This window comes from Natator depressus, chromosome 2 (assembly GCF_965152275.1).
Source record: "Natator depressus isolate rNatDep1 chromosome 2, rNatDep2.hap1, whole genome shotgun sequence".
NCBI classification, from domain to species: domain Eukaryota; kingdom Metazoa; phylum Chordata; order Testudines; family Cheloniidae; genus Natator; species Natator depressus.
This window is the reverse complement of record NC_134235.1, coordinates 30,436,263-30,580,441: the sequence shown is the minus strand read 5'-3', so window position 1 is coordinate 30,580,441 and position 144,179 is coordinate 30,436,263. Positions and strand designations below refer to the sequence as shown.

At 40.5% G+C, this 144,179-nt stretch overlaps 1 long non-coding RNA gene across 2 annotated transcripts; it reads left to right on the top strand.

The window, feature by feature from the left end:
- Positions 1-23,092: 23,092 nt before the first annotated feature.
- LOC141981297 (uncharacterized) lies at positions 23,093-93,819 on the top strand. 2 transcript variants are annotated; one of them, XR_012637723.1, is made up of 4 exons: positions 23,093-23,306; positions 35,005-35,201; positions 74,032-74,233; positions 75,787-75,893. It is a non-coding gene; the product is annotated as an uncharacterized LOC141981297 (long non-coding RNA). The 2 variants fall into 2 exon arrangements; XR_012637722.1 differs by lacking the exons at positions 74,032-74,233; positions 75,787-75,893 and adding an exon at positions 92,496-93,819.
- The last annotated feature ends 50,360 nt before the right edge of the window (positions 93,820-144,179 follow it).

Here is a 144,179-nt window from a genome sequence, read left to right as displayed (position 1 = left end):
AGGAAGAGAAGAAGCACCATTCCTCCACGGTCAGGGCATCTAAGTTCTCTGCTAAGACAGGAATGACACATGAGAAGACAGCTAGATTTCACCTGCCGCCCATTCATTTCTGGCTTAGTCAGTCTATTCCTCAATGAGACATTAGATAGACAGGAAGGTCTCAGTGCCATATCATGTCATTGCAGTTTCTGCTTGTAGGTTGGACCCCAGAAACACACACAGAAAGGGGCACCCTTCTGTCACGGGGCAACAACTCACCGCTGTGGCGCTTCCTGCTGGTTGTCCAGGGAATTAGCTCTTTTCAGCCAGAAGCACCCTCTGCCGGTCGGTGTCTCGCCTGCCGCTGGCCCCGAGCCCCTCCCAGGCCCCAGAACCCTTCTAGATTAAGGTTCTTCCCCCTGGCAGTACTCCCTGAATCTGGGTCTCCCCTCTCAGGGGAACCCCCAATCCCTCCCTTGCCTCAGTGGCTACTGTCAGTCATCATCTAGCCCCCACTCCCTGGGGCGGGCTGCAGTCTGTACCACTCATCATCGGCAAGGAAGGGGTCGGACCAGCTGCCTCTGTCTAGGTCTGGGCTGCTCCTCTGCAGCCTTAGTACCCTTTCATGGGCCTTTGCCTCAGCCTGCAGCTCTGCTAGGCTGGAGCCCCCTACCTCCCTCTGCCCTTCCCCAGCACTGCTCTGCCCTAGGTACCCTCCTCAGCTTCCCAGGCAGCTAGGTCCTCCTATCTCCATATAGCTAAAGAAAATGTCTCTCTCCTTCTGGCCTACTGCCCTTGCCCTCTTATAAGGGCCAGCTGGGCCCTAATTACACAGGCTACAGCTGTGGCTGTTTTCCCAAACAGCCCAGCTTTTTCCCTCTCCCAGGGCTGTTTTAAGCCATTCAAGGCATGGGGATGGTGGGGGACTGCCCCGCCACACCTTCTCAGTCCCATTCACAACACTGACACTGACCATGGATGCATCAGGGACAGGATGGGGAAAGCATCTGGAGCACCTACAAATTCAAGGAACTTGGTTCCCAGACAACATGTGATTATTTATGAATGTCCTAGAGCCCAGAAATACCAGGATATCCTCCAAAATGTGGTTGTGCAAATCTTCACAGACAATGCAGCAGATACACACAACACAAAGGGGAGCTACTTTTGCCCCTCTGCCTGTAAGTCATCAAATTCTGGACCAGTGCCATCAGAATGGGGTACTCCCATGTCCCTTCATCTCCCAGGAGCAAGCAACAGGTTTAGATTTCTTGAACAGACAGTCCAGCACCAATCACGAATGGTCTTTACATAGATCCATGAGAGAACTAATATTCAGAATTGGTGGTCTCCCATAATAGATTTGTTTGCCACCAAGGAAAACAACAAGTGTTGGAATGTTTGTCCCAGAAGTAGTATGAATCTAGCATCTAGAATAGTTGCTGGATGCCTTCCTTCTGCAGTGGAACAGGTCTGCTCCACACCTTTCCCCTAATACCCCTGATTCCTGGGGTGATTTCCAAGGTCAAAAGAAATAAAGCCATGGTCATTCTTGTAGCTCCTTACTGGATAAAGCAGATTTTGCTGATAGAGCAATTACAGATGTCCATTCAGCCTCTGATCCAGCTCCCAGATTACTTGGACCTGATTTACCACACCATAGCCAAATCCTGCATTCAGACTCAGTCACTGCATCTGATGGCATAGCTGTTGGCTGACGGGGGGAGGGATAGCTCAGTGGTTTGAGCATTGGGCTGCTAAACCCAGGGTTGTGAGTTCAATCCTTGAGGGGGCCATTTAGGGATTGGGGGCAAAAATTGGGGATTGGTCCTGCTTTGAGGAGGGGGGTTGGACTAGATGACCTCCTGAGGTCCCTTCCAACCCTGATATTCTATGATTCTATGCCTACACTGCAATTAAAAATCCATGGCTGGGCCATGCCAGCTGACTCGGGATACTGGGCTTAGGCTAAGGAGCTGTTTGTTTGCAGTGTAGATGTTCAGGCTCAGGCTGGAGCCTGGGTTCCAGAGCCCTGCAAGGTAGGAGGGTCCCAGAACTCAGGCTGCAACATCTATACTGCAATTAAAGAGTCCCTTAGCTGGAAACCTGTGAGCCCAGGTCAGCTGGCATGGGCCAGCTGGGGGTGTCTAATTACAGTGTAGATCAGGGGTTCTCAGGACAAATTATTTGGTGACCTCAGAGTGTGGCCACCAACTCTTGCTGGTGGCCAGTCTCACACTTTTTCTTAAAATACTTAATTAGCTTTAGGAAAAAACAAATAAATATGCACATATACATGTCCAAATCATTGTAATTTACTTATTGCTAACTAGGAAGTCTGCTGTGAAAAGTGATGCTTGTATGTTTGTTAATACCGCTTTTCACAGCGGACTGACTCAGCCCTGGGAAGTCTGGGGACAAATTAAGCCCTGGATGGGTGATCGGGGGAGGAAGCAGGGGCCGGGGGCAATGGGGAGGGGTGGAGCCTGTAGCCTTGCAGCTGGAGCTCGGGGCTGGAGCCCAAAGCCTCACAACCAGAGCCTGCCTCCCTGCCACCACCGGGCTGAATCCCAAATCCTGAGCCTCACAGGCCCTGGAAAAATGGGGAACTCGCCAGCTACCCAACCCTTGCTGGAAGCCTGAGAAACCAATACCAAAACTGTGCATCCAGGAGCACCAGGGAGGGGGAGGGGCCGCTTCTCCCCCCCACCCTCCTCCAATCACACCCCAGGAGACTGTGGCCACAAGAAAAGCCCCTGGTGTCCGCATGCGGCCACGGTGACTGCATTTGAGAAATGCTGGTGTCGATATACACTGAATCCCATGGACAGAGACTGCTCCCTACAAGTCCAGGAAATCCTGGAACAAAGCACAGAAACCTCTTCTCAATCGAAGAGGTTCTTGACACAGACTGCCCAACACCGTCTGGACCCCATGCTGGCCCTGATACCAAAGATCCCTGGCTCCTTTTTGCACTTAAAGCAGACTGGCTGTTTGCTCATTTTGATTATCTTTAGAATATGACTTTGATGGGATATGGCTGCAACCAAACAATTCATTCTGTGTTTTAATTAGCCTGGCTATATAAGTATTTTAATTGTGTCTCAACTTCAGAATCATAGCTGGCATTCGTTTGCCCACAGCACAAGTTGCAAATGACTTGCAAATTTAGAATTTAATCTAATCACAATAATCAAAAAGTCCCTCAGTAGATGAGATAAGGTAAAGTGAATGATGATTTCTTATCCAGCATAAATATATGCTGGATCCTTGTTTAAGTCATCTACCAGACTGACAAAATAGTGCCAAAATATCAGCCAGGCTAATGATATGTAACTTCCAAACTCAAGAGGGGGGAAATGGCTCTGCTTCACTGTTCCTGTGATTGAATTTTCTGGTTTGAAATGTCTAAAGACTAAACCATTTCCCTTATTTAGAGCGTACATCACTTAATTACATTTGTTCTACATTGTAGGATCAGAACCCATCGCTGTTCCATAGCTAGAAATTGTATTTGGGGTCTGAGTGAGATTGAAAAGAAAATATTGCAACTGCCTGACAAGTTTATAAAACCTAATGTCTTTCTTGGTTAATGAACTGTCTCCTTGAAAGCTTCAGTCTCTGAAGAAATAGCAAACACAGTGCTATGCAGAAACTGCTGGCAAAGAATAAGCATAGACCCATGAGACACCTAAGTTCTGTTGTTGTTGAATGTTTTGAAAAAAATGACCAATTGATTTCACAGGAAGGGAGTTCAAAATTATGATACAAATTGTCAATTCAGTAACTTGAATCCATTCCACAACCAAAAGCAATATGTGTTGATACTATAGTTTGCATTTTATTGAAAGCATAATGTACAATAAATATGTCATGCTGTATGAATTTAATGTGAGTAGTTATCCAATACACAGGGAAACATCAACATCTGCTCTTGATTCATCTGACAGTGATATTTTATTTCAGTTATGATACTGTCATGTACGTGACATCATATATGCAGCATTTTGTCATGTAATTTATAATAAAATGGTAGACCAATGTGATGAAATGTAATAGTTCATGATGCACAATAAATAACAATTGCTTGTATGCAATCAATATGACACAGTATGTCATGTCAAAACATCTTGGGGAAGATGAAATCACATTTTCATTTACAACATGCACATATTTATCTTTTGAAAGAAAGTATGAAAGATTATTTTTAAATAATGGGCAACATGATTTGTTACAGTGATGCTTATGTTTTGAATTAAGTATTGAAAGAATTATGTTTCCAGTATATTTGTTTTGAAGTTAGCAGCATCTAGTGTTGGTGTCTACTCTAACTTTTTGAGCAGCACAAGTTTTCTTTGAGTTCAGATACCTATAATGACAATCCTTCACTCAGTGCATACCTAAAACTCCTATAGAATGCTGTTTGGATCCTGAGACAGAATCTTTCCATTACAATAAAATAGTGAGACGTTCTTTTATACTGACTAGTTTTAGTGCTTTTATAAAGGTCCATATTTCTCCAAGAAATAAATATAAGTTCATAATTCCTTCTGCAATATTCCTGCAGATAAAGGGCTTAATTATCTTCCTACTTACACTTGTGAAACTCAGGAATAATTCCATTTTAATCGATGGAGTTACACCAGTTTTGCACCAGGGTAGGAGGAAAACCCTGCTCAAATACCTTCATCGTAATTTAAAAAGTTGTTGGCAACTTCTGTTTCATATGCTTTCTCCCTTATCTTGCTGGGCTAAATGATCTGAAAACAACTAAGTATTATGAAAACACTCAGTTTGGATTAACACGTCTGACTTTTTAAATTAAATATTAATTTGCCATAAATCACTAACTTGAATCCACTAAGTTCATAAAAGAGAACTCTAAATCTGAAAAAAATTATTTAGAAGTGCATGAGCCATATGTTTGTAACTGACCCCTTATATGTTATATTTATAAATAGTGTTTTAATCAGCAACCCAGCATTTAGAGTGATTTAGATTGTGTATATTCAGGGCTGGTTTTGCAGTCCCTAGTCAAACTGATGAACTTACACTACTAGTTCCATTGAGTCCAACTGGATGAACCGGTTCAGCTATCGTTCCTTGTACTGCACTAAGAAAAGGGACTGCTTGAAATATCTTGAGGCATTTCCTTCAGGCAGCAGTACACAAATGCAGTGCAAAAAATCATTCATTTGGAATTAGATGAAGAAAAAATAAATTGAAGATACAGTCTTCAATTTTGAGAAATCTTTTCATCATAACGGAATTGCTGCAAGACTCAGAAAGTAATAGCAAGAAAGTAGTGCAGAATTTGCTATTTTGCCTGTTGAATATAGATAGATTAGATAGAATTTGTTTCTACTTGCATAATAGATTTGACTTGCATGAGTAACTAGACTGAATGAACCACAGTAGATAAAAATAAATGATTTTTAAAAAATCTGATTTTTAATTGAACTTTTAAAAAATTTAAACTGTTTTTAAATTTGAATTACAGGGTTTTTTTCCTGTAAAAAAAATAAAACTGCTTAAATTAAATTAAATTTGAATGTGAAGGCCTAAACTTGCTATTATCTATTACATTCTTTTAAATATCTGAAGTGATCAATAAACTCTCTTCATAAACTTCAGCTAATCTAAAGGATGCATTTTTATGTATAGAATAAGGGCAAAAACATCTTTAACTTTTGAGCTTGAGCTTTATAAATCTTACACAATACGTCATGTTGTCATTGAGTATCTATATCATTTTCTGGCTTTATAATGGAGTCAATTTCATTTACTTTTCTCCCAAAGTAATCATTTTCTATTTTTGCCATGCACAAAAGCTTTTGCCTCAATGACATTTGTTTTCAGTTTCACAGAAGTACTTTTTGTCTCACTTTTGCAGTCTAATTATCAGAGTCATCTAGCATTCTTAAGAGTAGGTCTTCTAGTGTAGATTTCAACAATTAGAAAGTGAGTGAAAAAAGCTGAGTAATTTTTGTTCAGGTAACAGAAAGCAATTTAAAATTCTATGGTGTGCATTTTTTATTGACTTCCAATTTCCATCTAAATGCAGTATGACATAACTCATTAGTAGAAAGTTGATTACCTAATAAATAAAAATACATAATCCACTATTTTTAATATAATGACAAAATGTAGAAATTAAGAATCTGTATATTTTTGTTATGATATAGAATTGCTTAAGTAAACGTGTAGAGGTCTACACTATTCTACATAGGTTCTTATACCATGCTTATCAGTGTAGTATCTGAACACCTTCCAGTAGGGCAACAAACAAAATGACTAACATCTGTCACATGTTTGTTCCCTCAATCACAGACGCACATGCTATATATTTGCGAGGGAATGCAAGATCGAAGAAATGCACCTTGCACTTAGAGCACAAAATAGTATAAGTAATGTGTGTCATCCTGATTAACAAAAAGAAGTATAAAATCTAGTGAAAAGACAAAATTTAGTTGTAAATAATCAAATCAACTTATTTAAATTAAACATTAAAGATGTTGTGCACTCCACAGACACAGGAAAGAACTGTGAGGGGCTGGTGCATGCACAGTGGCTTTCTGGGGATGGCAATACAGACTGTGCTCAGCACTAGTAACTGTGGGAGAGGATAGAGCATGCTCAATGTGTACACAACCTTCAGAGCTTTAAGCTGCTAAACACGAGCATGTGCAAACTGATATTTTTCAAGACATATTACTTGGCCATATTGTGGGTGACTTTTCATAGGAAGAGCAAAAGTCACATCCATGACAAAAATGCCACCTCCTTGGCAAATTTCCAGTGCTGACCCTAGCATGTACTGAGTGTGATTCCATTGGATTTTGACTGATCTCATTCCAGGAATATATGCCCACAGCCATCTTACAGACATTTGATGAACTCAGAATTGTTCACTTCCTTCGCCATTTTTGCTGGTCCCACTGAGCTCTAGCAGATACTGTGGCCAAGTGCTCTCCTGAGGAAGAAACACACTCAGTACTGTGCTCACTGTTTAGTCAGAAAAAGGTCTGATCACAGGGGTTCATGCACTCCGGCTGACTGAAAGGGAGCTACTTTTTTTGACAAAATGTTATTTCATTGGAAAATACTGATTTCCTAAAACCATTGCTCAGGTCCAAGATCATTTCTGGTACTTGACTGTAAGTGGGTGAGTGAGAATAACTAATTTGGATAGAAAGAAAAGGAGGACTTATGGCACCCTAGAGACTAACAAATTTATTTGAGCATAAGCTTTTGTGAGCTACAGCTCACTTCATCGGATGCATTCAATGGAAAATACAGTGGGGAGATTTATATACACAGAGAACATGAAACAATGGGTGTTACCATACACACTGTAACGAGAGTGATCAGGTAAGGTGAGCTATTACCAGCAGGAGAGCGGGGTGGGGGGGGAACCTTTTGTAGTGATAATCAAGGTGGGCCATTTCCAGCAGTTGACAAGAACATCTGAGGAACAGCGGGGGAAGGGGGAGAGGGAATAAACATGGGGAAATAGTTTTACTTTGTGTAATGAGACATCCACTCCCAGTCTTTATTGTGTTCTGAGTGGTTCCCTCAACCCACCAAGCAATATTGTTAATCTATCCAACTATACTTTTAGCCCAGCAGAAGAATCTGTCCTATCTCGGGGCCTCTCCTTCTACCCCTCCACCCTCACGAACATGATACAGTTCTGTGGTTACCTAGAATCCTATTTTCGACGTCTCCGACTCAAGGAATATTTCCAACACACCTCTGAACAACATACTAACCCACAGAGACCTTCCTACCAAGACTACAAAAAGAAGGATTCTGGGTGGACTCCTCCTGAAGGTTGAAACAACAGGCTGGACTTCTACATAGAGCGCTTCCACCGACGTGCATGGGCTGAAATTGTGGAAAAGCAGCATCACTTGCCTCATAACCTCAGCCGTGCAACACAATGACATCAACAGCCTCAGAAACAACACTGACATCATAATCAAAAAGACTGACAAAGGAGGTGCTGTCGTCCTCATGAATAGGTTGGAATATGAACAAGAGGCTGCTAGGCAGCTCTCCAACACCACTTTCTACAAGCCATTATCCTCTGATCCCACTGAGGGTTACCGAAAGAAACTACACCATTTGCTCAAGAAACTCCCTGAAAAAGCACAAGAACAAATCCACACAGACACACCCCTGGAACCCCAATCAGGGGTATTCTATCTGCTACCCAAGATCCATAAACCTGGAAATCCTGGATGCCCCATCATCTCAGGCATTGGCACCCTGACAGCAGGATTGTCTGGCTATGTAGACTCCGTCCTCAGGCCCTTCGCTACCAGCACTCCCAGCTATCTTCGAGACACCGCTGACTTCCTGAGGAAACTACAATCCATTGGTAATCTTCCTGAAAACACCATCCTAGCCACTATGGATGTAGAAGCCCTCTACACCAACATTCCACACAAAGATGGACTACAAGCCGTCAGGAACAATATCTCTGATAATGTCATGGCAAACCTGGTGGCTGAACTTTGTGACTTTGTCCTCACCCATAACTATTTCACATTTGGGGACAATGTATACCTTCAAATCAGCAGCACTGCCATGGGTACACGCATGGCCCCACAGTATGCCAACATTTTTATGGCTGACTTAGAACAACGCTTCCTCAGCTCTCATCCCCTAACGCCCCTACTCTACTTGCGCTACACTGATGACATCTTCTTCATCTGGACCCATGGAAAAGAAGCCCTTGAGGAATTCCACCATGATTTCACCAATTTCCATCCCACCATCAACCTCAGCCTGGACCAGTCCACACAAGAGATCCACTTCCTGGACACTATGGTGCTAATAAGCGATGGTCACATAAACACCACCCTATACCGGAAACCTACTGACCGCTATACTTACCTACATATCTCCAGCTTTCATCCAGGACACACCACACGATCCATTGTCTACAGCCAAACTCTACGATACAACCACATTTACTCCAACCCCTCAGACAGAGACAAACACCTACAAGATCTCTATCAAGCGTTCTTACAACTACAATACCCACCTGCTGAAGTGAAGAAACAGATTGACAGAGCCAGAAGAGTACCCAGAAGTTACCAAAGACAGGACAGGCCCAACAAAGAAAATAACAGAACACCACTAGCCATCACCTTCAGCCCCCAACTAAAACCACTCCAATGCATCATCAAGGATCTACAACCTATCCTGAAGGATGACCCATCACCCTCACAGATCTTGGGAGACAGGCCAGTCCTTGCTTACAGACAGCCCCCCAACCTGAAGAAAATACTCACCAGCAGCCACACACCACACAACAGAACCACTAACCGAGGAACCTATGCTTGCAACAAAGCCCGTTGCCAACTGTGTCCACATATCTATTCAGGGGACACCATCATAGGGCCTAATCACATCAGCCATGCTAACAGAGGCTCGTTCACCTGCAAATCTACCAGTGTGATATATGCCATCATGTGCCAGCAATGCCCCTCTGCCATGTACATTGGTCAAACTGGACAGTCTCTAGGTAAAAGAATAAATGGACACAAATTAAAAGTCAAGAATTATAACATACAAAAACCAATCGGAGAACACTTCAGTCTGTTTGGTCACTCTGTTACAGATCTAAAAGTTGCAATTCTTCAACAAAAAAACTTCAGAAACAGACTCCTGTTTGGAAGAGACTGCTGAATTGGAATTAATTTGCAAACTGGATACAATTAACTTAGGCTTGAATAAAGACTGGGAGTGGATGTTTCATTACACAAAGTGAAAATATTTCCCCATGTTTATTCCCTCCCCTCCCCCCCCGCTGTTCCTCAGACGTTCTTGTCAACTGCTGGAAATGGCCAACCTTGATTATCACTACAAAAGGTTCCACCCCCGTCCCCGCTCTCCTGCTGGTAATAGCTCACCTTACCTGATCACTCTTGTTACAGTGTGTATGGTAACACCCACTGTTTCATGTTCTCTGTGTATATAAATCTTCCCACTGTATTTTCCATTGAATGCATCCGATGAAGTGAGCTGTAGCTCACAAAAGCTTATGCTCAAATAATTTTTTTAGTCTCTAAGGTGCCACAAGTCCTCTTTTTTTTTTTTTGCGGATACAGACTAACACGGCTGCTACTCTGAAACCTGTAATTTGGGTAGAGCACTTATTTGGGATACAGGAGACCAACTCAGAGCAAGGTCTTGAACCTGGGTCTCTGACTTCCCAGCTGAGAGCACTAACCATTAGGTTATTAGCTATAATAGGCTGTCAGGGTTTTTTTGTGAAAAATTTCAAAAGACCTTGGTATTCTTCTACTTCAGAATGGATACAACTATTGAAAACTCAGAATTTTTCCACACACTGAAATCTTTGTTTTCTAGCCAGCCATAATTATAACTGTGTATATAAAATACATATAATAAAACTTTCCCAAACCACCTCACTCCCCTGCGCACACAATTCTCACCCTGAGGAAAGGATAAAAGAGAGAACTAATTTGACAGACGGTAGTGTCATCGCTTAATGCACTACTGGAAGGCACTCAGATACAGTGACATTGAGGATTGTGTACGTACCTACATAAACTAGAACTTTGTGGGTGCTTTGAGATATAGCACTGAATCTCCACTGGGAAATGCTGTGTATAAAATTTGACACCAGTGTCTCAGATCGGTATGGATACATGTCCCTTTCTCTGACTATTGAGTTAGAGATTATGGGAATCTGCCCTGGTACCTCACACAGGGCACCATGGAACCTGGGTCAGCCTTGCAGCTTTCCTTTGCTGGGCAGAGTGGGTGTGTGTGTGAGAGAGAGTCTTTGAGATACCACCCCACTCAGAAAAATATGAAAATACAATCAAAGTGAAAAACAGTTACATTCATCCTAAATTTATGCACCATTCACAACTACTAGTTAACCACATAGTTCTTCCAGCTAGGTGGAGCACTACTTATGGTGGCACAGACTGTCTGGATAGAGTATGTTTCAATGAAGGATATTAAAATAGTAGCAGTTGAGGGACAATTTAGAAAGTGTTTGTTTGTGGCTGCTAGTCTTCAATCGGCATACAGGCAACAAAGGAAAGCTGTAGTACCCTACACAGAAAATTGACCTAGAATACTGACTGGTTATTTTTCTTCTGTCATTTAAATGGAAAGTTCAGAGGGAAGGTAAAATCACCAACAGTGTGTTTGGCTGCTGAAACCACATTCTGTATTTGTATTTCATACACAGAATCACAGGCGCCAACTTTTGTTGGTGCTGTTGGGTGCTCACGCACCAGCCCCAACTCTGCCCCCCGCCCCAATTGGATCCTTCCCCAAATCCCCGCCCTGTCCCCGCCTCTTCCCCAAGCATGCTGCATTCCTCCTCCTCCCCCAACCCCTCCTCCCTCCCAGGCTTGCTCCACAAAACAGCTGTTTTGTGGCACAAGCACTGGGAGGGAGGTGGGAGAAGCAGAACACGGCGGCCTGCTCAGGGGAGGAGGCGGAGGCAAGCTGCTGGTGGGTGCTCTGCACCCACCAATTTTTCCCCGTGGGTGTTCCAGCCCCAGAGCACCCATGGAGTCGGTGCCTATGCACAGAATAGGAAACAAAAAGAGTTCACTTACTCTTCCCAAGTGTGTCTGAAATATGATTACCATGGTTGTTTATTCTCCTTGACCAATCCCTATTAAAATGACACTTTCTAGTTCTTGAAAGAACTTAAACAAATTGGAATGATTTATGAGCATCTCCAAGCACTTAAAGTAGTAATAGTACCATTTTCAGTGACATCTTAATCAATGGGCAGTGATAAATATGTAGTTTAGTCTAATAATAGATGGTGCATATAAATGTGGTTCTCAGCATAATTCATTCTTCTGCTTCTTGGGGCCCTTTCTAACCAATAATTTTAAGATTTGTATGCTCTGGATACTTTAATAAAAGAATATTTAGCTAGAAGGAACATTGTTTCATGGATCTATTCATTAATTCACGTGAATCATCAATTACCATTGCTGAAAACTGAAAACTTAGTTATTTCAACTAGTTTTCAAATAAAAATATTTGTATGGACTATTGTATGTACAGAAGTTTAGCAATGTGATTTCTGAAGATTTACCTTCTCTTGTGTGATGGCTTCAATTATTTAGGATGGTGTAAGGCTGTAGGCTGCGATAGTCAAGGAGCCCCGAGCCTATGAAATCTAGGTGCCTAATCCCCCTGGGTCCTTTTAAAATCCCAGCCCTACTCTTTTATCATTATCAGGTTTCAAGCCAGTTGTGGTATCAATAGCAAAGATAGGACTAGCCTGTCATTTAGATCACCACTGTCATATCTGTCTTGTCTGCTTAGATAGTAAACTCTTCAGGGCAAGGACTGCATTTAACTATGCAGCTGTACAACATATTGATTTGGGTGTCCAGATGATACATTAGTAAAAATGATTAAGAATTATAAGGCGTTTAAATAATTCTTGTGACTTGGGTTTGATGACCTCCCTTGGGAGTTTATACATCACAGTTTAATGAGATTAGCAGGAAAATTTTCCTGAAACAATATTCAGCCTAAGTATTCCTGGCTGAATTGCTGCACTAAACGACTGCTAAATGATCATAAACCTACAGTGCTTTGGTGGTGGTCATGAAAGTAAAGGTAAGATGTTACTTAGCTGGATCTTGTATTACTTGTTAAACCAAAACTCCGTTTGCTTGAAGGGAATTTTGTGTGTGCTAGGAATGAAGGGTCACGTCCAAAATACTGGTTGAGAAAATACCCTACTAAGTATTGTAACACTATTGTATCCTACTTTGGACTATGATCTTATCATATCAGCCAAGCTAAGTAGTATTAGGTCTGATAGGTACTTAGGAAACTTCAGATGATCATGCAAGTGCTGCTGGATGGTTCAAAAGATCATACTTTACACCATGCTTGGGCACTGGTTCAGCACTAATCAACGGGGAAAAGACAGACTGTTGCTGCAGGAAGTAACATCTGTCAGATGAGACACACAACCAATATCCCCTTAACTACATCAGTTCATTTTTAACCCTTCTGCTAGGTGGAGCCAACAGCAAACAGGGCCGTGTTCAATGTCTAGGAGTTCCTTTCCATTGATACAACACAGAACCGGCTCGGGCCCCCACCCGAGTAACCTGAGAAATTTACACACCACCTCTGAGAGGCAATACTTCCCCACTCGCAAGCACAGAGTCTGAGTGTAGAAAAGAAACTTTTAATTAAAGGAAGGAAGTAACTTGGTATTAATTTGGGAAAACACTGCAAACAGAGTTCATAAACATAAACCATAAGTAAAAGGCCCACCCTCAAGGAGATTGAGCAGTGTCCTTTTCCCCTCAGATTCTTAAGCCAGGAACCCAAAAGTCCCTCTCACATGCCCGACCCTTCTCTGCACCCCACTCACAGTTGCTGACCTTGGTCAGTGCAGGATCAGAATTCAGAGGTGCATCTGCAGAGATCACCTCCCTCCCTCCGTCCCTTCCCCCCCCCAACCCCCCGGTGGGGTAAAGAGGTACCCTACTCAATCCGCTGCTCAAGCACTCACTCACCGCTTCTCTCTGCCGGCCACCCTACTGGCCACTCAGCCACTCCTGCCAACCGCCTGCGCCTCTCCACCAGCCGCCCTGCTGGCCACTCAACATGCCTCTCCACTGCACCAGCCACTCGTTCACCAGCTGACTGTCAGTCAGCCGGTGCTGCCACCTGCCTCTCTGCTGTGACCTCCACACATCAGTTGCTTAGTAATTTTCAGCTCTTAGCAGGCTGGGCAGAAACACAGTCCTACCACAACTGATTTCAGCTCTGATTGGGTTTTTAACACGACAAAGAGGCTCCTATCTAGCTCTAGTCTTTGAATGCTAGGGAGGAACAGGTTAAACCAGTCTAGGAAGGACCCTTGAGGCTGTGCAGCCTCCTGGCTAGGGATACCCATTCCCACCTCTCTTACTTTCACAGGGCTCTGACATTCGAGCCCCTGCTTAACGAGGTTCTATCAACTGAGGGTGGCCCCCCTCATTTGGGACAGGTTAAGCACAGTCCTGTATTCCTACAATAGTTACAACATTGGTAACCATATTTCACTACCCCTGCATGCAGTACTATGGTCTTTTGTACCCAACACCAGCCAAAGTTGGTCCTTTGACACAGCTGTATCTAATATCTGATGAATATGTAAACAGAATAGGAACAAAGTGTATTTATATAAACACACCCATAGTCTCTTTCTCTCCCTGCTAGTTGTCAGGGAAGCATTCATTCAGACCCTGCTTATGCATTTAAATATCTTATTGTTTGTTTTGTTTGGTTTGGTGCTAGAGAGATGAATTTAAGCCAAGGTTATTTCCCCACTGTAGGTTGCATTATCTGTGATACTCTTCTTCACTATATTGTCCTAAATATAGGACATTGATGTGCACTGTCAAACAGTTGCCATATTTCATCATGGAGGTGAGGCAAAATTATACTTCAGTGGTGGGCAAAATGTCTGTGTATGCAATGTGGTCCAGTCCTGGTCATTTGTTAATCAATGGGAGTTTTATTTCCTACTTTTTTGTTTTCATAAAGATTCGGGAATGATTACAAAACTGGACCCTCAAAGCATGAACAATCAAGTTTACTATAAATATATTTCTAACCAATGAGCTAAATCCTCCAATATTTATGCAAGAAAATTACTTTTGGTGTCAGTAAAGACTAAGTAATGATCACACAGCTGTGCCCAATGCCAATACACAGGTGTCCAGATGTTATAAGAATTGTGCATGAAAAGTTTGTGTATGTTCCTGTCTCTTTGGAGTTGGAGTTAATACATCTTTCTGGGAACTATTAACACCCACTTATCCAGGTTTTGCATATAATAATCCTGAGGTTTAACTCTGCGTAATGCTTTCTGGAAGTCGTAAAAAGACAGAATTTTGTCCTGTGTTTCAGTAAAAAGTTAAGTTGTGGTGCAAGAAGAGGAGTGTGGGAGAGTTATACATAATATTGCCTCTGCATTTGCCTAACACATTACATTTGCTTCTGATAAGTAGTGTGAGCTGAATTGTCTTCAAGGGGCACAGATAGGGAGAAGGGAGAGAGGCATTCCAGCTTTTTCAGTGAAAACATGAAATAATCAGAGTGAAATAAAAGCCAATTTCTATATGACATGCATTTCCCTCCAGTGATAGAACTTGACTCCTGAATGCAGTGGACCAAAGTTCATTAAACTGATTTTGTAATTAGTGAAGTGTTATGTTTTCTTATAACACAACTACTTTTAGTCAGAATGAGCTTTATTTTATTAGAGAAAAACCAGGAAGAAAAAAATAAGGTCTGCCTCAGAGCACAATGTATGTGCCTCCTCAGTAGCAGGTGGAAGACAAAATGGCATCTGATCACAAAATGTCACCTGCCGCTGCAACAGGGAGGGACACTTCCCGCCATTTGAAGAAGCAATATATAGAAAGCAAGCCAGAACAGATGCAAGTTACATACATCAGATATCAACCTTGAAACATTCAGAGGCCAAGAGCTACAAGAAAAACCTCTAAGGATTTGCAAAAAGAAAAGGAGTACTTGTGCCACCTTAGAGACTAACCAATTTATTTGAGCATGAGCTTTCGTGAGCTACAGCTCACTTCATCGGATGCATACTGTGGAAATTGCAGAAGACATTATATACACAGACACCATGAAACAATACCTCCTCCCACCCCACTCTCTTGCTGGTAATAGCTTATCTAAAGTGATCATCAAGTTGGGCCATTTCCAGCACAAATCCAGGTTTTCTCACCCTCCGCCCCCCCCCCACACACAAACTCACTCTCCTGCTGGTAATAGCCCATCCAAAGTGACCACTCTCTTCACAATGTGTATGATAATCAAGGTGGGCCATTTCCAGCACAAATACAGGTTCTCTCACCCCCAAACTCACTCTCCTGCTGGCAATAGCTCATCCAAAGTGACCACTCTCCCCACAATGTGCATGACAATCAAGGTGGGCCATTTCCAGCATAAATCCAAGTTTAACCAGAACGTCTGGGGGGGGGGTAGGAAAAAACAAGGGGAAATAGGCTATCTTGCATAAACTGCTGAATTGAAATTCATTTGCAAATTGGATACTATTAATTTAGGCTTAAATAGAGACTGGGAGTGGCTAAGTCATTATGCAAGGTAGCCTATTTCCCCTTGTTTTTTCCTACACTCCCCCCCCCAGACGTTCTGGTTAAACTTGGATTTATGCTGGAAATGGCCCACCTTGATTGTCATGCACATTGTGGGGAGAGTGGTCAGTTTGGATGAGCTATTGCCAGCAGGAGAGTGAGTTTGTGGGGGGGGGGGGGCAGCGGAGGGTGAGAAAACCTGGATTTGTGCTGGAAATGGCCCAACTTGATGATCACTTTAGATAAGCTATTACCAGCAGGAGAGTGGGGTGGGAGGAGGTATTGTTTCATGGTCTCTGTGTATATAATGTCTTCTGCAGTTTCCACAGTATGCATCCGATGAAGTGAGCTGTAGCTCACGAAAGCTCATGCTCAAATAAATTGGTTAGTCTCTAAGGTGCCACAAGTACTCCTTTTCTTTTTGCGAATACAGACTAACACGGCTGTTACTCTAAGGATTTGGACATTCAGTTTGGATAAGCATCCAAAGAATTGAATGTATTCTAATATTTGTGTAGTGCTGGTCTATGTGACTGTGGTTACACGAATGAGTCATTCCCTGGTTGACAGGCATAACACTAGATGTGTGTTCAAGTAGGAAATAAAATAAAAGGAAAGATCATTGTTTGATTGCAGTGGAATAATGTGAATAGCACAAAACTGGAACATATTAAACCTCTTTGTTAAAAAAAAATTGCACTAGAAATCTTGGATCTTTCCTGGGATTGTATTAATACTGCCTAGTTTCAGTTGCATCAGAAGTGACAAAAGAAAATATTTTAATACAAAATATTTCAGAATATTTAATTCTTCAAAATAGTTAAAGATTTTGAATTTTTATCCCAATTTATGATGAAAACAAATGTTGAAATGTCAGAATTTCCCATGGGATGGAAATTCAGTGTTTCAGAGCAGCTCTATTTTGTGAAATAAATTGACATTTATGTTAAAGACATAACAGAAAATAGCCTGTGTTGCTGTTATCTAATAATAAGTATGGTGTCACTTGCATGATAAGCCACTTTATTGGCAAAATCATGATTGTAATGATTCATGTTATTCCTAATAAATATTTAATTCATTAATCAAATGTTCTCAGGCTTTAATTTTGAGTTTAAGAGGATGCCAAAGGATGTCCAAAATATTTTCAAACTTTAAATTATAAAGTGTTTGAATACTGAAGTTCTAGTTGTGAGTTGCATTCATTCTGGATATGGCCCCCCTGCCTATTTGTTCAGGGATGAGGTTGTCATAAGGGTAGGAGGAGTAGTGGTCACTGTGGCTAGGGCTAGAAAAGCTGAGAGAATGTAGAGGAAGGGAGCTGAATACATTTTACAGACAAAAATTAGTAATTAGAACATAACAAAATAAAACAAAAACACAAACGTGAGATGAATAAAGTAAATGTAAACAAGAGATTTGTATTTTTAGGTGTAACCCTTTTGCCTGTCAGAGTTGGCAGCAACAAGGGCTGGGTTCAGTATCTAGGGGATCCATTCCAATAACACAATGCAAAACCGGCTCAAGCCCCCACCCAGTGACCTGGGACAAATATATACCACGCCCGCTGGGTGCCTCCAAGGGGCAATACTTCCCCTCTCGCAAGCACATAGTCTGCTCAACATAATGCCACATTGTTTCTCTCTATTATTAAAAGGCTTTTTGCTACATTCAGACACCACCAACAGGATTCATAACACAACCCATGAGCAAACAACCCACCCCAAGCAAATTGGGGTGTGTCTTTTCCTTTTGGTTCTTGAGTCCAGCAACCCAAAATCACCCAAAGTCCCAAAAGTCCAGCGACCCAAAAGTCTCTGTCCCTGGTCAGGGCAGCCCCAGAGTTCGAAAGTTTATCTGCAGAGTTTTATCTCCCAACCGGGAGATGGGGGGTTAAGGGGTACCTTACATGACCCAAAGCTGCTGGCCCCACCTCTCCATGGGGCTCTGCTCTGCCAACCACCCCATGAGCTGCTCTAAGCATCCGACAAACTGCTCTGCTCCACAAGCTGCCCTGCTCGCCATCTCGCAAACTGCAATGCTCTGCTCGGCCAGCCGTCCCGCAAACTGCTCTGCTCCACAAGCCGCTCTGCTCTGCTCACCATCCCACAAACTGCTCCACCATATATCTTCAGGCTCCCCCACTACTTAACACAACACTCAGTGATTTCAGCTCTTAGTAAATGTAGCTCTTTTGTGATTTCAGCTTGTAGTAGGGGAGCCTCAGTGCTGGTACACCATTAGCCCAAAGTGAATTCAGCTCAGGAGCCTGTAATTAGACTCCTAATAGAATCAAAATTAGCTCTGATAGCCCACAGTGAAGAGAGGAGAAAGTGCAATTAGCACATAAGGCCCTCACCAGGGGGGCCCATGCCACCAAGCATTAATACCAATCCCTAGCCTCTCTCAATTCACAGACTTCTGGAACCCATGTCCCTTGACTAGCGAGTGCCACTTAGTTGATGGCGAGTCCCTCCATCATAACAAAAGGCCAAGTACAGTTCCACTGTCCTTGATTCACATAATCAGGATAATAACAATTTATTCTTCCTGCCCCAATAACAGAGACACTGGGGATCCCACAGCAGCCAAAGTGACCATTTGGGCAGCTACGGGCTCATGCTAGGTGGGGTGGGTGTGCCTATGCAAATGAGATCAGCCCCTGAAGTTCTTTTCCACAACTTGCCACACCTCACCACCAGATGTCAGGGTGGAGCTCATCCTGACTCTGCTTACATAGGGTAAACTACAAATATGCATGTGAGCAAACTGTCTTTTGTTTGACATATGACCTTTCATTTTACCTTTGTCCTCTCATTTCTATTTACACTGCTTTGTTACATTATCTGTTGTGTCATCTGAACTCAGACCCTGACAAAAAAATTGTGCAAGCACTTACCCTTACTTATTTGAATAGTGTCACTGAGGTAAGCATCTGTGTGTTTGCATGATGAGGTTCTTAGAGTTGAGACGGGGACTGTCTTTTCATATGTATATTTGTACATCACCTAGCACAATGGGGCTCAGACCCTGACTGGGAATTTTGATCTCTACTAGTAAGTCTGGGTTTATCAGTAGCACTAGCCACTAAGTTGTGTTTAAAATTGCTACATAGTAATACAGCTGCAAATCAATTTAAACAAGAAAAACCCTGGGGCTACTAGAAGAAATTACAATAAGACATATAATACACTGAAAATGACAAAGAAATTACTTCATTAAAATTACATGACCAAGTTCTTCAGACTTTCAACAACAAAAAATTCTCTGGGAGTTAGAAAGAAAAAGATGGAGGGGGAAGGAAAGAAGAATGAGAAAAGGTCTTCAGTCTGTAACCCAGAAGTAAGGATCAAAAGAGAGAGATGCTTAAAAAGCAGAAATTCCTAATAAAAACAACATGCTTTATGAAAATGTTATTCCAGAGTCACCTATTCTTACATTTAAGTCTATCAAAGAAAAAAGGAAACAAAGTACAGTCGTAGACAGGAATAACATAAACACTGTTAATTGACATCTTTGTTTTGTTTTTGTTCTTTGATTTTTTAATTGAGATTATCATAATTTAACAGAAACACTGATGTTAATATTAAAGAAGAAAATGCTGTAAATGCATAGTTTGTTGTTACATCTTGATCCTGTTACCAACCTATATTTAGTAAAATAAAGGCTGGAAAATCTGACATCAAACATTGTAATATGTAAGGAAGGTTTCTAATAAAGCTAAGATATTTTCTCATTTGTGCCATTATGATAGCTTCAAATAGGAATCAAGAGGGATATGGAATATGAATTGATCCAATACTGTTGTATTTCTTTGACTAATGGACTTCTCTTAACAGACAGCTTGTGATAAATATGACAATAAAACGGCGTTATATTTTCACAAATGGGATGCCTGTTCATGGCATATATGCTTTTACCTCTTCTCAAAAATGTAAAAGAAGTGCCTATATTCATTTTCCGTAATTACAGGGCCAAATCCTAGGCCCAGTTCTCATTGCCATAAGGGATTTATATCCCTTCCTTGAACAAAGCTACCATTGATTTATGCCTCCTTAACCAAGAAAAATGTACCCTGTACTTAATAATGTACTTCGCATAATTACTATTTTTCTTTGTTATCCTGCAACTTCATTTCCTCTTTCCTTAAGAGTTGATAACTGTAACTCTCTTCTTTGCTCACAGTACTAGCATTTTACATAATCTCCATCACCATAGTATCAAACTGCCTTATGTATAGTAATGATTCTTCACTGATAACATCCCTTGATGAAATTGATATCCCAGCATTACAGAAGATGAGACATGGAAAGGTCACGTGTTTTTCCCAGTACCCACTGCTTTCCCAAGTCTATGACAGAACTGGCTATTGAACCCAGATCTTCTGAGTCCTTTACCTCAAAACTATCCTTCCTCCTGTGTAGATATAACAATATCCTGCAATACTATGGAGAAATACTGATTTAAGTTAAACCTTATTGAATTACTTTTAAGTATGTTAGGAGTTAATTGTATTAAAAAGGCCAATATTTATGTACTATTGGGCTTTGTATGTATTTCCATGGGGGAAGGGGACCATAGCCCTCCAGCAACTAAGAACAGTGTGTGTGTGTGTGTGTGTGTGTGTGTGGGTGGTTGGGGAGAGGGTGGTTAGGCAAATTCACTCAGGTTGCAACACCTCCAGAGAGCTGCCACCACCTTGCATATACTGGTTCAAAATGGATTCTCCAGGGAGCAACAATAAAGATGGATTTTGGTTAAATAGCCTGAGTTAAAACTGACTCAGGGCCTTCTTTCTGATCCAGCACACGAATGGGAGTTCTCGTCCAAAAGAGGACCCACTCTTTAGGGAAGGGTTGGAAGGTCTTTGGCCTACTGAGTTGAAGTTGTGATGAACTTGTGACACAGGAAAATCCCTTGTGTATGGTTTGAAGGACTAATCGCCAAACAGAATCCATATTTGAGTGAGAGTGAGATGTCTAGTGAGCTTACTACCATGCATGTAGGTACTTTAATTATTTTTAAAACATTTTCCTTGTAATGCTTTTACCTTAGAAATATACATGCTTGCTTATAAATAGGGCTCCGTGATTGTCACAGAGGTCACGGAAGTCAAGGATTCTGTGACTTTCTGTGGCCTCTGCATTGGCCAGTGTGGCTGACCCCAGGGCCACCTCAGCAACTGGCTCTGGGGCCAGCTGCTCAGGTGGCCCTGGGACAGCCGCACCGGCCACTACTGGAGCAGCCCTAGGGACTGCCTGAGCTGCGGTCCCTGGGGCAGCTGGAACAGCCGCTGTCGGAGCAGTCGTTGCTCAGCAGCCCCCGGTAGCTGGTGCCACTGGCCCTGCTCCCCACAGCAGCAACCCCCTGGGGAACCCCCTGCAGTAGCCTTCCAAGATTTAGTCAGAGGTATTTATAGTATAAGTCATGGAGAGGTCACAGGGTGTGAATTTTTGTTTATTGCCCATGACCTGTCCATGACTTTTACTAAAAATACCTATGACTAAATCATAGCCTTGCTTATAAAAAACTTATAAACTGTAGCAATTTCACTGTGTACCATTGATGAGGAAAGAAACAAAACAGACATGCTTAAGCAGGCTGTTTTTTGCTGGGAAGGTCACAGTATAGTCATGAAACTATTCAGCCTGGAAGTACCCTCTTAGAAGGCCAAGAGTTGCATGGGGGGAGCCAGAAGCCTAGAGTGGGCATCCTTGTTGGACCATAAAGGGAGAATACAAGTGCAGTTGCCATGAACTGTGACACCTCCCTTCTCTGAATGAACTAGGACTGCATATAAGAACTTTTGAACTTCACAAACATAGCATTTTCATGAAGCTTCACCAATCAACGGTAACATAAATACACTACAAATATCCACTAGATGACATTGGAAAAATTCCCTGCTTTGAAATATTCTGCACTTCCCAGGTTATGGGATCTGAGTTACTACAGAGAATTCTTTCCTCGGTATCTGGCTGGTGAGTCTTGCTCACACACTCAGGGTTCAGCTGATCGCCATACTTGGGGTCAGGAAGGAATTTTCCTCCTGGCGGTTTTTCACCTTCCTCTGCAGCATGGGGCATGGGTCACTTGCTGGAGGATTATTATTTAAATTAAATATTATTAGTTAATAATTATTATTTAATTAATAATAAATTAATAATAATTAATATTTAATGGGTCACTTGCTGGAGGATTATTAAATTATTTGTAAATTGCTAGGCAGGAGAAGTGCAGAGTCATGGTTACCATCCACTACACTTCTAATTAAATTAAATAAGTGATTGAGAGGGTTAGCAGAGATTCGGAACAAAATTGGTGGGAGACATTATTGAGATGGTGCCTCACAGCACTGGGGATTTAATCTGGCCTAACATTTAATTGTTGTGATTCTAATGCTTCAGGTGGCGTTGGTTGTTATGCTTCTAGTACTGATATTCTGGATTTGAAGGAAGATCAATCAGTTGCAAAGTCAGCAATTTTATAGACCATAGGTAGTCCCTGAAGATAAGTACATGAAGTCTGGTCCTTAATGAGGCAAAGTCAGGGGTGAAACCAGAGAGTGCCAGCAAGAAGATTCTTGCTTGGTCTCGGCCTGGGCCTTCAAAAGTAACTCATTGAGCTCGTTATATATATATATATATATGTAAAGGCCTTAAAAATAAAAATTAAAAACATATCGCCTTTAAGGAGGGGAATGTTGCCCTGGATTTGAGGGGTATGTATATCCAATAATGTGATCAAGTTAATTGCAATCATATTATGTGCATTCAGCCACCCTGAATTAATGAACTAGAACAGCACATAGTTAAGTGTTAATTTGGAGACAGGCTTTCAGAAGCAAGGTCATATCTAGCTGGCAGTTTCTGCTAATCAGAATGGGAGGAGGGGATAAACATGTAAATAACTGAGACTAAAAACCTTGGTGGTTGGGAAATCTTGAGTCTTGATGCCTCTGATATGCAAAGTTAGGAACAGTGATGATATAGTAGGGGTCATTGTGTGTTTTGTATAAGTTAGTTATAAAAGATTAGCTAATAGAGTGTACTTTGGAACAGTCCTCTATGGTCATCTTGAGAGATGTTTTTCGTGACTTTTTTTTCCACAGTGGGTAAGCAACTGGCCCCTATCAACTTGCTGTTAATTACGCAGTACCAGTCCCGATGTTAGGTAAATAGCTGTGATATTCTAAACCTATTGCTTATGTTTGTGTGTGCTTAAATCTAATAAACTGCAATTTTAGATAGAACATGCTTACTTGCATGAATCTTATCAGATGGAAGTGCTGTGTTCCTGTTGATTTATTCCTTATAATGCCTGGAGTGAAATAGTTTTGTTGCCCCTGTTGGGGGTACTGAAAACCCTGGGTAACAGCATCTATTCCTTGACCCATAACAGAAGCTGGATTGGCCCTTACATTTTTCAACAAATCCAGGCACAACATCCGTAATCAGTTTGCTGCTGTTTTTATTTGCAATTAAAAATGAACTTGCATATAAGAATCCAATCAATATTTACTTAGGTATTTAAAAAATCAGATACCATTTGAGCAAAATGAGTGGCTCATTAATTGTGTTTAATTTGTGTTTATTATTAGATAGTTTAAAGTAATATTAATTTTAAAATTTCATAATAGGTACTAAGGAGGTAAACAGGAACTGGGGACAAATACTTAATTCAAATTTTAGAAACCTTTTAACCTTACCATTTAAAGCTTTACAATGCAGGTAATTCAGGGCTAAATGGGGAAAAATGTTTAATGAATTATTTATAACTGAAAAGTGGCTTGTAGATGGAAAAGAAGCTGAAAAAATGTTTACATTCTGAATCAACCCTACTGGTTCAATATTAAAACTCTAATTCCACTAACTGTTAATATTCACATTCAGTTTTAATTTTTTGCTTTTTTGTAACAATACTCTCAGGAAGGGAGATTTTGAAGAATTATATGATATCTAGGTGGTTCTTCGACAGTCAGTGCTGAGGTATCTGAGTTCCACACGTTAATATAAAATCTCTTTCTTATATCTGTCTATATCAGGGGTCGGCAACCTTCAGTACATGGCTCATCAGTGTAATCCGCTGGCAGGCCACGAGACATTTTGTTTAGGTTGACCGTCCATAGGCATGGCCCCCTGCAGCTCCCAGTGGCCGCAGTTCGCCGTTCCCGGGCAATAGGAGCTACAGGAAGTAGCAGGCTGCAGGGATGTACTGGCCGTCGCTTCCCACAGCTCCCATTGGCTGGGAACGGTGAATCACGGCCACTGGGAGCTGCAGGGGGCCATTCCTGTGGATGGTCAACATAAACAAAATGTCTCGTGGCCTGCCAGCAGATTACCCTAATGAGCCATGTACCGAAGGTTGCCGACCCCTCGTCTATATAGTATCCTACTGGGGAAAAAAAACAAACAACCTGTGTTAAAATGGAGTTAAGGTTCAGAATATGTATCACTAATTGAAGGGTAAGGGAAAACACATTACATGGATGTTGTAATTATCTCTAAACCAAGCAGTACAAACCCAGAACATTTAGAGCTAAGGGTACTCTTAAAAATGAAAATCTCAACATGTTCAGGTAAGGAAAGCACAGGTTAGGCACTCAAACAAAATGAATTCTGCACTGTAATGATATCATGCAAAATCAGTACATTTATGATTAAGTCATTGTGGAGTTCATAGTCCCAGATTAGATTATGTGCAATCATAACGGTTAGATAGATACAAAAGTTAATTATAAAGTAATTTCTTCAAATATGGTTTATACAAAAGGTATTCATTTAATTTTAACTGTATGGAAAGTTTGAGGAGTCTATTTCATTATTAAAATAATTGAGGAGAAAGAAAAGAAAAAATGAGATGTTAAATTTCTGAGGCTTTAATTAATTTTATCTCCTAACCTAATTAACAGAATTACTTGCAAATTATACATAGTTATGTAGGCTCCAGTAATGATTAAAGCTGGGAGAAATTTATTCAGAGAACACGAATTTTGCAAAAAAAAAAAAATGCCATTTCTGGGGCTCCAAAAGTATTTGAAAATTATGGTCAAATTCAACAAATCGTTTCAGCAATAAATAAAATTTAAAAAGTCAAAAAACATTTAGTTTCATCCATTTCAAAATGTTGCATTTCGACTTTATCATTGCAAAACAGCTTTTAATTAAAAGAAAACCCACAAAAATGGTGAAAGACACCTAAAAAGACTGAAGCCATGTCTACCCTAGCACTTATGTTGGCAAAATTTTGTCACTCACGGATGTGAAAAAACACACCCCTGACAGACATAAGGTTTGCCAGCATAAGTGCTCGTGTGCATAGCGGTATGTCAATTGGCGATGCTCTCCTGCCGACATAGCTACCGCTGCTCATTGAGCGAGTTTTATTATGTCGACAAGGGAGTTCTCTCCCATTGGCATAACATGACTACAGCAGCAAAGCTGTATCAGTGCAGCTGTGCCACTGTAAGCTGGTGATTGTAGATATGGCCTGAATCAAAGTGAAAAACGAGGAGAAAGAAACTCTTTTTGAATTGACCCAAAATGTTCTGGTTGATTCAAAGCGTCCTCATTTTTTTTTTATTTAATGAAAGCAATAATTTTTAAAAAATGGTTTATGTTAGAATTAAATCCCCCCGCCCCGCAATTTGGCCCACAAACAAACAAAAAACCAATTGTTCTCTCAGCTCTGGCCATTACTGCATTGTTGCATTGCGTTACATTGTTGTTAAGACCATTTTATACTTGAAGGGGGGAATTTAAGCTCTTTGTTATGCATGAAAAAAAGAGTATCCTCAAATTTACAGCGCTTACTGTCTGGGTATGGAATTCATTTTCTAATGATTTCAAATGTATTTTGTAAGAATACAAGTGCATTTGTTCGTTAGTCTAGGAGTTCAAATTAAACTTGGTTCTCTAAGAAATTTAGCATCTCTGTCAATCTCTCTATCCCTCACAGAGGATTATTACATATATCTATATGTCTTATATCTATATCCCAGAACCAAATGTCTCATACTAGAAGACTCTTTAATCTAGCAGCCAAGAGTCTACAAGACTGCATAGCTAGAATCTGAAGTTGGAAAAATTGAAACTACAATTAGATGCACATTTTTTTCAGTGAGGTTAATTACAGACAAAATTCTCTGTCACTTGGAGACTTTAAATTAAGATTCGATATTGTGGTAAGTCATCAGTATATTTTAGATAGGTGACCAGATATTATCCTCTGCCCTCAGTTTATCGGTTATATTTTAGCTCTGCAAGAAAACAGAAAAGGGAGAAAGTATTTACCTCTTAACCAGACAAGAGGTAAATACCTTTCCCCAGGATACTGAATGGCCCAAAGGTAAGAGATGTCTTCCTAAAAGATATGCCTTAGTTCAGCTACAAGTTATTGAGCTGTATGCAGGAATTACTTGATAAAATCCTATTGCATGTGTTATACAAACTAAATAATCTAATGGTTCCTTCTGGCATTAAAATCCATGAAGGGTCTTCCCTCCATTTTGTCACAACAGTATTTTGTATATTTTATTCACTTAGTCTTGTTTGATTTATTTTTTCTGACATTACTATGGAATGGCTAACATTGACAAAGTAGACTTTCCCTAAATAAAGCACTGATTTTTTGATTGTCTGGCTTTGCCGAAAGAATGGCAGGAGACATTAGACATGGGTTTAATTAGGTCACAACTTTATTATTAGATGTCCGGGAATAACCCGGTGGATAAAATGGGCAGTGCAGGTGAAAACACCCACAATTCACCCGGAGGTGGGGGGGTGGGAAGGGGTGAGTGCTTTCCGTTTATGTCCCTCCAGCAGATCCACTCCCAGGACCCTCCAATTTCAGCCAATTCCAGGAGGTGGAGGGGCTTCCATCAGCTCCCCCGCTTTTCATTCAGATCCCTCCAGCAATTCCCTTGCTGGGATCTTACCGACCACCCCCGCTTGTAGGAGGGGTTAAGGTGGACTATAATGATGGTGGAGGGGTTGGTTTTTTGCTGTACCAATCAGAGGAGTCCCCAACTGCCTCCAGGTTGCTCAGTTACCAAGCACCTCTCCTTAATTCCTTTTCCAAGCCATTTATCCATTCTTTTGTGCCTTAATTTATGGAGTGCCTGCACTGAACATCCGCCACAAGGAGGCACCAGCCATTAGCTTGGCTGCCTCCTACCCACACCCAGCTGGGTTTCCGGACATCTCCCAATGCCCTCTTTTTTATCAGCCAAAATATGGCTGCACCTGAGTCTGACAGGTGCACCCCATTCTCTCGAAATAACTCCAGTGCCCCATAGAATATATCAGGATGTGAAACTACTGTCCCCGCCAAGGGCAGCAAGAATTTGGCCACTTCCCTGTTCACATACTTCCTGGTTTTGTGCACCCTGGCCAGGTTCATGGCTCCGCGCCAGACCCTGCGTTGAAGCATATCTGACCAGACAATTTTCAGAGTAACAGCCGTGTTAGTCTGTATTCGCAAAAAGAAAAGGAGTACTTGTGGCACCTTAGAGACTAACCAGTTTATTTGAGCATAAGCTTTCGTGAGCTACAGCTCACTTCATCGGATGCATACTGTGGAAACTGTTTGCACAGTATGCATCCGATGAAGTGAGCTGTAGCTCACGAAAGCTTGATGAAGTGAGCTGTAGCTCATGAAAGCTTATGCTCAAATAAATTGGTTAGTCTCTAAGGTGCCACAAGTACTCCTTTTCTTTCTGACCAGACAATGTTAACGCCCCCCCAAAATTGCCAGGATATGCATCATGTCCCTCCTAGTTTGAAGCATTAACTCCACCCCTTTGAGTGTTCCTAGATCATTTTCTCCCAGGTGTATCAAGAATATATCCGGTGGCCACCGACGCACCCGCATAGCATACAACAGCAGTATCAGTTGATCCCATAACATGCCCCTCCGTGTGTGCCAACTGAGTAATGCTTCACCACCGAATCTCAGCTGGGAGCCCTTGGGGAACCTGGGATGGGTACCTATGCATGCAAAATACATACACATGTATAGCCGGCTGTCCCGTATCTGAAATGAGAACACAACCGATTAATGTTGATTTTCCACCTGCAGTCTTACATGCGTTCGGTATGCATTAGACTGCCAGCGTCCAATTTCCTGAATAGCCTCTGCTTCCATACCTATCTGCACTGCTGTCATAGCTGCCTCTATTCTGAATGAGTGGGAACCAAATTCATGGGCTTGCAGCCCCAACCTCATTACCCCGTCTCAACATGGTAATCAACTGATATCCCATGAGGGGACTCCCATCTCCGTGTACAAAAAGGGGGCCAGTTACTTAATGAACATTGTACAGCAATATGTGGTAAGCTGGAAAAGGCCTATTTGTTCATCCAGACCATTTCCATGCTAATGCAGGAGTCTATTCAAGTATATTTTGCAGTACAGATTTAAATGTCCCAAGAAATTGAACCACTTCCTTAGGAAGACTGTTCAATAACCTATGAGAGGTGTTAAATGCGGTTTACAGTTTCCCAAACTTGATCATTACAAGACAATGATGTTTTTGGAAATTATAGTTTATCTATGTAAATTCTTGCATTAATATGACCTTATGAGTCACACAAATATCTTGGAGATTAGTCCATCTATCTATCTAGAGTTCCAATATAATTTATATTTTGTAATGATGAGGATTAGGAAACTCCATTTGGCATAGTTTGATCCATATAGTGCTCCCATTATCCATTCTTCCAGTATATGTTCCCATTATTCTTTCTTTCTATTGTAAGAAAATCTTAAAGAAAGTGACTCATACAGGGAGCATAGAAGGGGTAGCTAGCTGTTCAGTGGAAGCTATCCCCTGCTGGCTTGGGGAGTTGAGAAACCTACTAGCTTTTGAAAGACCTGCCATCTTCTAGTGCCTTCAATCCAGGAACCTACTCACTCCATGTGGGAAGAATCCAGAATCAGAAATTGCTAATCTCAGAGCAGTTGCTCTGAATCATGCTGTTGTCTCAATGCAGGAATTGTCATTCTAGTGCTGCTCTCAGCATGCAGAAACACAGAGTAGACTGTATTAAATATCAGCTTGGAAAAAACAAAACCTTATGCACATCAAGATTTTCATGTATATCATGTACCAATAGGTGACACCGTTGCACTGTGACATTCATACACAGTCAGAAAGAATAAACAAGATGGTCTGTTTTCCTTTTTACAGTTTCTAAAACAAAAAACACTTTTTTTCTTGGCAAATGCAATTTTCATGTAATTTGGCTGCTGTTTTTTTTTCTTTAAAAAAATCATTTTAACTATATTGTTGCAGCCTTGACATTTCTTTATAATTATATAAAAGAAGCCTCTGATCACAAGTATCTGAATCAATTAAGCTTCAGTAAATGTGCCTTTGTGTTGCTTCACTGCTGAGCAAATAGTGACACAGAAGACTTCATCGGATCAATTTCTTATTCCATTGGTGACCTAAATATTGCTGTTCCCATGCTTCTTTATTGAATTTTTATACTCACAAGTCAAACTGGATATACAAGGTATTTTCATAGGTTGGCAAATCTCATTGGTAACAGAGTGGTTTAGGCTCCAGTAGTCCCATATTTCCTACTTAATGAACGGAAGCCCATATTGTATAAAATAGGGATAATGAACTGACCTCCTTTGTAAAGCACTTTGCATTCTAATGATGAAAAGTGCTATATACGAGCTAAACATTAATACTATTATTATGGTTATTGTAGTTCTATTTCTAGCGCTGCTACCAAATCTGTGACCTCGGGCAAGTGTCACAACCTCTCCATCACACTGTTTACCCATGCTTAAAATAGGGATAATTGTACCTATCTCTTGGATGTGTTCTGAGGCTTAACTAATTCATAATTTTAGATCACACTGAACAGTGCTGTGTAAATGTAGTGCATAATTACATGTGGTTTCCCTTTTGTGTGTGAATGTGCTGTGTTTGGGAAATAGTAGACAGAGGAGGTTGGGCACTTTGTGTATCCCGAGAGCAGATACACGCAACACCAAGGAAAGCTTCCACACTTGCCAAGCCAGTTTGCCTCAGCCCTGATTTTGTGAGAGACCTTCCAGAATGAGAAGATAATGCAATATACCCAGTCAGCCTTCTCTTGTCTATTCAGACATTAGAAAGGATTGGTAATTAGTGCCACTTTGTGTCTATTTTGATGTGGACACCGGGAAGTCAGATGAACAAATTTATTTGATAGAAACCACCAAACAGCGAGCAGTGGTAACACCTTTCAGTTTCTGCCAGCATGACTGGATTAGACCTGGCAAGAACAGAAATGAAAGGCTTTATTAATTGTCACTAGTCCCCTGAGTTATCCAGATCCCTCTATACTGGGGTTATATTTGATTCACTTAGGTTTTGGGCAATACTGTAAACAATATGCAAAGATAAAGTGGGTATAAATAGCAACAGTATTAGAATCATCCCCTTACTTACACCCACATTGCTGAGGAGTATAAGGGGTTGATTCTGCTCCACTGAAGTCAATGGGAGTTTCACCACTGACTGATCTTAGTGGGAATAGGGCCAAATTTTAAATGACTGCACAAGGTGCAAAGCAGTGGAGAATCAGGCCCATTATGTTTGGAAGGGCTCCTATAAAGACAGAGATGCTAATGGGGCATCATTACCTCTTTGTATCTCAAAGGCTTGGGATCAATGTGCTGAAGCAGAGTTTCCCAAACCAGAAAGCTGAGCCATCCTTCAGGAAAATTAATCCAGTCATGCTCCTCCCTGTAGCCCCATGCTGTGTTGTGAAAGGTCTACCTCTTTTAATGTCATCAGCTTCTGTGCTCCACCAGCTAGTGCTTCATGCCTCTCCGCCCAACACATGTATCATAGAATCAGAAGATTAGGATTGGAAGAGACCTCAGGAGGTCATCTAGTCCAACCGCCTGCTCAAAGCAGGACCAACCCCAACAAAATCATCCCAGCCAGGGCTTTGTAAAGCTGGGACTTAAAAACCTCTAAGGATGGAGATTCCACCACCTCCCTAGGTAACCCATTCCAATGCTTCACTACCCTCCTAGTAAAATAGTGTTTCCTAATATCCAACCTAGATCTGCCCCACTGCAACTTGAGACCATTGCTCCTTGTTCTGTCATCTGCCACCACTGAGAACAGCCAAGCTCCATCCTCTTTGGAACCCCTTTCCAGGTAGTTGAAGGCTGCTAACAAATCCCCCCTCACTCTTCTCTCCTGCAGACTAAATAAACCCAGTTCCCTCAGCCTCTCTTTGTAAGTCATGTGCCTCAGCCCCCTAATCATTTTCATTGCCCTCAGCTGGACTCTCTCCAATCTGTCCACATCCTTTCTGTAGAGGGGGGCCCAAAACTGAATGCAGTACTCCAGATGTGGCCTCACCAGTGCCGAACAGAGGGGAATAATCACTTCCCTCGATCTGCTGGCAATGCTCCTACTAATGCAGCCCAATATGCTGTTAGCCTTCTTGGCAACAAGGGCACACTGTTGACTCATATCCAGCTTCTCATCCACTGAAATCCCCAGGCCCTTTTCTGCAGAACTGCTGCTTAGCCAGTCGGTCCCCAGCCTGTAGCAGTGCATGGGATTCTTCCATCCTAAGTGCAGGACTCTGCACTTGTCCTTGTTGAACCTCATCAGATTTCTTTTGGCCCAGTCCTCCAATTTGTCTAGGTCACTCTGGACCCTATGCCTACCCTCCAGCATATCTACCTCTCCCCCACATCTTAGTGTCATCTGTGAACTTGCTGAGGGTGTAATCCATCCCATCATCCAGATCATTAATAAAGATATTGAACAAAACCGGCCCCAGGACCGACCCCTGGGGCACTCCGCTTGATACCAGCTGCCAACTAGACATTGAGCCATTGATCATTACCCGTTGAGCCCGACAATCTAGCCAGCTTTCTGTCCACCTTATACCCTTTCAGAAATACAGGTATAGGTCTTCATAATATGATATTTCATTTTCTTTTCTATCTCCTTTGACTAATATTGACTTTGAAAGAATTATCATTGGCACGTAAGGTAGCACCTATTAAAGTGAATGGGGTAGCAATTGCTGCACACTTTTTATCGGTCTTATGGATCCCATCACCTTATCTGAGCACCCCACCATCTTTAATGAATGTACCATACCATGTAAGGTATGGAAGTATTATCTCCATTTTACAGATGGATAACTGAGGCACAATGAGACTAAGTGACTTTCTGAACATCACACGTGAAGGCTGTAGTAGAGCAGGGACCTGAACTCCATTTCCCAAGTCCCAAGTTATCGCCTAGCCACTGGACAAGGCTTCCTACAACCTCAGGAATGCTTGTCTGCATCAGTTATGCTTGCACTTAATTTAGGAGGTTTTTTTAATAAAATCATAACAGCTAGAGACTTACTTTTTAAAATGAATGCTGGGGCTCTGGAGAACAATTCAGAGGTCTTTCAGTGTCCCCCCAGGTTTGCACCTTCCAAGGGTGGGAAACCCTGCACTAAAATATTGCATGTTCCTGCTATTTTCAGGCAGGTAAGCTTTTGCTTATTTTGCAAACCAGCAACCGTGGGAAAATGTTGACATCAACCAGACTACTGCGCTTTAAGAGCCTAATTTAGAAAACTTGCACTTTGTTTCTCTAGTGTCTTCAAATTATTGACATGGGAAACTATATAGGAGTTGTTCTGCAGTGTCTCAGTGTCAATGATTAATGCTTGGATTTGCTGAACTCTTGTCCTGCAAGAGTACTGGGTACCTCTCTTTTATCGTTAATGTTGATTTCTAAATAGACACTGGAGTCAGATTAAAAAAACGATCTGCCACAGCAGATCACCCAGAAACAGAGGTATACATTTAAAAAGAAAAGAAATGTAAACTATTGAAAAATAAATTGCATAGATTGTTGCAGCTCCTAGGCAACTGTTTTACACACATATTTCATCTGCTATTGACTAAAATTATGTTTTTACTAAATCAGCTGTCACATCAAATGATAATCAGGTTATGTTTTTTCTTCTGTGAAACTGTGATTGCCAAAAACTTGGTTGCTCTCTATTTTTCATAATATTTTAAAGAAAAATATCTAAAATCAATTATCACATTTGCCCAAGAATTACTATTACATGTTACAGTTACATGGGTGTTTTGCAGACAATAAAATCCACGAGAAGTTGAACCCTCTAATGCCTGGAATAAATGCTAATATAGACTTGTATTAACAGTATAATTTTGTTATTTCTTGTTTGGCTATGTATTTTTCATACTAGGTCAGGAGAGTATTTAACGATCCATTGAATCAATAGGACTTGAGTACATGGCTAAAATGTAGCACATTTGGTGTAGCTATGAATAGCTATGTAGGGAAATGATTTCAAAATGCTTTACAAAGGTGTGTACATACAATGAGGCCAATTTTACAGAAGTAGTAATAGAGGCACAAATTAACAAAGTTAATTGGTAACCCAAGGAAACAAGCAACATAGCAAATAAGTGTGAGGTCCAAGATCAGAATCCAGGGGTGAAATCTTGAAGAGGTCTGGTGAGAAATTTTCTTTCAAAAATTGTTTTCAATGGAAAATGGGATTTTGGATGAATGAAAACTCTTTGTGGAAATGTCTGATTTCTTTAAAGGAAATAAATAAATAATAATAATAATTAATAATTAATAGGAAAGGTGTCAAAAACCAAAATATTTTGCCCGAATTGGAAAAATGTCTGGTTTTCAGGTGAAGAAAATTTGGGTTTTGGACAAAAATATCTGATTCTTGAGAAACAGTTGAAATTTTCTGCAGGAAAGTGATAATTGTCATCCAGCTCTAATCAGAACACCATTGAAAGCAATGGGAAAACTTCCTTTAACTTCAGTGAGACAAGGATTTCCCCCTACTGTCTTCTTTGCTTGTTAGCAGCAAGAAAAGGAGGAAGCCTTTCCTTGGATTCCAAAAGCTCTGGTCTGGTATGAACATGGGACCTTGATTAGCTTGGCTTTGGCTAGCTTGGAGCACTTCAGTCAATGCTGGACTACAGAGGCATTCCTATGCAATATATCATTCTTGAAGTGTACATTAACAAGTATATCGGAAAAATAAAATTACCTTGCAGCCTTCAAATCTCAAAGTGCAAACCAATATTCTCCAAAACACACTGCTTCTCAAGGAGGCTAGTTGCTGTACCAAATTTCACCTTTCAAACCTCAGCCAATTTTTTAAGGTAGCCTTGTTCAAAACAATGTTGTAAGACTTTTTCTATAATGACAAATTTTCCCCTCAATCTCATTTACAAACAAACAAACAAGCAAACAAACAAACAAACAAGCAAACAACAGAATGTTTTTGGTCACACTTAAGAAAGAAGAAAAAAGTCATCTTCAGGCATATAATGATCCTGTAATCTTTCAAAAGGCTTCACAGAAACTTGTTTTTCTACCTTAACAACAGTGAACCTCACATCCTCTACTATTGTGTATTCCCTCATTCTCACAGACAGAGACCAAAATTCCATAACGTTCGTTGCAATGGACTTCATTGAACCGAGAGGTTTTTATTATTATAAGGGAAATGATTAATCCATCAATCTGTTCAGTTTGCCAAGGTTTAATTTGTGACAAAGTAGAGCTTTACTGTTTCTAAATAAGAATTAGAGTATCTTATTTTAGTGCTGAGTGAGAGACTCATGCCTTTATTGAATTTCAGTACACTACTGAAGCCTTAGAGCTGTGAAATAGGTTCACTTCAAAAAATTGCTACTCAAGCTTTTAAAAGCAAGGAATTCTTCAAGTCGAGATTCTCCATCTAACCTCCAAATAAATTAAATAATGAAGGCCAACAGCTTATTTCTTCATTTGTAGAGAAATGCTTATTTTTGTCCTTTTTTTTTTTCTTTCTTAAAGACAGCTGTGGCTTCACATTGTTTCTTCTGCTTGGAAGCTACAGCAAGCAGCTGTTCTGCAGCTGATGACAAGTTTATACTTTGACACAGAGTTCAAGAGAAAGAAACAGACAAGTTCTTTTGCTCCTGATTGTTGGAAACAGCACAAGAAACTCCAGCCTGCATAACTTCTGCTCAGAAAGACGGCTTGCACAGCAGGTATTGCCTTCCTTAGTTCTAGTCTAGTGACTGGGGACTGAGAATGTACAATGTGAGGACAGCTGCATTAATCCCTGCCTGTCATATACCGTGTAGATCAATTCTAAATAACTTGAATGTACAGGGATGAGTTCAGATGAGAGAAACAATTTCCTTGACTTTGGTAAGATAGTGAGAAAATATAATTCCATATGCACCTTCCCCCTACCCAACCCTCCTCATCTGTTCAATTCACCTGGGAAGAAAAGATACAACTCCTTTTACAAACAGCTTTCTCAGAATAACTGAAAAGTTCCTTGGAATACTGACACTAGAATAACGAGAGGACCATGGGCATGGATCTGGGCAAATAACTGATTTTTCAGCATGCTGGCATTTCTGAAAAAAAAAAAACAAAAAAAATTGGTTTGGTCAGAACCGAATCCAAAGGTTACAAAACCCTTTGGTAATTTGAAAAGGTTGGCAAAATTTTTAGTTTGAGTCAAACTAAATGAATAATTTGAGCCAAAGTGTACTGTTTTGTTTAGTTTCCAGACACTTTTTAACATTAAATCAAAGGAAACGAAGGGCTAGATTCACAAAATGACTGCAGCCGCAGCTACCTCTCTTCTAACGCAGTGCTTAGGGCACTCACTTGGGACACAGAAGACTCAGATTTCAATTCTGCCCTATTGCCCAACTGAAGTGGAGAAAGGATTTGAGCTTGTGTTTCCTCATACAACAAGAGAGCACTTTGGCCACTGGGGTTGTCTAGTGTGGGAATCTCTCCTATTGAAGTTGTTCCACTATGTCTAAATAATTAAATAGCCATTTGCTTAAGCACATGAGCTTGGGTCTCCTACCTCACAGGTAGTTTAGCTACTGGGCTACAGAGTCATTTTCACGCTTGCTGTTTGGCCCATGACAATTCACATATTTTATATACAGTAAAGAAGCTTGAAAGCACCCTCTACTCTGTACCCCCAAGGTGACGGCAGTCTTCTGGCTTCGGGAGAAGTTAAGTTCAGATCCCTTCTCCACCTCAGCCAGAAAGAGGAACTGAACCCACATTTGTAGTATCATAGCTAAGTGCTATAACCCCTGACCTAAACATTAGTAGAACTACAGTTGCTACTTTGTGAATGGTGCCTAAATTCTGAAATACATATACTGTATTTACTGAAACTATTTAGTGAATTTGTTTCAAATTTGCACATAGTTTTGGGTCAGCCAAAGCTGCATTTTTTGGTGAATAAACTATTAATCCAAAACATTTTCCTTAGGTCTCTTAGAGCAAAACAAATCATTTACTCTAAGAATTTAAACTTTTATTCTCTTTAGACCATAATTCCCTTACATTTACTCATGATTTGAATTTACATTTCCCTCCCCACAACTGCATGAACAGTTCACTATGAGCATTCAATAGTTGAATTTAGACATGTGATTTGTGTTGGCCCAACTGGTATTGATCACCTAAAACATGGTATTATGACTGTTTACTAATTTGATTTGTGTAACTCCTAGATTCAAGAGGGAGATTTGAAGAAGTCACAGGAGCTTTCAATCTCTGGGAGAGACTTATTAGTTTAGGGAAAGGTCACAGATAAACAAGATTAGGAATCTTAATATATTTTAAATCTTCTCCTTCTTAGGCCACACAAAATTTTACCTAAGGCATCATTCCCAGAAAAAAATTAGGCTATTGCAAGGTGTATGACTATAGACTGGAATTTACCTTTTGTCTCATTATATGCACACAAAATAATTGCAGGTGCATATACAGTGTTATTTATGAAGGATGTAGACAGGTTAGTTTCCTGTCTGGCTCATTTAATTGACTCAGTTGAAAGGTTTTGGTAGCCTTGTCCCTCTTCTGTGTTAAGCAAAGTCCCATTTCATATAAATATACCATGTATATTATTGTATTACTGGCCTGTAATTTTCTTCCATCATCACGTTAACACAAATTAAGTGGGCATGTGTGGTGTTAATTGTAAATGCTGGTCAGATTCTTGCCTGGCTTATTTCATATCTTCTCTGTCAGGTCTCTGCTGAGGGATTTGAAGAACCTCATTCCCCTGATTTATAAAGCATACCACTTTTGTTGCAAATAGTAGTGCCTATGAGCTTAAAATTAAATTTTCATGTGAATTAGATGTGGCTGTGTCAAGGTTCCTTCTCCACTCTGAACTCTAGGGTACAGATGTGGGGACCTGCATGAAAACCTCCTAAGCTTACTTTTACCAGCTTAGGTTAAAACTTCCCCAAGGTACAAACTATTTTAGCCTTTGCCCTTGGCCTTCCACAGCCACCACCAAATGTTTATCTGGGTTTATTTTTATTAGGAAAGCGTTGTTTGGAAACATCTTTCCCCCAAAATCCTCCCAACCCTGGCACCCTACTTCCTGGGGAAGGTTTGGTAAAAATCCTCACCAATTTGCATAGGTGACCACAGACCCAAACCCTTCAGCCTTAAGGACAATGAAAAAGCATTCTGTTTCTGAAAAGAAGGATTTTAATAGAAGTAAGAAGTAAAAAAGAATCACCTCTGTAAAATCAGGATGGTAAATACCTTACAGGGTAATTATATTAAAAACATAGAGAATCCCTCTAGGCAAAACCTTAAGTTACAAAAAGACACACAGACAGGAATATGCATTCTATTCAGCACAGCTTAATTTCTCAGCCATTTGAAGAAATCATAACCTAACGCATATCTAGCTAGATTACTTACTAAGTTCTAAGACTCCATTCCTGTTCTGTCCCCGGCAAAAGCATCACACAGACAGACAGAGACCCTTTGTTTTTCTCCCTCCTCCCAGCTTTTGAAAGTATCTTGTCTCCTCATTGGTCATTTTGGTCAGCTTATCCTTTACAGGTGAGAGTATTTTTCCTCTGGCCAGGAGGGATTTTAAAGGTGTTTACCCTTCCCTTTATATTTATGACAGGCTGATTTAATGTTTGCACAAAGCAAATGTAGCCCACTAGCCATTGTGTTATATGTGCCTCTCTGTACCCAAGTCACAGACTATGTGAGTTTATTACAGTCTGTACCTTCAGAGTGGGGCTCTTTAGCTGGAGCTATCACAACCTATGCTTCCACTTTGGAGGGCTGTCGTTCAGTTCCTGCTGGTGGCTGTCACATGAGCAGAGGCTCACCCAGCATTAAATTCCTGTAATCTTCATATGTTTGGGATCTGTTTCTTCTGTCCAGCAGAAGCATGTAACCTCCTGGTCAGTAGGTGGCATATGTACTTGTCTGTGCATCTGCCATATAGGATTTGAATCTGTTACAGTTCTTAGCTAGAGAGGCTGGTTTCTTAGGTCAATAAAAAAAATACCTGCTTTCAATTCTAGAGTCTAGTTTAATTCTCTAAGATGTGGACCTCACCCACACATGAAAGAATGCATGCACAGATGCAGTGAATTCATATTAAAAATCTTGCTGAGTGTCTGAGTACTGTGTGCGGCTAAGGATTTCTCTTAACCTCTGGTGCAGGCTTTCCATATCACCAGAGTCTGGACATGTTGTTACTTCACAGATAGGTGGGGGGTAGTAAGTGGAGCTTTGGCTTCACCCTTCATCTTCTCCCAGGCACCACTAATGCAGCTGAGCCAGTACAGAGGGGACGGTAAGTTGTCCCAGCAAAAGGTTAAAGTAACTCTTTGCTGAGTGGGGCCTTTATTCTCTCTTTCTCTAACTGACTGTTCCTTTCTGTGTCCTTCCCATATTATCCTTCTGCTGTGGATGTGCTGGTGCATTGGGAGAGCAGCATATATTAAAGCTGCCAAGTTATCCTGACCTAAACCCCTTCTCAGAATATTCATTGATAGGTGAGAATACATTGCAATGCTCTTTTCTCTGGCCATACTGGTTTCTTTGCAGCACCCATTTTCTCAGTGCAGCCTATGCTGCATTTCACAGAGGGGTATCATGACAGCACTGTTGTTTCCATATAAGATCCTTCCATGCAACGTGGTATGCACCTTTTCATTCCCTTATGCAGATGATCGGATTCTGATAGATATACAGATGTGTGTGTGCACATTAAATGTCCAGATGCTCAGCTTGTTGATTGGTTCATTGTACTCCACCATTTTATAGCAGCGGAGGATCTATCCCATTTCATTTATTTATATGAGTCTATATCTCTTACCTAAACCTACATAATTTATAAAAGTTTTTAAAGAGGTGCAGACACAGGAAAATGTTTAAAATCAATAAACTCAAAGTAACTGAGGCAAAATTGGTCCTTAACTTGTTGTATACTATTTTTAACTGAAACATTTAAAATAATCTTGTATTTAAAATGTCCTTTTAGGCATAATTGTTTCAGCTCATCTGTGGGGAAGTTTCTTTTCCTTCCCCCCCCCATAATGTTCCTTTTCATAACTAATATAAGCATGTACATTCATGACCTGTAGCTAGAGAGATTTTTTTTTTGTTTAATCCTTTAAAAACGATGTTTGAACATTTCAAACCACATTGCTACAGCCTGAAACAGAACTTATTTTTGTACTTCTCAGGTTCCAACAAGGAAAAATTGTGAGAGTCCCTGTTACACTAAAAACCTGGGGAAAGCTAAAAATATTAGTCAAAAGCAATGAGAATGGCTAGAACTTTACCTTCCAAATTACAAAGGAGGCTGTACATCACACAAGCTACATTAAAATAAAAAATAAAATAAAATAAAACCCAGCTTGGTTTAGCAGGTGTTGTAAATGCCTGGTTGGATTATTTGTAAACACTTCCCTTACTTGCTCCTTAGTCAGGGCTAAACATATAAAAGAAAGGTGTTCCAGCTCTACAAAGCTACCTTCACGTATCTTTTTAGCTGCTGGTTAAAGCATTTGGATTACAGTAAATCAAAGTTAATTCAAAGCCTTTCCTTATCCTTTAGTTAGAGTACTGTGTGTGACTGAGTTTGCTGTGAGTGAGCTTTATTTTTAGCAATGAAGTTACAAAAATCAGGCTTTATTGAATCTGAAAACATTGCATTTCACAAGAAAATTGTAAGTGCCATCTGTGAGGCTGGCCGGTTCACTAAATAGCATTGTGGAACTAGCAATTTTTGATTCGCCAGTACTTGTGCATTTTATAATCCACCACTAAATTCAATCTTTCCTGGTAGCCAACATGAAAGTTCATAGAAAAAATTATGAAATTCTTCCTCCCTGCTTCTAGGTTCTGAAAAAAATCCCTGTACTCTTAACAGTCTTCAGAAGATGATCAAGTGACTTACTGCTTAACCAATTAAACAATTTAGAAGCCTCCTATCTTAGAACAAACTCTTACTGACTGAGCACTCTCCGAGGACATGGCAATATGCATATGCAATTCTGAAAGATGTCTTTTCCAGATTAACCTTTTAATGAGAATTACTGAATCTATAATAAAGAAGAGTTATAAGATGTAAAAGTCTAATCTTTAAACATTGTCACCTGTAAATATTCAGGGTGAGATTCTGTGCTATAACTGTAAGAGTTGTTAGCCCCTTTTTCATGCTCCCAATCCTGGGCACCATAGAAGGCAGATTTATGGGCTGTGTTCCTCAGTGCCTACACCAGGGGAACCCTGCTCCAGCCAGAACCAGGGCTTTTGGAACCCCTTTAGGTAACTCCAGCCCTTTTACCCAGCTTGAAGCTAACACAGTGGGAGAGGAGTTCTCACTCTTGGTCTTATTAGTGATTTTGATTGCTATTTAACTAGGATGCTCAGTTTTTCTTTTCAGCCAGTCTTATTTGTATCTTCTACTGACTATTCGTCACTGTGTATTATTTGTTTGTCCTCCTTCTCTTACTGCTTTGCTCCAGCCACACCCCCAACCTTCCTTCTCCAATCCATGTGTATGTGGAGCAGCCAAGTAACGTTAACAAGACCTCTAAAATCTATTTTAATTGCAGTTTGTGATTTAACTGATACAAGGCTTAAAGAAACAGGCTTTCGGCAGCACAGCCTTGGAAAAGTGTAGGTACCCCATACCAGTCCACTTAAACACCTTGCTACTCATTTGCCTATGCTAGATACATAGATACCCACAATGTTCTTACATGTATCATCAATGTTTTTTACTAGAGTTATCCCCATGATTCATAAGCTCACAGTTTATTTTTTGGCAGAGCTAGTGTCTTGGCTCTGGAAACACTGTGAGAGGGAACATTCTACACCTAGAAGTACTTTCTTTTCTACAGCCTACTTTGGAAATGTGAATTGTGCAGGGTTTCTCTATACATTTTTCGGTATGCCCTTTATTCCCATATAATGCATGTGGCAGCTTGTCTTTATTTCAAAATTTTCCTAAACTGACATGTGTTGACATCTATTGGCCTGTTCTAATCTTATGTCCATAACAATGATGATTATTCAAGACTATGTAAGCAGATTAAGCATTTGCTGTTGCTGACCATTCAAACAGAAACAATCCAATGTTAAATTCATAGGGGATGCTATAATAATATCTCATTGCAGAATAGTGTGTTCTCGTTGTCCTTTGAAATCTCGATCCATCAACAACTATTAACAGGTCAGTCAATTTTTGGAAGACAGTTATGAAAGCATTTTTCAGATGACATTTCTTATTGTATTTGACATCAGATATAATTCAGGGTGAAGTAATTACATATTAAATGGTTTCAGAGTAGTAGCCATGTTAGTCTGTATCCGGAAAAAGAACAGGAGTACTTGTGGCACCTTAGAAACTAACAAATTTATTAGAGCATAAGCTTTCATGGGCTACAGCCCACTTCATCGGATGCATAGAATGGAACATATATATATATAAAAGTTGGAAGTTACCATACAAACTGTGAGAGGCTAATTAGTTGAGCTATTATCAGCAGGAGAAAAAAAACTTTTGTAGTGATCATCAAGATGGCCCATTTAGACAGTTGACAAGAAGGTGTGAGGATACTTAACTTAAGGAAATAGATTCAATATGTGTAATGACCCAGCCACTTCCAGTCTCTATTCAAACCCAAGTTAATGGTATCTAGTTTGCATATTAATTCAAGCTCAGCAGTTTCTCCTTGGAGTCTGTTTTTGAAGCTTTTCTGTTGCAAAATTGCCACCCTTAAATCTTTTACTCAGTGGCCAGAGAGGTTGAAGTGTTCTCCTAGCAGTTTTTGAATGTTATGATTCCTGATGTCAGATTTATGTCTATTTATTCTTTTGCATAGAGACTGTCCGGTTTGGCCAATGTACATGGCAGATGGGCACTGCTGGCACATGATGGCATATATCACATTGGTAGATGTGCAGGTGAATGAGCCCCTGATAGTGGCTGATGTGATTAGGTCCTATGATGGTGTCACTTGAATAAATATGTGGACAGAGTTGGCATCGGGCTTTGTTGCAAGGACAGGTTTCTGGGTTAGTGTTTTTGTTTTGTGGTGTGTGGTTGCTGAAGAGTATTTGCTTCAGGTTGGGGGGCTGTCTGTAAGCGAGGACTGGTCTGTCACCCAAGATCTGTGAGAGTGAGGGATCATTTTTCAGGATAGGTTGTAAATCTTTGATGATGCGCTGGAGAGGTTTTAGTTGGGGGCTGAAGGTGACAGCTAGTGGCATTCTGTTATTTTCCTTGTTGGGCCTATCCTGTCGTAGGTGACTTCTGGGTACTCTTCTGGCTCTGTCAATCTGTTTTTTTCACTTCAGCAGGTGGGTATTGTAGTTTTAAGAATGCTTGATAGAGATCTTGTAGGTGTTCGACTCTGGTTAGTAATATATCTTTCTAATTTGCTTAAGAAGACTTTACTTATAAGAAAAATGGCAGTGTTTTCATAATAAAAGAGATTTCTATTCCTATCCTAATTATTTGCATTTTCACAGAGTAATAATTTTTTTGGTACTTATAGATTAAAACCAAGGCTTGTCACTCTTAAGTTTTACATTGCGTTTATGTTACTCTGTGCTATTTAAATGCCAGTTCACTAGGAAGATCTTATTGCAAACAAGCCATTATCCAATAAATATAATTTGTTTAACTGTTATGCCAGTCAGTTATTATTACTGGACTTCTATCAAGGCAATCATGTGTAAAAATTATGGATGTTAGGTGCTTTAGAAGAAGCGTGTCATCTATCTCAGGTACTTATGTGGCCTCCATGACCATAGAGTCAGAGCACCTCACCTTACAATCTTAATTTTTTTTTTCTTTACAAAACCCTTCTAAGGTAGTGCTATTATCACCATTTTACAGATGGGGAACTGAAGCACAAAGGCTTAGATCCACAAAGCTACATAGGCACCCAAGGCTCAGGGTTAGGCGTCTAAATCCCAGTTTTGGCTCCACTGCAATACCTAAAACTTCCACTGAACCCTGTAGGTGCCTGATTTTGCAATACATGTTTCCTGAGCACCTATGTTTCAGCCTTTGTACACACACACGGCTGCCTCCCTCTAGGTACCCAGATGCCTGTCTGCTGCCTAAGCCCCAGAGTGGTTCACTAGGAGAAGATAAGCATTCAGCCACCTTTGTCACATATGAGGCCTGATCCAGTAGGCATGCTCAGAGGCCACTGATCAGATTGGGTCCCATTCAAAATCCATCCAGAGGAGAAGGTTGTACTCACGTTATGACTTTTAGCACAGTGGTTAGAGTATTTGCCTGACATATGGGTGACATAGGTTTAATTTGCCCCTCGCTGCTAGAGAGGGAGAAATTATTTGAATAGGGGTCTCCCACCTCTAAGGAGAGTGCTCTAATCACTGAGCCATAGAATATTCTGATGTGGGGTTCCCTCGGTCTCTCCTGCTAAAGTTGTTCCACTGTGGATAAATAATGAAAGGGGGATTGGGCCCTGGGTCTATTACATTCCTGGTGGGTGCCCAAACCACTGGACTACAGGGCCGTTGTCCCTCTCTCTTTGGCCCAATGTCTACTCCACCATGGCTAAATCCTTAAATAATCATTGGGCTAGAGAGAGAGTGAGAATGACTCTGTAGTCCACATGGGTTAGGGCACCCATGTGGGAGGCACAGGGTCCAGTCCCCATGCCCTATCAAGCTTTTATTATTTATCAATAGTGGTACAGCTTCCACAGAAGAGATTGAAGGTGCCCCATAACAGAATATCCTCTAGCTCAGTGGTTAGATTATGCCCCTATGAAGTGAGAGACCCATGTTCAAAACCTTTCTCCCCTTCTAGCACAGAGAGGGGTGATTTGAAAGTGTGTCTCCCACATTCCAGGCAAATGCTCTAACCACTGAACTAGAAGGCAGCGGCCACCACTGCCTTAGTTTGCTTTGTGTGGAGCAAGGCAGGCATCTAACTCATTTATTCAAGAAGCAGTTGCCTGGCTCCAGGTTCCCCTTTGTGGATTGCTAAGCGGAGATAGGAGGCTCCTATCTCCACGAGAGTGGTGGAGCTTAGTACACACCCCTACCCTCAGCAGTGCCTATTGGTTAGCTTAGGCAGCTCCCTGCTTAGCATGTTGGCATTTGTGAGTCATATTCTTAGGAACCTGTCTTTCCCCATTCATCGTAGAAGGGATCTAGGCACCAAATTGGCTTTGTGGATCCCATTGTTGTTCCTGTGATTTTCTAGTTGTCATAATGCTCAGTGTTGTAACACCTACATCCCTTCACAGATCCCACATGGAGACTTATCCAGTGTCACATAGAAAATCTGTGGAAGGGTACAGAACTAAATTCCAGTCTCTGGAGCCCCAGTTTAGCACACTAACCATCAGATCATCCTTCCTCTCTCTGGGGGAGGGGGTTCTCATACAAATGCGGGTGGAGTCATAACAGAGCTAGGGAGCAGGGAGCTTTCAGAACTAGGGATGTGGATCTGATCTTTGAGTGCCCAACGTTTTCATATTTGTATTAGAATACCTCTTGCCCATTAAAATATAGTGTGATGCTCTAGTCTTTGTTCCTGATCTTTATTTTCCTTTTCTTAAGGAATAACTGAAATATTTATTAATCAGTCTCATTTCTCCCTCTCTCTCCAATTCTGTGCTAGCACATCATGTGGATGAATTTTCTCCTTTACTTTCTGCTGCCGGAAACATATTGTAAGAAACCTCTTTTTTTTTTTTTTTTTTGGTTTTGTTTTGTTTTGTGTTTTTTGTTTTTGGTGATTGAAATACTGCAGTTTTCTGTTAATATATTTTGCTTCTCTAATTATACTACATAACCTGCTCCAGCTTATTTATATAGATCTCTCAACTTTCCTTCGTACCAGACTTAACAAAGTAATCACAAAGTAAAGTACAACCATATAACTGGATAATATAAGAAAATTAGAAACAGTTGGTATTTCAGTACTACCTGTACAGTAAATGGTCAACATAAATAACTATTTCAACATGACTATGACAACAATATAAGAAAATGTCTCTCTTAATTTTCTTGGAAAGCAAGTCAGTCACACATAATGAAAACAATTACTATTCAACAGATTTAGGGATTAAAACTTCATAAAATCACAACTACTTATTTCAAAAGCTAATAGTGGGTATGAATTTTCCTGGAGAGGATTTTTGAAGCTATTCCCTTTTCTATTAGAAACATGCAGATAATGAAAGTGTCCACTATAGCACAGTCTCTTCAGAAGAAGGAGAATAAAAAAAAAAAACTGTTTCAATTCACTAAAGATACATTATGGCAAATTCTGTTCAGTTGTCTGCAATCCCTATAAATTACACTTACGCTATTATACTCTATTACACTTAACTTTCTATTAGTGTTTAAATTCTAATAGTTTATATATAGGTGTTTGTTACTTGGCTATAACATTTTTCTGGCCCAAAACTTAAAGTACAAGGTCCTAATGTGGCAGGGATTTTTTTTTTGTAGAGCTTAACCTGTCAGATCCAAGTCCCATTGAAATCAAAGGAAAGACTCCTAAGACTCTTTGGGAATTGGATCAGGCTTTAATAATAAGCTAGGTTGTCCTTTTTGATAGGGAGGGACAAAAGATGTATGTTCACATGCTCTTTTCTCAGTAAGTAGCATTTTATTTGTTTAGAATGTAATGTCGTTGATCATATTAAAAAACATAGAGCTGGATCATTCATTGGTATAAAATCAGTGTATTGCCAATTACTTCAATGTAGCTATAGCAATTTACACCAGCTAAGGATCCGGCACACAGAATCATATAGTTTCCTTTACTCATATGATCAGGGGGAACAACCATCCAGCAGATCCAAAATTTGGGGTCCATCGGGAAGAACTGCATTCTCCACTGCATCTTTCCCAGCTTCCCTGACTCCCTGGGGTTCAGGATCTGTGCTAAGGGAAATAACTGGATTTCGAGTCCTAAACCCATACTTGACAAATGTCATTCATGTGGTTTGACAGTCACACATTCTCTCCTGCTGGGAACTCTCTCTCAGTCGTGCTTTTTGTCATGCTGCTCATAAACAGGGCTGTAGGCAGTGAGCAAGATTTTCCTTTCTACTTCTGCTGTTTGCTACGGGAAGCTACTCTCAGCGCTTCTGAACAGGCAGTCAAGAATTCCTTCTCTTTCCCTTTCCCTTTCTTCCCAGTCTCTTTGCTGATTCCCTCACCCCCAGCACAGTGGGGCTGGAAATGGGAAGGAGGAGAAGGAGGAAGAGGTGGTCAGCATTGCTGCTTCCTGGCTCTGAGTAGTCATGATTTCAATCTCTTGGAGGCAGCCATGGTATGAGGGAGACAGCAGAAGAGGCATACAGATAAATGCAGGAAGACCAGAGACTGGACCATTGTGAGGAAAGGGCCAGTGAAAAGGGAGAAAGGGCGGGGTAGTAGGTAAAGGGGAAAAAAAGACAGGAGAGGAACTAGCATCAGAAAAGAAATGGGAGGAAGGATGGTCTTGAGGTGAATACACAGGACTGAGAATCAGATCTCCTGGTTTGTGTTTCCAGCCCTGTTTCAATTTGTTGTGTAACTTTGGAAAAGCCACTGTGGCTCAGTTTACTAATCTGTAAAATGGGAATAATAGTACTGTTCTACATCGTAGGACCTTAAAATCCTAGAAAGTCTGTGTCATTAACTTATTATTACTATATAGTAGTAGATAGGCTGAATCAGAAAAAAACTCAGGCACTCTCATCTGCAGAAACGTCACTTGAGGAGCTCCTTAGAACTTAACAAGTAGTAAACAATCTGATGCTTCCATGGAGGTGGGGCAGGGGCCACCAACCTGCACACTCGGCGCAGCATGTAAAACCTCTAAAAAATTGACAGTAAAATTACTAGCATGTAATGTGCCATATTTTTTCCAAAATGTTTTCTAAAATAGCTGTGTACAGTATTAGCAACAGTGGCAAGGCACATCGTGCTATGATAATTTTCCTTATCCCTGAAGATAAAATGTTAGAAAAGACTGAAACAGCCTAAAGCTGTCAATCTTCAGGGCACACTGCTAGGCCCATCTTTTTTTCCAAGGGATGCGCTGAGGGATGGGATTTTGAGCATTGAGGGTTGGAAGTTGTGGCTGAAATGGGTTTTGTTTACTGGAGACACAGCGGGGGTGGGGAGGGATATGAGGCATTTATTTTTGTTGTGATAGCTAGCTTGTAAATCTAATATATGACAAGCCCTCTTAGGCCCTGATCCAAACCCCATTAAAGTCAATTAAAAGACCACCGTTGCCTTCAATGGGCTTTGGATCAGGCCTGTAGAGCCCTAGATAGGCACTTTATTATGTAAATAAACTTTTTAGGAGTGACTCCTTACAGCAGACACACATGGTTGACCCAATCCTGCTGTCATTAATGTCAGTATGAGGTATGTCTTTGATGTCAGTGGTAACAGGATTAGACCAATGTATTGTAATGACCACAAAATATCCATTACACAGTATTCTGTGTGTGTATGTGTCTAAAGTCCACTCTCTTTTGGATTGATCTGTTTTATTATGCCATGGGCACCACAGCAGTGTAGGAAGTTTTGTGGAGGTGTGTTTACTGTCATTCCACTGCCTTTAGCATCTTCAGAGTAACACCACTTTAGCTGAAATACAGCTGTTATTTAACATTTTCAATCCTCTTTCAGGAAAGGGAGTTTTACAGGGTGTCCCCGCCCCTTATGTTTAAACACTGTCCTGCTTTTTAAAGATATAATAGAATATAAAAACATTGTGATGAATTAATAATGATTCTTTGCACTTCTGTAACAGCTTTCAGCTGAGGAGCTCAGTGCAGTCTATGAACCTTATACAAAGTGGTCACCATAAAAAACGCAAAATGTACCAACAGTGGTGTATGAGAGGCAGCACAGTTTTGCCTGCAATTTAGGTCAGATATTCCACTATGTGTTGACTAGCGGTGCTTGGAAAAATTTTAATTAAATATTTTCACAACTGGAACTTTTCACAGGAAAGAGACTTTTTTTAATTTCCTGTTTCAAAAAAAAATTGAGAAAAAAATCTGAAGTTGTCAAAACATACTGTTTCAACATTTTTAAATGAAAATTTAATATTCTTTGGTTCAAAATGATTTTTCATTTCGAAATATGTGAATTTATATTAAACTATTTTTTAAAAAAATCAAAATTGAAATGAAATTTAAATTGATTTGACTAAACATTTTTTTCAGATATTTGGTTTGCAAAAATTGTTGCAATTTCAATGGTTCATCCTTGTTTGGGGGCTGGAATTCTTTTTCAAAATAGTTTCCCACCCAGCTATAGTGTTAACTGATAGAAATCAAAAGTTTTATCACCAGCCTTGGTATTAGTAGACACGTTTATAAAACTGGGCAAAATGAGGTACAGAGAGTTGCTAACCAATAGTTGCAAGATAAACCCATGGCAGATCTAGATTTAGAAATTGTGACATTTGACTCTCCATCACTTGCTCTAATCAATACAATTACACTTCCCTCCAAATAAGAAATCAAGGGCCAGATCCTCAGCTGGTTACCTTAATGGAGCTACACAGATTTATACCAGCTGAGGATCTGGCCCAAAACAAGGAGATATTTTAGTCCTTTTAAATTTCAGTTATGCAATGGCTGAATTCATATCCATGTTAGATTTATGAATATATGTGTTTGCAGCGCTTTGAAGATTGAAAGCCCTGTATAAGAGCCAGTTATTATGATGTTTTTGAAATGTTTTTTTATAGATGCTATCGACCATTTTATTTTTCTTCTAATCCTAGCTTTAATATTTTAATATAATGTCCACATTACAAATAAAACTTTGTAAACAACTGCCTAAGCTATTTGACCTCTGCTCTAGCCACTAGTTGACTGTCTCAATTAGAACTGTGCAGAACTACTGAGTTTTGCCTCATTGAAATTTTTTCAACTCTGAAGACATTCCCACATTCATCCAATTTTGATCTTCTGTGGACTTCAGCTGATCGAATGACAAAGCAACCCGAACATATAGAATACGTTCGGATGGTGATACTCGTTAGACATAATGAAATAGTTCATGCTTCAGCTATAGAGTGAATTATCTCAAACATTCCATCAAGCAAGGGATCTGTCATCTTCAGAAAGCCTCTGAGGCTATCTTGTGTAAGAAGTCAGTGTTGTTCACCATTCTCAGCTTTTTGCCAAGAATAGACAACAAACAATCTGGTTTAGGCAAAGAGGAAGGAAAGTATATTATATGACTGTGCTCTTACTGTACCATAGGCAAGGACAATTCAAACATTAACTTGAAAATATATTCAGATGGAAATATATAGGAAAGTTTTTCTGTATTTATTTTGCAGGAGACACTATGTTCATCACTAGAGATGCTCTCTGAGGGCCTTATCCTGCACCCATACAATTCAATGGCAAACCTCATTGACTTCCATATTGAAGGATTGAGCCCTAGAGACTGAATGCCTGATTCACTGCTCACTTATTCTGGTTTTACAGTGACATAATTCCATTATCTTCAATGGGTTTTCTCCTCCTTTCCACCAGTGAAAATGAGATTATAATTGGTCTCCCAGAATCCCATGATTAGACAATGAAGGGAGCCACAGGCCCTGTCCTCATTGTCCAAAAATACTGTATTTAATAAATGTGCTTAGACATGGCTTAAAAAACAGTTCTTTGGGCACTGTAGATGGGGATTAAAAGATCTGCCAAAATCTTTGCCATTGAACCATCCACCAGCAACTTCCAGCAGAGCTGCCAGAGACATATGCACTATAATTTGTTTCAACAAGAGCCTTTGTGTTGTTAATTTAGTGAGACAGTTCTAAAGCCTCAGAGACAGCAGGCCAAACCCGGGTCTTGTTGAAATAAATGTGAGATTTTTCCACTGGTTTCAGTGGGGCTAGCATTTGGCCCAAAGATAGGACAAAATATAGAATCTTTACAAATTCATATTCACATACAAATCTCCACCTACTCCCCTTCCCACCACCACAAGAAAAAAAGAGAGTAACACCCCCTTCACCCGGCTGACACATTGACTCAGCAGGTTTCAGAGTAACAGCCGTGTTAGTCTGTATTCGCAAAAAGAAAAGGAGTACTTGTGGCACCTTAGAGACTAACCAATTTATTTGAGCATGAGCCTTCGTGAGCTACAGCTCACTTCATCGGATGCATACTGTGGAAATTGCAGAAGACATTATATACACAGACACCATGAAACAATACCTCCTCCCACCCCACTCTCCTGCTGGTAATAGCTTATCTAAAGTGATCATCAAGTTGGGCCATTTCCAGCACAAATCCAGGTTTTCTCACCCTCCGCCCAGTAGTACTATGGATGGACCACTATGTAAGGGATCTTTTTTGTTTCCAAATTAAGAGCTAGCTTGTAGCTTTAAGACCCAGCACTGCATTAGTGGGTTGTGGAGATGCACCGCCCAGTGGAAAATCCAGAGGCATTATGTCTGAAGCGGGTACAACACTTGGGTCTGTCAGGGAGTGATTGTTAGAGCAGCCATTGGGATGAATCATGTGCTACATCTCATCCTAGGAAGACCAGCTCTGCTATGTCCTTGTGTATCCCCTCCCCATAGCTTTTAGGGAGGCCAAGCATTAGCCTGGTGCAGTCCTTGAGCTTCCACATTAAATATAATCCTAAATACTATACTAATACAATACTAAAAGGCTAACTCTGCTCTCAATTTACTCTCTTAGTATGCAGGTGAGATTGGTATGGGAGTTTGGTGTACAGATTAGGAGGACGATCAGAAGGAATATATCTGTTCTTAGTATAAAAGAGTAACGTTAACATGTCATCAAGCTAGTTACCACTAACCTGTATGGTAAGGTAAATGCTAGTGTCAAGAATATCTAGTAGGTAGGAGCAAAGGTATAGCCTTGTAGAGTCTGGGGATTTGGGTTGTATTCTTGCCTCTATCACACACTCCCTGTGTGATATTTGGGCAAGTCACTTAACCCTTCTGTGCCTCAGTTTCTCTCCAACAGAGAAGACATGTTAAGCTTGATTAGCTAATGTTACTGAACCACTTTTGGAAGGGCTTTGCAATTCTTTGAGAGAAGGGGCTATCAAACTATCAAAGTACAATTTTACGATGGTCACCATTAAAGTTTTTACAATTTTCACTAAGAATAAGGAATGCCACAAGTACTGCAGATGTTTATTAAACCGAAGATACGCTTGGCATTTTAAAACAGGTATTGCAACTATAATTAATAATAACAATGCATGCTGAAACTAAGGTGGAAGAGGAAAAGAGAATATGTGTTTGAAAGTTGGAGAGCAGTGCAGAATTCAACTTTGAATGTGTGTAGAAGCCTCTCCTATCACCAAGCTCTGTTGCTGTGCATGCGGACATATTCCCTTCTAAAACCAGAATGTTCAGAATCCATTTCCTATACCTGTCCTTTATTTAGGAGCCTCGTCTTTTTAACAACCAGCTAAAATATATGCTCTGCAGAAGCCCTGGGGCTTAGCTTCCAGCAAGCCTTTATTGTTAGCATATTAGACATCCTTAACTAGAGATGAACTTGAAAAATACCCAAAATATCTCCCAAATACCAGCCGGATGCCTTGCTGCCACAGGTGCCACTTATGGGAATAATGTCACGTGCCAGTTAATCAAAATTTCTATTTCAGCTGTATCTCTCCTGACAAGACTGCTTTTGAGGACAGTATTTCAGGGAATGATATGAAAAAAACACAATAACATCCAACTGTAGGTATGTAGGTTGTTTCATGTTACAATAACCTATCCTCAACCATCCAAACACACTTTACAGCTTTCATACCCCAAACCCAAATTTCAGGTTGCAACTTTTTTCCAACTTGCTTGACTCGTCTATAAGTTCAACTCATTTTGACAGCTTTTTTAAACATGTATTATCAACGTTACATTGTGTTCACATGTCAGAAAGAAAAAGCAGAAAAATAAATCCCACTCATCTGTGTCAGTAAAATGTTTTAATTTTCATTAGGTCTGACAGGGCTAAATTTGCCACAGGTAACAGGGGCATTTACAAATTATATCTTATCACCACATGACATCATGTTGCACTGAATTACATCTTGTCACATGCTGTTAATGTCACCTCACATTTGACAAGATGTAGCCTCCACTTAAGAAAATAATCTCATAAAAACTTTTTGACAAACATTGGTTTTCTTCATAGTTTGATTCCATTTTCATAGCTTTAAATGTTGATGCTGGTGTTTTGTTAAATTAATATTCTCTACTGGAGGTTCTGACACCAACAAACACTCCATTTATAGCCCTAAAAAAATAAAATCTTCAAAGTGATATTTTGCAAGGGTTTTAATAGATAGGTTTTTTTTTTCAAACTTTTGCTATCTGTATAGAATTTTGAAAAATGCAGTGTTCACTAGTGACTTAATCCTGCCCTACTGAATTCAATGGAATTTTTGTCATTGGCTTTAATGGGATCAGGCAGCCTTTTGTTTCTTTTCAATAAATGCACTAAAGCTGCATTGTAGTTTGTAGAGGATTTTTCTTGTAGACTGTATCTCAGAATGCTTCACAGAGTGACATAATACAATTTCAGGGCTAAATTGTAAGTATAATGAAAGGGAAATAGAAGTTTAAAAGGATAGGCAAGGTGGAAAGGTGTGTTTTTAGTGGATATTTGAAATGAGATGCAGAGTGGGTGAATTGCTTGCTGCTTCTCTTAACATATAGTATGGGATAAAAATCCTGTGTAAAAATAAAATTACATTCTCATGAATATGTAAGGAAGCTATGCTTTCTCTCTAGTTCTCTGTAACACCTTATAATGTCCTAAATACTTTAATCCTTTCAGCTAGCTTCAAATATATTTTTACCAATAGATTGTTTTCAAATATCTTTTATCTATAGTAATTTTTTAACTCTTTATTCTCCCAGAGTTCAAGTGTTTCTCAGTTATACATATCTCCCTTTCTTTCGAGGAACCTGTATTTCTGGAGTGCATGAAATACAAGTTTTTCAAGGTATGGTACAATTCCAGAACTCGAATTCTAAACCTCTTTTAATATTTTTTGTAGTGGGTAGGTAGGATTTGAAGGATTGTACTTGTTATTACTTTGGGTTGGATTCAAATTTGAAAATGGTCTATTGTACTAGTACCAGCTCAGATATGTCCAGCATCTCATAAGTAACAGCTCTTCTCTTTTACCATCTCCCATTCACTCCTTCTCCAACTGAGGTTTCAGTTAGTCTGTTAACATCTCTGATGCTTTCTCTCTCTCCTTTCATCTTCTGCCTCACACACCTCCACTGACTCCATGGTCTTCATACTTTCATTCACAGTCTACTCCTATGCCCCAATCTCTGACTGCCAGGTTTATCCCCTGATTTACTCCCTACATTTGCTTTCTGTCTAATGTAATCTATAGTTCCCATTATCATAGTGTCTGGGAGATTCTTTTCTCATCTTATTCTCTGAACAACTTTGTGGACAATCCAGAAAAGTGTAAACTTCCTCCAGTACAAATTCATCTTCTCTTCATCCTTAACAAAGAGCTTTCCCTTTTCTCCCTTAGAGTCTCATTCTTACAATCCTCACTCACCCCTTTTCCACATTTGACTAAGCTCTTCACTAACTCTTGGCTCTGGTCTCCTGTTACTTCCCACAAAATCCTCTTCCCTCACCTCAAGCTACTTATCTTCACGAGCCCTCTGTGTCCTTTTCCCATGGTCACTTTCTTCCTTCATGCTCTTCCCTGTGCCTGGGACTCCATTGCTTACCATGTGTACCCATTTCTACCATCTCTTCCTTTAAGGCTTGGTCTACATACAGAATTTGCACAAATTCAACTAAATATGTCTTCTAAATAGATTTAATTATATCCGTGCCTCTTGTGCGTGCACTCTTAAATTAGTTGCACTGGTTTAATTAAATCCATTTCAATCCTGGTTAATTTGATGCAAATTCGTGGGCTAAACAAAGTTCTCTCTTAAACTCATTTATGAACAATAGTCATGCATGCAACAACAACATCAAAAACAAAAAACCCCAAAACAACAAATACAACTATGTATTTCTTAAGGTATATGCATTATCATTCCATATTATCCTATGTTCATACTGTCCTCACCATCCTATTCCTCAAAGTCCATCTCCGAACCCTTGTCATATTCTCCTTCATTATAAGCTCTTTGGGGAATAGCTCTTTCTTTATTTGTTTTGTAGAGGGCTATGCTCATCTATGGTTCTGCATAAATCCTAATGATAACAAAGTCACAACTGTATTAATTAATAGCTTGTGAAATTGCAATGGTTACAAATCCTGGTTCTGATTCGAGTTCCAGACCTTAGCCCAATTCCTCACTGGTTCCCAGGCCAAATGCCACCACATCAACTCATGTCCATCACACATTTAATGCAATTTGTAAAATGTTTTGGGATTCGTCTTTATGGAAAGCATTATGTAATTACTATCATGAATATGAAGGGAGTGGAATTGTTCAGTGATTTACGTACAGAACAGGAAACTGGATGCTTATGAGTTATGACATTAAATCCCACAGTGGCCTTGGACAATTATTATTATTTGCTATTTCTCATGCCTAGAAGTCTCAACTGACATCACAGAGCCACTCTTAGGCTTTTTACAGCAGCATAGTGAGAGGCAGTTCCTGGCCCTTGGAGTTTGCAATCTAAATAGAAGAGGTAGAAAAAGGAAGGATTCTTATCTCTATTTTACAGGTCAGGAACAGAGGCATAGAGAAATTAAGGTCCCAGTCAACAAAGCACATAGAACATGGTTACCTTTCAGCATGTGTTTACATCCATCCCTATTCAGCAAAGCGCTTGAGCATTGGCTTAAGTCCCATTGACATTAATATGATTTAATTTATGCTTAACATTAATTGCATCCCTAACTTTTAAGCGTACAAGCACCTGGCTGAATCAGGGCTCAAGTGACTTGCCCCAAGGTAACACAGGAAATTTGTGGAAGAACACAGAGTTGAACGCTACTCTCTTGAGGCCCAGTTTAATGCCTGAGCCACAAGACCAGTCTCTTTCTCCTCAAAGTGACCTCTGCCTCAGTTTGTAACATGCGGTGGGAGGTGAGGTGTAATGCTATTATTTTTACAAAGTTGTTTTGAGGAATAGCTGTGTGTCTGAATACTGTTTTGAGCATGAAAAGCCTTCATCGTGTCACTTTTATTTAATTTATTTATTGCACAACCCATTCCCTTCCCATAGGTAGTGCATTGCCGTTGCATTTTAGGGTGCGGGTAACTTCCTATTATAAATCACTGCCTACTTTCCAGCCAAGCTTCTCAGTATATCTTTAAATCAATTCACTTTGTCATGATTATTCAAAATACATTAATAGAAAATTCTGTAGCCTAAGCATAACCAAGGAGCCCCAAATAGTGGTTTTCGGGCTTTACATGGGTTCTTAGAGTAAATGTTTCCCTTATACTGAGCCAGAACTGCCCACATCCTTTATATTGTTGTCACAGATTAGTTTTGCTCTTGATTACACAATTTTGCTGCTGTTCTAAAAAAACTGAACAGAAGCCTTGAAACCCCATTACTCACCTGTGGAGGTTAAACTCTGAAACAATGTGGTCTTTTTTTAAAAGATAGTATTTCCAAAAGCCTGTGTATTTCCCTGTGGATATTGGAGGGAAATTTAAAGTATTTTTAAAAACAAAATGAGAGGAAACAATATATACAACACAGAGAATCCAGTGTATGAAGTTCCTTTAACCACTTCCTTTCTTCTTCTCACACCCTAATTACAGAAATTTTATTGGCAGAGAAACACTTTGTAAAGTGTACTATTCAGAATGTGAAAATGTCTGCAAATTAACTACAGTTGAAAGATGAGGAAATATCTGTGCAGTCTGTATTCAAAGAAATGGGGAAAACAAACATATAAACAAACCCTGAATTTCTGCAGGGGGAATTGAGAGGACTTTCTGATGTGTTTTTTTTTCTGAAAACAATGTCAATCTTTAAATTACCACATCCAATATTTTTTTTCCTGGGTTTTCTTAAGGAGGCACATTAAGGAAACCTATAAAGATATAAACTTGGTAAGAGTTTTAAAAGTATTGTGGAGCTGTTTTATTTGTTGAACAAGGAAAAAGCAGCACAGTTATATTCAAAAAGTGTCCTGTCTCACAGAGCAAGAATTGCAATAGACATTTAAAAATGATGGAGATGGTATTTCTCAGTATTCTTATTGGTGCTTTGTGATGCTGTTAGTTTTACTAGAAAGAAATACCATTTTGATTCTGCCATATGCATTGCTACTGTATACTCTCTAGTTATAAGAACACAAATATTTGCTAGTGCCATAACAATTACGTTTATTGGGTGCCTGCACAGGATAAATATTGTTGAGTACAATTTAAGAATAGTTAATAGTCATTAAAATGGAATCAAGTGAATTGTCTTTATTGCCTTTACTGCTGTGGATATCATCTTAAAAGGCAGTGTAGTTATATTGTGAAAGTCATATGGAACACAAAGTACTTAAAAGTATGGAGGCATGCTAGGAATGCAGCACTGAAAGATCATGGGGATTTGGACTTACATTCTAAAAGTTATAAGAACACAAGTGAAAAACAGCATTTTGAACATGTCCCACTCCCATCAGACCTGTAAAGTTACAAAAGGTCGAGGATTTTTTTTTTTTTTTTTGCTTTGGAGAAGAAAAGTGTTCAAAACCATTTCCCATGTTAGTTTTGCTCACAATTACAAAAACGGTCTGATGGAACTGCTGGAACAAAGAACACTTGTCTGGCTCAGTCTTGAAGCCTTTTGTCATATTTGAGCACAGCTTTCACATTACCTTAACTTATTTTAGTTTCTGTTTGTTTGTTTGTCTTTTGTTAATAATTCACACTTCCAAAAATATGACGGAAGATACGTGAGAGCAACTGGCTGGGGCTGTAAGTAGCGTATGCCAGATACACTTTGGGTGTTGCAAACCAAATAATTGTATATACAAATTATTAAATTACAATTTAGAGGAATAAAAGCTACACTGATACAAATGACTAAGGACCAAACTCTCTGCTGGTGTAAAACCAGGCAGCTTCATTGGCTTCAATAGAGTTTTACTCCTTTACATTAGCAGAGAATTTAGCCCTAAATATTTGTCTCTTTCAAACCTTAGGGAATATTTTGTTCCAACAGCAACTAACTAAATACAAAAGAAAAGAATCTGGTAGTGCTGCCGATTATTACATTTGTCTTCACTTCCGTTAACAAGACTTGGTTACAAGTTTAAATTAACTTAGTCATTTTTTAACAATTTGAGCTGAAATTTTCCATGCTGGGGGGTGTCTGCCTCAGACTAATTTTGGGGGGGAAAGTTTAATCAAAAACGGTTATGCCATTTTTGAGGATTTGATTGGGGGAAAATATGTTGTTTGCCCATTTTAAAGTTCTTACAACCATTCTGTTGAAAAGCTTTAGTTTCTCCATGTTGTGGACGAGGAACTTGAAATTTGGCTCTTTTTCTTTTTTCGTACCTTTTGCTGTTCCTGTGAAAAATGGCTCAAATTTGGCCACGTTATAAGCCTCTGAAAAATCTCAATTTGCATATGCTCAATAGAAAATTTTTAGACTTTTGCAGTTACAGTAGAACCTCAAAGATACAAACATCCGAGTTACTGACTGGTCAACTGGACACCATGTGGAATCGGAAGTAAGCAATCAGGCAGCAACAGAGACCCCTCTTCCCCAAAAAAGCAAATACTGGAAAGTGCCTGTATTGCATCTTAAAGTTAGGCACATCTGGGCTGCCTGTCCCCACCCGCACACCCAGGGCAGCCTGAGCCAGCAGAGTAGGAGCAGCTCTGGGGTCTGTGCCGCTTTCCTGTAATCTGCAGATGCTGTTTTCACCCCTTGCCCAGCCCAGCCAGGAAGGGGATATGCTGTTTTCACCCCCCTCCCCTGGCTGGGACGGGGACACGCTGTTTTCACACACACCCCTCCCGGCCGTGAGGGGGACAAGTTTGCAATCTCAGTCCGATCCTGCGAAAGAAGCTGCATGCAAGGAAGCTGCTGGTGCTGAGGAGGGAGCTGCTGCTGGAGTCTGGTCTGGAGTGTGAGCTGCTGGAGCCTGAACTGCTTTTTTTAAAAAAGTTAAGAACATTTCAGAATTATGGACAACATCCATTCCCGAGGTGTCTGTAACGCTGAGGTTCTACCACATTTGTGTGGTACTAGGTGGAATCACCTTTTCAATACTTAGCAACTACAGAGCATTGTCCATCTGAGGGTCTCAAAGGGCAATGAATTAAGCCTCTCAATAGCCCAATGTGGTGAGTCAGGTGATCCTAAATCCAAAGTTAGGTGTGTAAAAAAACCACAAGTCCTGATCTTCAGAAATGCTAAGCAGCCAAAATCCCCAAGGACATCAATGGGAGCTGTAGGTGCTCAGAACCTGTGAAAATCAAGCCATTTATTTAGATTAACTTTAGCCTTCTAGATTTGAAAATCTTGTTTTTAAATGGCCCAATCTTGCCACACCAGAAGACCAATTTTCTATTTTTCTTTATCTTTTAACATCATTTACATTTATGGCAAAGTAGGTGTAAATGCCACTGTTCTGATTTGGTAGTGTTTTATACACATTTTGAATAGTTATAAACCTGTAGCAAAGTTAGGAATAGAATCCACATTTCTCAGCTGCTCGGCCCGTGTCTCAGCACAAGACTATCCATGAGCATTGGATAATGGAGTTGAGGTCTGAAGGTAACTTCTGAAGCTGAATTACTCCAGATCATGCATGACAAAAGTGAACAAGCTTAGAGATTGGCCTATGCTGCATCTAATAGTTATTGTGCCCAGTATATAAGACACTGTTTAGTCTATTTTGGGAATAGTTTGACACATGATTTCTTTGTGTATGTTTTAATGTCTCTTTGTGTGTCTTATAGTCCATTTCAGAACATTTCTTAAAGGCAGCACAATTGAAACTTTGTGGCTTAAGTAGAGATGTTTAAAGACAAAAATCTACAATATGCATTTTTTATTAAATAAGGCAACAGAAATTTCTTCTTTCATCTTGCCTAAACTGCATGGTGAACCACTAATAATATGGAACAATTGGTCAGAATATGTTGACACCTATATTCTTGCCCAAGGCATGCAGGAAAAGTCAAGAAAAATGATAATTGTGTTTTTAAATAAGGTATTTTACCCCAAGAAGCTAACATCTTTCTTTGGTTCCTGCTGATTTTGAAAAGACTCTATTGCCGGTAGGTAAACTGTATGCTCCCTGCTTCCTGTGTTTAATTTTTCACCCAGCAACACAAGCAGCCTGCTGAGTTCACCTTATTATTTGTCCCTAATTTGAGGGAGCTGCCAAGTTGATTAAGCAGAGCTACACAATGAGTTAAACTGAACCACTTTATTAAAAGTTTATTGATTTACAATTGGGGGAGTGTTCTCTAGACTAAGAAAAGGATGTCATCTTGGATAAAAGATTGTACAGGATGAGACTGCATTGCAGGAAGCTGATCAGAAAGTCACTACCTGAGCTTTCCTTACAACAAGGAGTATAATTATTTGAAGGACAATATACGTTATCCTGAGCTATGTTCTGACTAAAATGATTTCACTGTATATGGCAGTTCTGCTCAGAAGAGCTACAGCTTCATTATTGACACTAACTGGTGAAATTCCCTTGAATGCCTTTACAGTTTCCCCAGGAAGAGACTGTAGAACATTGGGTTTTGATTACTTAGAAATGTGCAATAGTTTTATTTATTTTATCTTGGCATTTGTCATCTTATCTGAAATACAGTGCTCGACTGGTTATTGTAGGATTCTTGAGTTATATTTTTGCCATACTTCCATTCCCAAGAATACAAAAATCACGAGTCAGGCCCCCAGAAGTCATATTTTAAAAATACCTTTTTTTTCAGCCTTCTGGCCTTTGAACTTTCCAGTTATACTGAAGTCACATTTTCCAGCTTTTTTCTATAAGCATGAGTGCTAGAAACTTACCTAATATACTTGCAACTATGCTTAAACTTTTATTTTAACACTAAAATTTGAATGAGCCATAGAAATATCTCATGGCAGTTCTAACATCTTGATTAATCTGCCAGGGGGAGGTGCTCTTAAATTTCTTCTAGGACTAGGTATAAAGAACTCAGCCTCTATACAGTCTATATAAATTCCAAGATCATATACTTAATCACTTAAATATCAGGAGAAGCAAACTATTCTGCTTCTTATTTGTTAGCAAGAATGAAATCAACTACAGTGGATATTTTGAGCCTTTATTTCTCAAACAGAAATTCTCAACAAGGCAAAACTCTTTTAGGTTACTCCATTGCAAGTGGTTTTATAGTCATGTCAAGGCCTTGATTCTCTGAAGTTAATTTTCCCACTGTGAATCAATCTGTCCATTCAGGGATATAAACACTAATGCATTCCTTCACTCTGCTTGAGCAACTTTGCTTTAGTTATTATAGATTTGAAACAGTTTGTGGTCTAATAGATCACTGAACTAATTAGCCATGCCTCTCATAAATGTTATGATCGCTTGAAAAAGTAAAGGTGCCCTAGGTGTGCTTATGTTTGGTGATGTCTGTAAAATTTTATTCCAGGTTTATACCCACAGCTAGCAAGTCTGGTGATTGCTACACACATTTACAGGATTGTTGTGGGGTTTTTTAGGCAGTGGAAACATTTATATCTTTCTATCTGTATATTTCATTTCCTACATCTACATTTCCTTAAGCTTTGTAACCCACAAACTCATCCAAACTAGTTTTTTTTTTTAACTTAAGAAAATAGAAACAAAGTATTTGTTAACGAAACAAGCTAAGGACATGCTGGAACCATATGTTTCACATATGTAGGAAGGTATTGTGTTACAGAATTCTGATCTGGATTGACAGGCTCAAAACCTTGGTTCCTGGAACTCTTAGACTTTGTGGGGCATGGAGCTTGCATATAGCTACAAAATAGTAAGGTTTTTTCTGTATACTGATATTTAAGAATAAAAATTTTTTCACCCCCAGCCTAGATGCAGAAGTACTCCTTATAGGCTAGTTTATGATAGCTGCTGTGAGTTTCACACATGTTCATTGAAATACTCTCTCTCTTCATTCTTCCTTTTATTTCCTGTAGTCTAAAAGGAGTCATCCAGACTGAAAGTAACTTTGTTCTTGGTCTGTGAAAAAGCTTAACAGGGTCATTGAAATCCAAATTATGTGACTGGTCCACCTGTAAAGGAACAGAGGACAGGAATATAAAGGAGTCAATAGATCTGGCTATTTTTGCTCAGCATTTTTAACTTTCCATCTACTTTTAAGATTCAACAAATAGCAAAACTGAACATCTTTAACAGAACAAGCTATATAAGGTGATAGGACAATAAGCTACGGTTACAATACCTGCAGTCTAGTTCACATAAATGTGGCTAGAACCTCAGCTGATCCTCACTGAAGTCACTAGAGCTATGTTAACTTATATCTTGCATACAGATGGATCGGTCATACCTTCAACACAGTCATCATGATGGTCACTCACAACAAAGATTTTTTTCTCTTAAGTTTTTTACTTTAGTTGTAATTGTTTTCTCCTTAAACAGAATAAGGAATATATTGAGTGGTACCATGAAATCAACAGAACTATTTTCAGAGTAGGTATTACTCAGAGTGAGTAAGTGGCACTGGCCTGTGGCAGTGATTACCTGTGGGCAGAAGAAAAAAGAGCAGAAAGTTCATTAAAATACAGAAAAATGATTGTTTAAAAAGTTTAATTAGTAACATTGTATGTGAACTTGAATTATAAAGCTCCACTAGTACTGTCCTAAGAAAACACCCCATCAAATATCTCCTCATGAAGGATGGGAATGCTTCTAACTACACCTCTCAGCTGGAATCTGCCAGCTTTCAGGACTAGAATAAACACCTTAAACTATAAGCTCCAAAGCTACATTAAGCTCCTCAGGACTGGAAGAAACTTCAGACTCAGCTGCCTCATTGTAATCTGCCTCAGAGCTAGAACAGGTTTCTGAATTAAGTAAGCCCTCACATTATAGTAAACCATGTAGGGCTGGAGGAATTGTATAGGTTCTTAGCCCCACTCCTAATAGGTACCATCTTTCCCACCTCTCTCAGAATGGAGTCTCACAGGTAGTGGCAAAATATATAGCTTCTCCTAACTCTGAGAATTCAATCAAGGTTAAAAAAATAGCTATGTTTCTATTTTGGGGAGTAAAAGCAACTAAAAGGAAGAAAGGAAAAGATAATTCTGTAGTTGTTTTCTCTTTTCTTGTTGCTCCTTAGAATTCATGAAGACTTTTAGTGCAAATAACATGTTACCTATTTAACCACTGCACAAACCAGCCCCGTGGGCATTCTTGTTCTACTCTGTCACAGTCCCAATTTATGGCTTAAAAGCACAGGTCTATTTAAACTGAGACTCCAGCTGAGCGGACAATCTTAAATACTTAGAGAGCCTTATTCATGACTTAAAGGTATACCTTATATATATATCTGACAAAAGAATAATAGCCAAGCAATACTTCCCAGGTAGCACATGGACAATTGTCTCCAGCTTGCTTAGTATAATAACTGTATTTTCCTTAGCTGAAATAAGAGCATAAAATGTTTGTCAATTTAAATCACATATTCCTAGTCAAATTTTTGTAGCCTTGCATACCCAGCATTTTGAATACTTCTGTCTGGCATAGGTGCTGGAACTAGGAGTGTTGGGGGGTGCCGTAGCACCCCCTGGCTTGAAGTGATTTCCATCATAGATAGGGTTTACAGTTTGATTCAATGGCTGTCAGCACCCCCATTATACAAATTGTTCCAGCACCACTGCTGTCTGGTGTATTCGGTAAGGGCGGAAAGACAATAAAAAGTTTAAACCAAAAAAAGGTCTGTTATTAGACCTTCATTTAGGTGCTGGGGATCTCTGTAAAAGCTGTTGAGTGAAGGGATCTTTCCACCTAACTAGGCTACAGATCAGCGTTTGAAGCATTCCATAGACATTGTTGGAACCTCAGTATTCACTAGCATCAATAGCTAGTGTTCTTCCCATTCTGTGGTGATAAAGACTGGTGGATTCATGCAGTCACAAATCTACCACCTATCTGCTTCCTCTGTCCTCTAATCTTTTGTGCGATACATGAGGCCCCCAGTATATAGCTATGTAGTACACAGGGAGAATTTGTTTTGTATTGAATACATTTACCTCTACTAGAAGTATAGCTATGAAGAGACTCAGAAAGTCTGTCTATGGGCACTATCTCAGGTAACTCAAGCAGAAAATGAATTAAACTGAACAGGTGCACATTTGAGACAGGCTAACTTAACTGTATCCTGGGACCCTAACTGGGGACACACAGGCCACTAAAAGTTAAAAGATTAATAAATTTAATGTGTTCCAGTAATTGTTGGAAGTATATGCAGATTAACTTTATGACTTCAAGGAAGCAAATATCTCTTTACATTGAGTGTACTTTGTTAACTGTGTTGCTGGCAGGTAGAAGTAGTCAGGACATTGAAAAACCAAGTTGTTCAGACAGAAACTTGGGAGTCAGGGAACGCGACAATCTGCCCTCAAGATGGGCAGTCCAGAAATCCAGCCAACTAGGCAGCTCACTAGCACAGGGAGCTGGCCATCCTGGGAGCCAGGCAGTACATGCATCTGCCTGCCAGGTGGGCAGCCCAAGGAGCCAACTGCTCAAGAAGCCTGGAAGCCAGGAAGCCCAAGAAGCTGGCCAGGAGGCAGCTGGCCAGGTTGGGAGTCTGGAAGCCAGGAAAGAAACCCAATAGCTGTCCAGAAAGCAAGGAGACCCTGGATGCCATTCATTTTTACCGGCCTGGTGTACTCATGTGGGGCTGTTGTGACCCCTACCAGGCTGATTAGTCCACTTTGTTCCCTGGAATCCCCCAGATTACATTGCATGGGCTCCTCCCTGTTGGGGCACTGGGCTGCTATATGCCCCAACTCCCCACACTCATAACAGCGATATCTCATCCCAGAGGTTGCCCTCTGTCTTAGACCCTCTGACTCGCTCCCCCAACCCTCTCCCCCTGGACCCTAGGTCCTCTTGGGGCCTCAGGCCGCTCCTTGGGGCCTGTTCTTCTGACTATGGCTTTCCTGGTGTTCTCGATGATCTGGGTCCTTGGGGTCGGGAATGGTTTCCTGAAACACCGTGTTCCACCTCCTGGGGTTTTGAACAGTTCACGGGCTGCCAGTTTTCCCTCAACAAGGGTGACCAGCTCATCATAGGTGGAGAGGTCATTCTGGCCTACCCAGGCTCAGAGGCACGAGGGTAGTCCCCTCATACAGTGGTCCAGCACCAGGAGCGCCATCATTTTCTCTGAGCTGAGAGCCTCCGGGAGTAACCACTTCCGCGCTAGGTGTATTAGGTCAAATAGTTGTGATCGTGGTGTCTTGTCTTCGCAGTACTGCCATTCATGGAACCTCGGGGCTCGCAGGGCCATCGTTACCACTGCCCTGGCCAGGATCTCTGCCTTCAGTCGGGGGTAATCCGTTGCCTCCTCTGCGGTCATATCATAGTAGGCCTTCTGGGCCTCCCCGCACAAAAATGGGGTAAGGATGCCTGTCCACTGGCCTCAGGGCCAGGCCTCCTGCAGGGCTGTTCTCTCAAAGGCCAGGAGATACGCCTCCACATCATCCTCCAGGGTCATTTTCTGCAGACAGTAGCTGACCCGTATGGTCTGCATCTCATCATACCCACGGCTCCTCTCCATAAGGGCCTTCACCTGGTTCTCTAGTTCCTGCAGCATGGCCCGATCTTGGGTGGCCTGGGTCATCAGCAGGCGATTGGTCTCTTGCTGCAGCCTCATGGTCTCCTGCTGGGCAACTGCCTGGACCCAGGTAGCCTCCTGCTGGGCAGCAGTGCCTTGCACCAGTGCTTTGACCACACCCTCCATTTTGAGGCAGGGTGGTTGTGACCCCCATAGACTACGTTCACGGCACAGAAATCCCACTTCTCACACCACATGTGGCAAGATGGGTGATTTTAGTCTGGTGGGTCCTGCACTGTTCTTGGCAGGGAGCTAAGATGCCACCCTTTGCCCCTGCTTTTGGGTGCCAAGGGCCCCACTACTAGCCCAGGAAGGTAATAGAGGAGGGAAGCAGGGGAGGGGTCTGGGTTTGCTCCTCACTCTGAGTCCCAGCCCCTCTCAAACCCTGTGGGTTTCTTACCCTCATCCCCCTTAGGTTGGGTTACCCTCAGTCCTTAGATGATGGGGGGAAGGGAGTCTCCCTATCCTGCTGGGGCAGGGTCTCCCTTACTTCAGTACTCAGGTCTTCCAAATCTCTCAACACACCTCCAAGCTCCAGTCCTCTCTCCTTCCTCCTCCCCCTCTGTCTGCCTGACGCAGGGGGTTTTATTAGGTTCCTAACAGGGCCTTAATTGACTGCAGGTGCTCCAATTAACCTGCAGCCACCTTCCCTAGTCTACAGGGAACCATGGCTTAATTAGCCTTGAGCTTACATATTTCCCCTCTAGCACTCTCCCACTGCTCCCTGGCCCTCCTGTATCACAGTGACACATAGGTATTCTAACAAGTAGGGGCCTACCAAATTCACAGCCATGAAAAACATGTCATGGACCGTGAAATCTGGTCTCCCCCTGTGAAATCTGGTCTTTTGTATGCTTTTACTCTATACTATAGAGATTTCACGTGGGGAGATCAGATTTCATGTTTCTCAAATTGAGGGTCCTGACCCAAAAAGGAGTTGCGGGAGGGGGGTGGGTGTCACAAGGTTATTTTAGGGAGTCGTGGTATTGCCAACCTTACTTCTACGCTGCCTTCAGAGCTGGGTGGCTGGAGAGCGGCAGCTGTTGACTGGGCACCCAGCTCTGAAGGCAGCACCCCACCAGCAGCAGCACAGAAGCATGCCATGCCACCCTTACTTCTGCGCTGCTGCCTTCAGAGCTGGGCGGCCAGAGAATGGTGGCTGCTGACTGAGGGCCCAGCTCTGCAGGCAGCCAGTGCAGAAGTAAGGGTGGCAACACCATACCATGCCATCCTTACTTCTGCGCTGCTGCTGGCAGCGGCTCTGCCTTCAGAGCTGGGCTCCAGGCCAGCAGACAGCATCCTCCAGCTGTCCGGCTCTGAAGGCAGCGCCATCACCAGCAGCAGCACAGATGTACCGCAACCGCCACAACTCCTTTTTGGGTCAGGACTCCTATAATTGCAACACCACGAAATTTCAGATTTAAATAGCTGAAATCATGAAATTTATGGTTTTTAAAATACTATGATCATGAAACTGACCAAAATGGACCGTGAATTTGGTAGGGCTCTACTAATAAGAGACTCACTTTTATGTCTGGCCCCAGTCAAACGAGAGGGCTCAGGTTTAGTATATGTTATATGCCTGTCACATGGCACAGATCAGTATCCACTGATTCCAATGGCTACTATTACACATTCTGGGTTTTTTTTAAATAAAACCTAATATTATCCCAAATCAACCACTAATGACTGATCCCAACCAACTACTGAAACCAATAGAGCTAGCTGACTTTTTTTGTTCAACTATTCTTTTTTGTTTCTTCATGAAAAATAGCTTCCCCCACAACCTGCAAACTACTTAGCAAAAAGCTTCTATTTCTTTTAAATTGTCAAATTTTTTTGCATCAAAACTGGAAATTTTGCATTTTTACTTTCTTACCATTTCCCTCTTTTTGCTGCTGAATGCAACAGAATGAATCTATATATTTTTCTACCCTTTGATGTTTCCCCTTTTTATTTATTTTTCATTTTGCCACTCTGTAGCTTTTCAAAATGTCCTCTACTTTTGAATAGTTAAATGGCAAAAGAAAAAGATGGAAAAAAGGAAAGAAACATGGGGGGGGGGGGGGGATCAAAATGCAGACCTCATTCATTCGTTTCTGCAGAAGTAAAAAATGGGAGAAAAAAAAACTAAAAAGATTGTTCCATTTTGTAGTGGAAATTACTTTAAGGTTTTTTTTTATTAAACTTATTTCAATCAGCTCTATAAAACACTTAAATAGATAAGGCTGAAATGGAGGTCAGTATAAACATTCTGAACTCCCTTAAAATTAAATTATTCTGCCTCTTATTGAACATTTGTCAACAGCTTACTATCTCTGAACCTCAGTTGCTTTCTAGCCACATGACCATCCATTCAACAGCTGAGTTTTAAAAAGACTAGTAAATAGTTTATTAATGAGAGGTAATCTTTTCCATTTAATTTAAATATATCTGCACCAACATTGATCCAAGGGCAACAGGAAACCCAAACAGATTTAGATGTGGTTGTCTTTTGTTCATTTTGCTGTGTTTATTGCAAATTTCACATTTTGATATCTTATCTTTGATGGTTGCATTCATGTCTGGTCAAATTAGAATAACTCAGGCTCGTTTCTAACACTCCCCTGGATTCATACAGCTACTCAGGACTGGTGGAAGTTGAGGTCGCCATGTCCTCATCCCCATGTCTCATGCCTCTACTTAAGCAACAAGTGTTAGAGGTGGCTTTAGGGCCTCTACACCACAATAGGCTTCCTCGTTCACAGAAATGATTTGCTCAGGCCAAATATATTGGCTGTACCGCCGAATTATGTTGGGGGTGCAATGCAAACAGATTGCACCACACCAGAGTATCTGGCCAAATGCATTCCAATCACATATCCTAATTGACAGGTATTACATAATTCATTCTGCATTTGTCTCCATCCATCAGATTAATGTAATCATATAGATCAATAGGTAATTCTACTGCTCTGTGTGTGTATGTATATTAGACTTGGAGAGTCTTGAGCTAGTCTATTCAAAATCTTCTCACTGATCAGACAAGCAGCAAACATCATCTTCTGTAGTCAGTACATGACATCTTTGTTTTTCACATAGGCTATACAGCAATAGATTGTATCTCTAGCTTTGACATGTGGCACACTAGTAATACATTTCAAAGAATAACTTAATATCATCCTCATTCTTAGGCTATGTCTACACTATGAAATTAGGTCAAATTTATAGAAGTTGGTTTTGTAGACAGCATTTTTATACAGTCAATTGTGTGTGTCCCCACACAAATGCTCTAAGCACATTTAGTTGGCGGAGTACGTCCACAGTACCGAGGCAACCATCGACTTCTGGAGCGTTGCACTGTAGGTAGCTATCCCACAGTTCCCGCAGTCTCCGCCACCTATTTGAATTCTGAGTAGAAATCCCAATGCCTGATGGGGCAAAAACATTGTCACGGGTGGTTCTGGGTACATATCGTCAGGCACCTCCTTACCTCCCTCCCTCTCTCCCTCCGTGAAAGCAACGGCAAACAATCGTTTTGTGCCTTTTTTCCTGGGTTACCCGTGCAGACACCATACCATGGCAAGCATGGAGCCCGCTCAGCTCACCGTCACCGTATGTCTTCTGTGTGCTGGCAGATGCGGTACTGCATTGCTACACAGCAGCAGCTCATTGCCGTTTTGCAGCAGACAGTGCAGTATGACTGGTAACCATCATCGCCGTACTTCAAGGTGCTCTTTTAGCCGACCTCAGTGAGGTCGGTCAGGGGTGCCTGGGCAAACACAGGAGTGACTCAGCCAGGTCATTTCCCTTTTAAGTTTCGTCTCATGGCGATTCAGTCCTGCCGGCAATCCTACTGCACCGTCTTCTGCCGAGCACCCAGGAGATGACAATGGCCAGCAGTCATACTGCACCGTCTGATGCCAGCAAGATGTATAAAGATAGATGAAGTGGATCAAAACAAGAAACAGACCAAATTTGTTTTGTATTCATTTTCTCCTCCCTTCCTCTGTGAAATCAACGGCCTGTTAAACCCAGGGTTTTGAGTTCTATCCTTGAGGGGGCCATTCTGTTTCTCCTTGAAGCAAAGCTACCCCCTTTGTTGATTTTAATTCCCTGTAAGCCAACCCTGTAAGCTGTGTTGTCAGTCGCCCCTCCCTCCGTCAGAGCAATGGCAGACAATCGTTTCACACCTTTTGTCAGTGCAGACACCATAGCGTTGGGAACATGGAGCCCGCTCAGATCACCACAGCAATTATGAGCACTATAAACACCGCACGCATTATCCAGCAGGATATACAGAACCATAACCTGCAAGAAAAGCAAAACCAGGCGAGGAGGAGGCGACTGCAGCACGGTGATGAGAGTGATGAGGACATGGACTTAGACTTCTCACAAAGTACAGGCCCCTGCAATGTGCACGTCATGGTGTCAATTGGGTAGGTTCATGGCGTGGAATGCAAATTCTGGGCCCAGGAATCAAACACAGACTGGTGGGACCACATAGTGTTGCAGGTCTGGGATGATTCCCAGTGGCTGCAAAACTTTCACATGCATAAGGGCACTTTCATGGAACTTTGTGACTTGTTTTCCCCTGCCCTGAAGCGCAAGAATACCAAGATGAGAGCAGCCCTCAGAGTTGAGAAGCGAGTGGCGATAGCAACTCCAGACATCTACCGGTCAGTCGGGAATCAATTTGGAATGGGCAAATCTACTGTGGAGGCTGGTGTGATGCAAATAGCCAACGCTATCACTGAGCTGCTGATATCCAGGGTAGTGACTCTGGGAAATGTGTAGCTCATAGTGGATGGCTTTGCTGCAATGGGTTTCCCTAACTGTGGTGGGGTGATAGACGGAACCCATATCCCTATCTTGGCACCGGAGCACCAAGGCAGCGAGAACATAAACCGAAAGGGGTACTTTTCAATGGTGCTGCAAGCGCTGGTGGATCACAAGGGACGTTTCACCAACATCAATGTGCGATGGCTGGGAAAGGTACATGACGCTCGCATCTTCAGGAACTCTGGTCTGTTTCAACTGCTGCAGCAAGGGACTTACTTTCCCGACCAGAAAATAACCGTTGGGGATGTTGAAATGCCTATAGTTATCCTTGGGCACCCAACCTACCCCTTAATGCCATGGCTCATGAAGCTATACACAAGCACCCTGGACAGTAGTCAGGAGCTGTTAAACTATAGGCTGAGCAAGTGCAGAATGGTGGTAGAATGTGCATTTGGATGTTTAAAAGTGCACTGGCACAGTTTACTGACTCGGTTAGACCTCAGCGAAACCAATATTCCCATTATTATTACTTCTTGCTGTGCGCTCCACAATATCTGTGAGAGTAAGGGGGAGACGTTTATGGCGGGGTGGGAGGTTGAGGCAAATCGCCTGGCCACTGATTACACGCAGCCAGACACCAGGGTGGTTAGAAGCGTACAGGAGGGCGCGGTGCTCATCAGAGAAGCTTTGAAAACCAGTTTCATGACTAGCCAGGCTACGGTGTGAAAGTTCTGTTTGTTTCTCCTTGATGGAAACTGCCCCACCCCCATTTCACTCTACTTTCCTGTAAGCTAAGCACCCTCCCCTCCCCCCTTTGATCACTGCTTGCAGAGGCAATAAAGTCATTGTTGCTTCACATTCCTGCATTCTTTATTTATTCATCACAAAAATAGATAACTGCCAAGGTAGCCCGGGAGGGGTGGTGGAGGAGGGAAGCACCAGGTGGGGTGGTGGAGGAGGGAAAGACAAGGCCACACAGCACTTTAAAAATTACTTATTGAATGCCAGCCTTCTGTTGCTTGGGCAATCCTCTGGGGTGGAGTGGCTGGGTGGCCGGAGGCCCCACCACTGCGTTCTTGGGCGCCTGGGTGAGGAGGCTATGGAACTTGGGGAGGAGGGCAGTTGGTTAGACAGGGGCTGTAGCGGCAGTCTGTGCTCCTGCTGCCTTTCCTGCAGCTCAACCATACGCTGGAGCATATGAGTTTGCAGCCTGAGCATTGACTCCTACCTTCTTTCAGCAAGCTGACACCACCTACCATCTTGAGCCCGCCGTCTCCTCACGGTCATATTGTGTTTTCCTGCACTCTCAGATTGTCTACCTCCACGTATTTTGCTGTGCTCTGTCAGTGTGGGAGGACAGCATGAGGTCAGAGAACATTTCATCATGAGTGTGTTTTTTTCACCTTCTAATCTTTGCTAGTCTCTGGGAAAGAGAAACATATTCAGCTCATGGAGAAAAAAAAGGGAGAGTGGTAAGTTAAAAGACATATTTTATAGAACAATGGGTACACTCTTTCAACGTAAACCTTGCTGTTAACATTACATACATAGCACGTGTGCTTTCATTACAAGGTCGCATTTTGCCTCTTATTGAGGATATGCCAGTTTGGTGTGAGAGATCACTCATGCAGGGACGGGCAGCAGAATTCGGCTTGCAGGCAGCCATGGTAAGCCACAGTCTTTTGTCTTCTTTAACCTTCATAACATGTGGGAATGGTTTCAAACAGCAGCGCCCTCATTTCCCATACAAAGTAGCCGTTGGGTTGGCCATTAAAAATGGGTTGGCAGTTTAAAAGGAGGGGCTGCGGTTTCCGGGTTAATGTGCAGCAGAAACCCAGCTAACCCCCCTCCCCCCGCACAATTCTCTGGGATGATGGCTCCACCCCTCCCCCCATTGTGTGGCTAACAGCGGGGAAGATTTCTGTTCAGCCACAGAAAAACAGCTCAGCAGGAACGGGTACCCCTGAATGTCTGCTTACTAAAACCACCCTATTTCAGCCAGGTGACCATGAATGATATCACTCTCCTGAGGGTAACACAGAGAGATAAAGAACGGATGTTGTTTGAATGCCAGCAAACACCGGGACCATACGCTGCAATGCTTTTTCTGCAGTGACTCCTGACTATGTGCTACTGGCCTGGCATGGTAAAGTGTCCTACCATGGAGGACGGAATAAGGCTGCCCTCCCCAGAAACCTTTTGCAAAGGTTCTGGGAGTACATTCAGAAGAGCTTTATGGAGATGTCCCTGGAGGATTTTCGCTCCATCTCCAGACACGTTAACAGACTTTTCCAGTAGCTGTACTGGCCACGAATGCCAGGGCAAATTAATCATTAAACATGCTTGCTTTTAAACCATGTATAATATGTACAAAGGTACACTCACCAGAGGGAAACCGGTTTCTCTGCTTCCTTGCTGTGAGCTATCTACAACTTCCTCCTCATCATCATCTTCCTCGCCCCCAAAACCTACTTCCATGTTGCCTCCCACCCCTTGGATGGAGTCAAAGCACAGGGTAGGGGTAGTGGTGGCTGCACCCCCTAGAATGGCATGCAGCTCATCATAGAAGCAGCATGCCTGGGGCTCTGAACCGGAGCGGCCGTTTGCCTCTCTGTTTTTTTGGTAGGCTTGCCTGAGCTTCTTAATTTTCACACGGCACTGCTGCGGGTCCCTGTTATGGCTTCTGTCCTTCATGCCATTGGAGATTTTTTCAAATATTTTGGCATTTTGTCTTTTTGAACGGAGTTCCGCCAGCACAGATTCATCTCCCCATATAGCTGTCAGATCCTGTACCTCCCATTCGGTCCATGCTGGAGCTCTTCAGCAATTCTGGGACTGCATGGTCTCCTGTGATGATGAGCTCTGCATGATGACCTGTGCAGGTGAGCTCGCCACGCTGGCCAAACAGGAAATGAGATTTAAAAGTTTGCCAGTGCATCTGAGTTGAGAGCACTGTCCAGAGCGGTGTCACAACTGAGCACTCTGGGATAGCTCCCGGAGGACAATACCGTTGAATTGCATCCACAGTACCCCAAATTCGACCCGGCAAGGCCGATTTCAGTGCTAATCCCCTCATCAGGGGTGGAGTAAAGAAAGCGATTTTAAGAGCCCTTTAAGTCGGAAAAAAAAGGCTTCGTCGTGTGGATGGGTGCAGGATTAAATCGAGATAACGCTGCTAAATTTGACCTAAACTCCTAGTGTAGACCGGGCCATAGTTGCCTCAACCCAACATTCCAGATCTGCTTCTCTTGAATCTTATTCAACATTTATTTTGATAACCCTTATCACCTTCACTGTTCTTGATTGATCCAATAACTTTCCAAGCAATTTTATATAATCACTTTTTTCCATGAAATCCCACTTTTGTCTACATCAGAATTAGTTAGAAAGATCTTTCCTGCAACATACACAATCATTTCAAAAATTGTGCATTGATTCTTATATGTTCATTGTTATTTGAAATAGCTTACCTAACAGCATAGAGACTGACCTTTATTTTCCATGTTTCACCATTTAGATTTTACTTTAAAAATAAATAACATATGGAAATGTGCTGGATGTGCTGACTGGGGCTTTATAATGCTACCAAAAAGGCTGCTGAGTTGAAGAAATAGAGATTCATTGAAATGCTATGGCGCCTCTTAGGATCATTTACTTTTAAACCACCTACTTTTCCCCTGTTTGATTTTGTTTTTCTTTTAAATGATGTATTTTTCGTAGCATAGTTACGATGTACTATACTGTGAATTGAATGCTTATGAAAGTTGTTACAGCCCTGCAGACTGAAGTCCGCAGCACTGATAGCAGGGTGTGCAAGATTCACCACTACCACCAAAGGGGAAGTCCTTTGCCTCTCTGAGTCTGTCAACAAGAGTGCCAACTGTGTTGGTTTTAGTAACGTGGCTTCTTTTCTACTGGGAAATGCTGCGTGACCACTCATTACCCATAGCACACCACAGACATGAGCTGTATTTCAACAGATGAATGGCTACGCAGGTGGTGTCGGAGAGAAGGCTTTGGATTTTTTGACCATGGGATGGTGTTCCATGAAGGAGGAGTGCTGGGCAGAGACGGGCTCCACCTTACGAAGAGAGGGAAGAGCATCTTTGCGAGCAGGCTGGCTAACCTAGTGAGGAGGGCTTTAAACTAGGTTCACCAGGGGAAGGAGACCAAAGCCCTGAGGTAAGTGGGAAAGTGGGATACCGGGAGGAAACACAGGCAGGAACGTCTGTGAGGGGAGGGCTCCTGCCTCATACTGAGAAGGAGGGGCGATCAGCAGGTTATCTCAAGTGCTTATATACGAATGCACAAAGCCTTGGAAACAAGCAGGGAGAACTGGAGGTCCTGGTGATGTCAAGGAATTATGACGTGATTGGAATAACAGAGACTTGGTGGGATAACTCACATGACTGGAGTACTGTCATGGATGGTTATAAACTGTTCAGGAAGGACAGGCAGGGCAGAAAAGTTGGGGGAGTAGCACTGTATGTAAGGGAGCAGTATGAATGCTCAGAGCTCCGGTACGAAACTGCAGATAAACCTGAGTGTCTATGGATTAGGTTTAGAAGTGTGAGCAACAAGAGTGATGTAGTGGTGGGAGTCTGCTATAGACCACCGGACCAGGGGGATGAGGTGGATGAGGCTTTCTTCCAGCAACTAGATCGCATGCCCTGGTTCTCATGGGTGACTTTAATTTTCCTGATATCTGCTGGGAGAGCAATACAGCGGTGCATAGATAATCCAGGAAGTTTTTGGAAAGCGTAGGAGACAATTTCCTGGTGCAAGTGCTAGAAGAGCCAACTGGGGGGGGGGAGCTTTTCTTGACCTGCTGCTCACAAACCGGGAAGAATTAGTGGGGGAAGCAAAAGTGGATGGGAATCTGGGGGGCAGTGACCATGAGTTGGTCGAGTTCAGGATCCTGACGCAGGGAAGAAAGGTTCGCACCAGGATACGGACCCTGGACTTCAGGAAAGCAGACTTTGACTCCCTCAGGGAATGGATGGGTAGGATCCCCTGGGGGACTAACATGAAGGGGAAAGGAGTCCAGGAGAGCTGGCTGTATTTCAAGGAATCCCTATTGAGGTTACAGGGACAAACCATCCCGATGAGTCGAAAGAATAGTAAATATGGCAGGCGACCAGCTTGGCTTAACGGTGAAATCCTAGCGGATCTTAAACATAAAAAAGAAGCTTACAAGAAGTGGAAGGTTGGACATATGACCAGGGATGAGTATAAAAATATTGCTCGGGCATGTAGGAATGAAATCAGGAGGGCCAAATCGCACCTGGAGCTGCAGCTAGCAAGAGATGTCAAGAGTAACAAGAAGGGTTTCTTCAGGTATGTTGGCAACAAGAAGAAAGCCAAAGAAAGTGTGGGCCCCTTACTGAATGAGGGAGGCAACCTAGTGACAGAGGATGTGGAAAAAGCTAATGTACTCAATGCTTTTTTTGCCTCTGTCTTCACGAACAAGGTCAGCTCCCAGACTGCTGCGCTGGGCATCACAACATGGGGAGTAGATGGCCAGCCCTCAGTGGAGAAAGAGGTGGTTAGGGACTATTTAGAAAAGCTGGACGTGCACAAGTCCCTGGGGCCGGACGAGTTGCATCCGAGAGTGCTAAAGGAATTGGCGGATGTGATTGCAGAGCCATTGGCCATTATCTTTGAAAACTCGTGGCGAACGGGGGAAGTCCCGGATGACTGGAAAAAGGCTAATGTAGTGCCAATCTTTAAAAAAGGGAAGAAGGAGGATCCTGGGAACTACAGGCCAGTCAGCCTCACCTCAGTCCCCGGAAAAATCATGGAACAGGTCCTCAAGGAATCAATCCTGAAGCACTTACACGAGAGGAAAGTGATCAGGAACAGTCAGCATGGATTCACCAAGGGTAGGTCATGCCTGACTAATCTAATCACCTTCTATGATGAGATTACTGATTCTGTGGATGAAGGGAAAGCAGTGGATGTATTGTTTCTTGACTTTAGCAAAGCTTTTGACACGGTCTCCCACAGTATTCTTGTCAGCAAGTTAAAGAAGTATGGGCTGGATGAATGCACTATAAGGTGGGTAGAAAGTTGGCTAGATTGTCGGGCTCAACGGGTAGTGATCAATGGTTCCATGTCTAGTTGGCAGCCGGTGTCAAGTGGAGTGCCCCAGGGGTCGGTCCTGGGGCCGGTTTTGTTCAATATCTTCATAAATGATCTGGAGGATGGTGTGGATTGCACTCTCAGCAAATTTGCGGATGATACTAAACTGGAAGGAGTGGTAGATACGCTGGAGGGCAGGGATAGGACACAGAGGGACCTAGACAAATTGGAGGATTGGGCCAAAAGAAACCTGATGAGGTTCCTGCACTTAGGACGGAAGAACCCAATGCACCGCTACAGACTAGGGACCGAATGGCTAGGCAGCAGTTCTGCGGAAAAGGACCTAGGGGTTACAGTGGAGGAGAAGCTGGATATGAGTCAGCAGTGTGCCCTTGTTGCCAAGAAGGCCAATGGCATTTTGGGATGTATAAGTAGGGGCATAGTGAGCAGATCGAGGGACGTGATCGTTCCCCTCTATTCGACATTGGTGAGGCCTCATCTGGAGTACTGTGTCCAGTTTTGGGCCCCACACTACAAGAAGGATGTGGATAAATTGGAGAGAGTCCAGCGAAGGGCAACAAAAATGATTAGGGGTCTGGAACACATGACTTATGAGGAGAGGCTGAGGGAACTGGGAATGTTTAGTCTACGGAAGAGAAGAATGAGGGGGGATTTGATAGCTGCTTTCAACTACCTGAGAGGTGGTTCCAGAGAGGATGGTTCTAGACTATTCTCAGTGGTAGAAGAGGACAGGACAAGGAGTAATGGTCTCAAGTTGCAGTGGGGGAGGTTTAGGTTGGATATTAGGAAAAACTTTTTCACTAGGAGGGTGGTGAAACACTGGAATGCGTTACCTAGGGAGGTGGTAGAATCTCCTTCCTTGGAAGTTTTTAAGGTCAGGCTTGACAAAGCCCTGGCTGGGATGATTTGATTGGGGATTGGTCCTGCTTTGAGCAGGGGGTTGGACTAGATGACCTCCTGAGGTCCCTTCCAACCCTGATATTCTATGATTCTATGATTCTATGGCCATATCGGCTCCAAAACCCTGAGCCCATCCAGTTCTCCCTTATGTACTCTTCTGAATATGGGTTCAACTAATGAATATGAATCAATACAATGGAGTGAGGAAAACATTGCTGCATGTTCATTTAACCCCTTTAGTGTTCTGTTTCCATTACAATGCAAGTTGAACTTTATTAGCATGAATACTTGCATCAGTTAAATTTTAAGTATGAAGCTTCAGTTAAAGCATATTATTCTAAATTATTCTATATTCTATATTTATATTCTATATAAACCATATATTCTAAATTATATAGTCAACTGTGATATTTGAAATTCTTTCCAATAGTTGGCTTAGTTACATAATTCATCTAATCCAGTGGTTCTCAACCTATGGCCCATGGGCCACTTGTGACCCAATCAGCACACAGCTGCGGCCCATGTGACATCCTGAGAGCCATACAGGTAGTATATATATTGTGTGGATGCAGCCCACATAACACGTAGAGAGCTGCATCTGCACCCACAATGATAAATAGGTTGAGAACCACTGATCTAATCTACTTTCTTTGGCGGTTCCAGGGTTATGTTCGTGGTTCCCTTTTCTCCCGCTACACCTTATCTCTGAGTAATCTCATCCACAAACACAAATTCAGCTACCATCTTGCTCACTCTTAGATCTAGCTCTCTACTCCAGCCCTGTCTCCTTTGATCCTAATTAAAAACTCAACGTGTCTTCCTGACATGTCTTCATGGATATCTAGCCATCAGCTCAAGTGAAATAATGCTCCTAATTTTCTCACCCTCCCCAGCACCTCTTTTCTTAATCATTGTGGAATGCACCACCATCCTGCCTGTCACTCATGCCCATAATCTGGGTGTCATCTTTGACTCATTCCGCTGTTTAGGTCCTCACATCTAGACAGGTCATAGATATGCTGCATAGCCCATGATGGGATGGTGAGAGAGGGTAACAGCAAATCACCAGCATTATGAGATGGTTCTTTAAACATGGGCCCAACAACTGTTTCTTTGCAGCATATCTATGACCTGTATAGAGTGTTGGAGGAACTAATGATCTACAAACAGCTTCCCCAATAGATGTGAGCTAGATTTTACAAGTTTTTAGGAGAACAGGTTTAACTAACAGATAGTGATACCAGAGAAACTCTATTTTGAAGTCCCCAGACTCCCTTTTTTATCCTGGGCTTCCATTTTGAATACGCAAGAGTCACCCCACCATTAGATGGAAGCTGCAGGTCACATATTTCTAAATATAGGATTGGTGGGGAAAAGGTGCTCAACAATGATTTGGCAGATCATAAGACTATCAGGTAAATAACGGTTGCAAGCTGAAAATAGAACTGGTAGTTAGCAAAAGAAGGTAAACCAGCAGGATGATGTTGTGTCTAAAATAGGGTTGAAAAATGGTATAAAGGTCAGTGTGTCAGTTGACAGCAGACAGAGTTAGGCAGACAGATGACATCTAAGAAGACAGGTTAAGAAAACAGCTGAGAAGAGGGAGAGAAATTAAGATTCGGAGAGAGTGCATAGGAGAGACGGTGCAGCACAATCACCAGAGTAAGTCTGTCAGACAAAGTTATAGTTATAGTCACAGTTATAGTATAGTTTAGTGTTAGTGTGTATATGTGTGTTTGTGGGTTTATAAAGATCAATGTTTGTATTGTATTGATTGTAAGAGGAATTTATGTATGTAAGATCTAAAGACCATCTAAGAACTGCTGTCAGCAACCTGTGGAAGACTGGCCATCTGAAGCGGGGCACATCACTTAGAATCACTTCAAACTGTAAGGCAATATGGTTTGGAGTGCTCTTTAACTTGTTGTAAGGGATTTGAGTCAAGGGTGCGGGAACAATTTTTATAGTGGGGATACTGAGAGCCACTGAATCAAACTGTAAACCCCATATATAATGGAAATTACTTGAAGCCAAGGGGTGCAGCAGCACTCCCAGCTCCCCTAGTTCCAGCACCTATGATCTGTGTTTTTATTATTATTGTGTCAGGGATTGTTGTTCACACCATTAAAAGAGTGCCTTGTTTTGGAAAAGAACACTGCTTGTGTAAATCATTTATTGGAAGGCTGTGTTCGTGTCCTCTGGGTGTAACAGGTCTGAGATGTTCTGGGGAGTTATCTGGCAAGCCCAAGATATTCCTTGATCACCCTGCAGACCCATATCTGACGAGAACAGATATGTAAGATGGACTGTTTAAAAGAACCCTTGGTAACCTGAGAGGAGGCAATAAGTGGGTTATTCTGGGGGTACCCTAATTCTGTTTTTGGGGTAACTATAGAAGCTGAAAGCTCCACCAGCACCTCTAGAACAGTATTAAGAAAAATTGGTCAATACAGTTAATACTCAACCACAGTCAAAATGACATCCATCCTTTCCAGACATATGTCTGTACCTGCGAAAAAGATCAGCCCATCTGAATCAGAGGAATCCCTCAAATACTTGAATCATCAAGCAAGAGCTTACTTTGTTTCCAGGCAATGGAAAACAACACAACTATCTTTGTAATGAAGTTGATGTTCATATTAGTAACACATCAGTGGACATTAGCTCATGTGTGTGCATGCATGTGGTGGTGTTTTTGTTTTTGTTTTTTTTTCTAAATCTTCCTGCAAGCCAAACAGTTGCTCTGAGACACTGATACATTGAAAGTATGAGCTATTGGCAATTGGTAAAAACAACAAAGAAGACCAGAATTCTGAATGCAAATAAATAGCCATTTCTGAATCCTCCCCTTTCCAATTGTCCATCTTCTGATCTTCAGAACTTGTGGCATGTTAAGGAAACAAAGTGACTTGACTCTTGCAAGACTAAATTCATTTTGCTCAGGCTAACATTGTTGGACGGCAAGTAGCTAGCACTAAGTCTGTAAACATGAACAAAAATCAGACTTTTTTTTTCTTGTTCCTGACTGCATAAAGGCTGCATGGAGTGCAGAACACTGCCAAATACTGCATATGCTTTCTGAGACATCAGTGTTTCTTAGTATAGTGTGTAGCATTTTAGATGTTTGAACTGCTATTACTAAAAACCTTTTCTTTCTTTCCCTCTTCCATTTTTCAAAATCTAACTCTTCAAGTCAGCCTCACAGCATGACTCATCAGTGAGAGAAAGACTGTTGATAACCATTAAAGACACATTTGTTAAAATCCTTACTTTCACCTGGAGAGGAGTTGCATAGAAAGCCCTGTGCATGAGTCTAGGTGGACAGTTTGTGGTTTCTTTCTAATTCTGATATGATTTCTTTATTTTCTCAAGTGTGCTGGTGGAGATTTTAAAACCTACGCTTCTATTCAAATGTTGTTTTATAGTAGCTCCCAATAGTGATTGCTATAGTTAAGGTAACAACACAGTGGGAGATTTTGAAACTCAATGGGAGTTGGGTGCTGAAATGCCCTTTGCCAAAGGCACAATCTCCCCCACAATTTGCATTATATCTCTTTGTTTATACTTCCCAATAAACTTATTTTTAGCTGACTTTTTTTCCTTTCTTGGCTGAAGTTCTCTATTCTTTAGATAATTAGAAGGCTTAAGGCTAGGGCTTCTGTGTCTGTGCCTACACTAGGAAATATCTCCTTTGCTGATAACAGGCATCAGCAATGGATACAGCTGAGTCAATGCTAAAAACAACTTTAACTGAAAATGTATACAAGACTAAATCACAATCAGTATTTTTAAAGAAACTGTAGTTCTACCATGCTCCAGCCAGGGTTCAACAAAATCCCCACCTAATCTTTCATAACAAGTTGTTTTGTCTCTTTCATTCAAAACCAATCTAGAATGCTTGTGAAGAATGCACACAATTTAATTCCTAGCCCTCTTATCTGCAAATGAAAGAGCGATTAACTAATTTTCCAAAGAAGTAAAAAGATCTTCAGTTTAGTTAAGTGACAACATTCCCTCAGCATGTTGATGATAAGGAGTGGATACAACATGAGGTCATAATTATATATATTAATACCAAGTATGCAAAGGAGAGTCAGGTCATTATAATTTCAGACTTCCAGTAAAAGGTAAGGTGAATGGGCCTGAAAAATTTAAGAGGACTGAGAACAAAACCAGAGCATGTTGTCCCCTCTGACAGGCTCTCACACATGTTATAGATGAGGCACACAGATTGTATGGCTAGAACCCATCCAATGAGTTATAACAATGTGTTTTATAATGTTTCCTAAGCTTATCTCCAAGTTGCATAAAGCAGACCAAAGTGCCTACAGGATCACCTGGGTTTGGGTACTTGTACTACTCTGATGGGACCTTGGACATCAAAGATAAAACCTATGCCATAAGTATGAACAATGAATGAACATGGGGGTGAGAGGGTTGGGAGAGAATTTTGACAACTGAAAACAGTACTAAGTATGGTGTAACTATCCACTTAGACCAGCAAGTAAAAGGCTTTCAAATTCCTAAAATCAAGAGGAACATTCTAAGCTTATTCTCAAGAGTCTGCTATCAGAAGCTTCAGGACAGCAGTCTGATGTTATGATAACTTCTGCCATAATGCCATCTCCAGCTTCTTTTTCAAACAAAGTTGCTATTTGGTACAGAACTAGCAATTTCATGAAGCATAGAACCATATTTTTAGCGTTTACTTTATCAATAAATTTTTTTTCACTTCAGTAGGATCTGTGTGCCCATTCTGAGTGGCAAAGAAAATTAGCATGTTGTCATGTTTTTGCTTGATTTGTTTACTACTATTTTTACTATGTCTAAACTATAATTACAATAAAAACATAGGGAGCCTGGTTCTAATCTCACACTATTAAAATCAGGAGCAACTCACTGAAATGAATATAGAGACACAATCATAAACTGACTCAAATGAGTTTATAATAAAGCTATAGCCTTAACAATAAGATACAGAAATAGTCACAAAAACTGGACATCTTTTTAAAGTTCATTCAAAGCATAAATCAATTAATAGATTTTAACTCATCAGGACAGCCCTTTGAATCAAGTGGAAAATAACCCACTCACACCCTCAACAGTTGTTGTATTTGTTTTATTCTTTTCCCAGAGCATCTTAAAAAGAGAGTGGCAACCTAGGATCTCCTTTTCTTATACTATTATACATTCATCTTACAGTGATCTTCAAATAGTTTCAGAATACTATAATGTACCTTACATTCAAAAATACAACTTTTGTACAGCACACTGCAGTATTTGCAATGTAAGTAGGAAGTTATTTTGCAGTTGGACTATTCTTATCCCGTCCCAGGTCTAAGACTAACTCTTTTAACTGTCAACAGGCATCATTCTGAGGGTATTTCTATTAGATCTGCTAAGATACAGATTTGCTAGACCTATTTCAGTTTGTGAAAGAGGTGAGAGGTTATACTTATACTTTGAGCATTTGTGAAATATTTTAGCAAAACGGTCATGTTGTTTGTCATGCATGAAAGCTTCAGCAATTCCTTAAACCTAGTTTGCTATAAATATATAAATCAGTGTCTAAGAAAGTCTGCTGAAGAATATCTCTGAGGAAATACAATATTCCAAATAAAAGGTCAAATTTTATATTAGAAGAGTTGTATGGAAACATATTTTCTGAAGTTTTCAGATCTCTCAAGATAGGGAAGCTCCAGAGCAGAACAGATCGACATGGGAATGAGCTTTGTCAATAGTTGATCATTTCAGTCCAATTTTTAGTGTTGCCAACAATGAGAATTTCATTGCAAGTCTCACAATATTTGGTGGGTTTTTTTTTCCCTTTAAGTACCTACCTGAAATATTACATGAAAATATCAGCTTTCCTTTTTCTTTTTTTTAAAGTAAATTTCTAATCCTCATAGTTTCAGAGAAAAATTTGAAAATGTGACCCAAGTGCAGTCTAATTGTTAAAAAACAAGATTCAAATAAAATGAGCTTTGAAATCTCAAGTTTTTTTGTGAGTCTGACTCATGATTTTTTGAAAGTCTAGGGTTGGGGAAAAAAGCATGTGTCCTCCTTTCTGTATAGTAACAGAAAAGCTATGTTAGAACCTGAATAGACTTCTGAAGTACTTCTGACCAGTCTCATTTCTCTCCTTCCTCCACGGTATACCTCCACAAACAAATGAATCACAACTTCTACAATTCCTAAACTTTCTCTATAACCTCCCTCCAACTCATTAGATTGGGCTCTTAGTCTTCTTGGTAGGAAGCAGCCTGGGCCCCAACTGTCACCAGAAGCCAGCACACCCAGAGGTCATTGGTTGTTTGGGAATAGGAGAAGAATTGTAACACAACCCACCGTCACACCCAAAATTATTCTCCTGCTTACCACTACACTGGAGCAAGGCTTTGCCAACTATCCCCCCTACCCTAGTGCTCAGGTATGTCAAGCACAATTGCTATAGGTAGGGCATCTGGGATCTTTGTTTGCTTGTTGAGAATAGCACTTAGGATATAGTCTGCCTAGACACCTATTCTCTACCCACAACTGCCCTTTTTAACACTTCTAGAAAGTGGGAGAGTGATGACTTCCACTAAGTGGAGCAACTACACATAGGGTGAAGTCCTGACCTCATTTTAGTCAATAGAATCTTGCCTTGACTTCAGTGGGGCCAGGATTTAACTCCTAGTACTTAACCTTAATTATGACCAAACATAGCCTGTAATTATATTGGAGTGTAACACTTGTGTTTGGGGTGCTCACTGCTCAAGGACTTTTACCATCAAAACAAAATGAGTGGTGATAACTCACCCCCTCTTTTGATTAAAATTTTACTCCTTGTCAGATGCATGTTCAAGTCTTCCACTCAAACTGGAGAATAACAAATCTATTATTTCACAGTTATAAAATCAGAAGTGAATATAACCTTGCACATAATGTGTATTCATTAAAAACAGGCCTAACTACAGAAATAAATGTTTATAGTTCACACAATCAAATATGCATTCAAACCAACAGGAAGGATGTGTATGTATATGTTTGTGTATGTGCATATGTACTTAATTTTACTTAGTAAGTTGTTAGGGATTTTGTTTGAAAATTTCATCTCCTATATTTAGTCATTTTCTATTATTTTTTCTGACTACACAAATCTCTCTGTATTTGTATGCTTCTCCAAGCAGGGCATAAAATTGCTTTTACTGCTGCATGTGGTGTTAAATTTCTCCGGAGTAGAGGTTTTCTGTTACAAAATGTTAATACATAGCCCACAAAGCTATATTGCTAGGCAGTGGGTGCTAAGATATCTGGATATTTGGTTTACCTGTAGTTTGAATAGATGTATAGTGTTGTGTTTGCCACTGCACAAACTTTGCTGATGATTAAAGCTTCCTCCACTTCATACATGTAATTTTACTGGGAATATGCTTCTGTAATCTACAAATAGTATAAACTTCTGGAGATCAGATTTTTATTTTATCCTAGAGATGATTTTGGTTATAGCAATGCTTGTCTTTTCAGGGAAAATTTTAATCTGCTGTCCAGGCATTGTCTAGCTGTGAAAAGTATGCTTAGGGACAGAGACATCTTGAATTGAAATTAATTCCCTGATAAAGTTTTGCATTGTTTGTGGACGTAACAATGATAGTAAGAGCCTTGCCCTTTTCTTCTTATATTCTAATCATAGAATATGATTTCTTTAATTCATATGGTGCTATTTTTAGTGCTAACGTATCTTGAGTTCTCATGACTTATTTTCTTTTCCTCTCTCTAGCGGGATCTTATTCCATTTTTGTAGTTGCTTCATTCTGGGATTTTTATTCCCCAGAGTGTATTTTTCCTCACTTTGAAAGGTGCTCGTTATTTGGTAGCTATGCTGTTTTATTCTGAGATTTTTTCCCCATCATTCTATGTCTTCCAGGGCACAAAGAACAGAGTAATTTATTTTGCCTGATGCATTTCTTGTTGTGAATATGGGGCAGGATTCTTTTTCCTTATTCAAATTTGAGTTTATCTCTGGCAATTTGATGTGCAGCATCTTTTTTTTTTTTTGACCTGTGGGTAAAACATGTTTTCCTGCTTATTTGCCAGCTGAGCTTTTTTCTAATGCATCTCATGCATCAGTCTGCCCTTATAGGCCATCCCTCTCACTTTTTTATTCATGGATGAATGCTTTAATCTCCTAGTTTATTTTTTAACCATATTATACTTCTGGAGCACAGATCTAATACTTAATATACAAGAATTAAAAGACAAGAACAGTGTTTCCCCAACTCCCAAACTCTGTGAGCTTAGAGTATTATTTTTACAGGGTAAGCCAACATATTTCTAATGAATGATTGCCATTGAATGATCCAGGTGAAAACAACCTGACTTTAGATTTGTGATCAATTTTTGAGCTAGAAGCATCATAGTTAAGTATCCAAAATTAGAATTTACTTATTTACACTGGTGAGTCATGTAAAGAAAACCTTTCAATATCAGATGTTTAATGGAAAACAATTACCTCTGTATTCCAACATTCTGTTTATATGAGGGAATAAAGATCTATTATTTTTTCATATACAGTCTGACCTTGCCTTTTAAATGATGTCAGGGAAGCAAAGATAAGTTTCATACTCAAAAGAATGTAGTTAAAGTCTCCTAAAATGAGTTCTTATTTTCCTTTTTTCACAGGTATTTAAATTAGGCACCACAACAGACTAAGACACCTGGAATATAGCAATTTTTTGATGTTTCCTCTGATGAATATTAACTCAATGGACTCAATTCTGCTTCCCATAAAAGCATATAAAACAAAAGTACATCATATATCCACCCTCAGTTCTGCGTAAATTTAAATATAAAGGCAACAAATAGCATGTGCAAAACTGAATCCACCACCACCACCACACACACACACACATACACACTGCACTTGAAATCTAGACTAGACAAAAATAAAATAATATAGTCTAAAATGTTCCTAACCCAGGGATGTATCACAACTAACATGTTGAGAGAGGAGAGAAAATTCCCAAAGAATATATCAAGGGAAACTCACAATAACCTTTTATTGTGTGTGTATGCGTGTGCGTGTATGTGTGTGTGTGTGTGATGTTACTTTTCCTACAAAGGAGGAAGAGAGGAAAAAGTGAAAGTGTACCTTTGCCTAGACAAGCAAGAGGGCTAAGTAAATATTCATGAGAGTGTGAGAATTAACTCTGCATGAAATCAGTTAAATGTTTCTATTTGTTCATGTGCTTTTTAAAAAAAAGATAATTTCAAAGCTAGCATGATGTAGAGCAATGAGAATCTTTGCTGTGTTTTATGTTAGTGTCGCTCTAAACTGTACGTGAAGGACACTACTGAGCTTAAGAGGCCTTAAGGAGACCTTGGTTCAGGAAGCATTAGTCTAAATAGGTCCAAATTACAGCCCTGATTTTGCAATCATATTACATGCAAGTGAACCCCAGCACCTGTGAATACCTCTGTTCACTTCAGTGAGACTTTATGTGCGTGTAAGGATACACCCAAGCTGATGAGATCCCAAAATTGGGGCCTAAAGAATTTACCATATAAATAGCTCAGATATTTTTCTTTTCTTTTCAACCAAGGAAATTCTATGTAATAATGTAGCATTAATGCAATGGTAAGGATGATAAATGAATGACTCCTTCAGAATATTACAAACAGTGACACTGAATGTTGTACCTTAACTCTGCTCCTTGTAGAGAGGCCTTAAAATATGGTATTTCTTTTTATCTCCGTATATTATTATATAATACAAAATATAACACAAACTGCAGTGTCTTACATACAATATTACATACAGCCCACATATAGTGGAGCCCTGAACAATATCCACTGAGGTAAATTGAAAAGCTTCAGTAGGTTCCTGAATTTGGCATATACTGTACAAATACTGCTGTACTTCTGCATAATACAGGTTCTATATTTATAATGAAAATATAACAAGTTTGGTTTTGATTAGACATTCTGAAATATAAAACTATGTTCTTGTTTTTTTCTGAAAACTCTGTTTTTCACATACATAGTTTGCAACCAATTTCAGTATTGTGAGATCTTACGTTTGTTTGGAGTGTTGAAATAATTCAGAAAGACAGCTGATCTGTTCTCCCAGAGCAGTAAAAAAAAATGTATTAATATGCCACAGGAAGCATATTTATGAGGTATACAGGTGTTTAAAACGAAAAAGCACCGATGGCTTTTTAGATTTTAAATTTTAGAAAACTTTAGGACACTTCCTCAACTGGTGTAAATTGGAGTAATTCCACTGCAATGATTTAGGAATGAATATCTGAGCACTACTGGAGGGAAAATGAAACTACAAAAACACTTCAGGGGTAGTAGACCAAAAAATCATTGGGACAGATCCACAACAATTTTCCAATGCAATCAGTGGAGCTACACAGATTTCAACCAGCTGAGGCTCTGATCAGCTATTTGCACTGTTCTCTTTTTTTAAATATAATTCAATTATATTTAAATTATAAATTCAATTATATAAGTCAATAATATATGTTTACTATTTTCAAAGTATTTTATGTACAATAATTACATTTACACGTCTCACTTGTAGCTCTAGGTCTCTAACCCCTACAAACATTATGCTTCCTTACCTTTACTTGTGTGAAATAAAGAGAATACTTTGATATCTGAATCTATTTCTCATAGGTCTAAGTGGAATTGGCTTTTCATATAATTACACTTGATCTGGCACCTTAAGATGTTTTCATAGTTTCATTTTTAAACAGTGTCTTGTATCAGTTACCAACTGTCTCAGGATCTAAGAATTTCCATACTTTGCTGCCGTGTGAAGATTGTGTCATTAAAGATAAGTGCTGTACAAAGTTGTGAATAAGTTTCAAATTCTAGATAATTGTATTCTAAATGTCTTATTTTGTGCTGAACACAGTAGCCCTTGAAATCTTCACTACAATACAGTATTCATATAAATAATGTGCATTTGGAGATTGTTCTGGGGGATATTTATTTTTTGTGTTTTGTTTTGTTATTTACATTTTGGCAGAATTATTTCCAATTTTAAACATGTAGGGATTAAGTGGGTATGAATATGGCACCTTGTAGACCTCCCTCCGTAGAGCCATGGTGGGGCCTCCTAAGGGGAAGATAGTACCATGGAGGCAGCTGACTACCAGCCCATTAGGACTATGGAGATCCAACTCATGGGCTACAAGACAATGTCTTGGTCTCAGCTTTTTCTCAGCCCTCCAATTGATAGTATTGTTAACTATTCAAAAATCATAGGATTAATTAAAAATTCATGAGATCTTAAGAAATAATAACTTGGGGTTCATTTATTTGATTTCTGGGGTTTTTTTAGCATTTAGAGTTCACATTTTCTCCACAGATATGAGGACTAGAAATGTTTTATTATTATTATTATTATTATTATTATTTTAAATGAAAGCTGGGATTATCACATAATGACATGACTCCAGGACCTCAGGCTTTAGGATAAACATCAAATATTACAAGACTCAAAATTATTTGAGCATAAGCTTTCGTGAGCTACAGCTCACTTCATCGGATGCATACTGTGGAAAGTGTAGAAGATCTTTTTATATACACAAAGCATGAAAAAATACCTCCCCCCACCCCACTCTCCTGCTGGTAATAGCTTATCTAAAGTGATCACTCTCCTTACAATGTGTATGATAATCAAGGTGGGCCATCCCTGGATTTGTGCTGGAAATGGCCCACCTTGATTATCATACACATTGTAAGGAGAGTGGTCACTTTAGATAAGCTATTACCAACAGGAGAGTGGGTTTGTGTGGGGGTGGGGAGCGGGAGGAGAGAAAACCTGGATTTGTGCTGGAAATGGCCCAACTTGATTATTTTTTCATGCTTTGTGTGTATAAAAAGATCTTCTGCACTTTCCACAGCATGCATCCGATGAAGTGAGCTGTAGCTCACGAAAGCTTATGCTCAAATAAATTGGTTAGTCTCTAAGGTGCCATAAGTACTCCTTTTCTTTTTGCGAATACAGACTAACATGGCTGCTACTCTGAAAGACTCAAAATTAAAACCTTCAAGAGTTGTTTACGCTATACTAGTGTCAATGGGAGTTTCTGATCAAGGGCCTCAGAATCTGGTTCATATAGAATAACAACATATTTACATATAGCACATCTCATCCTCATGCTATTCAAAATTTAGAGAACACTGAATATACTGTATAATATGAACCAGTTAAATCACAAGATGAACTAACCTCTGGACTAGCCTGTGACAGATTTAACAGTGCCTAGACACTCTGCGGGCGATTTAGGACAGAAAGTAAATAAGAAAATGGTTTATCCAGTGAAACTACAGGGAGAACGTAGTAGAGGGATAATGTGAACTTTGAAACTGGAATCTTTCTTAGGTTTTTGTGGCTATTCATCCTATCCTTGTGAAAAGTATCAGTGTCACTTTAATAACCATAACTAGTCATGACCTCAATTTTATGTCCTAATTCTCCAGCAACATGCACAATCTAGAAAATTGTTCCTGGGAAACAGTGGGAAATTGTGAATTTGAGTAAAAAGAAATCACCAACACTTATCAAACAATGATTTTAAAATTATTTAGTACTCCTTGGACTGTTCCAGTATGCAGTACTGCCAACCCCAAATGCTGAAAAATTAATCCTGAGTTTTAAATGTACATAAATTATGGGGAACCCTTCACCTTCTTGCTTACATTTTAGACATATTTTCGATCACTTCTCCCCGGCCATGAGGGCTAGCCACTTACTTTTTGTTTTAAATGAAAGCAGAAATTCTCATATAATCAGATGAATCCAGGAGCTGGAGGCTTAGGAACAACATCAAATATTGCAAGACTTGCAATAAAATTAGGTGAGCTACACTACATTGTATTAAGTGTTCTGTTACTCTAGGAAGGTCCTATGATCGGACTTAAACAGTGGATAGGCTTCATGCTGCCCCCCTTCACTGGGCCAAAAGTTATCCTAGTGCAAATAGCCAATAGTTCAGTCAGTTGCTCTTGCGGCTGTTTCCATTTGCCTTTCCATCATCTACTTCCTCCTCTGAGAGAAAATGGGGAGACAGCCTCTCCTTTGCTTCCTACTATGAGATGACAGTCTGCAGCAGAAAGATTCCTTGCAAACATTGTCAGCTGTTCATGCTCTTTTATACACCACCTCTTACTACAGAAAAAGTAAGCTTTGGAGGGGCACGATGTAACAACTGGGTAGGACAGCAGAGCCCACACCGGTAGTGAGAATGTTGTGCAGGGAGATCCCTACAAGGATGAAAATCCCAAAGCCCTCTCTTCCCTCCCCACATACAAGTGGGAGCTGTGGATTGGGTGAAAGGACAGGGGAGCAGGGACTGTTTAGGTTTAAACCTAATTTTTGAAGTTATGGTGGATAGGAATAGTTTTCTGGGGAGGTGTAACCCTAATTATATCCTGTATCTAATGATTCCTTCTCATTGTGCTGGCAATTGTACAAATACCAAGTGAAAGACAGTGATGCTTTGATAATGCCCCTCACTTACATAAATCTGAATTTCAGTTATTTGCTCTTCAGGACAGGATCTATGTCTTTTTTGTTTATGAGACACCCAGCACATTTTAGGACATTCAAAAATAATAACTACACAGACCTTATGATACTTAGCTTTGAATATCTGGGGAGATCATCACTTGCGGTTCTAGGATAGGCTATACTACCTTTATGCTTCTGTGGATAGAGAGCCTTTAAAAAAATATCAAATCCAAGTTACTTAGCGTATCCTCCTCCAGATTCTCACATATCCATTTATTACATAGCAGGGTAGGTGAAATGCAGGTCTTATGTGTCCACTTTATGTGATTTACTGCCACATAATTTAATGGATCAACAGGACTAGTAATAACTATTTTGTATATGTTTTATGTCAAAAGTGAATAGCTGCAAGACTCATTATGTTCTTCAAGCAGCAGCCACAGTTAAAAAAAAATCAATGCAGCCATTTTGCAGACTGATATAATGTGCTCGTTCTTTCTTTCTTTTCTTCATTCTTTTAAGAAGCAATCAGCTACAAATTAAACCAACATGTCAGCAGATAGAGATTAGAATTCAAAGCTATCTGATGGAAACAATTTAGCCTTTGGTCTGAGACTTTTGTTCATTAGAAAACAAGAAGGACTGTATAATAATACAGTCACTAGAGCTAGTAGAAAAATTTCAGCCCAAATTACTACTGTTTCTATTAAGTGCTTTTTTGATCAATCTTTTTTGTTAATATTTTAATTTAGTCAGAATATTTTATTTTTGATGAAAAAAATGAGCCGCAATTTGTAAATAGAGTAATAACCAGTATTTGCATGCAGATTTTGGATAGATATCCAACTACCTTCATGTATTCATAGATTTTTAAGGCCACATGCTCTAATAAATTTGTTAGTCGCTAAGGTGCCACAAGTCCTCCTTTTCTTTTTGCGACTACTTTGAAAGTATGTCCCACTGTGTCAAGCACAAGGGCAATTTCAAAGTAAATTTCACACTTTCTTGTGGAAAAAGACAAATGCATTCCTTTGTGAAGAATAGTATGCTATAATTCACTTATTTTTTCCTGCTGCTATAAATCATATTATCTCAGATGATAATCAAAAAATGTGATATATTGGGGGGGGGGAATGGGATGAACTGAGCTTAGGTGTATACACAAGGCAAATTCACATAAAACAAATCTTTTTTATGAATCTGTGAATGTTACAGCTAGTCAGAACAGGAGACTGCTCCAGCTAACTTCATAAGCACAAACAACCTTCCTCTTTCCACTGAGTCTCATTCAAGATTAAATTATCTCAAACCTGATTAATTTAGCACTTATGTTTCCACATTCAGGAAGATACTTATTTGATCTACAGCCTTTGGTTTGGTATTTTAAAGAAAATTTCTTCTTTTAATTACTCACCATCAGTGGGAAAGTAAGGATTGCAGGCTAAATTGTACTTTTAGTGGCAGTTCTTAACAAGGAGTGACGTGTGAACTGCATCACTTCAGGAGTGTTTCCAGGATGCATGGTCATTCTGACATTTCTCCTGAGACCCAGTTCCCTTCCTGCTTTCCAGAGGTGGAGAGAATAATTTGCTCTGGCTGACACCAGTGTTAATAGCTGTTAGCAAATATTAACCCTTTTAGTCCTTTTCTTTTTTATACTAGATTCATATATCAACTCTTCTTTAAAATCTTTATGATAATTACAAAGAGTATGTTGAATTGTTTCCCCTGTGGGTCCAGGGACAGAATAGGCCCACTGCTCCTCCTGCATGTCATAAGAGGTGTCTAAAAGGGGACTGCCTGGAGAGGGATGGTCTCTGCCAGGTTAGAAATTTGCCCAAGACACACCATATGGTGAACAAGTCAACGATGTCCATACCGGATTGATCACAGCCCAGGTTAATAATGACCGCGCCATCTGTCTCTCACCAGGATAGATACGACAAGTTTACTACTGGTGTAACCCCAACAAAGAAGATCGGTGGAAGAGATAACATCACCATAGCCACATGGAATGTAAGGACATGGGACAAATAGGCAGGTTGAAAGAACTCACGTATGAAAAGGAACAATACACCTGGCACCTCCTACGAATCTCTGAGGTCAGATGGAAGAACTTTGGAGACGTACTAATGGAAGAAGGCCATGTACTCTATTACAGTGGAGAGGAGAAACATGTCAACAGCGTAGGATTTCTTGTGCATAAAGATATCAAGAATTCAGTATTAGGATGCCACCCAATGTCCAGCAGGCTTATTTCCATCCTTCTAAAGGCAGTACTGTTTAATATCACAGTGGTACAAGTTTACGCCCCTACAACAGACTATGATGATGAGCAAATTTTGAAGATTTTTACAATCAGCTCCCAGACATCATCGATAAGGTACACAAGAAAGATATCTTGATTGTATAAGGAGATTGGAATGCTAAAGTGGGTACTGATGCACAGGCAGATTGGTGAGATTATTGTGGCCCTTTCTGTAATGAGGTAACCAATGAGAAAAGATTGAGTCGTTTGGAGTTTGCCAGCTATAACAATCTGGTTCTTGCAAACACATTAGGAGCACATAAAGCATCCAGACGATAAACATGACACACACCTAATGATCTACATCACAGCCAGATTGACTACATCATGGTGCAAAACCGATTTCATTCTGAGATTAACAGAGCTAAAACAAGGAGCTGATGACAAACAAACATGATGGAATCAGCTCACATATCACTGTCAGTGGACAAGAGCTGGAGACAGTGAAACAGTTCAAGTATTTGGGGGCAATCATCACTGATGAAGGATCCAAGGCAGAAATTGGGGCAAAAACTTGTGCAGACAACAGCAGCAGTGGCAAAGCTAAAGCCAATGTGGAGGAATAAGAACATCTCCCTAGAATCCAAACTGAAAATGCTGCATGCATTGGTCATCTTCATTTTTCTGTATGTGTGAGAGGCATGGACCCTTAAGCCAGAACTTGAATGGAAAATACAGGTAGTAGAGATGAGATACTTCTGTAAAATCTTGAGCATCTCCTACTTCGACCACATCACTAATGAAGAGGTCTGCAACATCATCACCCAATGCTTTGGATCATATGAAGACCTCCTGATGACCGTGAAGAAGTGCAAGCTGAAGTGGAATAGCCATGTAACAAGATCATCTGTCCTATCCAAGACCATCCCCCAAGGAACAGTACAGGGGAAGAGAAGAACAGATGAGATGGATTGACATCAATAAAGAGTGGACAGGAATGGACTTTGCGGAGACTCAAGCACTGACTCACAATCATCAGGGGTGGAGACAATTGATTGATTGCTCATCAATGATGGTGCCCCAATGACCAATGCATTTATGGGAGTGATGGTGATGATGATGTTGAATTATAAAGCCAGAGCAGTGGTCCTTGACTGATAAGTAACAGTATTGAGGGAATTCTGTGTGTCAGACTGTACCGAATAATACCCGCTGTCTCCATGTCTATGGAATGCTAGATAGTCTTGGAAACCATCCCCTATATATATAACGGTTTGGTTTCCAAGACCATTATATATATATATATATATATATATATATATATATATATAATGTATATAATGTATATAATGTATATAACGTATATAGATAAACCTGGAAAACTGATAAGAGATGATTGTTAAAGCAGATATTTCCTATTGGGGAATCAACAGGAAAGAATGATTATATGGGAAGAAAGACCCAGTGAAAGATATTATCTTGAAGAATTGTTACTCGTCTCAACTATAAATAATGATGCCTTCACACATAAATTAGGTAAATTGAGAATATAGAGAAATGACATCAAAACATATGTTCCCTTTGGCAAAGAGGTTTCTTTGTTTAAAAACCATATATAATGACACTGGGCATTAGAACTTAGTTGGGGAATGAAACTGCTGCATGCCACCAGTTAAAGTGAAGAAGAGAACCAGATCTTTATTAAATCAAGAAGATAAAGTATGTATTCTTTCTGTATTCCATATAGTGCTGTACTAATCCCTGATTGATAATCCTTGATTAATTCCAATTGAGCCTGTTATTTGACAATCTCGAACCAGCATTGACACAGACACAAAACACAAGGGTCAAATAATGGCAACCCCCATGCTGATTCAGCTGTGCTGTTGGGTCTGTTGTGGGGGCTAAAATCAAGGCTCCACATATTTCCTATTCACCTGCTACAAAGTTAGGAGCAGTGAGCATGCTGCATCTACTTACCTCTGCATGCCTGGACCTAATATACTCCCAAGTATCCCCTATGGAGGCATGGGGAGGCAGGGTTCTCACTCGGCATTACTTCTCTGCACAGGTGTAGTCCAAGTCACAATTTAGCTTTAAAAATTAAAACATTTCAAGCGAGATCCTCAGATGAACTAAATTGATGCAGCTCCAATTTATACCATCTGAGGATCTGGTTCCTTATATTTATTTTTTGTTGTTGACAAAGACCATTAGTCCATTGGGCACATTTATTTATTGTCATATTAACCACAAAGATCACACAGTGACACTTAAATTTATGCTTTTTAATTGATGAAATTTAGACAAGACTTTGTGATCCTGTGCACAGGATATTTTGTAATTTATATAAATAAGCCAGCGTGTTAAATAATTCATAGCAAAACAAAACACTTATCAAGACTAATCATGTCAATGTAAAAGAAACTTAGATAAAAAGGTCTCATGTGGCAGCTGCCTAGGTGATCATTCTCTATATACTGGTAATGTTTGATGTTTTGGAGTGAAACATATATATGCCTTATACCTCCATGTGTGCTATAATTCTAACTATAGAATTGTCCTTACAGACTTAAAAGGTGCAGTCACTTATTTTCCTAGACTATTGGATAGCATTTCTGGGCATTGTGAAACCCCAGCCCCCACTCCAGATACTGATCCTTAGGAAATGCCCTTTGCCAAGATTACCAAGATTTGAACTGAGTTTCCATGGATACAAAGCCTGTTTTGGAGCCGCCTTCTCTAAGCTTTAGACGGTATCAGAGACTTAGGGAGCTTTGTGTTACCACCTGCAAAAATGACTCATAACTAATAAAATCCAGTAGTGAGCTAGAGTAACCAACATTGGTAGAGATTATCAGTGCCTCCCATTAGAAAGGCAGCATGCCAGCAGGTTGAAGATTCAATTGGTTTATTGAGAACATGTTAGATAACTTGGCTCAATTAGTATATTAAACACAGAGTAATCAGCACACACATACATTACAAATCTCTGGGAAACTGTCTTGCAGCAGCTCAGTCTGTCCCAAAATTATTACCCTACTTATTTACAGCAGATGGAAAATTCCTCAAATTCCACTATCATTAGCACAAGGCTTTCTTCATTCTTTTTCTTATCTAGTTTCATACCTGTTTTTCAGGATACATAGACCATCTTCACGAATTATTCCTAGAACATACAACTTGTCTCCAACAGTTCCTATACGTAATAGTAGGTAAACTGTGTATGACTCCTGTTCTTTGTACATTTCCACTACAAGTTTAGCATGAATGCAAAACATGCTGGGAGTACAGTTCATAGTGTTACAATTTATCATAAGCATAAAGTCTTCTAAAAATATGATATTGGCTAACAAGCATCATGCTGGAAACCAAATATAAAATGTAATACTTTCACCAGATGATCACCTGGTCTCTAATCTTCCATTTTAAGGAAAATGATTGAAGGGATGTCAAAGCAACTCTGTCAAAAATGGAGCCTTCAGAGGTTGAGCCTGGTCAATCTGGTTTTAGGTCTAGGTGTAGGACACAGAAATTTCACTAGTTTTGTTTGTCAGTGGTCTGTTGGTATTATACAACATCCAAGTGTCCATGTGGTCTATCATCTGCCTTTGTTAACATTGACCATGAGGTGTTGCTGACAAAATAGCAGACTCTGGGAAGAATGAATGGAGTTGCTCTTGAACGGCACTTTCCCTTTTTTTGCTAAGAGGACCAATAAAGTGTTAAGCAATTGTTTCTTCATCAAGGTCTTCTAGAACAGATCAGCAATTTTCCACTGGAATAATTTTCCAACAGAAAACACATTTTTGCAAAATTTTATTTTTCTACAGGAAAACTTCAATTTTGCCTATTTTTTTTTTCATTGGGAAATTGAAAGGATGACTCCCCATTTGGAAGGTTCTTGTCACCGTCACTTTAACAAAAATGTTCTGCCCTATATTCGGATGAAATTGTTGCCAAAACCTCACATTTCCACAGAACATTAATTTGTTTTCTGGCCAATTCTAGTTGCTTATTTCAAGGTGACATTTCCATTTAATTAGACAACTCATGCAGTTGATCTGATCTTCCAATGTCTGGCAAGGGCTAATGTAAAGCTGATTGTAATTCAGTCCTTTCAGGTTCTGCAGGTAAATGAGGAAAAAACAACTTGAAGAAAGGAAGGAGTATATATCATTCCCCTCAGTTGGTGTCAGGGGATCTGCCTTCCTTTCGTTACTCACGTTCACATTCTGGGAACCTTGTGGTTCTGGGAACCTTGTGGGGTGTTCAGTTAGCAATGATAGCTAAGAATGCTTTTTTGTCATTTTTGCTTGGACAACAGGCTGAAGCCTTTTCTTTTAGATAAGGGCCTCACCACAGTTATCTGTGTCTTTGTCATCTTGGGACTGGATTACTATGGTGCACTCTGCATTAGGCTACCCTCTATGACCAATCAGAAACTGCAGCTATAGTAGAATGTAGGAACCAGTTTAAGGGGTATTTCTTACAGGGAGAACAACACACCTAAGTTCCTTGAGAAATCACTTCACCCAATTAACAAAACAAAGTGGTGACAGTGTCATAATGCTTGAACATGCACAAAAATGTAATTAGTTAGAGGTTTAAGGCTTTTGATAAATAATGATAGTTTATAGCTAGAAATCCAAAATGGCGACCACAATAATTTTATATTAGAGACATCAAAATGAGGGACTTCGACTAAATTGACCAACAGCAGACAGGAGATTGGGGTGAAATAAAGTTCAGCAGAGTAGGGCTGAGCTCACTCCAAAAAACCTGAAGGGAGGGGTCAAGAGGAGGTTCCCAGCTAGGTGCAGCTTGAATGAAAGGTAAAGCTGATTGGTTAAGTAGGTCTCAGCCCACAGGAACAATCCATGCTAATAGCTGGAATTGAGAAAGCAACCAATCAGAGAAGGCCAAAAATCATATATACAGCAGAAAGCTGACAGGCTTGGGTGTGGATATGTGAGTGGAGAAGAGCAAGTAGTAGCAAAGTGAGAAGACAGCAGCAGGAGAAGCAGAGCAGAAATCACTATCTGAAAGAGCAGAAGGACCCTTAAAATGGTAGAGAGGGATTATAAAGCAGGAAAGTAAGTATATACTTCATTTTTAATTATAAGGAATGCATGAATATGATTCTAAATAATGCTGGATGTCTGCATTTGACTGGATTTGTACCCTACTCATTCTATGACTGATTAAGCATCACTCATAGAATGTTAATATTTAATGTTCTTTAATTGTAATGTTGCATTTTACATATGTATAGGAAACCTGTGTTACATTGTGATAGATTTAATTGCATGATATTAAGGTTTTATACATTCGTTTAAGGGGTTCACTGTGTACTGTATCATGCAACATTGCATCCACTATATGGTCTGTATAGTCTATTGCGTTACCTTAGTATATGATTTCTAAATGCAATGCAGTTGTGCTATGCTGTGTGTCCTGTATTACAATGTATTCTTTCTTGATTATTAAGAGTATTGTAACTGCTTATTTTCTTTGAATAAATGTTATTTTGTTTTCAAAGAATTACTGCTTGAGTGTCAACCCTTTGAGTGAAGGGCTGTATCCATATCTTCTCATGGATTAACAGAATTCGTCTGTTCTGGGGAGTCCTCTGAGGGTCAGAGACCAACTCGCTGGTAAAACCCAGGAAATTGCTCTAGGACGGATCATATCCTGTTACCCACTGAAGTGCGCCAAATTAGCAATTGGTTTACAATTATAGACAGGCCACTATTGGGGTGCCTTGGGTCCAAATTTTGGGGTAACAATAGCATTTTTTAAAATCAGGTCTATTCATAAACCTGGTGCATGTACATCATAAATTGAAATAAAATATTCAAAATGAAAGCAAATATTTTTTTACAAATGATGCAGTTTCAACTGGTATGTACACATTACTAATGCCCTATATTAGCCACCCAGGTTACTTGAATCCTCAGGTGAATTTACAATTAACCTTTTCGCTTAATCAAATATTTTGGGGGATTTTCTTTTCTTACATATATCACTAAGAACATGTGGTTTATGTCAGTGTATAGATGCACTTTTTCTAAAAGCTGGAAGCAGTGCAGCCATGAATATATTTCACCCTAATAACTGCAACCCTAATCATATGTTTTTTCTCTTTTACTGGTACGTCACAGTCCTAGGTGAAACTTAACAATGCAGAATCAATTTAGCAGCTTATTCATTTATATTCATTTTCATTTCTGTAATGTGTCAAACTATTGGTTATTTCTCAAATGTGAGGTTAGCTGGAGAGAACACAAAAGGAGACAAATGAACTCAAGCTGGAGTCTACAACACAGGTCTAAACTTGCTTAGGAATAATTTTCCAAACACACACTACTTATTGGAGCATAACTTTCATTATCCTAGAATCAAGGCTCTTCCAAGTCTTTATAACCACAAACTAAAAAGCTGAATTGCAAGTTCTCTGCATAATTAATTAATTTTTGAAAAACATGAAGGAGATCCCATGAAACATTTTTAATTTGTAAGAAAAAAGAGGGGCAGGCAGGAAGAGTATGCTTTTAGGTACGCATGCATGCATGCATGGTGAATAATTAAAAAACCTGAATTTGAAAATTCCATTTTCAAGACATTCATGATTAGGACTGGAGTGTGCCTTTAGACACAGCTGTGAATCACAGCTGCACCACCCCAGCAATAGACTGGGGGCACTGGCACAATTTTCTCTGTTGTCGTTGCTCTCTGCGTGGGTGTAGTGGCAACTTCCTGTTGGCCTTTTACTTAGAAATACATTATGACACAACCCAGTGCTGGCTCTGGTGTGCTGGTGAGGAAGAGCCAAGGGTATACTCCTTCTCTACCCCTTCTTTATTGTCTGCCAACCAACTCTCACACACAGTATGCTTACCCTTTACATGACCAGACCCAAAGTCTGAGGAGGTTGCACAAAGATGTATGTAGCCCTATTCCTCCTGGTGGCCCGGATATGTCACAGAGGGCAGGATACTATCTAGTCTTAAATTACCAGTAAAGAAAAACCCCAGGAAGAAGATACATTGGGAAAATATCCAGTACACATATTCTCTATTCAGAGCCCATGGAATGCTACCTCTAATTCAATATTATATTTATAGAGTGACTTTTACCACAAAAAATGCCAAGGCATTTTAAAAACTATAGGGGTATGTCTACCCTTGGAGCTGGCATCATGACTCCTAGGAATCCAAGATCAAGGAGACGTTCTCTGAGCTAGAATGCTAAAAATAACATTGCAGCAGCACAGGAGTGCCAGCCCAAGTACTACCCATCTGAGACTCTGGACTAGCCATCCCACACTTGCACTGCCATGACTAGTCTCTATTTTTAGCTCTCTAGTTAGATCAAATCTAGTGTGAGTGTGCCCTTTGTGCTGGGAACCACAATCTACCCGACGAGATGTTTAGAAGCAGGGTTCATTTCGCTTGCTACTGAAATGCAGCCATCTCTGAAACATTTCTGAAAAGTAGGTTCCATCCGTATCCCCGATAATGTCACGGCAAACCTGGTGGCTGAACTTTGTGACTTTGTCCTCACCCGCAACTATTTCACATTTGGGGGCAATGTATACCTTCAAGTCAGTGGCACTGCTATGGGTACCCGCATGGCCCCACAGTATGCCAACATTTTTATGGCTCACTTAGAACAACGCTTCCTCAGCTCTCGTACCCTAAGACTCCTACTCTACTTGCACTATACTGATGACATCTTCATCATCTGGACCCATGGAAAAGAAGCCCTTGAGGAATTCCACCATGATTTCAACAATTTCCATCCCACCATCAACCTCAGCCTGGACCATTCCATACAAGAGATCTACTTCCTGGACACTACGGTGCTAATAAGTGATGGTCACATAAACACCACCCAATAATGGAAACCTACTGACCGCTATACGTACCTACATGCCTCCAGCTTTCATCCAGACCACATCACAGGATCCATTGTCTACAGCCAAGCTCTAACATACAACTGCATTTGCTCCAACCCCTCAGACAGAGACAAACACCTACAAGATCTCTATCAAGAATTCTTAAAACTGCAATACCTACTTGCTGAAATGAAGAAACAGATTGAGAGAGCCAGAAGAATACCCAGAAGTCACCTACTACAAGACAGGCCCAACAAAGAAAGTAACAGAACACCACTAGCCGTCACCTTCAGCCCCAAACTAAAACCTCTCCAGCGCATCATCAAGGATCTACAACCTATCCTGAAGGACGATCCCTCACTCTCACAGATCTTGGGAGACAGGCCAGTCCTTGCTTACAGCCAGCCCCCCAACCTGAGGCTGGCTGTAAGCAAGGACTGGCCTGTCTCCCAAGATCTGTGATCCCAAGATCATCAGCAACCACACACCACACATGAAAAACACTAACCCAGGAACCTATCCTTGCAACAAAGCCCGTTGCCAACTCTGTCCACATATCTATTCAAGGGACACCATCATAGGACCTAATCACATCAGCCATACCATAAAAGGCTTGTTCATCTGCACATCTACTAATGTGATATATGCCATCATGTGCCAGCAATGCCCCTCTGCCATATACATTGGCCACACCGGACAATCTCTATGCATAAGAACATAAGAATGGCCATACTGGGTCAGACCAAAGTTCCATCCAGCCCAGTATCCTGTCTTCCAACAGTGGCCAATGACAGATGCCCCAGAGGGGGGGAACCTAACAGGTAATGATCAAGTGATCTCTCTCCTGCCATCCATCTCCATCCTCTGACAAACAGAGGCTAGGGACACGATTCCTTACCCATCCTGGCTAATAGCCATTAATGGACTTAACCTCCATGAATTTATCCAGTTCTCTTTTAAACCCTGTTATAGTCCTAGCCTTCACAACCTCCTCAGGCAAGGAGTTCCACAGGTTGGCTGTGCGCTGAGTGAAGAAGAACTTCCTTTTATTTGTTTTAAACCTGCTGCCCATTAATTTCATTTGATGCCCCCTAGTTCTTATATTATGGGAACAAGTAAATAACTTTTCCTTATTCACTTTCTCCACACCACTCATGATTTTATATACTTCTATCATATCACCCTTTAGTCTCCCCTTTTCCAAACTGAAAAGTCCTAGCCTCTTTAATCTCTCCTCATATGGGACCCGTTCCAAACCCCTAATCATTTTAGTTGCCCTTTTCTGAACCTTTTCTAATGCCAGTATATCTTTTTTGAGATGAGGGGACCACATCTGTATGCAGTATTCAAGATGTGGGCGGACCATGGATTTATATAAGGGCAATAAGATATTCTCCGTCTTATTCTCTATTCCTTTTTTAATGATTCCCAACATCCCATTTGCTTTTTTGACTGCTGCTGCACACTGCATGGACATCTTCAGAAAACTATCCACGATGACCCCAAGATCTTTCTCCTGATTAGTTGTAGCTAAATTAGCCCCCATCATATTGTATGTATACGCAAAAGAGTAAATGGACACAAATCAGACATCAAGAATTATAACTTTCAAAAACCAGTCGGAGAACACTTCAACCTCCCTGGTCACTCAATATAGTGAAAAGAAGAAGCAGGATGTATGGTGTCATTGATAGCCCGGTCTTTCCATAAAAGCAGAGACCTATGGCAGCAGCTTCACTCATCTGGGTCCTATCGTATCTATTTTAGGGTTTTGTATGGCACCCAACACCATTAAATGAAAGCTGAGGCAGGAATGCTACTCAGGCCTGGGGCCTATTGTCCTCCTGAGTTGAAGGCCCTTGTTTCACATGAGTTCTGAGAGTCTTGTGTCAAACTGAATAAGGTTAAGAGGTGAGGGGGTGGAAAGAAAGAAAACCCTTTTTAAAAAAAGACTTTATTTGAAAGGGTTATATTTTATGAGTAGACTGAAGAATACAATGTAGTAAAAGTGGTCTGAATGTATGAGTAAGATATAAATAGTATAAACTCTTTCTGAGAGGATACCAATAACGTGTCATCTGCAATTACAAAGCTTGAGCCAATGAATGAGAAGTTAAAGTACAATGCTTATCATTTTAACTCACATAGAAATGTACTGTGATATTCTCTGAGGCAGCTGAGTACATGGTAAAATGGTTTTGGAAATGCTGCAAGTTAACATGTGGGAGAGAAAAAGGAGTATATTAGTCTGCAGAATACCAGATGTGTTTAATTTGTAATGGTAAAATTGAATATTAAGAACATAGTCTCTCTTTCAGGACAAATTTTTAGCTTTTGAAAAGTCGCTATGTTTTAATTCATGGATATCTTCTATGTAATATGCACATATTACTAGATTTTATTCCCATTCAAGAACTGTGCAACAGGAAAAAATAGTTGTAATAAAATAGCTCTTTTTTTAGAATACTTTATTTAGGAAAAGGCTGTAATGCCTTAAGTTCTTATGTTACTAATTCTTATGACAGGCATAAGATTAATTCTTGAGGATTTGCAAAACCGGAGACAAAAAAAAAAAAAAAGGATGAGAAGGGAACTAAAGTCTAAAATATTTCATTAAAAGTGGAGTAAACAGGTGGAATAAAAGAAGTAAGTCTAAAGTAAGTCTAGAATTTAAGTTTGAAAGAATACATGATGATATGTGGCATAAAGGCTTTAATAGCATGAATTTGTGATGTTGTATTACTGACAAGTAGACAGCTCCAAGTGAGTTATAAAGGTCATCCCAGGCTAGTGTTGGCAATTCTGCAGATCAGTGGTGGGCAACACCACGGCTCACGGGCTGCAGGTTGCCCACCACTGGTGTAGATGGTGTCATTTAGAGCATGAAGGGCTGGAAAAAAAGAATAAATGACACCACTTTAGAGTTCTGAGATGCACCTATGAATCTGACCCATTCCATTTTACATGTGAAATATATACTTTTTCGTCCATTAATCTCTATAGTCTCTGGGCCCAAAATATTCCATGGATCTCATTCTGTCACCTTTCACTCCTGGAAAGCTCTGTTTGATTGCAGAAGGACTTCAGAGTTGGGCCCTGTAAGTATTAATCACGTAAAGGAGAGTGGAGACTACCCTATCGTTTGCTAAATTCAGGAAATTCTGCAGTTGTTGGGAGATGGAATTCTTCTCATCCACCACCATTTCATGTGGGCAGACAGTAAAGCCCCTCCATGCCTGGTATTGCAGCCTACAGGTGAGAACAGTAAATGCAACTCCTTTGCAGATCTTCTCTGCAACTGGAGTGCAAGATTCCTCCACACAATCTAGGCCAGTGCTAGCCCACCGGGGGCCCTAAGCAGAAATATCCTCCCCCTTCCCTCCGCCCCGCAACATATTCTAACAATTAACAGAGGGCTCTCTTGATCTGCTCAGGGCCCTAAGCAATTGTTTAGTCTGTTTATGTCTAGCACCATCTCTTCCCAAAGGCTCAACAAATCAACTCTGCTTTTTGCAAGGGATCCAGAGTCTTCTGCATGGCCACTGCCCTCAAGCCCCATTCATGAGGGCTAACTGTGGCCTTGAATGATGCAGGTGCTTTACAAGCTGGGTATATTTCACTTCAGTGCAGATTGTGACACTTCGCTCACCCAGAACTGTGAGCCACTGAGTTACCACTCTGCCTTAGTAAGAGCTTTGCTGCTGCTAAACTATGTGCCAGCACCCTGATACACCAGCTCATGTGCCTTCCCAGCAAACTCCTCCGGACTCTGCCAGTGCAAACCTTGCTTTGCAAGTAACAATCTCTGAATTCCAAGTTGCCCAAGAGATGTTTTTCTGCTGCATGCAGTGCCTCTTCCTGGCCCCTCACAGATGTTATGTTTGCTGTCTTTGAAGAGACAGAGCACACACTAGTGTGTTAATTTAGCTGAAGACCCACAGTTCCGTTTACTGCACAACACTGAAATGGCTTTGTAATGAAGCAAGAATGAATTTATTAATCAAGGACATACATTTAAATAATGATAAATAAGAATAAAAGACACAGATATGGTTACAAGAAAAAAAACATTTTCTAAGTCTTAACTAAGTCTAAACTTCAGCAAGTTATATTCTTTGTCTAAGCAGGTTTACCTATAGTCAGTTCCCAGAGACTTCAACCCCTTAGCTAAAGGATCCCCATTTCTCAGGTTACATGAGTTCTAGCCTCTTTTGTCCTCCCAGTGGTGGATGCCAAAGTAGCTTTCTGTGTCTCCTTTTATCTCGTAAAGTCTATCGTCTCTGTTTCAAGAGCCAGGAAGGTTTTGTGAGGGTGCAGGCTCCCTTAAGGCTCCAATCCCGCATTGTGAGCCTTAAGCGGTCTTTGTGCCCTGAGCATTTGCTTTCATAGCTTTGTCTACCTTCCCAGCAGATGTACTTTTCATTGTCCTCTGAGGTGTTACCTGACTCAATTAACTTAGAAGGCACAGGAAAACCTGGGAAATAACATTCCTTGGTCTAGGACTGACTGGGTTTATGCACTGCTTGCAAAGAACGCATCTATAATTTTTATGCACCTCCTGTGCATACATAACACAATATTAATGGTCAGTGTGTTATCAGTTTGCATATGATGCCTCACATGACACATTTTAAATACAGATCATGACAAGTGTGTTAGGGAAATGAGTGTGTCAGGCCTCATGTGAGTTATGTGGTGATGTTCTCTCTGCCAGTTGGCACTGAGGGACTCCGTGGGTCACACAGATAAACGAGTTAAGAACTAAAAGGGAAAAGTTAATTAAAAACATAAGTGCCACAGCATTCAAACACAATCACTTTCCTTGTTCATTCCAAGAACACGATGCATGCAAAAAGCTATGTCATGTTCTCAACCCACAAGTGGAATTCCCATTGACATCACTGGATTTTAGCATGCAGGCTGAAGTTGAGAAATGGCCAAATATTTCATGCAAAACACTTCACTTCATGTGTACTTTCCCGGTTTAATATGTCAGTGAGACAATGAAAAATAATTCCTCTTGATTTTAGCAACATGTTTCTCCATAACTATGATGCAAAGGTTTTTTGTTTGTATATGATTTTAGTACTTCGGTCTCTTTGAAAAGGATAAAGTTGCAAAGCCAGATTTCTCTTCTAATTCAGTGCTATATAGCTTGTGATGTTCCTTCCCTACCTTTTGTGAATTACTTCTCTGTTTCCTGCACACATGCCACATGAAAAGAAGAGAGCTGAAGTTGAAACAAACTTGGAGCTAAGTGTTTTGGGCCAAGTGGCCTGTTGTTATCCAATAAAGCAATTAATCATGCTCTCACATTGTGATGAGTGCAATTACCTAATGCTCACATGCCCATGCACACACATTAAGTCATTGGTTATAGTTACAGTCTGCATGATTAAATGTAAAGGATGTTAGTTTAGTTATACTTAGGGTCTATTTGCTAGACTCTTCAAAACATAAAATATTCATTGAAGAAAGTAACTCTCACTTTAACTGAGACTTGTTAAGCACTGTGTGAGTTAGGAATGAATTCAAATCTCTCTTCTCAGACTCTCAGTGCATACACATTTGCAACTATGCACTATAAACCTTTTTGGGTAATGAAAGTCAGTTTATTTAGACAACATTGAGGAATAAATGGACTCCTGAAAGTCAATAAAATAAACTGAACTGTAGGATCAAATCTAATCTTGGCTGGTGCTGTGTGTGTGTGTGCCTTTGAAAGATGTTAGATAGTTTGCACTGCCAGTATAAGCTGTTGCAGGTTGCTTCACCAGTGTCACTTGAGCTAGCTGTACTAACTCTAGGGGTGACAAGATACTTTAGTCTCCATGGCCCAAATAATCTTTGGCCTCTCTGCCGGTGCTATTAATGCCAGTTGCAATGATGTTTTTTTGATATTGACACATGCCCACTGGGAGCTAGACTAGAAACATCAAAGTATCATGTTAATGGAAAGCATGCTAGATTTTAATTCACTGGAGAAATAGGTCAAGAGCAGTTCATCTTTGCAAAAATATCCCTGCAATGCTGCTAAGGTCAGCATCCGTTTGATTTGTGTAGACTCTTTTTCATGCATCAGTGTATTTTGTGTAAATATTATAAAACAATAAATGTGAACTAAATGGAGAATGAACCATGTAATGAAGAAAGGTTGAGAGGCACTTAACAGTATGTCAGTTACTACCTTAGGAGCAAATGTAGCTTCTTTTCCATATATACCACCTTGGGATGGAGGGGGGAATAAATCAAAGAAATATTTACTGTAACTGCAAGAACCATTAAAATCTGAGTGTCTTCGCAAATTACTACTTTCTCAAGCAGGTACTGTCCAGTATTTCTTAAGGAGAAAACAAAAAGAGTCATGAGCCTTTACTGGCCTCCGGTCAACTTTATACCATGAATTAATTTGACCCATGGGATGGAACAGTGTCATTGAGATATTGTTGGGGACACTGGGGCATGGCCACTAGGTAACTCGAGGGGATGGAAGACCACGAGTGTCGATGAAGCCCCCTCGCACTAGGCCCAGGTGTCCTTGGCCTCCCATCCCGCCTGGAGGCACTCGCAGCAGCTCTGCGTACTAGGCCCAAGTGTCCTTGGCCCCCCCCGCCTGGAGACACACACAGCAGTTATGCTGAGAATCTGCAACAATATGCTGCAGAGTCAGACTGCCTGAAACTAAACAAGGCCAAACAGGGCAGATATGGAAGAACAATGCTGAATAAAGCAGCTTTATGTATAGTTTAACAAATGATACAGAAAACCAGGGAACTAGCTGGGAACTGGATTGGCTGGCTATATGGATACTTGGGGCAGCTTGCTATTGGATAAGTATGCTGGGAAAAAGGATGTATAAAAGCCTGTGTAACTTCCTGCTCTGTGTACAGGATTTGAGATTCAAATCTCCCTGTACCTATTTGAAGCTTCAAATAAACTTTTCTGCTTCTCCACCCCGTTGTGATTATTGGGTGTAGCACACCGGGTAACGAACCAACTCAAGCTGTTGTTCAGCCTCTCGGCACTGGGTGCCGGCAACAATATGGTGACTCGCTTCCATATTGGGTTTGACAGCGTTAACAGAGCAGTCTCCCCATTTGGTTTCTTGGCGAGGAATGAAATCTCTAGTGAGCATTAGAGCATTTTCCCCACTGTGTTTAGGAATGTCATCTTAATAACGTGAATCTCAGAATACTGATATATGGTCAAATCCTGCAGATTCTGTTATACATTTTAACCTGCATTAGAACTGAACAAATAATAGATATATTTGATTGATTTATTTGGCTCGTTGGTTGGTTTGCCAAACCAAAAGTGTGTGGAGGGGAATGTGTGTGTGGGGTGTCAGTTTGATTTTCAGTTGGCTAGCCATGATGAGTACGCTGGGTTTATAGACGATCATGGTAAAGGTGAGCCTGAAGAGGGATATGAAGGAGACATAAAGTGGTGTTATTTCAGATTTTGTCAGGGAGTTTTCACCACATGTCAGAGGTGGTATGGGAGAAAGTACAGAGCAGGGATCAGCAACCTTTGGCACGCAGCCTGTCAGGGAAATCTGCTGACGGGCTGGGATGGTTTGTTTACCTGCAGCTTCCACAGGTTTGGCCAATCGCAGCTCCCTCTGGCTGTGGTTCTCCGTTCCAGACCAATGAAGGCTGTGGGAAGGGGCAGCCAGCACATCTCTCAGCCCACACCATTTCCTACAGCCCCCATTGGCCTGGAACGATGAATCACAGCCAGTGGGAACTGTGATCGGTCAAACCTGTGGATGCTGCAGGTAAACAAACCATCCTGGCCCGTCAGCAGATTTCCCTGACAGGCCACGTCCTGCCCTGCCAGCAGATTTCCCTAAGGGTCACATGCCAAAGGTTGCCGATCCCTGGTATAGAGGTATTTATAGGAAGAGCAAAGTGAATGGTGATAAAAGCTGTAAAATGCTGATAGAATAAAGCCAAGGGTCAAAATCACAACAGGTAACTAAATCAACTAGCTATATAGGAGTTGTCATAGTGGATTAAACCCGTAGTGAATCTAGTCTGGTTTCTTATCCCCAGCTGTGCCTAGCATCAGATGCCTCAGAGAAAGGGGAAAGAAACCCCTCAGTAAGCAGATCTGGTGTGATGCCCCCTGGAAGATCTCATCCTGACCCCTAAAAGTTAGTTTGCTTGAAACCCAAAAACATGCAATTTTATGTCCTTTTCAAAACATTGTTTGCATATAAATATCCAATCCCCCTTTGAATCTATCACATTTTTGACTCTAACATCAGAAGCCATTCTCTTATACTGACCCAACCATGCATGGACACAGCTTTGATTTGCCACACCGCTCATGGGCCCTTCTGAACTGATTTCTAATGAACCTGGGTCAAAGTGCAGCCAGGCTTCACATCTGGGGCCAGTGATAGAATCCCACACATGACTGTGGCCAAAGACACAGTCACACATCACTGATGACAGCCCGCTGACCAGATGTGATGGTGCTCTGAGGACTATGCACTTTGCAGATGAGACTGCCTCAGATTGGCTTGGCAAGCTCCACATTCAATCAGAAGATGATTATGCTGTTTGTCATGTTACTTCAGTCAACTTACCAGGTATAAATTGTGATGCTGGGCACCCATCTATTCACACCCTACAGGCTACTGTAATAATATATATACAAAATAAGCCTTGGGACCTATCACTTGAAAACTAACAACACAGTGGTCAATCATATCATTAAGTAATGTATGTGATAATGCTGTATGTGGAATTATGAATACTCACTGATATTGTGCTTTAAAGTCTGTGAAAAGGTGTTTAAACCAGGCATGTCAGGGGGAGTTGATAAACAGGTTTTCTCCAGAAAAAGGAAAAAAGCCAACATGTCAGACCCAAGTGTGCCCAAATTCAATGGACTATTCATTTTTACTGTGGGTGTCAGGAAGAAATAAGGGGCATTGTAAAAATCACCAGCAGGGGAGAAGACCAGCATGGAGGCCACACCAGTTAGCATGGCATCCACACCCAGTAGAGAAAAGGAATTTTTATCTTGGGATACATCTCAGAAGAATTTATTTCAAATGTCTACTGGACTATAAACAGAAGGGGAAAACATCCCTAAATGATCCTTCACCTGAGGAGACAAAGAAAATCAATACCTTGGACTCACCATGCTGGAAGAACTGTGGTGAGAAAATTATTTTGAACAAAACACCCCAGTTTGTTAAATTTGTTACACTGGATTTTAGTCTCAGAAGTGCATTTATATTTCTGGTTGTTTTGCTGTCCTTTCTACCATTCTCCATTCTACTTTATATCCCTTAAACCTGTGGCTTTTGTTTTAATAAACTTGTTTTACTTTTACAATAAATCAATTCAGTGCTGTGTTTGAAGGGAAGGGTGTATTTACCCCAGTTAAATTAATGAACTGTAATGTACTGACTCTTTAATGGAGCAGAAAACTTAATATCTTCTAAAAAGAAAAGGAGTACTTGTGGCACCTTAGAGACTAACAAATTTATTTGAGCATAAGCTTTCGTGAGCTACAGCTCACTTCATCGGATGCATGCAGTGGAAAATACAGTGAGGAGATTTTATATACACAGAGAACATGAAACAATGGGTGTTATCATACATACTGTAATGAGAGTGATCAGGTAAGGTGAGCTATTACCAGCAGGAGAGAAAAAAGCCTTTTGTAGTGATACTCAAGGTGTGCCATTTCCAGCAGTTGACAAGAACATGTGAGGAACAGTGTATTGGGGGGAATAAACATGGGGAAATAGTTTTACTTTGTGTAATGACACAACCACTCCCAGTCTTTATTCAAGCCTAAGTTAATGGTGTCCAGTTTGCAAATTAATTCCACTTCAGCACTCTCTCATTGGAGTCTGTTTCTGAAGTTTTGTTGTTGAAGAATTGCGACTTTGAGGTCTGTAATCGAGTGACCAGAGAGATTGAAGTGTTCTCCAACTGGTTTTTGAATGTTATAATTCTTGAGGTCTGATTTGTGTCCATTTATTCTTTAGCGTAGAGACTGTCCAGTTTGGCCAATGTACATGGCAGAGGGGCATTGCTGGCACATGATGGCATATATCACATTGATCACTCTCGTTACAGTGTGTATGGTAACATCCATTGTTTCATGTTCTCTGTGTATATAAAATCTCCCCACTGTATTTTCCACTGCATGCATCTGATGAAGTGAGCTATAGCTCATGAAAGCTTATGCTCAAATAAATTTGTTAGTCTCTAAGGTGCCACAAGTACTCCTTTTCTTTTTGCGGATACAGACTAACACGGCTGTTACTCTGAAACCTGTTAATATCTTCTGTTACTGTATTAAGTGCTGTGCTTTGCAGAGAAACATCTCTGAGGAGCTTGGGGGCTGAAGCTTACTAAGTGTTACTGATAGGCAGGGTTTGGGTTGGGAGGGCCTTGAGGAGTTTGCAAAACCACAAAGTCTAATCTCCTGCTCAACTCACTTTTGCTGAGGCAGATAGGTAACACAGTGGCTCATGGCTTTGGGTATCTCCAGCATGTTACATAGATATAAAGCTTACTGTCTACAGTGTGGGGCTATGTTATGAAGGACCATAAAGGTAAAGTCAAGCTTATATTAGATGCAGGATTGAAGAGGGGGCTGATATGGTCAGAGTGCTGAGACAATATAATTATTTGAGCAGCAGAGTTCAAATGATCAACAAGCAGAGTTCTAACTGTCACCGCAAACTGGATGTTCTTTGACAAATTGGCCTTGCTGACTCCTGTTTGAAGTCCATGTCTTGCTTATGGATGCAAAAATGTCTTTTTGCTGAAACAAAGTTCAGTACCCATCAAACTCGTGCACTGCCTTTGTTGCTATATGGGTCAGAAACCTGGACCCTCTTACAAGCAGACTTTCGCCACAGTCATATGTGGGATTCTCTCACTGGCCCCAGGTGTGAAGCCTGGCTGCACTTTGACCCAGGTTCATTAGAAATCAGTTCAGAAGGGCCCATGAGTGGTGTGGCAAATCAAAGCTGGGTCCATGCATGGTTGGATCAGTATAAGAGAATGGCTTTTGATCTTAGTCAAAAATTTCATAGTTTATACAGGGTAAACTTATAAATTGTTCACCCTCTATAACACTGATAGAGAGATATGCACAGCTGTTTGCTCCCTCAGGAATTAATTGCTTGCTCTGGGTTAATTAATAAGTAAAAAGTGATTTTGTTAAATACAAAATGTAGGATTTAAGTGGTAATACACAGGAGAAAGTAAATTGCCACTCAGAATAAAATAAAACACACAAGTCTAAACCTAATACAGTAAGAAAGTGATTACACATGAAATCTCACCCTCAGAGATGTTCCAGTAAGCTTCTTTTACAGACTAGCCTCCTTCTAGCTGGATACAGCAATCACTCACACCCCCATGGTTACTGTCCTTTGTTCCAGTTTCTTTCACGTATCCTTTGGCAGTGGAGAGGCTATCTCTTGAGCCAGCTGAAGACAAAATGGAGGGGTCTCCCAGGAGCTTAAATAGACTTTCTCTTGTGGGTGGAGACCTCCCTCCTCTCTCCTATGCAAAATCCAGCTCCAAGATGGAGTTTTGGAGTCACATGGGCAAGTCACATGTCCATGCATGATTCCGTTTTTACAGGCAGTAGCCATTGCCCACATGCTATCTTGAATGTCTCCAGGAAGCCTTCTTATGTGAATTGGAGTCTTCCAAGATCCATTGTCAGTTAAGTGTTTCTTGATTGGGCACTTAATTTGCACATTCCTTTCTCAAGAAGCTGACCAAATGCTTTACTAAGGGTCCTTAAACTCAAACAAGTACACAACCAATATTCATAACTTCGAATACAAAAATGACACATGCATACAAATAGGATGAATATATTCAGTAGATCATAACCTTTGCAGATATATCTTACACGGCATGTGTAGCATAAAACATATTCCAGTTATGTCATGTATGCATTCATAAGCATATTCCCATAAAGCATTATGGGGTGCAATGTCACACAGGGGACTGGACTAAAGGATCTGTTGAGGTCCCTTCCAGTCCTACACTTCTGTGGTTCTATAAAGAGGGAAAGAAAGAGTATTTGGAGGAAATATTGAAAAAGTCAATTTGAAATAAACCTGCAGTTGAATATCCTTATTAAAGCTGAAGCCAGATCTATTTAATATAAGGATACATTTTATTATTCATATATATATATATATATAGTTACATAATAAAAACTTCTGGTGCAAAGGAAAATATTCAGTTAGTGAATGGGAAAGGACTGTAACAAACCTACTTAGTTTTTATTTTTATTTTTTTCAGTGACTTGGTTTCTGCTACTTTGGGAGCTGTTTGTCTTTGTGGATTGAATGAACTCAAATCTGGATTGTACTTTGATTTATATAAGTTTGGTGATGACTTATGGTTCATTTAATTCTTGCTAGGAGATCTCTTGATAGCTATATCATCCATTACTATGTCTGCAAGTCATCTTTTCCAATGGAAATATTTACTCGGTACCATAAGCCATCACAAAATCTCACTGGGTTGGATATGATTAAGTCCCTGGTATCACCGCTGTGCTGATATAGAGTGCATGTGATTACAAGCAACAGATGGCTCCTGACTACAGAGGTAATTATATCTGTGTGCTATATATATATATATATATATATATATATATATATATATATATATATAGTTGACATGAACCACAGTATTATGAATTTATACGAGCATAAGCTTTCGTGAGCTACAGCTCACTTCATCGATGCATTCAGTGGAATAAATTTCCACTGCATGCATCCGATGAAGTGAGCTGTAGCTCACGAAAGCTTATGCTCAAATAAATTTGTTAGTCTCTAAGGTGCCACAAGTCCTCCTTTTCTTTTTGAGGATACAGGCTAACACGGCTGCTACTCTGAAACCAGTATTATGAATGTAGTTGTATTTCATGTACAATTCTGAAGTGCATGCATCTTTCATACACTCAGTTTCTAGAGAACTAATTGAATGTAAACATGAAATAATTATTCTTTTCAAAAGAATTGTTTACCTTAAGTAATGGAACTGCAGTGAACTTAGCCTTTTTTCCTACTTTGGTGCTGTGTCTTTGTGGATTGAATTAACTTGAGTCTGGATTGTTCCGATGCTGAGCATTTTGGAGAGCAGGAAATTTAATTTAGAAATGGGGTTTTAGTATTAGTATGTCATGGACTCTTTATCATGCAGATAACTTTCATCCTGATTTAAATGTTAAACAAATACATATTTTGTAGTCTGGGTCACGCATGAATCTTGAATAGATATTCAGTTTGAAGAGACGATGTATGTAAGTTTTCTTAGTATAAAAAGAATTTTCAATTTACAGTTTCTACATGAAAGAGCAGAGATGATTGTAATTGACTTACTCTCTTAGATCCCAATCCTGCAAAGGTTTACGCTCAGACTTAAATTTAAGCACATAAATATTTATTTTCCTGTTGAAATCCATTGGACTACTCAGATGCTTAAAGTTAAGCACATATGCATGTCTTCATAGGATCAAGGCTTTAGGATCTGATCTTGCAATGAGCTCTGTGCTAGTGGACCTGTGCCCCCATATGGAACCCAAGTGACATGTGAGGCTCTGCACAAATGTGTTTTGCCTTCATGGAGTTAATTGCAGGTTCAGAGGGGGTCAAATCTTCATCCCATTGAAGTCAGTGGCAGAACTCCCATTGACTTCAATGGGGCCAGGAGGTCGAATTTAGAATTTATGGTATATAAAAGAAAATAAGCAAGAAAGTGAAGTATCTAAAATTCAATCTTATGATCTGCTAGATCAGCAAGATTTGTTCAAAACATTTCGTAGGCCATTTCCAGTTAAATTTGTCTCATAACATTTGTGTTCTAATTTCCTTTGGTATGTTATATCAATATAAGCTTTTTATGAAGAAAAATGACATATGCTCAATCCTCCCAGGCTTCTTATGTCTTTTTATTTAATTTGCAAAGTAAGCACGGTCATAGATCACTTTCCAATTTTCTTTTGTGCACATTCTGATTTTTATAATCTGAATTCAGAGTATCTCACTTTCCCATAAAAGGCATTTTTAATACTAATGCAATTCCATGATCATTTATTTTAAAGGTTAAATGTAACTGCCCACTGAGTTTTGGGTAGGCATCAGAAAGCAGCAAAAATCCTATATCAGAAATTTAAAGAGAGATGAACTCTTACATGTATATGAAAAATCTTAAGGCAGAATTTACACACAAGGGAAAATTAGACAGATTATTTTTTCTCTATGTGCTAATGATTTTGAATATTTCCTATTATCTAATAGCAATTCAACTACTGTAATATTTATTTTTTGGTGAAGATTGGTTTAAATGTAATTTAATGTCATCCCATTCACACAAAATAATTATACACACTGTTTTAGTTGAAAATGTCTGTCAGAATGTTTTTCAGTCTATTTAATTGCTTGTGTGCCAAAGCTCCATTAAAGGTTTAAGTTTCTTATGGGGGGGGGGGATTTTTGAGGAGGGAACCCATTTCCATAGCTATGTTAATCAATACCCCATTTACCTTTGACTCATCCCATCCTATTGGGCACCTCCCCATGTAATGTTTGTTTTCCTACATGGCCATATCCTGAAGAATACAGTTCCATACCTATCAAAAAATTCAATCAGACTCTTGCAATAAACAAAATGTATTAGTGATATGCACAGAATCTACAATGAATTTCACTACCACTAAAAGCATTTCTCAAGATATTACTGACTATTAATTCTGAGAAACAGAACTTGTATGATTATTTGTAATGACACCATCTTGTGACTCCCAAGAATGTTGTGAAAATTCTACTGTGGAAGATGCAGGTGCTAGACTAAATTCCATATTTAAAACTGTAATTCTTTACATTAATTTAGAAACCTGAATTTAACAACTGGAAATAGGTGATGAAAATTATGTATGGGTGGATAATTATGGTTTTAAATGATGACATTAATAATGGATGGCATAACAGCATGCAGGTCTTCTCCTCACTCTTGAAGCATGGGCACATTACGTTCATGGATGTTTTCACTCATTAATAAAAGTAAGTGAATTAACACCCAGTTTTCCTTTTACTTTCACACATTCTATTTCTTTGCTAATTTGGCATTGGAGAACACTGATAATTTGCTCCCTTACCAGGATGATGGAAACCTTTTAAGTCCATAAGGTGTGAATTCTTCTATAATGCACTATTGAAACCAAAACATAGTCCCTATGAGTTTCTTGTCTTCTATTGCAATACCAAAAGTGTGCATGTAAGAGAGAGAGAGAGAGAGAGAGAGAGAGAGAATGCTTCAAATAGAATTTTACAAGTGTATCTGATATAGTGTGTTTACAACATGACAGGAAAAAGTCAGTTAAACAATGATGAATTTGCCAGTTTCTTAAAGTTTTGTACGTATTATTTCATGAGGATAAAATCCACAAAATGTCACAAATATTCATAATTTTGTTGCAAAATTTTCCTTAGTCATAACCCAGAAAGTTGGCCCTACTCTACCAGTAATTCAGTACAGGAAAAAGTAGGAGGAGAAGATGCATTATGTATTATTTTACTTTGCTATACATTTAAAATAATAAAAGACTCCTATCCCAGGGTGTAAACACCCTAACAAGTAATAATAATTCAATGAAATCCCAGCAGTATTAAATGGACCAGTTCAGCATCAATTCAGACAGTCACCTACAGAAAATCATTTTCATTGTTATGGGAAGCACACTTTTAGCCTTCTTGAAAAGTCCTATCAAATGAACGTCTTGTAGTGTGCCTGGAAGGCCACGGAATTCAGGCTGCTTTGGACCAAGGCATGGAGCAAGTTCCAGAGTCCTGGAGCCCTCCCAGAGAATGTCCTGGTTCTCTCTTATAATGAGGGGGATCCACCTTGCATGCACCTGCTGACTTCAGCTGTGGCAGTAAGGCAGAGAGAGAGAGAGAGAGCAAGAGAGAGAGAGAGAGAATCCCTCACATAAACCAGTCCCAGGCCAATTAGGGCTTGATAGGTCATAAACAACACCTTAAAATCCAACTGGAGATGAATAAGCAGCCCGTGGAAGTCTTGAAGCATTTGTGTCATACACTCCCCGTGAGATGCCTGCTCAATAAGTGAGCACTTCACCAGATTCACCCTCTTCACCAGCTTCCATTCCAAATGCTTTTAAGGCATAGCTCCATGTAGAGCATATTGTCATAGTCTAATCTTGAGGTAAGAAAAGCATTGATGATGGTGGCAAAGTTCACATCTGAAAGGAAGGGTTGCAACCTCCTTCCCAATTGCAGATGGTAAAAAGATGACTGGATTCCTCCTGTTACATGACAGTCCAAGAGCAGGTGGGAGCCTAAAATCAAAGCTAAATTGTAAACTCTACTAACTAATGGAGGTCCTACTTTGTCCTTCAAAGGGGCTGATGTTACCTCTGACATCTCCTCTGGATGCTTCCCCCAAACCACCATCATTACCTCAGTCTTGCCTGGGTTGACCTTCAGCTAGCATGCATTTGATGAGCTCTGAGGAACTCTACCAAATACCTGATTCTGTCTTCAGTTACAACAGCACACATGCATCTTCATAGTTGTCAGTGGGATGGCATGGATATACAAGGAAATTACATTTGGTAAAGGTGGCAAGGGAGAAATTACATTTGTGAACTACAAACAGATTCCTTTTCAGTACTAATATGTATTAGTTTCCCACAGTGGTAAAGGCCCAATTAGTAACACTTCTTAAGAGACAGGAAATAACTGTTATCAGACTAGGTATCTATAGAGCATAGTTCTTTAAGTAATGTCATATTGATTAATTAGGGCTGTCATACTTTTGACCTGATGTAGATTAGAGTCTGCCATTGATTTGGATACTAATACCTTATATTCCTCATATTACTACTGTGCCTACAGTTCGGAACATTTCATGAGTCCAGACAGCAGGAGAAACTTGTCTGGTTTCAGCTTAAATTATGAATCCCAAACTAGAAACACATTCACCAAAACACTTCCTGACTTGGGCTAAGTTTTGACACAACTCTTGATTCTACAACGCCAGCTACTATAGGAAATGAAAGCACCACATGACAACTTTTAACTAAGGAAGAGCTCTCATTTATTTGGTACAATACAGATGTGAACTGAAAGTACATCATCCAATTAGCAAGAGTAACCGAGCTATGGTCACTGATGTAAAACCCACATTCAAAGAAATACAGGGTTATTTGGTCAGACAAGTAATTCGCAGAGTTCTAAGAAACTCAAACAGTATATAATTGGGGGGGAAGGGAAGTGCTTCATATTTTAAATAAATGGTCACTGAAGTAATTGTAAATCACTTGTAAAACGGTGCTCTTCTCATAGCAGGCAATCGCTCAGAAAGCCCTGGTTTGCAGTAATCTACATTTCCATTTATCTAGCTCTTGTTTCTTGTAATTCTGCATCATCTGGAGGATGGGGGAAGGAGAGAGAGAGAGAGAGAGACTTAAGTACTTTATCAGACTTTACTGAGTTTCACCAAACAGGTTTGAAGAATAAAAAGTTTGGCTGAACAATCAAACTGTGGGTGGCAAAGAATAGTCCTCTACTTAAGGCCTGAAGCCAGGAGATAAGGCTGTGGCCAAAACTTTCAAGCATGGATTTCTACAGCTGGAACCCTGAACAACTGGTCTGATTCCCAGAGGTGCCGAGCACCTGCAGCTGCTGTAGAACTTTCTATCTCCACGAACAGATTACAGACACTGACTGTTTAATCCACAGAGCACCTCTGTGGCAAGTGAATAACTACCGTTTCTCCTTCATAGATAGAGAAACAGAAACACAAAGGTCCCAAACTAAGCCTGGGGTGCAGTTAGAATGGGCATGTTCCTGGTTCCCAGTAATGGACTTTCAGTACTACACCCCGTAGTTGAAATGTTCAGTGGCTCATATGGAAATGGCAATTTAAAAATGAAGTTTTGAATGCTGAATTTGGGCAGGAAGAGGTCTGGAAGAGACAGGGAATGGGCAGTCTTGGCTTCGCCCTCAAAAATGTCCCAGTCATCCCAGCTGTGCTAGTCCACCAGGGGCAATATGCTGCACCCAGGTTTAGGGAAGGAACATCTTTTGTGGAATGGGAGAAATTAGGATCCTGATTGTGACGCCTGAATCACAGTCAGCTTTCCAACATGCACGCAGAGCAGCACATCTACACACAGTGCTTTGTACATGGGGCTGCCTATAAAGTGACAACTTGCCCTGCAGCTTGATCTCCTGAACAGGGATTTTTTTTACTTCAAACACTGTTTATTCTCTTCCTCCATTTCTGTACTGGAATTTAAGTGATCTCTGTATGGGATTTATACATATTTTGATTTAAGATGTCATAAATCTAATGCCTGAGAAATAAAATAAAATTAATCACAATCCATATGGATGTGAAGTCCACTATTCTCTTTCCAAAAACAATGGTAGAAGCATGCAGAGCAAAAGCCTGTTTAGCTCATAGTTGAAAAATGTGGGCTCTGAGCTAGGGAGGTCTTTAGAGGTCTTTTTAGAGGTTGGAGGAGAGGGGTCCCGCAAGACCCCAGAGCAGCATAAGAGTTGGGGAGTGACTGTTACTGCAATGTCAAGAGATGTAATAAGCTCTAGAGACTGCTGTGCCTCTCCCTGTCCTCTTTCTCTCTCCATTGGCAAGAGTGTTGGTCAACAGTTGCATTTAATTGCAGATCTAGCAGCCCTGTGTTTGCATCTTGTTAGCCCCAAATCATAGTATGACTTACATAGCCTCTGCCAAGTTCTGCTCTATAATGTCAAAAACATACGCATTCCTGCCCTTACAGACTCCTGTCATCCCCTCCCCAATCCTCTCAATATATGTTCTTATGATTGCCAGAAGCTGGGAGTGGACAACAGGGGATGGATCAATCAATGATTGCCTGATCTGTTCATTTCCTCTGAAGCACCTGGCATTAGCCACTGCCAGAAGACAGTGGAAAAATCATGGAGCAGGTCCTCAATGAATCCATTTTGAAGCACTTGGAGGAGAGGAAGATGATCAGGAACAGTCAACACGGATTCACCAAGGGCAAGTTATGCCTGACCAACCTGATTGCCTTCTATGATGAGATAACTGGCTCTGTAGATATGGGGAAAGCGGAGGACATGATATACCCTGACTTTAGCAAAGCTTTTGATACAGTCTCCCACAGTATTCTTGCCAGCAAGTTCAAGAAGTATGGATTGGATGAATGGACTATAAGGTGTACAGAAAGCTGGCTAGATCGTCAGGCTCAACAGGTAGTGATCAATGGCTTGATGTCTAGTTGGCAGCCAATATCAAGAAGAGTGCCCTGGTGTCGGTTGTGGGGCTGGTTTTGTTCAACATCTTCATTAGTGATCTGGATGATGGGATGGATTGCGCCCTCAGTAAGTTCGTGGATGACACTAAACTGGGGGGAGAGATAGATACACTGGAGGGTAGGGATAGGGTCCAGAATGACCTAGACAAATTGGAGTATTGGGCTAAAAGAAATTTGATGAGGTTCAACAAGGACAAGTGCAGAGTGCTGCACTTAGGATGGAAGAATCCCATGCACTACTTCAGGCGGGGGACCCCGACTGGCTAAGTGGCAGTTCTGCAGAAAAGGACTTGGGGATTACAGTGGATGAGAAGCCGGATATGAGTCAACAGTGTGCCCTTGTTGCCAAGAAGACTAGCGGTATATTGGGCTGCATTAGTAGGAGCCTTGCCAGCAGATCAAGGGAAGTGATTATTCCCCTCTATTGGGCACTGGTGATGCCACATCTGGAGTACTGTGTCCAGTTTTGGGCCCCCCACTATAGAAAGGATGCAGACAAATTGAAGAGTGTCCAGCGGAGGGCAACAAAAATTATTAGGGGACTGGGGCACATGACTTATGAGGAGAGGCTGAGGGAGCTGGGCTTATTTAGTCTTCAGAAAAGAATTGTGAGGGGGGATTTGATAGCAACCTTCAACTACCTGAGGGTGGGTTTCCAAAGAGAATGGAGCTAGGCTGTTCTCATGTTAAGCTTATAAGAAGCACACAAGATCTTTTTCAGAGGAAAAGGCAATATGCCACATTTATTGAAGATACAACAATTAGTATATGCATTCAATCACACCACACACACACACACTGTCCCACCATTCAATGTTATAGTTACCAGTCCAGAGTCCGGATCAATCTAGTGGCCAGCTATGTTGATCATGAGTAGGGAGGAGGTGGGTTCCGTCAGTCATGACACAATACTCCGGGGAAGTCTTGGCAGGACGAACCCAAAGTTTCATGGCAAGGCACCATGTTTATATAGTGATTTTCCTTCACTGGGACCAATGAGTTTTGCTCCATCATGCTGTAATCAATTGTTGTTTGAAGAGCGCTTGTTTTCGTAAATTGTCCTTCTCATTCTTTATCACAGCTATCTTGTCCCCATTGATAGGTGCCTGTCTCATCTTTATAGTTGTCAATCTGCCCTCTGACATTTCAATAGGGGTGTGTTGCAGCCTCCTGGCACCCTTGCGTCTGTCTCCACTTCCTCCCTCGTATATCTGGCTCAGCGATGGCCTTCACACTTATCTCTTAACACACACATTCCTCATTCACACACAAAACAGAATTTACACAAAATATTTTAAACAGGACCATCAGGTTGCAATGCACAAGAAAACAATATGGCATTCTTTTACTTATTTTAAAATGCTAAACCTACAAAAAAATAGTGACCTTAAAATGTCTGTTACTGCCTTGAAATCAGCCCAGACAAAGATTCTGACTGATGCATCTTTACCAAATGGCCCATTAGGCCATTTCTTTCTGCTATTCAAAAAGGGTGGCTGGTGTATGATCAAATCATACACCAATACATTTAATACATGCTACATTATTATCTCATTATTCTTTATCCTTCATTCTAAATCATACAAAATACAAACATAAAATCCTACTATTACACTCAGTGGTGGCAGATGACAGAACAAGGAGCAATGGTCTCAAGTTGCAGTGGGGGAGGTCTAGGTTGGATATTAGGAAAAACTGTTTCACTAGGATGGTGGTGAAGCACTGGGGAGATTCCAACACCTCCAGCCTTAGAGGTTTTTAGGGCCCGGCTTGACAAAGCCCTGGCTGGGATGATTTAATTGGGATTGGTCCTGCTTTGAGCAGGGGTTTAGACTAGATGACCTCTTAAGGTCTCTTCCAACCCTAATCTTCTATGATTCTATGATTCTAAGACAAGATGCAGGACTAGATGGACCATTGGTCTGACCCTGTACGTTTGTTATGTTGTTTTTATGTACCAGTGCTTCTACTGCATTTAGAGCATTCCAGGCTCAGTACCTGGAGAACAGAATTTGTCCCCGTTTTCTTCTGTTCTCAAAGTTCCTTTTTCACATAAAACAAAATCCCAAATATCCTAAAGAGGCCCCTGAGAGGTCCTTCTCTTGCTGAGGGAGTCCAGAAAGCAGCCACATGATAAGCATGTGAGGCTATCTGAGTCACTCAGTGGACGCCTCAAAACTTCAGGACATTTTTCAAGAGATAGCTATGGATTTTCTTTTTAATGCTTTTCATTATCTGAATTGTCTATTGCCCTCAGCTAGTCACATGCATTGCTTCAGGTGACTCTGCTTGCCTCTGTTATGTTGTTTCACAAGGTTTTCACTTCAAGGTATTTTAAGTATTAGAAAAGCGGGGAACAACTTGGTGGTAGGCCTCGGACATAATCAACCACATTAAAACAGCACTGGATGAAACTCAGGGAGGTCACCACTAAAATTAAAAAAAAAAAAATGTTCTGCTCCTAATAAAGCACCCCCGCCTAACAAGAGTAATTACTACCGAGGTATGTAAAGTAAAGACACCCAGGTGCTCGGAAGTTTTAGGAAGAATACAAAAAGATTCAACAAGTGGTAAATAAATAAAATAAACTCTGATCAGCGAATTTATGCTGACTATCTGTACAAACAGAGAAGGTCACAAATAAGTTACAATTCTAGCATAAAAAATAAAATGTAAAAAAAAACTTGGGCAGGAAGGAAGACACAGGTTCCAGTGTGTAACTGATTTAAAAAATTGTGGCATATGTGATAGTTTTAGGAAATTTAAAAAAGGTTGTTCTTTTTACTTATATAATGGAAATAAAAAGCAAAGCTTTTTGGACATCAACTCTGGACTGCAGTACAACAACAAGCTACCAGACATCATACACTGCATAACTGTGATGTATAAGCGTGCTGGGAAAACCCCCAAATGAGTAGATCCTGACTGGCCATCAGGTGAAATTTGTCTATGTATTGAAAGTGGTGAGCATAATCGATTTACTTGTTATATGTATTCTCTGTGTGTTGCTAATAAATAGATGTTTAAAGCATAGCTGTATAAGGTTTTTTCACTGGGAAAATGTCCTGCAGACCCACAGAGCCCTGAGCCCCATGGTTGGGTACCCCAAGGATGGGTACTTAAATTAACCAAGTTTCTACCTGAGCCTTATAAGTAAGTGCCTTATGCCCTGATCCCTTTGAAGAGAAAGGATGGGGGTGCCTAAATTGACCGGGTTGTGCCTTGAGCCCTCGGTAGGGTATAGCTGGGATGCCCCAAATTTTGTGGGTAGCAAATTTGGTGGAGAACACGGGTAACCTAGGTCATTTGGACCGAACAGATTGAGCCTAATACAGCAGTCAGACAGAATATAGGTGTCCTTCTGTAAACAAGGACTTAAATCCTCTCTACAATGTACTGCTGCATTAAAAGAAAAGGGAGTGAACACAATGGAAGAGAAAGACAGAAGGATCAAGTGAGGAAATAGAGATATTAAGCTTGAAATTGAGGGATGCCCAGGTAGCTGTCAGAACGATCCTGCAGGAAAAACCGGATCGGGCCAGGCAAATGGCGATCACTCCATCTGCATACAGCAGATTAAAGAATTGAAATATAAGCTGGGAATCTGGTGGGGTATGGTGGCTGCTGTATTAGGGAGAGGGGAAGAGAGGCTCAGTACAATATGGATTTATACAGGGAAATGGGGGAAAGGAGCATTTGGAGTAACCTCAAGCAGGGAGACTCTGAATGACCTGATTTCCCCCCTTCCCCCCACCCCCCACATGTTTCCCAGTAGAGCCCTTGTGACAGGAATTACAAGCACTGGAGCTAGAGACTCCATGAGCGCACCCTGTGGACCCCCATTGTAAGTAAGGAAGTCGTAAAGAGGGAATTAGCCCCAATAGATGCAGACCCCAGAGCTAAAACGCAGGTTCAGGAAGAGGTAAAAATTACAACACAGCTGAGCCCTGTGCAAATATGAGCAGCTGCCCAGGGTCTGGGACCCTTAAACCAGGATACATGCCTGGATTGAATGGCAATGGCTATTCAGAGACTTGGGTGGAGGGTAAAGGATTATATAGCAGTGGCCCAGGCCTATACTAGCATCTTGGACTGGGCTGTTATTGCCAATGCCACTGAACACATACAGGACCAGAGGGATAGGTGGGACTGGATCAAGGAAGCTTTGAAGTTTATAATGTCTGCAAAGCAATTGAGGAAGTTGTTTTATTTAAATGAACAGGGCCCCGCAGAATATCCCGAGTTGTATCTTACTAAAAAGGAAACATTAGCTATAGCAGCTGGCACCATCCAACCCCCAGGAGTTGCGGACGATGGATTTAATGTACTAAGCTTTAAGACTGCCACAGTGGATGGATTAAATGAAGGCGATTTTAGGACCAATTAATACTACCCAAGATTATGCTGAATTAAAACAAACAATTTGGGGGGCCAGTGCTATTTTCCAGAAGGGCCCAAACAAACAAACACACAAAACACAAATAACAAGCTGAAACCGGTCAGGCAGTAACTTTTCCTAATAACAGACCACCTGGTTACCAGGGTTACCAGGAGGAAAAACAGGGACAAAAATGTGTGTGTGTATATATATATATATATATATATATATTCAACCCCAAAATAAGAAATAGTAAAAATAAATTGAAAGCCAAAGCATTAAAAATGCTAAAAAGGGCAAAAAAAGCCATACAACAAATAAAACAAGAAGCCCACAAGCAAACTATTACAGCAAGTCTCACAGCTAAAAAGCTAAAAAAGCGCAAAAAAAGAAAAAGCCAAAAAGCCAAAAAAGCCCCTTTAAATCTGGTTAGCCCTATAGTAAAGCAAGTACCTTTGACACCTCCCCCATCTCCCATAAAATGCCCACCTCGCCAGACTAAGACCCCTCTGATAATAACCCAACTGCTTTGTAATAAATAGGGGCATCCAATGGTAGGGAGTATTATAAAAATAATTTAAAAGAATATTGCCCCACCGTATTAATTAACACTGGCACTTCAATGTGTATATTAAAAAAGCAGTGGCTGCCCAAAAGTGCCATCAAAACAAAAACCAATTAGTTATTGAAATAATTAAAAAAATATGTTTAAAACTACCACTAAAAATTAAAAATGATATACAATATCACTATAACAATTAATGTCCGAGGAAAAATTAGTAAATTTTACTTTTTATAAAAACAAATAGCCATTCAAGCATACGTTATAACTGTTTACCCTAGCCACATCATTAACATATACTCAATACTACCTATAAAAATTCAAGTAACCAAAAATTTAGTAATGTATTCAGTAAACCACTATCCAAGGGCATACCAAAAACTTAAGCAATAAAAACCCATAAATGCATCCCAACGTACAGCTCATAAAAATTGAAAATATATATGTAAAAAACAAAACTTGCAAACAAAAAATACGTGCTTTTACACTAAAACCAACGACACGCAGAGGTGCATGTTTAATGTATTTACAAAACAAAAATTGTCTGTAATGTACGCAAGCAAAATCTGTATGTGTTAAAACTCCTTATCCAAACCTATTTTGAATAATAATGTTTTATAGTATATATATTTCATAATTATTTTTATAATATTAATAAAATTTAAACAAATAATTTTAAATATGTACCATTTTAAATTATAAAACATGTGCAGCACAATATCCCTGTGTTTAATAAACTGTTAATGTAAATATAAATATACATTTAGTTCAACAATTGCTAATTCACACTATACTGCAAAATCATCTGCAATATATAAAACGCACTAAAAACCAAATTAAAGTACAGCACAGCAATTTACAAGTAACTAAACTTTTAAAAAAACAAAAATCACTCTTGGTAAAAAACATTACTAAAATGTTTATGGCGACTAAAACTTAAATATAATAATTCACCCCATTGTAGTAATAATTAAAATCCCATTGTGTTTACTTTTGAGCATGATAATACTAGTGGTGTAACTAAAAAAAAACCATCCAAAAATACAAGCAGCCAACATGCAAAATCAAGTAATACCATTGCTGACCATACCCAAAATAAATAAATCCCCAATCGCTCCTATTGAACTGCACACACAATCTTTCAAAGTCTAATACAATGGACCCTGTGGATACCATTTAAAAGTAAGCATTCACTGTCCTGGGTATCTGAGGTACATGTAGAAACTCCAGTGTCTTTCTAGACTTGGACCAGGAGAAAAGGTATGGTACCATAACATCTGAGGAATAGCAAATATTTAGTTTTTCATGATGACCACTGTCAGTTGTACACTGACTCCTAAATCTGACTAACCTGTAGTTTTAATGGGACACTGGAATGAGCAAATTCTAGAAATGTGAGCCTTCCATTGAGAATACCCTGTCACCAGTCAGGCAGAGTGTAACTGTAGGAACCAGTAGGTGAGAGTGACCAAGACGGGAACAGATGATCTCTCAGAAAACTGATGCCAGCCCTACTGGGGATGTTTACATAGACTCAAACAGTATTACAAAATCAAATCAAAATAGCTGTCAGCTAATTGAAGCTGTCTTCTGAAACTAGCAAAACATTTTTATTTAAATCTAAAGACTTCTATATTTATTTTTATATTTATTTTAGCATAGTGGTAATAACTAATAGTATAAAATAGTGATATACAAAAATAAGTGAAATGTAAATATGAAATTATTAAATAGCATCTTCATTACATAGCAATTTAATATTTGATATCTGATAGCTGCTCACTTAAGAAATTGAGTGAGCGTTGCTATAATTGTTATCATTCATTTTCAAAAATGGTGTATCAATAGGGAGCAAGTGAGGTTGTAGCCTTCTCTTGGTTTGCTACAGCAAAGTATTGAGAGCATCAGACTAATGGGACCCATCATCATCCTGTCATGTTTCTTTTTGCATTATGACTCCTGCCATCTCAAGTGTATTCCTGACAAAGTCCTGCATTATAACATGCAGCTTGCTGAAACATGTGAGGTGTTTGTCTTCTAAAAAACAGCTAGAAGCACAACTTGCCTACAGCAGCATTCAAAAGAGCATTTCAAAAGAGAGAGAAAACTATTTAGTAAAAATGTTATTTAGTTAATGTGTTAACTTTTTTCTCTTAACCATCCACATTTAAATTATGTGCATTCATTACTATTACAAATTTAATACCAGTTCTTTTTTTGATTTAATTCAGACTTCTTCCAGGAAAAAAATGTGTTTGTGGGAGACAGAATGTTGACAAATATAACCTACTTGTCTTCTCTACAGGAGGGCAGGCGTGCCAGCTTCCATTAAGGAAACACTTGTTAGGCCCCTGCTCAAGAAAACCACCTTTTGACATAGACTCTTCTCACCACTTCTTAAGTAATAATTTCTGCCCCTGTTAGAAAAACTCATAGCACAATGTCATCGCTAATATATAAATTATTAGAAATAAATACATAACTACTTATTTTGAACTTTTTTTATACAGGTCTTTGAAAGATTCTGACAAGACATTTTTGATAATGTATGGAAAGCTTAGATTTCCTTTACTCTAGTCAGTTGGGGCTCAGGCCTGGGTATGGTCCAGAAAGTGTAACTTATGCATTATTGTTTAAACTCCTACTGTTGCTGAATTATGGTAAAGTATCCATTGAGATTCTAAGTAGCTTATTTACATTCCCCAGAGGTAGAAAAAGTCCTCTTTGGAATATCTTTTCTCCTTTCTGCCTGAAAGGACACAAGAGTGGTGGTAGGTGACTTCTCCCAGGATACTATGGGTGGGGACAGGTTGATGTGCGGTGACGGAATGTTCCATCTTGTAACCATTCCTCTTCTGCTCAATTTGTACATGAGGTCAGTAGTGGAATTATAGTGAGGAGATGAGGGCTGCTGTGTCTGCAAATCTCCTGACCTAGGTGATGCAGTTGATCAACTTAATATCTGACTATGACAGGGATTGACTGAGGGATAGGTCACTGATATTCAACTTGGAAAAGACTGAGGTAATGCTTGTATTTTGTGGAAAGCATCCAGAAGAATCAGTGGAGATTGTATCAACCTTTTAAAATTTGTTTGATAGTTAGCTCAACATTAAAATGAATGAACTTGTAGAAGCAATTAGTTTGGAACCTGGCTAAAACCATTAGGGCCAAAATGTTCTTATATAGTGCTTCTTATAGAAGAAGAAGACGAGGGGAATGGCAGGCATTTTAAGATCCATGATGGACTAAACTTAATATGGTATGTAGTTGATAACTGGTATAAGTATCACTTAAACATCATTCTGGGATGTATTTTGCAGGAGTGTTGTAAGCAAGACACAAGAAGTAATTCTTCCACTCTATTCTGTGCTGATAAGGCCTCAGCTGAAGTATTGTGTCAGTTCTGGGTGCCACATTTTTGGAAAGATGTGGACCAATTTGAGAAAGAGGAGAGTAATAAAAATGAGTAAAGGTCTAGAAAACATGACCTATGATGAAACATTGAAAAAAATGGGTTTGTTTAGTCTGGAGAAGAGAAGACTGATGGGGGACAGGATAACAGTTTTCAAGTACATAAAAAGCTGTTACAAGGAGGAGTGAGAATAATTATTCTCCTAAACCTCTGAGGAGTGAACAAGAAGCAATGGGCTTAAATTGCAGCCAGGGAGGTTTAGGCTGGACATTAGGAAAAAAATTCCTATCAGGGGAGTTAAGCACTGAAACAAATTGCCTAGGGAGGTTGTGGCATCTCTGTCATTGGAGGTTTTTAAGAACAGGTTAGACAAACACCTGTCAAGAATGGTCTAGTTATTATTTACTCCTGCCTTGATTGCCGGGGACTGGACTAGATGACCTACAAAGGTCCCTTCCAGTCCTACACCTCTATGATTACATATAAATTTGGATGTTTTTGCCCTGATTTGGTTCAGTTAATAAGAGTTCTGGTAAAAACATAAATGAGACATATGACTCAAAATCAAATTGTTAAACTAGGGGTATGGAGAACATATTCTGTCTAAAGTCAGACCCAGTCTTCTTATTGGGCTAAGATGATGATATAAACACTGGGTCACTGTGAAACTGGCACACAGGGTACGCTCATAGTGCAAGAACTGAAGATGGCTAGCCTCTGATAAGGGATCCAAGCCCCAACTCTCCTTGTATTTGGCAAAAGGAGCTGGCTAGATAAAAGGGAGTGTGCAGTGTTCCTTCTTTTGTAGTGGCATGGCTACTCTGATACCTGGGAGATCGAGGAGACACTGTTCCTATTTGAGGAAGAATATCTCTCAAAGCTCTCACTGAAGCACATCCCCAGTGCAGAGTTAAGCGTCTGCCTATTTAGTCCTAGCCACGCCAAAACTAGTTTTCTAAATGCCAACATAATATATTTTTCTGGCCTGGTTATTTATTAAACACCATGTGACAGGGTGTATCTCGCCTTTCATGGTCCTCTTCTTGAAGACTTGTGGTCCTACTATGGCCACCATAGGAAAAGAGCAACAAAGGTGGTTCCCCCAGGCCTGCCTAGAAAGGTTACATTGAAGCAGTCAATCAGAGCCCAGCAGGCTCAGCTAAAAGGAGCAGCAGGGCCTGAGCAAGTCAGTTTGTGGCTGGGACCAGAGAGGTGAAGAAGGATGCTCTTCTCTGGACAAAGAAGGTCAATGGACAGCATTTTCCAGACCTAAGAACGCTAACCCTAAGATAATCGGACCAGGTAGGAAGAGGACCAGGAAATGCAGCGGTTACTAATTAAAGGAAGCAGTATATGGCTGCTGTGTACAGGCTTCCTGGGTTGGAACCCAGAGTAGTGGGCAGGCCTGCGTTCCCCCACCAGCCACTGGCGAAGTGGCCCAAGCCCTGAGAAGGGCACAAGGATCCTTTTGGAATTCATACAAAGGGCTGGATTTAAAATGCCCAGAGATGGGGCTAAAGACCCTGCTGAGGGCGGACAGTTTAGTGAACTCTTTGCTACCCCATAAGGCATTCATTTTTCATTGTGTGACTTGGCCAGAAGGCTGAACCATTGAAGACTTGCCTAGAGATGTTGCAAACCTACAGGGGAGCCAGGAACAGGATTGTAGTACCATACCGAGATTCAAGAGGTGAGTGCCCCCTGCTACATATTATTTATGGCTTCTTAACTTCCTTGTTGTTATAATTGTTTTATGATGCTGTATAGGTTTTCAAATATCTTGTCTTATCAAACTTCAGCTTCATATAATAGTGAGACTACTAGGCCACTGCAAGTATATCTGAATATTTTAAGCTCTAGGTTAAAATCTACAGTATAGCTGCTGGGGCAGTAGTTCACATGTGGTTTATAACTACAAATGAGGCTGAGGCTTTTAGAATTGCAGGCCTTGCTCTCAGAGGACTATGGGGGGCTGTTCCCTAACTAGTACCCAGAGTGGCATGACAAACCAAAGGGGGTTTGGAAGAGCAGAGAGTAGGAAGACCTGTGGTTCTACCCCTGTATATGTGCTGCATGTCTGAAGGGAAGTGGTGTGAGCACTTTCCTTGAGACAGAATGCCAGCTATATGTTCCCTGGAGCAATGTGACTCCACACCACCCCAGCACAGGGCGGTGCTCAACAGGTGCCATCCAGGCTGCATTTGTATGGCTAGCACCATTACTTCCTTGTCCAGCAGTTCTTCTGGCTGCTCCCCAGCTGCCCTGATCCCCACACATTCCTCCTCAAACCTTAGCTTTGCTGTCTCTTGGTGAGTGGCAGTTGAGTTGGTGATCGCCTTTTCTCCCTCCTCAGTTCTCTCTTGTGGCCTGGTGACCATCTCTCCCTAAGTTATCTTCAGTGATGCTGGATTGGCACAAAACTGTGTCTGGGGGGAGGGAGAAAGGGGAAGGCAACGGGACACTATTCTCAATATTAGAGCGTCTTGTGGTGGCAGGAAATGATCTGCTCTCATACCCTGGCAGCACATGTGGAAGAACACTACTCCTCCTTCTGCTGGGGTACAGGCACCCTAGCCTCAGCTAGCGGTACTGCCTCCATTTCAGATTAGTGCTTTCCCTGTAAGATATTGTTGCTTGGGAACAGAAGGGGGTTCTTTGTCTACAGTGCTGAAGCTTATGGACTGCTTTCGGCCCTGAAGTCAGTGTAAAAGCTGGCTGCAGGACAGAAGTGAGATTTGTCTCTCCTCATATCTAATGGCTATGATATGTGTCATGGCCACTTTTCAACATCTCAGGTCCTTTGGCTTGGAGGCAACTTCCCCTTATCTGGCAGACTGCCATCCCCCAAAGACACAAGAGAAGGGTGTGGCCTCTGGCTCCCCTACATGAAGGAGTCACATGGCTTCAGGAAAGTGCAAGGAAGTATACACAAGTAAGGAGGTCCCTGGTCATACAGAATGGAAGAAGTTGAGGGCTAGGGAAGGAGGAAGCTGTAGGGGCAGAGGGAGGTTTGGGGTTTCTTTTGTAAAAGATCTGGGTTCTGAAGAGACATGAGATGTTTGCTATGCCTGTTTGTGTGATAATTTGCAGATGATACAAAACTACTCAAGATAGTTAAGTCCCAAGCAGACTGCAAAAAGCTACAAAGGGATTTCACAAAACTGGATGACAGGGCAACAAAATGGCAGATGAAATTCAATGTTGATAAATGCAAAGTAATGCAAATTGGAAAACACAATCCCAGCTACACATATAAAATGATGGGGTCTAAATTAGCTGTTACCACTCAAGAAAGAAATCTTGGAGTCAGTGTGGATAGTTCTCTGAAAACATCCACTTAATGTGCAGCGGTTGTCAAAAAAGTGAACAGAATGTTGAGAATAATTAAGAAAGGCATAAATAATATGACAGAAAATGTCATGTGGTCTCTATATACATCCATGGTATGCCCACATATTGAATACTACGTGCAGATGTGGTTGCCCCATCTCAAAAAAGATATATTGGAATTGGAAAAGGTTCAGAAAAGGGCAATAAAAATGATTCGGGGTATGGAACAGCTTCCATATGAGGAGAGATTAATAAGACTGGGTCTTTTCAGCTTGGAAAAGAGATGACTCGGGGGGATATGATAGAGGTCTATAAAATCATGACTGGCGTGGGAAAGTAAATAAGGAAGTTTTATTTATTCCTTCTCATAACTCAAGAACTAGGGGTCACAAAATGAAATTAATAGGCAGCAGGTTTAAAACAAAGAAAAGGAAGTATTTTTTCATACAACGCACAGTCAACCTGTGGAACTCCTTGCTAGAAGATATTGTGAAGGCCAAGACTATAACAGGGTTCAAAAAAGAACTAGATAAGTTCCTGGAGGATAGGTCCATCTATGGCTATTAGCCAGGATGGGTAGGGATGGTGTCCCTAGCCTCTGTTTAAAGAAGCTGGGAATGGGTGACAGGGGATGGATGGATCACTTGATGATTACCTGTTCTGTTCTTTCCCTCTGGAGCACCTGGCATTGGCCACTGTCAGAAGACTGGGCTAGATGGACCTTTGATATGACCCAGTATGGCTGTTCTTATGTTCTTAATACTCTGAACACTGTTGCAGTTCACTGCTATTTCAAAAATGTGGTAAGTCTGAGGAGCTCAAAGCCTTTTTGCTGGTTTCCAGAGTCAGACTTACCTTCTCTATGAAATACCAATGTGCTGCAAAAGCATTCCAGCTAGATATAGCATGCAGGGTTCTCACAATTACCTCACCTCATAGAGAGCACTATGTTAATACTGTGAATAACACTGCAAAAGGTGCTTGGTTGTATTTCAGATTTCAATTACAGATACTTTAGCTAAGGGCCTCAAAGTCTGTGTTTTATTTGCATTCTTTTCTGAAAGTCCCGATTAAGGGAAATATAGTACAAAGAATACAAACTGATTCCTTTTCATGAAGTAGTATACTACTAAAACATATTAGTTGGAAGCATAAATCTGTGCTTTTTCCTTCTGTTTTATTTGAATATTCCATTTTTATACAATATTCTATTATGCAATAAAGGTAGCTGAAAAGCAAAATTCCTGGAAAGAGAGATGTATGAAAGACTCTGTTAGGCACATGAAGGAAATCTGCATTGTAATAAAATGCTTCCTGCAGAAGAGGTGGTTTCAAAATCTGAAACCATCCTTTTTCAGTGGTCTGACTAGTGACAAAATGCCACAGAGGTTTTTACTGTTTATCGGTTGACAGTTTGCCTATTTAAAAAATACTCTAATAAATAACATTGTTAATCATTATGGGTTGAGTATGGGATTGATTTCTAAAATAATATTTCAGCTTTTTATTTTCTGGAAATTACCATAGTGTCATTATGGGAGGATCTTTCAGTAAAAATTAGAGAGCAGATATGATTTAGCTGTTGTGATGATGGTATCCTCATTATATACATGATAGTTTATTGAAGGTTCCATAATTAACTAATAGACATTTTTTTGGAGTGGCTTTAATTTTGTGTGCATAGTCAACTGTATCCCTAGTGATAGAATGTAGATAACTCTCTGTGTAAGGTAATTAGACATCTAAATTCTTCATATCTAATCCCATGATTGTGGGTGCAAAAGTTGAAAGCTGTTTACACAAGATGGCCCATAGTATTTAAGCTCCTGTTTGCCTCTTAACCTCTCCATTCTTTTTTCCTTGAATAGAAAGATCAGAATCTCTAATGGTGAAAATGAGTGTAACTCCACTGAAATCAGCAGAGCTGCAGTCATTTACACCAGGATATCATTTACACCAAATCTATTAGCATTCTCCTAAACGATACTGCAATGTACAACAGTAATTAGCAGACTATTAAGTTTAAATGTTTTTCACCCTTTTACTAACACTTTGGGTGAAATATAAGAAAATCCTACGTGACATTCATATCACTAATTGCATTTGATATCTTCAGTCACAAGTTCTGTGGCTTTGCACGCTGGGAATTATCCAAATTTAGGATTCTATTCATCTTAGATTCTCAACTAAATTTTAACTACACAAAGAAGTGAACTGCCGACCACCTTTCTACCAGTGGCAGAACTACCCCATAAATCAAGAGCTTAAAAATATTTCTCCTGTGTGTGTGTTTCCCTCTCTCTCTCACACACACAGACACATACATACTTTCTGTTTTCTGTATTCCTATAACATTGACAAAATAAATTTATCAGAAGGTGTCAAAATCCGTAACTGAGCATGTAGTGTCACCATCCAGATTTGGGACTCACTTCAGCTTGCTGAAAGGAGTGAGAGGATCAATTCTGACAAACCTTTAGATTCCAGTAAATCATATCACTGCCATGAGATCAATGGGACCTAATGATGCTCTGCACTTCTGAAGGAGGCCTGTAGTGAACCACAGTGGTTTCACTCCAGTACAGAGGGTACTGTTGGGGGTAGCTAACCCTGCCCCACCACCTCTTCAGGAAGTGCCAAGTTGGGGCAGGAAGTATAAAAGCAAAGTCATGGAGCTCAGTTGGGGCCTGACCAGGGAAGGAGGCAGATGTCCCTCCCGGGGAGCTGTGTCACCAGCAGAGCCCACATCCGGCAGTGGGGAAAAAAGGCAAACCACCACTCTCGGAGGTGGACAACTCCATGGAAGAAGAAGGAGAAGGGCTGCCCGACAGCAACACTGGGAGCCAGGCTCCAGCGATGACAGAGCAGCCCCGCCAAGAAACAGTAGGAAGAATGCCAGGGAAATGAAACTTTGGTCCTGTTGTGCTACCAGGGAATGAGGCAGTGACCCCATGTTTATCCCGCTGATCCAAAGATGGAACTGCCCATCCAATGTTTTCCCCGCTGATCCAAAGATGGAACTTCAAGAGCCCTAGGCTGGTACCTGGTAGACCAGAGTGGACCTGGGTCCCCCTACCTCCAGCCCTTTAGGCAAGAAGGCCAAAGATACTGACTTTATTTGCTCAGCCTTCAACCAAGTGGCCCAAGCCATTGACTGTGACCAGCTCAGGCCTCATCCTAGAAGGACTGAATCATAGACTATTGTTTGTTCCAGCCAGAAGGCTGGAACTATAGACCGTTTCATTGCTCAGCCTATCCAGGAGGCCTGAGCCCCAGATGGTGTTGCTTTTATTCACCCTTCCCTGGGAAGTCTGAGCTAATTACTGTTTAACTGTGTAGTTCTGTACCCGGAGGCTGGAGCCATAAACTATAGTTGTTTACTCCAGCTAGAAGGCCTGAGAGACTGTTTAATCTCTCAGCACCCCCTCACCTAGAATCCAAGAGCCACAGACATCTTGACTGCACAGTCCATGAGCAGGTTGGAGCTATAAGCTGCCTTCCTGTTTATTTGTTAAACCCTCATCCAGGAGGTTTGAACTGTCATTTGTGCAGGTGCATAACCCTCAGCCAGGCTGCCTGATGGCTTAATCCAGCAGATGTACTGATCTCCGAATGCTACCACAGGGGGTGCCATGGCCCTGAGCTACAGAAGGTTACATGGCCACTTTTATTTAGGTGCCTGACTATAGATTTTGGTACCTTACTTTAGGTATCCAAAGTAAAAAATAATACATAGTAATTGATGGAGATTTAGGAAGAAACTTTCCTGGTAAATAGATAATTCATAAATCATTTGCTACAGGCTGCTGCCAGAGGTGGGGTATTTGAATTAGATAGACTACTGGTCTGATCCAGTATGGCAATTGCTAGGTTCATATGGTGATACCTGCTGGTATTCAGGGAGGGATGTGAGGCCATGACTGTACCCAGCCACAACTCTGTTGGGGCTGCAAATGATCCAGCTAGTACTGCTGCAAAAAACCTCTTTTTACTCCCTACTGCTTGTAGGTATATTATAGGCACCTCATTTTATGAGTGCACTGATAGAAGGATAGAGCCCCCTTTTCCCTTTGTGTTCTCTACCGTTCTAACACACCAGCCCAGAGCTACTCTTCATTTGTCTTTTTGAAGGCCTGGTTGTGTACATCTCTTGTCTGGTGAGTTCTTAATTACACAAGCAGTGGCATTAAAAGTCAATGGAACCCACTCACCAGTGTGAATAAGGGTTGCATGATTGGCATCCAAATGTGCATAAAGTGGCAATTTTTTTAGTCTTCAAATGGTTTCTACATATTTCCATGAGATCAGGTATTGAATGTATTGCAGCTTATTTGATTTATGGCGAGCGGTCATTAAGGTGCCACCAATGTAGACAATGTCAGTGCTTTCAACATCTGTGTAAATGTTTTTTTTTTCCTTATTAAGAACATTAGTATAACAGACCACAGTTTTCCAAAGTATTAAATCTATGTCCTTCTGTACTGTGATTGAGAACAATGTCATTTTGATTTGTAGTAGCTAATGTGGCACTGCAATAGTGTTAGGAAACAGTATTCAAATGACAGGTTTCAGAGTAACAGCCGTGTTAGTCTGTATTCGCAAAAAGAAAAGGAGTACTTGTGGCACCTTAGAGACTAACCAATTTATTTGAGCATGAGCTTTCGTGAGTATTCAAATGAGAATTTTTGTGACAAATGGGCCTACAAATTTACCTTAATAAAGAATTTAATTACAAAAATTGACTGTAAATTCATAAAGTGTCATACTCTATAATGGAAACAGGTGCAAAAAAACCAGACAGAGGAACTGGATTACTCTAAACAAAGAAAGCCATGTTGATCTAAAAAACAGATGTAAAATTGAAATTGATATGTCAGATATTAAACCCATTAGTGCTGGAACTAGCAGTCCTGGGGGTGCTGCTGCACCCCCTGGCTTGGCGTGGTTTCCATCATATACAGGGTGCACAGTTTGGTTCAATGGCTCTCAGCACCCCCACTATAAACATTATTCCAGCACCCCTGATTAAGCCTAATTTGTGGGCAAAATAATGAGGATGGGCTATTCCACCCATCACTCCCTTTTGGGGTCCTTAACAGAGGTTTTGGGGAATGGGGGAACAAAAAAAAAACCCAGACACTACTGGAGTAAGCTCCACTTTTTCTAAAATTTGACTTTAACAACATCAGCAGCGACATCTTCAGTCCATAACTTCTCTCGTCCCCCAAAGGACAGTATTACCATCTCTGGTACCATCAAAGAGACTGTCAAACAGGGGAAATCCTTCTAAACTGTCTACAGCTAAAGGGAAAGGGAACAAAAGATGTTGTTAAAATGAGCCTCTTTTAATACTCTACATTTCAAATGTTTTGACTGTTTTTCTTTGCTGTTACTTTAATAAAAAAGTTTAAAAAAGGATTCATAATGGTGTATTTGCCAAGGTGCTAAGCAGACTCAGGTCTCTGTTTTCCAGGACCTGGACCTTATTTAACACTTTTCAGAGTAACAGCCGTGTTAGTCTGTATTCTCAAAAAGAAAAGGAGTACTTGTGGCACCTTAGAGACTAACCAATTTATTTGAGCATAAGCTTTCGTGAGCTACAGCTCACTTCATCGGATACATCCGATGAAGTGAACTGTAGCTCACGAAAGCTTATGCTCAAATAAATTGGTTAATCTCTAAGGTGCCACAAGTACTCCTTTTCTTATTTAACACTGTTAGTGTTAGACAGCAAGTGAGTTATGTTAACACCTTGGGCCCATTTTTTCATCTAAAATCAACAGTTGACGGGATACTTTTCACTCTCTGAAACGTTGTCTATCCATGGGAAAAATTGATTTTGACCAGGTAAATCAGCTTAATGTCCAAACATGTAAAAAAAGTTTTGCATCTGTTATTCTGAAGCTACTGGTTACATGTAAGAGCAGCAGTAATGTCAATGAAGGCAGCACAGCTAGCTGATTTGAGAGCAGAATGGCCTCCAGTGAATGATACACTACAGAGTGGTGTGTTTAAGGACTAACTGTTACCCATACAAACAGGAAAGCTACCAAAACAGGTGTGAACGGTTATCATCCATTGTACTGTTAAGAATTTTTTTAGTGCACACTGAAGGCTAAAAACAGAAAAACAGCTCAGCAGAATATGTCTGATGAATGGTCATACCAAGAGATATAAAAAGTGATCTTAGACAAGGTTATCAATATATTTTCTGAAAACAGTGTTTACAACTGGCTTTTGTGTTATAAGAATAAAGACAACAAACATGACCATATATAATATTAATTATGCCTGTCTGATTTCCACTTTTTCTTATGTGGGTAATGCCCTTGTCATCAATATGAATTATATCACACCATGTTGCTGAAGTTATTTAAAAGTGACACTAAAGTAGAATCTGACTCCAGTTGAGATATGGTTAATGGCGTACATCATAATTGTGACAAGTTTACCATAGCTGTTATAAGACATGAAAAATACTTGTCAGTTACTGATACTTCTGTATTCTAAAGTAATTAGGTTTGTGAACTGGGAAATACAAGACTTTGGAACAACATGATCTGTGCCATGCCTTGATTTGGAATTTCAGGGAATTACAAATTAATCCTTTCTGAGTTTGAGATTGATTTATTGCTACTGTATAATAGTTAGGCGGAAGAGTTTAGGACAAGATGTGGGCAGTAATATGAATGATTTGGATCAGGAAGTCTAACTTTGCTATTTTTTTTCTTTCCTCTGTTTTCCTTGAGGTAGACCCTTAATCATATTACCACAGGATATGTGGCTTCTATGAAAGACAATCCTCATTACTAAAAAAAGTACCCTTCACGCCTCTTACAGGTTACAACTGGTGACAGCAGTTATACTAACATTACTAGACTATCTGTTAAAAGTAGCTATCATGCCTGCTATAATTTGAACACTATGTGTTCAACATAGTAGTATAGGCTAACACAGCCATCTTTCCAAGTTCTTTGCATAATATATATCTTTCCTCTTCACCATCCGCACAACCAAGAGACTTGCACTGAAAATATATTGAGCCTGATATTTCTTTCCTGTACTTAAAATTCCAACCTCTGTCACCAGTCTCCCTAACAAGAACATTATAACTAACTCTGCATCGTGAAATGTCATTTGTCTTGTTCAAGAAATAGATTATTTTCAAACTTCCTCCCTTTATGAACCTGTGCCTGCATCCACAATGATTTTCAGTCTTCTCTAGCCAATACCTTGGGCCAAATTACAAGTTATTCCATTCAACTCACTGAATTAACTTCAGTGAAATGCATGGGATGTAAGTCGGGGCAGAATTTGGCCACAAAGGTATATCTTTTTCTGTGCTGTACATCAGAAAGAAAATTAAAAGACTGAGGATCCTTGTTTAATTGTTCATGACTTATTTCCTCTGTCCACTACATAGTCTGTTTTCTATTTCCCTTCCATAGCTGTGACACAGAGGCTCTTTTTGGTGATATTTTTTGTTTTTACTATTTTCATTTGCCTGCACTCCAATTAGAGAAAAAAGTCCTTTCCTTCTCCTGTCAATGGATCATTCCACATTTTTATTTATTATAACTTAATTATTTTCTTATTTGTTATGTACCAACAATGCACTTGGACTTCTACAAGAAAGAAATCAAGACGGGTCCCTATCCCATTCAGCTTGCAATCTAAATAAAGCAACTCAGCCAGCCAGGAAGGCTTCTTGCTGTCATAGAGTTTACTACTATGTTTTCTAGAACAGCTGCCCAGCTCCCTTCCATTGCTGGAGTTGCACTCTGCTAATGTACTTTCTGATGGCCTGAGCAGAAAGCTGAGTATTTGAAGAGAAGGGTGCGTTGAGAGGAACATGTAGGCACAAAAACACTTACATGAAAACTTGAACCTTTATTGGAATAGGATGGAAGCAGTCACTTTAAAGAATTTCTGCTGCTCCTTAACGTCTCCGGGGAGTGATTGTGATTCTGCATAGAGTTCTTATGAACTTTCATTTGCCTGAACCCGCTTTAGATTGGGGTTTGACTATCCAACATTTTCCCAGTCATGCTGAACAGGCCACTTGTCTTCAGACAGCAGTGCTAGTCCCCAGTCTCACTCCCTATCATACATGACAAAGTGAAGATGCTGACCTGCCCATTTTGATCAGCTCTCTTCGGTGGTCTGGGTTGCAGCTATATTAGGGTTGCCAGGCATCTGGTTTTCTACCAGAATGCCAGGTCGAAAAGGGACCCTGGCGGCTCCAGTCAGCACCACGAACCGGGCCATTAAAAGTCCAGTCAGTGATGCGACGGCTCTAAAGCAGGCTACTCCCTACCTGTCCTGGCACCGCGCTACACCCCAGAAGAGGCTACAGGTCTGGCTCCTAGGTGGGGGGCAGGGGCACAGGGCTCCATACGCTGCCCCCACCCTGAGCACCGGCTCTGCATTCCCATTGGCCAGGAACCACAGCCAATGGGAGCTGGGGGGATGGTGCCTGTGGGCAAGAGCAGTACGCAGAGTCCTGTGCCCCCCCTGCCTAGGAGCTGGACATGCTGGCCACTTCCAGGGCGCAATGCAGAGCCAGGACAGGCAGGGAGCCTGCCTTAGCCCTGCTGTGCCTCTGACCAGGAGCCATCCAAGGTAAGCCCGTGCCCCAACCCCCCGCCCCAGCCCTGAGTCCCTCCAAACCCAGAGCCCCCTCCTGCACCCCAAACCTCTCATCCCCAGCCCCAGCCCAGAGCCCACATCCCCAACCCAGAGCCCACTCCTCCCACATCACAACCCCCTGCCTCAACCTGCGGTCCCCTCCCACATTCTGAGTCTCTCAGCCCCACCCTCCCAGCCTGGAGCCCTCTCCTGTACTCCAAACCCCTCATCCCAGCCCTACCCCAGAGCTTGCACCCCCAACTGGGGCCCTCACCCCCTCCCGCACTCCAACTTCCTGCCCCAGCCCTGTGAAAGTGAGTGAGGGTGGGGGAGAGCGAGCCACTGAGGGAGGGGGAATGTAGTGAGCAGGGGCAGAGCCTTGGGGCAGGGGCAGGGTAGTGGTAGGGCCTTGGGGAAGGGCCAGGGCTAGGGTGTTCAGTTTTGTACAATTAGAAAGTTGGCAACCCTAAGCTATACCTTCTCCCTACTCTTTCTCTTTGAACAAAACACAATCACTGTTTTCAACAGTCTTCTACAATAAACATTTCTATACTCTACGTATATAAACATCAGTATAAAAAAACCTGTGGCCTTGTTTTTCCACAACCCTGCTCTGTCGTCCATTCTGCTGTGCCAGTACTGGTTCCTTTGCCATGGTTTCATTAAACTTAAATGTCACTTCTTTTTTTGCTTAACACGTTCTCCTTTCTCACTTGCACTCAGAATTTTATCTGTCTTATCTCAAGAAAAGACTAACCAACTTTATCAAGGCATCTATATACCCTTTAGTTTATCCCAAAGCAGCAGTGGATTGAGTTCCACCTATTCCTTTCCAGAAGAATATCTTACAATGCTAATGGCAAAGCAACTTTGCGGTTTCCTAGGTTGATCAGTTGGAGGATGTATAAGTCAACTCTCATTTAGTCCCTTCATCTCCTATTGCTAATTTTCCTGGATAAAATGAGTCATGGCCGAGACCGGCTTGGAAATCGCTGTCAATAAATGGAAGAGAAATAGGAAGCAACTGCCATGTTATATCAGCTTCTCCCCTTCAGTCCTCTGGGATATACTCTCAATAATTAGTCCGTAATCAGTTCATGTTCTTAATTAAATAACAGCCAAGTCTCATGGGGAAAATTACTTTTTCTTGCTCTGGACAAATAAAAGATAGAGAGAAGTATCCATGTAGGCATGGTACCTCCTTTAATAGAAGTCACTGAAAGCTTTGGGAAAAATCAAGACTTTCAGGGGTTTTTTCCAGGTAGAATCCACTTTCCATTTTTTTAAAGTTCAATTTTTAAAAGTTCAGCACTTATCCACAAGAACTGCCAGTAGCTCTATTTAAAAAAAAGGGACACAATTTTAAATACAATGATTTTTACTAGGGATAGAAAGGCAGAGCTTGTCACCAAATATGAGGCTCTAGCAGTGCAGGGAAGAAAGCGCTAAAAACAACCTCTGAAGACAAAGTCAGTCATGTGGATATTTTATTATCTGTCCCAAGCAGTTTAGGAATAGCTGCCGTGTCTGATCTATGTCAGTCAACATTATTAAAAACTGAGGTTTTACCCCTGGTCTTTAAACTGTATGGGATTAAAACTATAGATGGAATGCCATCCAAACAAAGGAATGCCAGTCTGCCAGTCTAAAGTGTATCAGCAATTTATTAGGGAACTTTTGCCTCCATATAGTTACATGTTTTAGTCCTTATTTTCATACAGCTCAAGTACTGGGATTTTGAGGAAAGAGCTCCAAAGCTAGAACACGTTGTTGTTTTGATATAAATAAGAACATATCACTCTTTCCCCCCCCCCCAAATCATGACAATTGATCATCATAGAAGCTATATTAAAAAGATAAAACATTTTTCTTGCAAAATAGTGGTTTTTCTCAGCAGAATTTTTCATGTTCAATATTATGAAAGTGTCAGTAGATGTCTCTGTTGCTCTATTTTCACAAAGAGTGTTAAAAAAACAACAACAGTCCTTTAATATCTGTGGAACTGTCAGCAAAGAGGAGCCGATGCCTTTTTTCATTCTATTTTTTTCAAGTGAAAGTAACCAGATCACTATACTCCTTGTCACTTTTAGTGCACAACTCGTAAATCAGATCCTCTGTAAAAAACAATTTGTAAGAGATCAAATATTTGAATTAGGACTATTTTTATTAATCTAATGATCATCACATGTTCTCTAGTGCTTTGATCACAGGATATGGCATCAGCAGTGCCTGCAATCTGATGCCATTTCTCACAGTAATTCTGTCTCTGAACATGAACAAGTCACATACCCATCTCTATTTCAGTTTCTATATAGTATAATACTTACCTACATCGTAGGTTGTTGTGATGATTAATATTGATATTTTAAAATATTTCGAAGTTCAAGAATGTTATGTCAGTGCTTAGAATTATTATTCGTGTATACAAGTCCCATTATAATGAGTGGAACCACTTATTTTATTTTCCTGATAACTTTGTGTTAGTGTTTTACTGGAGGGGTATAGGGAAAACTGTTTTGAGAACTTGTCTATATGAAAGGGGCAGGATAGACAAATTATCCTCAATAGCACACTAATACTAAAGATGGTTACACTTAGGAAATTAAAATCCCAGACTCGACCCTCTTAACTTGTTCAACCTGCCAGAGGTTATCTAGTACTGAATAGGAAAGGGAAACATGATTAAATGGGAGAAAATTGAAAGATTCATTTAATAAAGAACCATAAGCCTGTAACAATGAGCTAAAGTCTAGCTTATTCCACTCTAGATTCTGCATTCATCATTATCCTCCAATTTTTGAATTTGTTCACAAATCTTGGGTAGGTCTCTCCATGAACAAAATTATTTTTTATTAACTATTCTTTACATGCAAACATGAGTGTGATTTTTCTAATACTGTACTGCATTAGACAGGAATAGTCCATTGTAATTTCCAAATGCAAAGAAAGAGGAGAAGAGAGCCAGATGTTATCAAACAGCTTCCAAAGATTCCTATCTGTTTTTCTTATTTTTATATGGATGTGTTTCTGTGTATCTCTAGCCATGTAATTTTCTTTCCTTGCAGAAGGTATTGTACTGATACAAATAAAATGTCTAGTCCAAATTCTGCCCTACCATATAGATTGTGCAGCTCTACTGAAGCCAATACTTGTAAAAACTTATATGATCGAGCATAAAATTTTCAAAAGTGTTTTGAAAACACATTTTCAAAACACATTGTCAGTGAGGAGAACCATGACAACACAAACGAAATAAAGTGAAAACAACACATACCCCTTACTTTGACATCTATGCTCCAACTTGAAGTACAACAGCCAGTGGGTACATCTACACTGCAGTTATACACCTATGGCTGGCCCATGCCAGCTGACTCAGGCTGAGTCTATGGGGTTGTAAAATTGCAGTGTAGATGTTTAGGCTGGAACCTGGGCTTTGGAACCCTGCAAGTGAGGAGGGTTCAGGAGCCCAGGCTCCAGCCTGAGCCTGACCATCTGTACTGCAATTTTACAACCCCGCAGCCTGAGTCAGCTGACATGGGAATTTTCAAATATCAAGGCTTAAGTCCAAGATTTGCAGGGGTGGTGTCAAAGTATTAGCTGACTTGTCCTTCTGCCTCCGCTCCAGTTTTTCCCTTTTCCATTTTTACCAGCTTTTTAATGTTTTTTAAAGTCGTTAAATAATTCTGTAACCAGCCTATGATCCCAGAGTAGGTTTCCCATAGGGGCAGTACTACAGGCAGGTGAGCAGATGGCTGAGGCAGCATAGGTGAGGCCAGCAGAAAGTTCGAATTTTGTACCGTCCACT